Here is a 144,179-nt window from a genome sequence, read left to right as displayed (position 1 = left end):
TATGTTTTGGTTATATCCTACATTCTTTCTTCTTTATATTGGTTTCAAATTTTGGCACAAGGACAGCAATTTCAGGGGTTGGGGGTAAGTTAATTACATCGATCCAGTGCTTGACTCCGAAAGGATGTAAGTCAACCTTGGTAGAATTTGAATTCAAAATGTAAAGATGGATGAACTGTCACTAAACATTTTACCCAGCATGCCAATGATTCTACCAGCTCGTTGCTTTTTTCCTTCTGTATATTGATGAATTTTTTTCTGTTACTTCTCAGTGCAAGAACACACTCCTATGCTTAACATTTTGCACATAGGTGTCATGCAGCAAATTATGTAAGACTTGCATTGATTATATAAACAAAGACTTAAGAATCTCTCTCTAACTGGGAGATGATAATCTTGCAACACTACACTTTATATGGTAAACATAATTAAGACTCCCAAATCTGCTTCAAATGCTAAGCCTCACAATCATAACTGCATCCCAGATACTAAGGCTGTAATTATAGTTATACCAGGTTTCTTTACTTTATCATTGATCTAGCAAACTTATCAACAAAGTACAACTACAGTCTTACAGCTATGTTGTTTCTTCTTGCTTATTATGTAGCAGCTACCACAGTCTCTGCTCTTATGATGCAGCATGTAGTGTATCACTTTTGTGCAGGTTTACAATTGCACTTGACACTTTGCCTAATTTTTTCAGTCACATTTTTCCTTTGGAAATTCAAGCCAAACATTAACATTTGTTTTACCAATTTTGGAAGTCTGCAAAGATTATGAATACCAGTCTTACTTCTTTGATTAGAAAACAAAAAAACAAAAGGGGATTTTTTTCTGCATACTAAATAAAAGTACAGTAAGGACTTACACATATAACATAGGGAATTGAAAGCTTCAGTTAACTGAGACTACACAAGCCATCAATACAAAAGTTCCATCTAGAGGGGGGGGGGGGGGTGTACAAAAACAAAACAAAACAAAAAAGAGTAAGAGAGATAACTCTCATAAGTTCATTTGCTAAATTTAGACAACATATAAAATGAAACTGGATCAAAGATTTCCATTTCAAGATATATCTTAAATTTTTGACTCTGGAAGATAAAAATGCCTAACTAAAGGTATTGAGGTTATGCATAGATGAGGATTGTGTGGAGTTTAGTGTGTATCTGCATAGGGGACTGATTTTTGCCATGAGGCACTTTAGGATCCACCCCCTTCCCCTGCTAAGAAAACAATTTAAAACAATGTAACATATAATGATTTTGAAAAATGGGTAATGTTAGAAATAAGTTTATTTCAAAAACTAGAATGAGCAATCTTGAATACACTCTATTTAGAAAATGTATTGACTAGTTTAATTTATATATTGATCATGTAAGTGAATATGTCAGTTTATAAAAATAATTAAATTTTCTTTCATTTAAATTCTGATATGTTGTTCAACTTTAACTATTTTTTATTTTCAGGCAACACCAAATTTATATGAGTCCTTACAGATGCCATTTTCTGGTGATGAATGGCTGGAAAATAACAATTATCAAATCAACACAGATATAAATGAGCAATGGAGTTGTGATAGATCAAATGATCCTCTTGCTAATTCCAGTCAGTTTATGCTGTTCAATCAAGATCCATGGGAGCAAGAAAAATTTATTGATAAATTTGGCCTTAATAGTTGCTCGAATGAACGATGTTCAACTGCCCTTGATGATTTAGTTTCCAAGATAGTGGATGATGATCACCCTCTGCTTAATGACAATGGTGACTGTGAAGATACTCACTCACAGTCCACATCAGGGGTGTTTTCTTTTGATGGGTATGTAATCCTATTTTTATATTGTCTGTGTTAACCATAATGTATTAGGAAAGTTTTTAATTACATTAAAAAAAAACACTTCATAATTTAAAAAATATTTTTATATTGCACATTAAAATGTATTTTATTTTATGTTACTATCCCATGGTGGAATATTTTATTTTACTAATTTTAGTATTTGCTTGTATATTGAAGCAAGTATTTTTATAATTTGATATTCTTCCTACTGCTTAAATTTGAAGCAGGACTGGGACCAAACAAATTAGTTGCATGAGCTTACATAATTTGATCCCATGACCACATAACCATTTGTTGAGTGCCTTAATTTTACAATTACTGTATTTCAATTCATATGTAAAATTTTTATGTTCAAGATATTATGCAGGCAATTACTCTATTTATTTTATAATTAGACTAGACTCTATTTTTGGTATAAATAGTTCAAGTTTTAATAAACTGTATTCAGAATGTTGTACTCCATCTTATGCTTAATAAATATGTATAATCTTCAGAGAATCTAAGATTGTTTTGTAAAGTTTCAATAACACTGCTGATCAAAAGATAACATTAAAAATTCCATTAATATCCTCAAGTTACACCTGCTTTTCCATGCTGGTATGGGTTGGCTGGCTCTTCGCAAATCAATTCAGTTTTTTGTTCAGCCAGCTACATCTTGCACTTATGTCCTGTTTTTGGCATGCTTTCTATGGCTAGATGCTCATTCTATTGTCAACCACCAAACAGAGTACACTGTATTTATCATGGCACCAGTACATCCTCAGACTAAAAAGTCTGTCTCCTGTTCATTCATCAACAACTTTACAGAGTATACTGGATGCATTTTGTTGTGGCACCTACACCAGAGTTTACCTTATTCTTGATATTACTGAAGTGTCCTCTCTATTTATATTGTTGTTGTTTGCTAGCCACCTGAGAGTGTATTGTGTACATTTTAACATGGCACCATAACTAGAAAGGTTGTATTTTGCCTAGCTGGCTTAAAGAGTCCACTCTACCTTACAATGTCTCTATTCATTTGTTCATCAGTATCAGGGGGTTGTCTTGTTCCCAGTAGGTGGGAGAGAAAGTGGTGAAAGAGAGTGATAGAATGGAAGATTAAAGAAAGACAGTGATAGACAGCTATATGATAATTGTTAGTAAGGAAATTCAAAAGGTACATGTGTGGATGTGTAGGTATGTATATTTTCATGACATTGCTTCTATTGTTATTTCTGATCTACTTCATTGATATTAAGGACTTACCAGACTTAACTAATACCTTACACTACACATAGCTTCGTTTTTTTAACTACTGATATGACAAGTGCTTGTCTGATCTTCCAAGATATTGAAAGGCTCATGATCTCCAGCTGTCTTCATATGATATATATTTAAATGTCAGACCATGCATGTATTTCCATTTATTTGGTTTAAGGGAAGCGGGTTTGAATCTCACCTGCAGCAATGTTTAGAATACAAATGGACATTAAATAATGATGATTTTGTAAAACATATTGTAAGCATGCATTTAGAGTCGGAGCATAACTAGGGTCATAAAAAAATAAATTTCGCATGAGAATTGAATTTTGAATCAATTCATTTAAAGGAAATATTTGTTATCTCAACAAGAAAAGAAGCTTATGATGTCATACACTGGATGTGATCTATTTTCTCTTCATTCTGTCCATATAGATGAGACCAAACAAAGTCTTTATTTTTTATTTATTCCCCAAATTTAAGTATATGTCCATCCAAATGGCTTTTTGTAGTATGAACAATATTGAAAAGTTTGTAGCTGAAACTGTGCATGGTTTGCTTAAAAAACAAAACAAAAAAAAAAAACAACACTTTTTTCTTCTAAAGAACTAATCCATTCACTTGAACAATTTCTATCTCTGTTTTGACTCTAAGGATTATTACTTAATATATACACCATATGGATGAGTTTTTTCCCCATTCATCTCTGCACATGAATTTTGCTAGCATCTCGTAATCATTCCTTTTCTTTTTTTCTTTTTTCCTAATGTATATTGGCCCCATTGTATTTTGGTCTCCATTTATGAACAGGATTTTTAGGAATAGTTGTTCCTATTCAGCTTGTAAGATATAATTTATCCTTCAATCCATCCTGGCAAAGCCAAATGAATTTGATTTTATATCTTGGCTTAAGAAATCAACTACCTAAAGTTACAAGGAACATAAACCAACAAAGAAGCTGCTATATTTTTTTTACCTACTAGAAACAGCAGCCAACTCTCCTTCAAATTACACCTGTTATCTTCAGCTTTCCAGTCCAACTTTTCTGCTTTGTAGTTAACTATAAATTTTATTTTTCTAGTATGTACACTGTTCAAAATTCAATTCTTATGTGAATTTAATGTTTTTCAGCTCTCCTGGTTTGTCACTTGGAAGTGTCTGGTCTTGTAACAACCAAATAAGGTCCAGTACTGAATCAGATTATGGGAATGTTGAACATAATACCTCACCTCATTGGGATGAGAAATTTAATTCTTCATCTCTATTTCAAGAGTCAAAATCATCAGATGCCTACCTCAGTGCCAAGGATACTTTTAGCTTTGAAGATCCTTTATTCACTGATACTTCTGTTTCTATTGCTTCTTCTTTGACCTACCCTTGCTTTTCAACTCCCAGATCTCTTGGAAACTTCAACAATCAGAACAACAATAACTTGGTTCCAGATTCTGAGATTGTCCATAACATCTCAAATTCTAATTTTTCTAAAAACAAGTCTTCACAGTGTGATAACACACAAATAGATATGCCTCCAATGAGTCCACTCATTCATTTCCAGGGAGATTTCAGCAACATTCAATCACCACAGTCGCCTGGAGTAGATTCTTCAGTCAACAAAACCTATCCTATATCTAATGGCCATGTTTTACCTTTGCAAGATTCTGCAGTAAATGTTAATGAGAAAACTTATCCGTTCAACAATAAAAACAATTTGACATTCCATATGCCTTCTACTCAGATCAATTCTGGCCATGAAAGAGAACCTTTCAATTGTGATTCAAAGCCTCAAAATGTTAGTTTCCACAAAAGAAACAATTCTGTATGTCAACCCCCTCCTATTCCTGTGCAACAGCAAATTTCTTCCATCCCCAATCAGATCTCTTATGGTCGAATTCCGCCTAAATTTTGTAGTCATAACATGTCAAATTCTTCTCTGCCTAATGTTATTGATGGTGGCTTTAATAATGTTGAAAATTTACATCAGATTCCAAGGCGAAACTCATACCCTCATAAAAATAATATTGCAATGATTGCTGCTACACTCAACAAGCAACATCTTCTACAAACAAAACTGTTAGATCACTGCAATGGAAATGTAACCAACATTGGGTCAAATATTTCTTTCCCCAAGAATACTGGTGGACATGAAAATATTACACCATGTGCAGCTGATTTTGTGCCTATGGATCACCATCAGTTTAATCAGGAAAGATTTAATAGTCCAACATCTTTATCATCTACTGACTTTTATCGTCAAAGAGGAATCTCTCCAACAGAAGAAAATGATCTTGGGCCAGATAATTTACAACAATACCCTGATGATTTTTATATGCATGATATGGGTATTATCAATAACCATATTGGGCAACCATCATTTCTCAAATACTCCCCTCCACTACCTACAAACCAAATGGTACCAACACCACGCAACTTTGGACATGAGGTTTATCCACTTGAAAATTTCAGCTATTTCCCTCCATTTTTTGGTCCAAATGATCTAATTTACGACATGCCTTCTTATTTATATGGATTTCATCCTCTTTATTCAGGCTACCGACACAATAGGTAAGTTAAGACAATGTTTTTTTTAGTAAGAAACTGGAAAGAAATGTAAATGAGCTTGGTGAAAGCTGATAAATGCATAGCTCAATTCTAAGTTTGAAGACTTTTGTCAAAATGTGAAGTATACAAATTATTATATTGTTGTAAAGATATTTTTTACCTACATAGAAACTTTTAGTAATTAGTTTTATGATCTTAACTTTCTTAAAGAGTATTGCTAAGAACCTAATTGCTTCTCTCTTGTATTAAATTAGTTACATTATCTTTTCAAGGATTTTTATCTTCATTATTAGCCACCTATCATTCTCAGTCCATTTTTTATATAGACTGACATGATGATTTTGAATCTAATTTCTCAAATAGTAAAAAATTTCAATATCAAGCAAAATGAAAAAAAAATTATTGATAGATTAAGATAATGCTCCACTTCTACCCAAATTGGGCTAATTTATTTGAAAGTAGAATGCCCAGTAGATGTAAAATTAAGATGATACAGAAGTAACATATATCTTGAATCTGACAATTTTAATATAGTATTTTTTTTTTTTTTTTACATTGGTACTGGATTATTGAATTGAATTAACTCAGTATATTATTTTACTTAACCCAATGAGTTAAAAATAAGGAGAAAATAAGAAAGAAAGAAGACTGTAGCAAGTTCATCGCCTGAACTATTCTGGAGCCTGGAAATATTTTAGAACAGTTTCTCTATTAACTTTAAGTTACTGGAGAGATTTCTTGTTGCATTTTCAGTTCCTTATAATCATCATCATCATTGCCTTTAGTCCTTTCAAGATCAATAAACTAAATATCTGTCAAGCACTGGGTGTCAGTATAATTGACTGTTCCCTCTAAATTTCTGATCTGGTTTTTGTGTTAAAGAATATTATTATACTAACTCAAGTATGGGGACTGGCAGAAACAATAGAATGAAGAGCTTAATATAGTCAGTTCCATTCCTCTGCATTCATAGTTCAAATCCTCTGGGTTCAATAAAATAAGTAATAAATATGTATTGGAACTAATTCAATCCACTAAACTTCTTTCTTCTCAATAACTTTGTGGCCTTCTGCCAAAGTAAAAATATTATTGTAAGGCAGAAAAAGTTAAATTTATCTTCAAATGTTATTGAATTTACTTTTATAATTTAGATAACTACAACTTATCTTATAATTCCTCCACAACACATACACACTTTTTCTGTTGTTATTTCTGATTTTTTAAATTATTATTGAATATTTGTTATTTCTCTCTTAAAACATTACCTTGTAGAAGAAGTGGTCCTTCTAATGAGTTACATTTACGATTAGAGGAATGCTATGACCAGTTCAAGGCAATAGAAAGAGAGCGTAAAAAGGTCAGGAATTATTTTTCATCATTTTTTACTAATCCTTAGAATCATTGCTGTTTTTTAATGACTTAAATACAAATATTAAATAGATTTTAAGTCAATGGATGATACTTTCTGTTGTTGCTTGCAAACTCATTTGTGTTAATTTTGGTGATTATGTAATGTATTTTTAAGCATTAAATTATTAAAAGTGTAATCACTTAGTTCTGATTAGATGAATGTAAATACTAAGACATTGGTTATTCATGCATTAAGTATATAACAAATTAGAACTAATGAAAAATAATTATTTTTAGTGTATCTAGCTGATTCCTTTCTTATTTGTAGACTGAAGCAGAACTTGCTCGTCAAAATCCAGGGAAGAAAGTGTCTAGCACTAACAACATTGCTATTCCGGCACTGCCATCTAATCCATCACGTGTGGATAAACTGGTTGTAGATTCATTTAAAGAACAGGCACGAGTAAGTTTTACTGAAGATATTTTATTGTTTATGCTTGAAAATGTTTAGTTTTGCCATTTTAAAAAATTACTTGTAGGATTTGATTTGCTTTAGTTCTTAAAGTTATTAGTATTTCATACAATACAATGTTTCTATTAGAAGAGAATATTTCTAAATTAAATATTTAAACCAAAAGGAATGCTTATTGTGAAATTTCCAATCTAATTTATTTCAGGTAAAAACATTAATTGATAAAATGGAAAAACTAAAAAATACATTACTTCACCTTAACATTCATTTAACTTTGGAAAAATGGTATGAAGGAATACGTAAAGTACAAGCTTGTCGTAGTGAGGAAATAATAAATGCTGCTAATAGATACAAGAGTGGAATGCCGAGACATCAAGATGACAATGGTAAGTGTATGTTGAATTACCTAAAAGATTTTAAAATATTTACTAAATTAAAAAATACCTTTTATAAACACTGGAAATTTAACTAAATTTATTCAAAATATTTATATGTTTATATATTTAGAAACAAATTGTTCATATTCACTAAGAATAATGGATAGTAGACTGTAATTCTTTATTATGTAGATTCAATGTGTGGGATTTCAGATATGCTTATAGTGAATCAACTATGAGTCTAAGCAGTGTGTGGAATTTCAGGCATGCATTTCATGTTTCAGTGTGCTTGATAGTAAGAGAAGTTCAAGGCGAAAGATAATGGAGTCCAGTGGTGATTTGCTGGAGATAGTGAATAATATTGTACAATATATAGGTTTTCAATGATAAACACTAATATGTAAAACAATACCCATTGGCTATATAATGTGTATGTGGGAGATGTAGATTTAAAGGATAAAAGATGAAGAAAAGTACTAGTTATAATCATCCGCTCATAGATTTAAAGGATAAAAATGAATGAAGAAAAATCACTGAGGATATCCGTCTGCTCCATGCTAGTAGGGTGGAAAGTGGACAATGAAATAACAATGATGAATGTGCTTTTCAAAATATTATATTCATATATTTATAAGCAATAATGTTTGTGTTTAAATATGGTTCTAATAGTATCTCACAACTGAAAATTCTTTCTTTCAAATTCATTGTTAAATCTTTATTATAGTTAATAGTAAGATATAGGTGCAGGCACAGCTGTGTGATTAAAAAGCTCACGTCACAACCATGTGGTTTTATGTTCAATTTCACAAAGCAGCACCATGTGTGTCTTCTGTTGTTTCTGGCCAACTAATGCCTTGGGTGAAATCAATGGGCAGAAATGGCATAGAAATCCATGTGTTTAGGGGTTGTGCTTTTATGCATGAAAGTTCATTTACATTTTTCTCATGAGATTGAGCAAAATAAGTGTATTTGTATTCCTAGTAGACATTATTCTGCAGCTCTGTGCTTCCAAAGCAGTGGAATTAAATCTCCTTTACTTATAAAACAGGAAAAGGTTGTGACAAGAAAAGCATCTGGCCATAAATATTACCTCAGATAATTCCCTGTCTATCTAATACTGGCATAGAAAAACAGGTATAAAATGAATGAGTGAGAATGTGAACAACTTGAAGGTTTTTTGCTTTAAGTGGAGTACTTTAATCTTTAAAGAAAAGTAACTGATAATAGACTATTTCAGTATCTAATAATATAAGTGTGTAGTATGATTAACTCATACTACACAACAGAATCAATTAGTCAAATAGAAATAAGTTGTGATTTACAAAGAAAATATGGAATAGTTGAAATATTTTTGAAATTATCAAAGAAGACAGTTAAGTATTTATATCAGTCAATCAATCTAAGTTGTTTACATAATTGATTTTTAATTCTGTAGATTTTTTTAAGAGACTTTTTCTCACCTTTGATCAATATTTGTTTTCTGTTGCAATCTGAGGTATATGATGTCTATTTACTTGTATCAAGAGAGGAAATTTTTTAAATTTTTTTATATATATTGGTACCTTAGCAATTTGTTTTGTACTGCGGTATTCTTTTCTCTCTTTCTATTTCATGTAAAACAAATGTATATAAAATTTATAATTCTAATACTAACTTATACAATGGACATTTTTTAACATTAAGTTATCTTTACTCAGTAGTATAAAGGTCTTCAGTGTGGTTAATGGCTTTTATTATAATTTAAAAGTCACACTCTTTTAAGAGAAATCTTAAGATAGACATTAGTTAAAAAACGTTGGCACAGGTCAACAGTCACACCACTTGCTAGGAATAACAGCCAAATTACTCTCAAAATTACACGATATTGTTTTAAAAATAGGACCCATTGAGTAATTTAGTCCTAGATATACTTTTTGTGAAAAAGATGGAACATTCTTGACAGGAATACCTTTTGGTCATAGGTCTGCTCACTCTTTGCTGACCAGGGCCTATATACTTAGTTGACCATCATTACAATTTTATTTCCCATTTAGTTTTTGATCAATATGTTAAAGTGAGCTGAAATTCAATGAGTCACTCTCTTTAGCCAATCATTTAGAATTCTAATCAATTATTTTTGACTTGTGCTCTTATTTATTTAACTCTATTTAATTGAAGATAATTCTTATATAGTGTTTCAGTTTAATTTCAAAACCATATTTTAAGCTTTTTCACATTTACATTGAACACTTGCTTATTGGTGTTGGAGTGTTTCTATTTATAACACTCTAATTCTGACCAATGAAGTAGAAGCTAAGTAAAATAATTTTATTTATAATGCAGTAGCATAATAGATAGATCTACCAGTGATTATAATCATTAAAAAATGGATCATTGATCATAACTTCAATCTAAATACTCTACTCAAAATCAATAATAATTTTCTCACCAATTGAATGTAAGTTCATTATAGAAATTATCTGTTTCAATACACAAGACATGTCTATCTCTGAAGATGCTAAAAAATGTATCTTCTTGACATGAATGCTTGATTTTTAGCCAACATGTCACTCAAATAGTTAATTACTATTACTCATCTCTAAAAAAAAAAGCTCCCACAAAACTTCTTGTTCCTTATTCTTGATCAGACCTAAGTTCTTGTTAACTTCATCATAGTTTTAAAAATTGTGTTCATAATGTTTATATTTTTGGGACTTAACAATAAATAAATGTCTCTCTTTTTCTATTTCTTATTCTTAGATATTCTTGCACTTGCTGCTAGCATTCGTGAGCTAACTCTACTAACTAGAAAAGCTCGAACAACCTGTTGGTGTGCTCTCCAGATTGCTGGGAACAACTCACTAATTTCTAAAAATGGAATTATTGAGCAACCACAATACTTCTCCAATGACTTCAGTTCTGCTGGTGATAGAAAGATGAACAATATAGTTAATAAAACAGCTGTAAATTTACAAATGCTGCAACTGAAAAATGCTTTCAGTAACAGTATTAGAGTTCCATCCAACTCCATGTCGGGTCTTCATAAATCTGTTTCTCTTACCACAAATCCAGTACCAAATGCCTCTTAAAGGGAATAGCTGCTCACTCAAAGGGCTTATTTGCTTCAGGTCTTGGGAATTGACACATTTCTAAATAACAACAAATAAAACATGTTTTTAAAATTTTGAATATTAATCTTTTTTCAAAATTTTGGTTTTAAATATCAATTACATGATTTAAACTTATTTAAATTGTTCTTTAATTTTAGAATCTGCCTAAAATATCAAATATACAACAAACTTCAAACCTAGATTTCAGAGTTGAAATTGATTCAAATGAAAATGTATTCAGAATTTGTTTTTACTAGTCATTTATTTTTACTGTGATATTGTTTTGATAAATTATCAAATCTGTGAACACCATGACAGTGTTTTAAATATTGATTTTATATTGGTTTTATTTAATTTGTTTCTGACAACTTATTCAATACATTCTCATGAAAATCAACTTTGAATTTTTCTTATAAACATTCTGGATTATGCGGGAGTTAATTATAAATAAGCTAGCACAAAAATTCATTTGAGAAATAAGGATCCTAAAACTTACTGAATGGAAGCCTATTATTTCTTCTGTTAATTTAGGTTTTAAGTCTTTACTGTCTGTAATAATCATTATAATAATTATGATTATTATTATTGATATGATTATAATAGGCATCAAATTTTTTCCCTGTCTAAAAATTCTTAAGGCATCTATTTAGAGATGTGTACTTTCCCTTGATGTTTTTTTTTTTTCTCTATTATATTATTTATAAAAATTGTGGCAATTCCTGATTCCCCATCCTTGCTCTTTTTTTCAGCACAGCATATTTTTCTGAAAACTCTAACATTCATATCCTTTATATATTTTTTTTTTAATGGAAAGTAATTGTTTTAATATTAAGAGTATATTTTGTAAGTGGAAAAGAACATGATGAAGCCTGAAAATCTTATTCACTCATCAAAGTATAATTTACACATATTACTGTGTATCCTTATATGTTTATTTTTCTTCTATAACATGTGTTAGAGATTGTATTCAAACAGACATGTGCACTGTTATATTTAAAAAAAAATGCATCAAAGACACTGAAATATCAAATGCACACTTTTTTTACATTTAAATTCATTCACAACTGTTCAGTGTTCTCTATTCTCTGCTGGAGTTTAATTGACATTCCAATTTGTAATAACACTGGCTTAATGGATGACAATTTTTATCTGACTGATATAGATTTACAGTCTTAAAACAAACATTTGAAATCTATGGTAGTATCTAGCTGAGATATTTATCATAAGGCAACTTTTAATACTTTCAAAAATTATTGAATACAGATCTGTTGTTATTTTATTAACTCTTGCTTAAAATTTAAAATACATTGTAAAATATTTCTTTACATTTTTTAAAATGTAATTTTAAGTTTTTATTTATTGAATATGTCATATTCTAGTTGCATTTGCTTTCAAAATTTTTTGAAATGTCTTACCATATTTAGTGTATTATCTATTTAACAACTCTACCTAGATATCAAATATTCCATTTCCTGTTTCACATTCTTCTTTGGTATTATAATTTCATTTCAATTTTATTTAATTTTTTAATGTTAATAGATGTATATATTTAATTGTTTGAAGCTGCCTAACACTTTTAGGAAATTACTTTACATTTAGTTAGGAAAAGCTATTTAAGAATCTCTAAAAATTTAATTTATTTGATTTAATTTTTATTACTATTTCTATCATAATTATCATGACTCTCTTATTAAATGTGTTTATAATAAAGTTTTACCACTTTATCAAAAAACAATAAGTATTTCTAAGACATCATAGCTATAGAGTTGACATTTTGATGATTTTGTGAGCATTACATTTTTTAAAAAATATACTATTTACATTTAAAATTTCTTTAACTGTCAAATATATCTCTGGTTCTTTTGACATTGCTTTCTATTAGATGGGCTCATTCTAAAGGTTGTTTTTTTTTTTTTTCTTTAAAATTTTACATTTTGTCAAAAATTAAAGAAACAGTAAAAGATTGAATGGAATTTTGATCTGATACTCAATGAAACAATAGGACAATAGCTGATTCAAATGTAAAAATATGGCTTGTGAACTAATGTTCAAGCTTATATTTTAAAAATATGTGGAAATGGCTTACCTATTTGTAAATTCTTTGAGTTTTGTTTTGTTCTGACCTTTTCCCTTCTGTGTTGTTAAATTTTGAATTACTTAACTGAAATTAGATTTCAAACATTTAAACAATTTTTTTTTCCTAAATTTTATAAGGTTAAGTGTTTCAAGCAATGTTCTGTATTAGTTAATTATTACATTTAGTTATGTAATAGACAATTAACACCAATATGATCTATGCAAGTGGAAACTTTGCTATAGGATAACTTAGTCTATAATATCTGCATAACTGGATTTGTTTATTTATTACTCTCTGCATTAAGCTGATGTTAGATAGTGGAGTAGAAATCTGTCTTTAGTTGCTGTTTGTATATAAAGGGAATAGGGAATTTTTGGTTGGATTGTTAATGTTATTTCAGTTATAGTTGGGCTACCAGAAAATTCTTTAATGTAGCAGCTTTGTTGCAGAGACAGATTAAGCTGAGAGAAAAATAAATTTCATTTAGCCTTTTATTTTTTCTCTCCATTTCTTTGAATATGATATGTGTTCTTTTGCATTTGAATTGTATTGTGTTCTGGTATTTCACTCTTGAATTTTAGTAGTCTATAGTTTAGGATAACCTCTAGGTGCAAATGCTTTGATTAAATCTTTTTCTTTTTCTTTTCTTTTTCTTTTTTCTTTTTTTTTTTTCCAAAATGAAATTGTTAATATTATGAGAAGGACCAAATTTATGTATCTGCTATTTAAATGCTTTTTAAAAAAAAAAATATTTATTAGAAACTGATGTATTCTATTGATAAATTTTATTTGATCAGTTTCTCTTTATCTATATCTCAGAGCTATTGCTTTGTTTGATTGTTGTAATTAATAGTTTCTGACATTCAGATTCACTAAAATTTGAAACAATTGTGATTGTATCATGTTATTTAAACTTATATTCTCTACTGACATTGGGCTGTTTAAATATTGAATAACCTGCAATTGTATTAAACTTGAGTTCCAGTTAACCCCACATTTTGTTATGATTTTCTAGTCATAATACTGATATATTTTAATTTGTTCCCTCCCTCAATGACTCTTTTGACCTATAAGGTAGGCATGCTGTAAGCATTTGAAGCATGTAATTTAATGCATTGTGTTGCTTATTCATTGAAGTTGAATTGGAAAATATATTTATTTTGAACTTTAAATATTGTAATCAACTATATTTGCATACAATTATATGCAATTTTATGCTTATTTTTGATATAACTAGAAAATCATAATTGTATTAAAAAATTTGGGGTTTAGGCACTGCACATCTTAGTGATGTTTATTTCATCTTTTATTTTCAGTCATATTCTATAGTCAAATTCATTAAAAAGACTCCTATTTTTCTAAGAAAACTACAACTTTCTTCCTGTTTATCACTCTTAAGATTTACTCCAGAAAAACAAAGTTGTGGACAATGCTAAAATAAAATCACTCATTAAAAATACCTTGTAATTTATTCAAAACACTTTCAAAGAATTAGTTTTCTTTATATTTTTCATGTTACTGCCAAGTTGAGCACAAAGCTTATTTTAGTATTTATCACCTCTAGCTTTCATTCCCACCATAGGCCATAAAGTGGATATTTGAATATATTTGTGATTTGTATATTTAAATGTGAGCAAAAGAATCTCTAATGAAGTAAAATAAGACAATTTACAATTTGGCTTCAAAATTAAAACAATTGTAAAGCTTGCTATAAATGTCACAATACCACCAACCCGATGTCATAGCTCTTTGGAAATTCAGTCAGGTCTATGTGATGATAGCAAGCTAATAAAATATTATGTGTGTTTGTTTTTTCGACATAGTCGAGTCATCTGTTTGAAATTGAGAGCTTTTCAACAATACATTTTATATGCCTTTTCATACTGTCATAACCTATTCAGAGGCTTTAGTTGGCTTTTGGTTATTTTCAGTATTCTGATGAAAACTTCCATAGTTATAAAAATATTACAATTTTTAAAAACAAATTTGTATGCATAATTTCTTTTTTTTTTAAATTCTAATTTATTTTGTTCATCTAAAATTTCAGAAATGTTATTCATTATATAATTTGCATATTCTATAGCTTCTCTTGATTTTTTTTTCTTCTTCTTGTCTATTAAAATTGTAGACTTGATTCAGGTACCATGACCAACTTTTTCAGCATTTTATATATAACCCTATTACAATTTAGAATATTTGTAAGAGATTTAATCACTTTCAAAGAAAACAAAAATCCATATTCATTTGGCCTGGGTTGGAACCTGGGCATAATAAATCCATTCATTAAAAGAATAATGTAGAATGAAAACATTTTCTATGGTAAATACACATATAAATGAACCACAGTTCTACATTTTTTTTCATTAAAGTCAAAGCATTTTATAATTCTAGACTCACAAATTTCAACATATACATCGTGTATATAACTCCATAAGAGAAATTTCACCTTATATCCATATTTATATCTTCATCTTAGCTCTTTATATATATATATATATATATATATATATATATATATATATATATAGAGAGAGAGAGAGAGTAGAATGCTGTTTGTCTATTTGGCTGACTAGAGGAATTATAAAAAATTAATTTTTTTCCTAAAATAAAACTACTGGAGCTACATAATTAAACATCCACTGTGAAATAGGTATACCTCTTTTTCAAGCTTAGTAGTAAGTTATTTTTGAAATTGTGTATTAGAAATTACTAGTTTTCTTTAAAATAATTGATCAGACAATATACCTTTTCTCTAAATTAAAAATAATGTTCTCTAGATTTTCTTGAACAGTTTTTCTTTGCAATAAAAGAAGTATAATAATATCTTCTTTTTTTAGACAAGGTTTTTAAAATTAATTTTTGATTTAGTTAGTGCATAAGTAATTGTCTTATTTGGAGAGAGAAAATTCAATTTCTAATCTATTAGTGGGAGATAAAATTCTGTAAAATAAGGCCAATACAACATTGTCTATGTAAAATTATTATATCTAAATTTAGCTTTAGAAACTAATGAGCTGTTTATTATAGAATAATTTTAAAGATTTGATTTTCCTTTCAGAATTTCATTTAATTTTACTATGAATTAATCTCGTTGTGATAAACTTTCTGGACTTTAAAACTTTTTCTATAATAATGTAGTTATCAGGATATCTTTGCATTAACATATTATGTATATCTATTTAATATGCTATAATTTTTTAAATTATTTATTACAGAAAAGAAAAACAAAAACACCATTTCCTAATTATGTATTTATTTAAGCCAGAAGAATGCACTAACATTGTCTTTTGCTTGTAAATTTTTCTATGTAGAAAATTTTGACTTTTAAATTATCTTATGGATTTAATATGATAGTATTTCTCAATAAGATATTTTATCTATTTCTATGAATGCTAGGTTAATGATAAAAATATCTGACATAAATAACTGTGTAGAAATTCTACTCTAATCATTTTATCCAGCTTTTAGAAATACCTACTATTTTTATTAACATTTGTTAAACTTTACCCAATTTTTGAATTGGCCCTTTAGTTTTGCTGTTATCTTTGTTTTTTAGTATTATATTTCATTATTTTAAGGTAAATTTTTGTTGCTTAATTATTTTTGTTCATTGAAAGAAATATCCTGTATGTATGTATGTAGCACTTGTTTTATCTTGGAAAATATTGGATTAGTTAGAAATATTTTACTTTTGTTATAAATCATTATTATTACCAGTTAATATTTTTTTAATATTGTAAAACTTAGTACCATTAAGTATTCTGCTTTTTATATTTATATCACTCTGTTGCAGATTATTTTTTTGTTAATTCTTGTCTAATTATAAATATTTATTGCTTTGTGTCCCTATAAAAAGGTATCCTGACAGCTGGAATATCACTCTTATTACACCTATATAAAAATTGAGCAACTTCCAAAATTAATGACAAATTCTTCCTCTAATGTTTTGGAGGTCTGTTAAGCTCTAAACTATCTAATAAATTGTGGTAACTTCATCTGTAGCCACAGATGTCTTGTCACGAAGGAAATCTCTAGAGGATTTCATCACCATTTTTTAACATCCTTTTAAAATATGAATTTAACAGCCTTCCTGAATTCAGTTGGTTGTGAGTCATACCCTCTTTTATACAGTTCATTTTTACTAATAGATAGCTGTCTTTAAGAAGAAAATGATTTAACTTTTGAAAATTTAAGTTATATGGAAATCAAAATTTCATGAAAAAAAACGCCATTAGTTTAACTTCTTTTTTTCTTTTTTATTTTAAGAAGTTTGCTATTTTTATCATTATTCTAACTAAAAGAAAAAGGCAATGATCAAGTTCAAATAATTTTAAAAAGATAATTTAAATTTGTCTCCCTCTGCTACTTTCATATTTTATAACAGGCAGTCTTGTTTAAACTGAACAACAATTCATCTCTTTCATTACACTTTATAATAAAGAGCCTTAAATCAGTCCATAACAAGCTATCAATAAAATACTGCTATCAGTATGTTTCTGAATAGTGTGTCCTTTCCAAACCATTTTCAAATGTTTCTCTCTCTTGCCTTGACTTATTTATCTATTCATTGTTTAAAAAGGAAAATTGCAGCAAACTGGTAATTACAGTTTAGTCATTTAGTTTTCATTTTTATTATTTTTTTAGTAAATACACATTTTAACACAAACATTACATTGCATTAAGTTTTTTTTTTTTGCATATCTCATCTTTTACTACTAGCATGCAACTTAAACATTTGGTACCCAGTTGAATGCATTGTAAATAAATCTTCAATAGTGCAATTTGGGTAATTTTAAAATGTGTTTGTAAGCAAGTTTATATTTTTCATAAAATGTATTTTTGTAGCTATTAGATTCTTGATAATCCATTTAATAATGTTGGAATATACCTTGCTAATTTATTTTCCAACATTATGTGCTGGCTGAACCAAATAATGTTTATATTTTCTTTCATTCCAACTATTATTCTTTATCTATGACCATCCTTCAGTTTTTTTAGTTTTATGGATTATTTATATCAAGATCCACATGTTATTTGAAATAAGTATTTTTTATTTTTTATTGTTTATTCTCATTATTATTTTTAGCAGCAGCATATGGCAAACTTTTCAAATTTGTATACTTGGTGTATTTATTTTTTTAGTTATTCTTAAAATTATGTAACTACATTTTTAAAAACTTCTGGAATAGTATTATAGCATTTTAAATGCTCTGTATTAGATGATATTACTATGTACAGCTAACTAATCTCAGATTTCGTGTCCAGTTCTGAATTACCTTTCACAAAACTGGTTTTAAAACTATTCACTTGAATATCTTCGGTTCTGAACACTGCTGTTTTCATCTCAACTGGGAGAATGAGAGCATTAATAGTCAATTAGTAGTCCTGTTTCACTTGTTAGATTCTTTGTTTCAAGGTTTTGCATTTTTGTTGGAAACAAGTTTTGTTAATATAAATATCTCCATATTTAATCTTAGATGTTTTCCTTGTTAATTGCATATCATAACATATCAGTTTCTTGGCATTGGTGGTATATCTAGTTGTAAACAGAATGAGTTAATATTTAATTTTAATTTATTAATCTTCTTCTACCCATTGCTAATTAAGTTTGTGGTTTCTAGTTGAATTCTCTATTATTATCATGTTTTAGTCACATATTTTGTCCATTCTTTTGGTTCTTGTAGTCCTTCTTTAATCAAATTTCTGATATTAAATCTCTGGGTTTTTTTTATTTCAAACTTTTTCATCAAACTGCTGTTTTTTTTTTTTTATACCAACATAATACTTATCAATTCTTAAAGTGAGACCAAAATAATTATATTTGTATTTAAACTAAATGTATTGTCAAACGACATAATCTTTTGCATTAACTTGATCAATTTCTTTAAAGGTTTTATTTATTTTGCATCTGCTAGGATAAATACATTGTAGCTTTTTGGCCTTCCTTCAAATGTTTTTACTACTTATATCAACAGCTAGTTTGTCTCTGGTCTGAAAATAAAATGATGGGAAACCTTTATGAATTTTGAATTACATAATTATGTAGATACCAGTTTGACTTTTTTTTTTTTTAAGTTGTGATATTTTCAAAAATAAATGTTGGATTACTGTTTTGTAGATTAGTACTTGGAATTTTTCTGATTCCTTTACAGTCAGTTAAACAAAATATTTCTTTCTTTATATCTATTTTTGCTATGATGCTATGGTAATTGCCAGATTTAATTGTAGCTTGTGTAATTTTTTTTTTCTCACTAATCTATTTTGTTGTTTTAATATTTTCTGTGCTTATTGTTCACAGTATTTTGATATTGCTTAAAATTTTTCTTCTTCAGAAAATTTGTTTCTATACAAAATTAGAAATTTTTTATGTGCAAAGTTAACACATAAACAGTTAGCTACAAATTTCTTTGTATAACCATTTGGTTCCTGTTTATCTAGTTGCCTTAAAACAGTGACTCTCTTGAAGGTGCTGTATGATATGTTGGTATCTACTCTGTTTCATAAACAATGGTCAAATTGTCTTGCATGTAATTGATTGTAGGCAGCAGAAATTTTATCTTAGATCTTTTTATGCAAAAAGAAAATATTATGTTGCAGCAGTATTTGCTCTTGTTGGAATATAAATAGTTTATAGTTGCATGTGAATCAAAAGTATTCAGTACTATGGTGTGGCTGGATGTTGAAAATAGCATTATGATTTATCTTAACAAGTATTTGACACTTTTTCTAGAAATATAAAAATATCACTTTTTCCCCAAAATATATGGCATATTTTATTCACGTTTCTTTACAACTCCACATTCTGTTCTGTTCCACTGAGTACACTGTCTAATAATCTTTAGTAAAATAGTTGATTGTCATTGTTTTAGCAAAGGAATTGTATTGATTGTTTGTGTTGAAAACAAGTACAACTTTTTAGTCATTTTTGCATATCTCATTTCTAAGCAGAAAATGCAATTTCATAAATATACATTTAATGTTAACTAAAAGAAAAAATAATTGCATTTGAAACAAAAGAACTTTAAAAATCTGAAATTACAACCTTTTTAAAGACCGGTGACTTTTATTCAGGACAATATCATCTTGTGCATTTCACATTGTGACAATCAGTTGACAAAGAGCTGTGTTTGTTTGGGAAGTATAAATCTGGTTCCATTCTGTATTGTAGCTGTTCAGATGAATAGCATGACTAAGTACCAACACCAACAACTCTTACTGATGACAACATTTTCTTTGTTTTTTTGTTATCATTTTAGTCATTTTCTGTATAAATGTCATGCAACTAGTGAAGATGTGCAAATTTTTACTCTGTTTATATCACCCATTCTGACAGAAGCAGCTTTTCTAGTCTTCCATATTCATTACCTTAATTATTACTAAGTGAAGGCAAACATTATTTGCTTAACAAATGGAGAGTTGCTACAGTTCTTCCTTTATCTTTCACATATTTCTTTTTTTTTTTCAGTAGCAGTATACTATTCCTATATTTTATTCCATGTTTAAAAATGTGAATAGGAAAATAAAATAGATCCCTTCCCCATCTTTAATCAGTAACCTGATTAATATAGTGAACCCTTTTTTTATGCTTAGAAGTTAGTCCTTAGTATTTTAAAAATTAAAATTGTTACCATCAATTAAACTATAGTTTTGTACTTTGGATAATGTAGTAGCTGACTTAATTGAATCATTAGCTTATATATAGTTCTAAACTGATGTGAAAAGATTAACATATTTCTATATAACTTATTAAATTTGTGGAGCCCGGCCCAAAACTATTAAAACTTTCATGGCTCTCTTCAACATTTTTTGCATTACATTTCTTTTTGCACTGTTTCACTGAATTTTTCATGCTGAATTGATGTTGTAAGATCTTTTATATAATATGAAAATCATTTAAAAAAATTTTTTTAATTTTTATTATTATAGTTTCAGCTTACAGCTGCGGCCATGCTGATGCTGTTTATATTACTTTTGAAATGTATGATTTTAATGTTATGGTTGCACAGAAAAATTAGTTTTCATGTTTCTCAAGTGTTTAAGATTACCAATTAATGTTTTTCCTACTGATTAACTAATTTTTCTTTTTTTTTTTTTTTTAAGGTTTTTGTAATATGGTTGAGATCTATCAAGTTATTACATTGAAGAATTGCCTTCAAGTAGTTTTAGGTATTTTCCTAGATTAACTAACTTGATAAATGTCACAGAAACTTTTCAAACTCATCTGTGACAATAGATCCCTTTTCAGAATAAGCTATTAATAAGAATTAAATTCTCTTACATAGAGACACAAGTCATTTTTGGTTCATAATTGATTTTGAGTTAACTTTCTTACTATTTTAACCTTGATTTTTGTAAGTAGAGTTTAAGATTATAATAGTAAAGAAAGACTATTGAGCTTTAAAACAGTTGGAAAATTTAATACTGAAATCAACATGACCATAATACTAGCTTAAATATCAAATTGAACAATATTAGATAACTATTGGCTGTTAATTGTTTTCTTTTCAAATTATATTTTGTTTTAAACATATTTGAGTCTTTTAATATTCATCTGAAGACAATCAGAACACTAGTTTCTTTTATAAAGAAACTATCAGATGAAATATTCTTGTTTAAAAAAAAAATCAATATAGATTAAAATGCCAATATTCCTTATACAATAATGTCTCTTCAATGTAGTTTGTTTATATTTTGTAAAGTTGCTTAAATTTTGGAAGACATTACTGAAATTAAACTGTGGATTTATAAAACAACTAGCCTACCTCACTCTGTAATACTATGTTCAGAGCTTAGAGCCACAGGAAGCAAAGTATTTCACTGGTTTATCATTATGACTAATCATTTTCTTTTCTGAAACAAGTCGTGGATGCTTTTTATATGTCTGTGTTAAGTTAATTTTTTTTTTCTTTAAACTGGGAAGGACTTGTATAAAAGCATAGAATATTGAGCTTTTTATTTATGCATTTCACGCTTATTGTGGCTTTACCCCACCCTATTATGGATACAGGCTTTGACATTAACTCACTGGCAGGTTTTAAACTTGGTCCTAAAATACTCCTAAATAGGAGCTGATTTTTTTATTTTTATTCCCTCTCCCCACTCCTTTAACTAGTCCAGCCATGTCCTTGAACTGGTGCTTTGAAACAAAAATCCAACAATTTAGTGCTGCTGCTGTTGTTGGCATTATTGCGTGTTATAACTAATACCATTGCATTCTCTGTGATAGCTGTCAAGAGTGATGTATCAAACTGTTGGTTTACTGCTGCACACAGGTGGATTTTCAGACTAATTTATTTCTCAGCCTTCTCATTGAATAATAAACTGATACCAACTCAAAAGATTGTTTTTGTTGTTATTAAATAAATTAGGTTAAAGAAGGTGAGTTGACAGAACAATAGTTAGATTTACTTTCATTTTTCATACAGTTCAAATGCTACTGGTTCCAACTTTACCTCTTGTCCCAAATATCAATTTTAAAAACTTTTACAAAATACTTTTTTTTTTAAATTATAAGTACATGACAAATGCCAACAAAACAAAGTGTCTTATTTGTAAGGGATGCAGTATTCCTAGTGAGGCAACAGCAGGCAAGATACTTGGCTAAGAGTAAACCATTATTTCTAGCAGTCATTGACTTGGAGTATACCAGAAATAGATTTTCTTCAATGCTCAGATGACTCACTAGAAGTAGTCAACAGTTTCTGTTTCCTAGGAAACATAATTAGCAGGGGAGATGGTTTGTTCTGAAAGAGCAGATTGTATGATGCTTGTGTTAGAACTGCAGGATAGTGAGATATGGGCCTTGAATGCAGTTTTGTAAGGACTAGAAAAAGTGAAGCCAGCATACTCTGATAGGTGTGCAGTGTTTGTGTGCATGAATACTAGAATGCAAATGGGCTAAGAGGAAAACTGGATATTAAAGGAATCAGGTATAGTGTGCAAGAGAGAAGGTTGGTGGTACAGGCATGTGATATGCGAAGAGAACGATTGCTGCATACATAAGTTCTGAGCATTCCAAGTTAGTAAAAGTTGAGAAAGAGGGAGACCAATGAAGATTTGGGATAAAGTAATGAAGCCTGACTGGAAGATGCTTATATCTCATGGAAATGACAACAGACCATACTGACTGGCACTGTGTAGGTTTATGGAAGACCTCTGCACACTTTGACAAGGATAGTGATTAAGAATCTAATATAAATGTATCTGGTGTACTGTGCATGCACTTTGGAGACTGTAAACAATATTCAATAAGCTTGAGTAAGTGTCTCCTATAGATGGAAACAAAGAAGCCTGTTATTATATGTGTGTGTGTGTGTTTGTCCCCCCATCACTGCTTGGCAACCAGTGTTGGTGTGTTTACATTCCTGTAACTTAGCAGTTCAGCAAGATACTGACAGAATAAGTAGTAGGCTTTAAAAAATAAGTCCTAGGGTTGATTTTGTTCGACTAAAACCCTTGAAGGCAGTGCTCCAGCATGGCCACAGTCAAACGACCGAAGTAAAAGAATAGATATGTATTTATAAAACAGAGACAGCACATTTTAAGAAAAAATTATAACACTGCATCTCTACTAACCTTGAGCTACACACATCAACTCTAGTACTAATGGTCGACATTAACTTTCCATAACAATCTTATACATTCACGACTGCATCATAAAGTGCATTCCTCTTCTGGCAGAGAAAACCCTTTAGCTCTGAAACAGCTGCTAGCATGTATTATTAATGTTGTATGACACCAGCTGTGTCGTAGCTGTGACCTGTGTCTCTTTGTTAGTATGCTTAGAACTACATTATCCAATGTATATGTCCTTTAAGATGTTAGGGTGTAATTTAAGGAATTTGACTGCTATTTCTAGCTGGTCAAGCAACCACAGAGACCCCTTTATTAGCTCATGTATATACTAAGATGTGGAGGATGATACCACTGAGTATGCACTAATACATTTTGAACCCTTCTAAAAACTAAGGCTGTCTATGAGCAATAGTATTTCACATATCAACATGTCAAAAGATCTGACTCTTCATTTGGGTTGTCTAGTCTTTCGTCCACAACTGACTATATACTACCTAAACCAACAGCCAATTGTCCCACAAGATAGCCTCTACATAGATGTTTGATCTGCAAGAAATAGCAGACATCACCTTCAAACCATCTCATAATGTCTTAAATAAGGGAAGGACTTTGGGTAATGATGTCCTACACACTAAGAAAAGAATTGATCATAGTTTGAATGCTATTGAACTTTAAGCCTGTTCCACCAGGACTGTCCTAGGGCTAAACAAATTAGCCCAATACTTCAGTATTAAGATGCTTTGAAAAATTCATGACTACTGGGCCTCTTTTAGAGCAAGCCACTGGTCTTCTGCACTTGCTAACACTATACTATCATCCAAAGTGGAGGTGCAATGGCCCAGTGGTTAGAGCAGCGGACTCGTGGTCATAGGATCGCGGTTTCGATTCCCAGACCGGGTGTTATCAGTGTTTATTGAGCGAAAACACCTAAAGTTTCACGTGGCTCTGGCAGGGGATGGTGGCGAACCCTGCTGTACTCTTCCACCACAACTTTCTCTCACTCTTACTTCCTGTTTCTGTTGTGCCTGTAATTCAAAGGGTCAGCCTTGTCACACTGCGTCACGCTGAATATCCCCGAGAACTACGTTCAGGGTACATGTGTCTGTGGAGTGCTCAGCCACTTGCACGTTAATTTCACGAGCAGGCTGTTCCGTTGATCGGATCAACTGAAACCCTCGACGTCGTAAGCGACGGAGTGCCAACAACTATCATCTAAACTTACATGACGATTCATCATTTTGTTGTTTTAGGAGAAGGTACATTGTTATCCTAATCCTTCCCCTCCAGAGATCAACAAATCAATGCTATAGTAAATTAGGTGAAATGACACTGTGAAGAGGAAATTCTGTTATCTTCATTGATTTACTTCAAATATAGTGCAAGAGAGTCAATAATGTGAATGGGGAATAATAGGCAACTGACCAACAAGGTAGTAATGAGGAAGGGACAAATCAAATCTGAAATGGTGTAAATACAAGCATGTCTGAGTGATAAAGGACTCCACTATGGAGCTATGTAGTTTTGGGTTCAGTTTCACAATGCAGCACCTTGATTAAGTGTCTACTGTAGCTTCAACCTGACCAAACCAAGTAAGCAAATTTAGTAGACAAACAATGCAAAAGCCCATCATGTGTAATGATTATGACGTGTTCCTGGCTTTGGGTTAAAGAAAATACAGGAGGATCAGTTAATTATGATTTTTGTCAACATATTCCCCTCTCAGACTCGCATGCTTATTGCCGCAATCCTTCAGTTTTTCTAAGCCCTGTAAAATTTCCTTCCCATCAAACAAACCCCGAGTTAGACATGTTTTTCACAGAAGACTGGAAACAATATGATGATGCTCATTTACAACCATCACATGATGTCTAGACAAAGGTGTCTTGCAGGTACTAGTACCATGTAAAAAGCCCTTTTGCTGGTGACACATAAAAAGCACCCAGCATACTCTGTAAAGTGGTTGGTGTTAGGAAGGACATCCAGCTATAGAAACTATGCCAAAACACAATTGAAGCCTGGACAGCTCCTGTCAGACCATCCAACCCATGCCAGTTTGGAAAACAGATATTAAACAACAACAATGATGATGATGATATACAAGATAGTCTTCATCCAGTTCCTGTGTACCAAATCCACTCACGGCTTTTGTCATCCAAAGGCTATAGTAGAAGACACTTGCCAAAGGTGCTACACAATGGGACTGAACCCAAGACCACATGTTTGGGAAGCAAACTTCTTAACCACACAACTGCATATACTCTGTGTGTTTGCCTCTCTCTTCTTATCTCTACGTGACATGACTTAACAATCTATGTTTGTTTATTTCTGTGTAACTTAGTAACTTGGCAAAATAGAGATCAATAGAATACTAGATTTAAGAAGAAAAGAACTGAAGTTGATTCCATTGACTAAACTTTACAAGGCAGTGCTCTAGTATGACCATAATCCAATGACAGAATCCTGTAAACAAGTAAAATCAAGCTTTGAAAAATCAAATGGAGTAGATAATTGATTTCTTAAGCAAGACAGAGCCATATGACGTGTAGGGACACTGCATTTCGTTATCCAGCCATAATAAACTACAAAGTATATTAAATGCTTTACAAGTCAATATTGTGCTAGCAGTGCCATTAAATCACTTGTTACGGTTATCTCTACAGATTTCTACAAAGTAATATTAAACACTGTGTTCTGCTGTTAGCAGTGCTACTAAACCACTCTTCAAAGTATATTAACCTTAACAAGAGCCTTATAATGATAATTCACACAAAGCATGCAATGATAAGCAAAAAAGAAACCTAACCCATTGTAACTTCATACACTGCCGCAAACTATTAGCTTACTAATATAACGTCCTACAATACATTATAAAGATTCAAACAAGTATACAGTAGAATCATTACTATTTGCCATGGGAAGATTTCACATGCAAACCAACAAAACATTTATTAACTGTAGTCCCCTTATGCTTATATTGCTAAATAGCCTAATATGTCATGGTACCTATTTACAGCTGGTTAGACTGAGTTATTTAGAATTAACCCTTTAGCATTTAAACTTGCCATATCTGGTCAAAATATTCTACTTGTTTTATGTTCAAATCAACTAGATCTGGCCTCTCACACCTATGCTTTAATGTTATTCTGAAAATAGGCAATTGCATCATCAAAATCTCAGAGCAACAAGTTAATGCATGATTAATTCAAAGCAATGTGAATAAATAAGTACCGTAAATCTTCGAGCATAGTCCGCCCTTGAGTATGATACGCAGGAGATTTTTAGGGGGCTGTACCTCTGAAAAACCTAAACCTTGTGTATAATACGCACCCCTTCTCTAACTTGAGTCAAGGAGGTCTATATAATGTAGTTGGTTTGTAAACGTATATATGGTAAAGTCCTTTGTTATTATTGTATATATAACACTAGCAGCTAAACCTGGTTTCACCTGGTCTGTTTGGATGATGTGGCTGTGATTGTTTTCGGTTAGGCATAATCTATAACAGCGTTTCTCAACCTGATCATTTCGTATCCCGTTTCGATTGGAGCCTCCAGCTGTATGAAGATTTCACCCACCTCCTGTCAGAAAATGGTTTCAGGAGTTGTGAAGAAAGAATTTGTACGTAGTCTGTTTGTGAGAGCTATTCTATTGGACGTCTGTCTAATCATTAAAAAATTTATTTAATCATGAACATAGAAAGAAATTATACATTAATCGCAATTTTTGTAAGCAGTTTTATCTGTAAAAATTTTATTTGCAGAGAGAAATTGAAAGATATATGAAATGGATGTGCGTGTGTGAGAGAGAAAGAGGGTAAGAAAGAGAGATAGAGTGAGTGAGTGAATTTGTATGTCATTGACTTACGTTGGCTGGAACAGCAAGTATGAAGCTTTTGAGGCGGCAGATGTGAAGAAAAAAAGGAACGGCAATCTTTTGATGTGGGCGTCGAATGAAGAGACATGAAAAGTTTTATGACTGAACCTAGAACCATGTGGTTGGTAAGCAAACACTCTGACTCCAATTGAAGACTTCTCAGAAAACGAAAGGACATCTTTCAAGATCAGACTCTGAGAAGCTACAGTATCCCGCAGGATTTTAATGGGCTTCAAATGGGTATCACCAACCAAAACACAGCCACTCCTTGCACCTGTATTTAACCTCATTTCTAATCTGAGATAATTTGATAGGATTGACTCTGTATGGGAGCTGTTTTACTTGCTGAGCATTCCCAACAACCACATCATGTTCAATAGTGCTGGTCCTTCTTGGAACATCCTGGAACAGCTGGGGATACTCCATAATCAAGGCTTTCAGCTCCAGGAAATCGTTGTCTTTGAGATGCTTTAATACATTATCCAATTTTTGTAGAACATTTGAATTCTTGAGTTTGGCTGGTTTGTCGATGTCTTCAACCATGAAGTCGTCTGTTATTGACTCTTCAGCGATTATGGTGACCGTTTGGACGTTTGAAGCACTATGGTCATAATACACATACACATAACTGAACATATATAAACAAGCATCACCATCATAGAAGTGATGTAGTTTGTTTCTAGTTTTATATGGAAAACAAGCTGAATTTATAAGTCAATAAACTAAAACATTGTTTGATTGTTTGTTTGTTGTTTCTGCAAATTTTTTTTTTAAAGTGCAAAAAATGTTTTATTGAAATAGTGATTTCTTATAAAAGAATATTATACAGAGTAGGAATAAAATAGTCATAATACAGATCATAAACCAATGATATATTCTCCATTAAGTGGTGTAAATAAAACTCAGCTGTTCTACAGACATCTGGCAGAATAATCCAAGAATATGAACAAGATGATTTGAAGAACAAAGCTGAAATTAGACAAAATACATAAATGACAAATAATACATAGTCAATAAAATGATGAGAGGTTAAATTCTGAGACAGAACTATCTATCTTAGCAGAGTAATTACAAAGAACCCCCACCACCATAACCACTACAAACACCAGTATAAAACCCACTCAATAAATAATCATTATCATCAAAAATAAATTTATATTTGTGAAAGAATGGTATGATCTAGATTTAGTTGATGCTGATAAAGAATGATTAATCCTCTTGCACAGAGGTTCACAACCATTTTTCATATATGGACTCCCATTGATTGCTATTTTATTCTGGTGGATCACCGCATAGCCATTCAATGTTTAGAAACTTCTTTCAAAATTCCTATTTTGTTTTTCAAACATTTATTTGTGTAGGTTGAACTATGCAAAATGTTGGAGAAAGAAACCTAGCTGTTTCTTGCAATACATATCAATACATACATCTAAAGCAAAATTTTTTCAGGGGCCCTTAAAATATTATCGTTGATCCCCAATTTACCATTTTGTTGCTTGAACCCCCAAAAATCTTATATGGACCTTCAGGGGCCATATAGACACCATTTGAGAACTACTGCTTTAGCATTTAAACTAGCCATATCTGGCCAAGATAATATACTTGTTTTATTTCAAACTGGCCAGATCCAACCTCTCACACTTACCCTGAAATATTATTCTTGTAAATATTATTCATGTCATTGAAATCTTAAAGCTACAAGGTAATGCAAGACCAAATTAATGTGAATAAATACACATTACATTTGACAGAGAAATATGAATGTTAAAGAGTTAAAGACCAGAGACAGTGTGACAATTTGCCTTAGACTAAAACTTTCCTGGTAGAAAGATGTATTTTGTTTATATGGTTTTAAGCAGTGACTCATTGATGGGCTCATTGGACTCCTCTTTCAGTACATGCAACTATGTAATTATTGTTCTTGAATGCATATATTAATAAAGTAAAGATATGATTTTATATACATGAAACTTAAATTTTATAGTCATCAATCAAAAAAGAAAATGCCAGACAAAAGTAGACAAAGGAAAATTTTTTTAGAAAAATATGAAAAAATAAAACTTACTTTGAACACTCCATTAACAGAGACTGAGGCCAAAGCATTCCTGATTTTGATTAATTTCAATGACTAAAAAATAAAGAAAAACCATTTCACTTTATTTCAAATAAAAATTTTAAATAAACTGAGAAAAAGAACAGGTTTTAAAGATTGATATGTTGGAACTATAAAAGTAGTTACTAATTGAGACAGTCAACACTTAATTTTGGCCTGAAAGAGAACTTTTTACTCTGGAAGAGAATTGAGACACCCTTATAAATGTGGTACAAACAAATTGAAATGCCCAATCTTTAATAAAATGAGGGATAATATTAAAAAAAAAAAGTTTAAACTTGTTAAACACTTGACTTTGTTGTTAGAAATCTGGAAAACTCAATTTTGAAAAATGGATCTAATTATGGATGGTTATATATCATATTAAAGATATCTTCTTTCAAACAATTTATACATCTCTATGCAATAGTCTTAACAAGATTCTAAGATTATATCACTCAATACATTCTTTTTAAGACAGCTTTAAGAGCAGTTTACTAGGACACATACTGCCAGTGATAATTTCAAAGGAGCAGCAACTGTTACACACTAACATCAACATCATTGTTTTAATGTTCACTTTTTCATGCTAGCATAGGTCAGATAGAGCTCATTGAGACAGATTTTGTACAGTCAGACACCCTTTCTGTCACCCACCCACACCTGTTTTTAAGCAAGTATTTCTCCATGGCCAGATATATTTTCATAGAAGATTGAAAATAAATGGCACTGTATGATGATGCTCATTTACAACAGTTGTGTGATATCAAGACAAAGATACATACACATATATATGATAGGCTTCTTTCAGTTTGCATCTAGAAAATACACTTGGAAGATGCTTGGAAATGAACCATACAGCCATACCTAAAACTCATGAGTTGATCAATCAAAGCAGTGAAGATATTCAGAATTTTTTGAAGAACATATGTAAAAGCCTCAGCTAGGAAGTTAAAGAGCTTTGTGAACCTGACTTGCAAGTAGGTTTAATTGCTCTAAGAAAATTGTTAACATTATGTAGCAATCAGTAAATTCAGATGTAATCTGTCTAACAGCCATGCAAATCTACTCAGTTAAATTCCAATGTTAAAATTATGCACATGGGTGAGTGATAAGAAGTTTGCTTTGCAGCTACAGGGTTCAAGTTCAGTCTCACTGAAGTATCTTCTGCTATAGCCTTGAGCTGACCAAAACTTTGAAGGGATTTGGTAGACAGAATCTGAAAGAAGTCTGTGGCACACACACACACACGAGAGGCCAACTGAAAGGTTCATAGGTTGACCAAGATGCTCTAATGAAATGTGACCAAACAAGGTTTATTTTTTTAACATATCTCCCCTTGTGATCCACACATTTCTTCCATCAGTGTTGCAGTGCTTGGATCCCATTGGTGAAGAAGCTTTCATCCTTTTGGTCAAAGTCATCAACAGCAGATATGATGTAATCACCATGATACTGGTTCCCAGCCAGGTGTTTTTTTCATTTTGAGGTACAGATGATAGTCAGATGGGGACAAATCAGGAGAATAGGGAGTGTAATCAACCAATTCAAAGCTACAGTCATGCACAGCAGCCATTGAAAGTAGGGACCTGTGTGCTGGAGCATTGTCCTAATGAAACAAGACCCCTTTCATCAGTTTTCCTGGGCTTTCATAACTGCTTTAGCAAGTTGACATAGTACTCTTCATAGATAGTGTGGCCCTTTTGAAGATAGTTAATAAACACATTGCTGTTTGCATCACCTTCACTGCAGATGAAATGACCTTGACCTTTGGAGCAGGTGAGGAAGGGTATCCCCATTGCATGGAGCATGTTTTTGTTCTGGCTCAAAGTGATGAACCCAACACTCATCCAAGGTTAAGAAACATTAAAAAAAACTAGATGGATCTACCTCAATGTCAGATTTTCCCTGGCATGCTTTCAATCAAGTGTCAGAAGACATGGCAACCACCAAGCAAAAATTTTCGTCATGCCAAGTTCATTGAGCAGAATATTCTCAACTGTCTCATGCAGTATGCTAATAACATTGGCTACTTGATTTATTGTCAACTACTGGTCATCTATCACCATGTGGTATATACGATTGTTTTCCTTGGTGGTGATATCCAGACCTAGGATCATCTATACTCTCCCATCCCCTCCTAAATTGAGCTGCCCACTGTTGATAAAGCTGGAGTATCATCCCCTAATGTAGCAACCATATCAGTATGAATGTCATAGGGGACTAAGCCCTTTTTCTGCAGGTACTTAATAACACCATGAAGCCAAATTTTGTCCATTCTCAAGAGGAGTCATTACTAGTTACTTTTGAAGTCTCTTTTGAACAGTAAAATGCCAGTTTACCTGGAAAAAAACAATGCAGTTAATAAGAAGAGTTGAAATTAATGCATGCAAGATTTCATAGCTCAAGCATCACTCCTTCATAGTCAGCCTGTCAACTTTTCAGCCCACCCTTATATGTATGTGTATCTTTGTGTCTGTTTGTCCCTCAATACCACTTGACAACTGGTGTTGGTGTGTTTACATTCCTGTAACTTAGCAATTTGGCAAAAGAGATCAATAGAATAAGTACTAGGATTTCAAAAAATAAACACTAGGGTCAATTCATTCCATTACAATCCTTTAAGGTAGTATCCCAGCATGGCCACAGTCTAATGACTGAAACAAGTAAAAAATAAAAAGATGAATCAATTCCAAGTATAACTTTAAAATTTCTTATCACAATATTGTAAAACTTCATACTTACAGTGATTTTTATTTTCAAAACCTCATAGTAAAATAATTCAATTTGTGATATGAATTCATTTACTTGATCAATTGTAAATTCACTATCATTTGGGTCTGGGTGAATTCTGCAAGGAATTGAAATTAATGTAATATTTAATAATAATAAAAAATAAAAAAAGGATTGAGTGTTTAAAAAGTAAACATTTTATTTTAATATATTTAGTTGATAATTACAAATAATATGAGTCTTCTTTGGTTGCACTGCTTTTTTGGATTACCATGACTCTGCTGCCATCCAATTCCATTATTATGAATTTGAATCGGGAACTTGAGTCATAGTGAATCTTACATTGGCTGATTACACAACCATGGATTTATTGCAGTTACTCTCTTGATAGCGTTTGGTGATCCTGACCATTGATCTTCTAACTGTCTCATGCTCAGCATCAATGTAAGAAGCACCATTAGCTCAGTACAGCTCTTCCACTACCTCTTCACAATCCACCATGCTGCAGTCCTATGACTTTGCTGTATCCCTGGTATGGTGACTGAAAGGGAGCTATACCTTGCCAAAGTGCAATCTGTAACTATGCATTGCATGGTTGTCACTCCAAGAGGTATTTTCAAAACACCCACATAATCACACAATACTGATGGCATTTTAGTTATGGAAGGAAATAGAGAAATTTAGAGAACTGTTATCTTCGTTGATAACAAAACTATTGCAACTTGTCTACAAAACAAATAATAAGAGGCCAAAACAAGAAGTGCTATGTGTAGTATTGAACTTACTTTAATTGAAGGGAATGAGCTGACTATGACATAATATGTATGCAATATTCACTCACAAGAAAAATTAATGAGTTGAGAAAGTGATTCAACATCAAAGATATCAGCATGCAAGAGATAACTGTTTTAGTCCGAATATATAATGTAGAGAGATGATACTACACCATTTTTTAAATATAAATTAATATAACCTCAGAGAAAATAAAATAGAAGATATTTAGGTGCAAAAAAATAATTTGTCAATGATCTATTTTAAACTGAAGTTATTGCATTTGACTGATGATGCTATGTTTACTTATGGATGACAAAAGTCAGTCTCAAAGCAACAATAGCTGGTTTCAAATTACAAGTTCTGGTATCTCACAAATTGTGAAAAAAGGAAAGCAAGCAGCACTCTCTCTCTCATGAAGTAATCACTTGAAGCTTGTATACATGTATTGTTGTAGCATGAGAAGATTGAGAATTCATTGCTGCAGCCTATGATGTTGAAATGAGGCTGTTTGTGTTCAGCCTGGTTCCTCTTCTTTGACATTGTGACCATAGGTGAGCCTGCCAGGAGCACTAGACTCTCAGAGCCACTGAACAATGCAAGCCCTCCACCAAGATAAAAAGAAATTGTGATTTAATCAAATAATCAGCTATACTCTTCTTTATGAAAATTAATCATTATAATTACTATCATTACCAGTATTGTTGTTCCATCATGAACGTTCCCTGTAGATGCTGATTAATGAATAATTATTTAACATAAATCATACCCACTCAGCAAACAAAAGGCCTGAGAAAGTCATGGGCAGTGCATTTTATTTCAGACTAAGCCATAAAAAAAAAATTTGTAGAACAAGAAAATGGGGTCTGAATTAAGAGATTTGGCTGCTATATATAGCAAGTTAAAGGTCCACAGAGAGGATCACATGTTCACTGTTATATTAACATGTTTATCTCTCTAACACATTTCCCTTTTGGTTCATTTTCATGTTTTTAAAAGGCTGGATTACTTCTATATACTGTATATACTTTTCAATGGGTTGCACTTTTTTAACCAAAAACTTTGATAAAAATCAGGGGTGTGACTTATCACAGGGATCTGAAGTAGAAATTTTCTTGTCAAGTTGGTATTTAATGATTTTTTTTTTTAGTTGATTAGACTTTCATAAAGTCACCTCTGTAAAGATGTTTTAACATTTGTGAGCAAAGTTTTGAAATAAAGGTAAATATTTGATAATATTTAACAAATATTATAGGCGCAGGAGTGGCTGTGTGGTAAGTAGCTTGCTTACCAACCACATGGTTCCGGGTTCAGTCCCACTGCGTGGCACCTTTGGCAAGTGTCTTCTACTATAGCCTCGGGCCGACCAAAGCCTTGTGAGTGGATTTGGTAGACGGAAACTGAAAGAAGCCCGTCGTATATATATATATATATATATATATATATGTGTGTGTGTTTGTCCCCCCACCATCGCTTCACAACTGATGCTGGTGTGTTTACGTCCCCGTAACTTAGCGGTTCGGCAAAAAGAGTCCGATAGAACACGTACTAGGCTTACAAAGAATAAGTCCTGGGGTCGATTAGCTCGACTAAAGGCGGTGCTCCAGCATGGCCACAGTCAAATGACTGAAACAAGTAAAAGAGTATTAGTTATATTTACATTAAAAAAAGCCATGTAACTCCCCAGATTACAGTGTGGCCTATTTGCGAGTTAACTGCAAATACCTATTTTGATAACCCAAAACTAAGGGTGCGACCTACCTGCGAGTATATATAGTAACTTTATTCTACCTGGTATAAAATAACACCAATTCTTTTTTACTTACTTGTCCCAAACATACTGTAAATCTTTTGTATCAATTGCTATTTTAACTTCATTCATTCCCTTAATCTCATCAGGTACTTGAAACACAAGATAGGTAGGTGAAGCCACATCTTGAAAGAAGAAGAAAATAAAATACATAATACATATAATATACGTAATGTCACATTAGAATCTTACAATGTTTGAATTAAGTTTCAGGTTTTACTTCAAAATATTTTCAATCAGTTATCATTTAGTGAATTGTTAGGGCATCAGGCCTTGTGAAATTTCTTCTGACTCTTTACATTCTGGGTTCAAATCTTACCAAAGTCAACTTCAATTTTCATTCCTCCAGGATCAATCAAGCATTGAGATTGATGAAATCAATGACTCCTCTCCTCAAAACTGCTGACTTTATGGCCTAAATAAGAAAATATTTTTCTAGAATATTTTGGTTAGAAGAGCGGTAGAATCAGTTAAGTACTGAACATCTTTCATTGCATTGTTCTTTCCCTCTACATTTTGAGTTCAAATCTCACCAGATTTTGATTATTTTCATTAAAAGATGTACCAGTCATATGCTGGAGATGACTTAATTGACTATACATAATTTACATAGTTGTAAACCTATGCAAAAGTAAGAAATCAATAAGTCACTATGCAAGCATGGCTTAGATGTTTTGCAAATGTTTTTCTGCATGATAATTTTACTACTACCAAATACTCTTTAAGATTATGCTTTAACTACACCTTTGAATACGGAAACAAACATTTAGGGACCAAATGAGATCCTTGCAGAAAATGTGCAAAAGAAAACCACTTAAATGATGGTAGTGGAGAAAAAAAAAACAACTCTTAGATATGACATTGTCCTTAGATAATGAAAATCGAAAATCTATCTCTGCCATCTACATGAAAGTGGACATTTATATTTATTTAATAAATTGTGAAACAATAAAAGACAATCAACCAAGTCAAGAAGATTGATGAATATTAAAAGACCAATAATTCTATTTTATACTCTGTTAGAGGAAGAAGGATAACACCCTGGCCTTTGTAAGGGCCGGCAAGATTGATGAGGGGTATGTTGCAAGAAATAGAGTTTAGGAGTTTCTGCAGTAAGAAGCAGTAGTACATAAAGATAGCCAATTCCAGTTATCCCAAGACGAGAGACTTGGTCAGAGTACTTGCAACAGAATAGATTCCAAGGACCAGATGGTTCTGTTAAACCAGGAAATTGATTATATATATATATATACAGGGTACGGTGAATAAATTGCCTAAATTACACAAAAATGAAAATAACACTGACATCTCATTTTAACAGATATTATATTTACCAAAATTACATAAAAATATCTTGAAATATTAATGAGTAAATTGATTCAATAAAATCGTCATTAGCTTCAACCATGCCCTCCAGATGACTTTGAAAGGGTAGTCTCAAATGGGCCGGTTATGCTGCACTAGCATAGGCCATGGTTATGGTCTCACTTGACTTGCCAGGTCTTCTCAAGCACAACATATCTCCAAAAGTCTTAGTTGCTCATCATTGCTTCCGTGAGGCCCAACATTCGAAGGTCATGCTTCACCATCCCAGGTCTTCCTGGGTCTACCTCTTCCACAGGTTCCCTCTACTGCTAGGGTGTGTCACACAGCTGTCCTCATCCATATGTAACACATGACTATACCAACGCAGTTGTCTCTCTTGCACACCACATCTCATGCTACTTATGTCCATACACATACATATATATATTATCCAATAACAGGTACAATATGTCCAGCAGTTTTTTGTATCCTTTCTGCTTACCCAATTTTACTCACAAGACTTGGATTGACCCAAGGTTATGATAGAATACATTTAATGAAAGTGCAGCATGGTTGGAGTGAAACTGGATGTATGAGGGGGTGCTGAAAAGTTCCTGGCTTTGGGTAAAAGAAAACACAGGAGGATCAGTTAATTATTATTTTATTCAATATATTCCCCTCTCCTTATTGTGGAAGTCCTTCAGCTTTTCTAAGCCTTGTAAAAAAACTTGCAAGGCTGAACCTCCAACTAGGCCTTTCGCGATACCCTTAAAGCCAGGAACTTTTCAGCATCCCCTCTTATATAACAGCAAAATGAATTTAACATTATGGCTATGCTTGCATGTATACATTTTGAGACGCCAGGTCTTGTTATAAAGAACAAAGTATTTACAGGCTATATTCCTTTAACACTGTTTATTTACCCACTTTCAGAGAGTATAAACTAAACACAGAGAAATAAAAGAAAAATTGTGTGATACAATGTTTGAAACTAACCAGAGTTGATCTTGCCAGTCCATAATGATAACATCCAACAAAGATCAATTGATGAGAAATGTAATGGACTGATTTTAGCATGAAATTCTTTCTGAAAGAGAAAACAAAGGAAATGGTTTATTAGGAAAAAAGTTTGCAGGTCCAAGATCATTACATACATAGTTGTATACACACTCACACACATATAGTTCCAGAATAGTTGAAGTCTGTCTTGAGTCAACAGCATTTAAGCAATTCTGGTACATGACTCCATAAATGATATGTCAGTCTATTGTAGGGTTAACCTCTTACTAGCTGTTGTTGGGACTCACTTTCAGATGTGTGAACTGAAGCAATGTGATTCTCAGATCAAGTACTCTATTGTGTCCTTCAGTAAAGTACTATCAGTACAGACCCAACTCCAATAATCAAAGAGCTGGCCATTAATTTAAGTTGTTAGATAACTGTAGTTGATCGTGTATAGTTAGATGATGCCCTTTACCTTCCAATTATACAAAAATCTAGAAATGAACAGCCTTGGTGAAAAGTAAAGAGAATCAAAATATTGATATTTAACTTCAGTATGAAATCAGAGAGAAACAGTCAATTAAATCAAACTCAGTGTATTACTGACGATCAAAATTTTGTGGTCACTTGATCAGCTAGAAATAGCAACCAAATCTTCTTTACTGAAAAAAAAAAGGAAGCACAATGGGATGATGAAGCATGATATGCGACAAGACATGATGGTCATAACTGGAATGTCTTGGATCATATGTAAAAAATTGTTTTGGGCAAAATGTTCTTTCACAGAACAATTCTTTGCTTGTTTCTTTCTCTATGAGGTAGTGCCAGCTATTCTGAAAGTCTGCCAATCAACTATTACATTCATCTCATAAGTGTAATAGTATATTTACTAATCTTTTAGTAAATAAAAAATTGGCTGTCTGTAATAGGAAAGTACCCTACAATGTGTTTGCATAAGAAAAACTGACATTAGAGTTATTTTTCACTAATTTCCAGCATATTATAAATCACAGGTAATTACAAAGAAAGGTCTAAACTGACTAATGAATAGATTTGTTAATTTTTAACAGGTGCAGGCATGACTATGGAGTAAGAAGTTTGCTTCCCAACCACGTGGTTCCAGGTTCAGTCCCACTTCATGGCACCTTGAGCAAGTGTCTTCTACTATAACCTCAGGCTGGCTAAAGCCTTGTGAATGGATTTGGTAGATGGAAACTGAAAGAAGCCCATCACATACACATATATATCTAATATATAAATAGCAATTTCTGTCTGTCTGTTACCATCTAAGTGCCTAAACCAGTGAACCAATATTTACAAAATTTTACATACATGTTACACTAACATCCAGTTCAATAATAGACTTATTGAATTTCAATAAAAATCTATAATGTCCCCCTCCTAGGGGCATTGGGCGAATTATGATAAAATGAGAAGGTTGCAAAACGTATTAGTCAGAGGGAAAAGTAGTAGCAGAGAGAGGGTGACTTATACCAGTGAAGGCGAGAACAGTGGTTGCAATGAGATGAACGTTAATACAGATGTCATATACATGTGACGCTGCATACATACTTTCGTAAATATGTAGATACAACACATACACACAGAGAAAGGTAGGTGTGAGGAATACGTAGTTTTAAGGAGAGAGGGTGGCTTTTCTGCTGTCCATCGCAAAGCAACACTCACACACAAACATACATCATCATCATCGTTTAACGTCCGCTTTCCATGCTAGCATGGGTTGGACGATTTGACTGAGGACTGGCGAACCAGATGGCTACACCAGGCTCCAATCTGATTTGGCAGAGTTTCTACAGCTGGATGCCCTTCCTAACGCCAACCACTTTGAGAGTGTAGTGGGTACTTTTATGTGCCACCGGCACGAAGGCCAGTCAGGCGGTACTGGCAACGGCCACGCTCAAAATGGTGTATTTTACGTGCCACCTGCACAGGAGCCAGTCCACTGGCACTGGCAATGATCTCACTCGAATGTCTTTTCACGTGCCAGTAAGGTGACGCTGGTAATATATATATATATATCTACTACACACCATTTTAAACTTGTGATTACCAGCATGTACATTTGTAAATTTCTCTGTGTGTGTGATGTCCTATAACTATCTGTCTATCTACTTTTGTTGGGTCTTCTTCCCTCTTGCTGTCACATATTGTGAGATTTTAGAATTATGTCAAAATTTTCAAATTTGGGTATATTGAAATAATTTTCCACGTTAAATCCAATTTTGTTATTTATTTGTTCCTAACATCCATTTGTATAATGGACAAATTGGATTTCAATAAAAATCTATAATGGGCCCCCTACGGAGTGGCGCTGTACACATGTTTACAAATCAGCTACGATAAGCTATGACATCCGACAACACCAGCTACAATACATGAACTATTTGTCAATGTATTTGTAAATCTATCTACCTAACTTATTTTACTCAGATGTACAGTCGTTTGTTAAAATATTATAGGGACATTCCATATTCACCTACTAATTGTATTAATAGTTTGTAATACCTAATTTTAGCAATAAATTATTACTATAAATGTTAATAAAATATTTAATGGCTTAATTACACCAGATTCTAAATTTTTTATATTGACATAGGATTGGGGATAGGAATGGGAGCAGAACTAAAACAGGAACTGAACAGGGAATGGGATAAGACATGAAACAATGTAATGGGAAGGGGAACTAGAAATAACCCCTACTTTTCTGAGTAATTCAACTAGTATATGTATGTATGCATGCATGTTAGTGTTTGTCCCCAACTACCATTTGACAAGTAGTGTTGGTGTGTTTACATCCCCATAACTTAGCAGTTTGGCAAACGAGATAGAATAAGTACCAGGTTTTAAGGAAAAAAAAGTTATGGGGTTGATTCAACTAAAATTTTTCAATGCATTGCCGCAGCATGGCCATAGTCTAATGACTGAAACAAGTAAAAAATAAAAGATGTCATAAATGAGTTTAGATTACTTGACAACTGACCGCATAATCATAAGATTAAATTTTACTTCAGACATTGTGTTAACAGTGTTAGTCATTTTGATTTTAAGTGTTTTTTCAGTTTTCTTTTAACAAAGTATATTTAATGAATCATATTCATGCATCTGTAATTACTGAAGACTCTCTGCATTCAATGGCCATGTTTCATTGCTACAGAATAGCAGAACATTTTCTCCATAGGTCTCATCAAATACATTGCCCATCACATTCAGAATTTATCTCTTTGCTGTTGCTGTAAGTCACAGTTCTATAAATTTTTATCCCTCTTGAACAATTACTTTTACATTTTCGCTCTTCAAAAAATTCCTTTCGTAAATAAAAAGTCGGCTGTCAATAATAGGAAAGTACTGTGAAAGAATGTATACCTCAAACCACTCACAAGTCCAAGATCTAAGCATGCTAGATCCTCTAATGATCATAACTGGGTAGCATGAAAATGGCTTCTCATGTGCAGTAAAATGTGGTGATAAATCTACACAGCACATAAGTGCCAGTAGTATCATTTTATTTTGAGTGCCTGCAAAAAACAAATATCAAAGGTATTTAAGAAATGACTTCTAACATTAGCTATAAGGACATGGAAATATTCCTGCTGGAGGATTATAGTTAATTGAAATGAACAAGTGAATGGTTAGTACATGCTTTGTTGAATTTGGAGGGATGAACTCAGAATATAAATTAAAGAAACTAGAAATTGTAGATTACAAGGCTTACCATTTCCATCATTCCATCAATTTTATTATAAAAAAAAAAAAAACTCCAATTATATCTAATCCCTTTCTTCCAATAGAATTCTCTATCCTACAGCTAATTCTTTGCTGTGTTGGATACCTAAATTACTATCAAAAGTTTCGCTGGTTATCTGGGTGCTATATGTTTATGTGAGTAGAGCAGACCAAGCCTACAGTAACAACCCAAAGTCAACAACTTTGTAATTTGCAAACTAAATTTCTTTTCTCACTTTTTTAAAACTTTTTTTCTACCTAATATTTATTGAAATACCCGACCAAGTAGTTTTGTATCCTTTTATTATAATATACTCCGTTATTTAAAGTTAATACACAATTCAATCAAGAAATTCTCATAAAAAAAAATTCAGACTGCAACATGCTTAGCTGAAGACCAATATTTCTTCAAATGAAACAAACTAATGCGCAGGAGTGGCTTTGTGGTAAGTAGCTTGCTTACCAACCACATGGTTCTGGGTTCATTCCCACTGCGTGGCACTTTGGGCAAGTGTCTTCTACTATAGCCTCGGGCCGACCAAAGCCTTGTGAGTGGATTTGGTAGACGGAAACTGAAAGAAGCCCGTCGTATATATGTATATATATGTATGTGTGTGTCTGTGTTTGTCCCCCCAACATCGCTTGACAACCGATGCTGGTGTGTTTACGTCCCCGTAACTTAGCGGTTCGGCAAAAGAGACCGATAGAATAAGTCCTGGGGTCGATTAGCTCGACTAAAGGCGGTGCTCCAGCATGGCCGCAGTTAAATGACTGAAACAAGTAAAAGAGTAACAAACCAACACTGATTGCCAAGCAGTATGTGGGAGAAGCACAGACACAAAGACACATGCACACATTTATATATCTGTATTTGTATATATAAACAATAGGCTTCCGCACAGTTTCCATCTACCAAATTCACTTACAATCTATTGGGAAGGTTTTAAAACAAATTAAGACATCATCTTTCAGATAATTTTCCTCCTTTAAAATCAGTGACTATTTTATTGCAACAGAACACCTCAAATGATTAAAACTAGAAATTATGAATCTTGCAAAGCATATTAATAAAGATTCAGAAATTCTGACACAGAATGGTTTTCAATGGAAACAAAAAATTGTTTTAATGTGAAATGGAAACAAGTTTTAGACACAATTGCCTATGGGGAAAAGCACTGACACCTACAATATACCAAGTATTGCAATGTCGCATAGAGACATAGCCTTTAAGGAATATTTCAAAAAGGGAATCACAGAATGGAATGAAAGCTTTGCAGTGCTTTAATTAGTTATCAGGAACTACTAAATTCAAATTTGTTTCATTTACATTTAGTGTGCTAAAGAAAGACAACTCTCACAGTAAAGTTCACAAATTTTAACGAGTTTGTCTACCATGAAGAGAAGTAAGTCTTTTTTTTTGGAAAGGTTGTTTGACAGAAATGAAGAAGTGTGTGGACAATAATTACTAGAATAGACAACTTTATCTGGAGAGTAATTTAAACATTTGTAATTGCTTTTGTAAAAAAGCTGCATGTAATTGTGAAATAGAGCAGTCTTCTATATCATATCTTCTAACCTCTTATCCACTTTTATGCTACTATTTTGTATATCATCATCATTTAAAATCCGTTTTCCATACTGACATGGGTTGGATGGTTTGACAGGAGCTGGCTAAGGAGACTGCACCAGGCTTCACTGTCTGTTTTGGCATGGTTTTTACAATTGGATGCCCTTCCTAACACCAACCATCTTATAGAGTAGTCAGTGCTTTTTATGTGGCAATTTGATAGAGAGAAACTGAAAGAGGCTTCTCATTCATATATATATAGGTGTGGCTCTGTGATAAGAAGCTTGCTTCCCAAACACATGGTTCCACTTTCAGTCCCACAGCATGGTACCTTGGGCAAGTGTCATCTACTATAGCCTTGGACTCACCAAAGCCTTGTGAGTGGATTTGGTAGATGGAAGCTGAAAGAAGCCCGTCATGTGTGCATGTGTGTGTGTCTTTGCGTCTGTGTTTATCCCCCACCACTGCTTGACAACCAGTGCTGGTGTGTTTACATCCCCATAAAATATAGTTTTGGAAAATGAGACCAATAGAATAAGTACCAGGTTTAAAAACAAAAAATAAGTCCTGGTGTCGATTCATTTGACTAAAAAATTCTCCAAGGTGGTGCCCCAGCATGGTCATATTCTAACGGTTATTTCTGATACTTTTCTCGTATTGGGCGTTTATTTCTGTATGACTTGTTCATTTCTCTTTTTTTCCCCATTTTCTATATAAGTGAAGATATTTCCTCTATCTACAAAACAAGAAGTCACATTGCGGAACTGTTATTTTAACGAGTTGTGTCCATTTATCACTGACGAGATATATCTGGACCACTGGATACTCCCAAATCAGTTGTTGAGTGTTCCACCTGTGAGGGATCAATGCTAGATGTGTCAAAACAATTGTCATGATTAATAAATTCTCGTATATTCCATCTTACATTTACCATATATATACTCTCTGGGTGATTGGCATTAGGAAGGGCATCCAGCTGTAGAAACTCTGCCAAATCAGATTGGAGCCTGGTGTAGCCATCTGGTTTCACCAGTCCTCAGTCAAATCGTCCAACCCATGCTAGCATGGAAAGCGGATGTTAAACGATGATGATGATATACATACATATATATATATATATGTATATATATATATATATATATATATATATATATAGATACATATACTTATGCACACACACATATATATAATATATATACTTACATACATGTAGTCTCCATCTGTTTCATCTCTTGGATTGGTAGTTTTGTATCAGAACATGTGTTGACTCAGCTTTTTCTGTTTCTCATCCTATCTACTCTGCTGTACCCCACTCTCTTCCTTCTATACAATCAATGTATACACACTTGATGTCATGCCAAAAAACACTCCCTTTCTTATAGAAATGACACTACATATCTTTCATGCTCAACCTTCCTCTATCATGCATCATCCACTTACAACTCAGAAGCCACAAGCCAAACCTGCACTGATTCTATGATCAAAAATCTTGAAAGCATCCTCCAATGGAAATATAACATACTTGTCTCTTTCAGTAGAAGACACAAAAACACAAATGCTGCTCACATCTAGAAAATGTCACCACGCCACAGCCTTCTTAATCAAGATCATCATATAACTAGAGCCCTTGCAATTGCTCCAAATGTTGGACTTCACTATCACCAAGGATCTCTCCTGACAAAAACACATCCTTAACGGCATCTCAATGACTGGCCCTTCTCCTCAGGGCCAGAAGATACTTCATCCCCAACAATTATTGATATTTTATAAAGCTTAGGTGAATCCCACAATGAGGTATTGATCTCACATCTGGAATAGTGGTAATGCTGCACACACATGTATCCCAGACTATATCCAGAAAAGAGCCAATCTTCAAGTGATTGGTAGAAAAGTCAGTTAGACACACTCCAGTCTCTGGCCCACTGGTCCTACTGTCTCTTTTCTCTTTCTGACAACTGTTATAATGGCCTGTTACTCAGAGCTAGTTAAACTCTTGCAACTCAGGCACTCCCAACTCACTTATTGCTTTATTTCTCATCATCCTTGTGATGCCCCACCTACCATACAACACTAATTACTACCTGTACTCCCAATCCAAGTCCTTTCCCAGAATGGTGCCACTCTAGAAATCTTTCCCTATCCATGTCTTTCCAGCAGATGTTGACTTGCAAAAGTTCACGAGGATCATTAATGGCATTACTTTTACTGGTCTAAGAGGGCCTGCTAAAGGCATAGGTGCCTTTCTCCTGACTCAACAATAAATAAATAAGTGTATGTATAGATACACATACGCATGCATACATATACACACATATATACATACATAATATATATGTGTGCATGCCGGTGGCACGTAAAAGCACCCACTACACTCTCGGAGTGGTTGGCGTTTGGAAGGGCATCCATCTGTAGAAACTCTGCCAAATCAGATTGGAGCCTGGTGTAGCCATCTGGTTTCACCAGTCCTCAGTCAAATCGTCCAACCCATGCTAGCATGGAAAGCGGACGTTAAATGACGACGGTGATGATGATGATGACAAGGAAGAGAAATATTTATGAACACGCAAACTGTCCAACCTATGCCAGTATGGAAGGCAGATGTTAAATGATGATGATGATGATGATGACACACAACTTTGACACAAAATGAATTGTCTAACTTTTAGAAAGATAATTACCCTTTTTGGTATACATTGTCAATTGTACAGCATCTTTGTCAGCTGAAGTTAAATAGATAAGAACAAGTGATGAGTAAAATGACAATAAACAAATTCTTATGCAATCACAAAATCCAAGATTTTTAAAGGTAAGTAAAACTCATGTTTTTTCCCCCCCGCCTAAAGACATGAGCAATATAAACAAAGTAAAGAAGTTCCAGTTGGGTAATTGCAATAACAAAAGGATTAGGGAGATAAAGTAACAGATTACAGAAGACAAAATAATAATAATAAGGGAAATTAACAAGAATAAGGAGATATCAACTACAATGTGTAACATGTAGGAATTTTATAATGCTTTCTCAGATTAGGATAAAGCTGCAATGTAAAGCAGGAGTATAAATTCATTCATTTTTTTTATCAATACATTTCATATATGGTTTGGACAAACATATTAAGAAAGTATTCAATGGCTGGATATCCTTCCTGTTGCTAACCCTTACTTGTTTTTAGGTAAGGTATTTTTCTACTGGTCTTCACATAATGAAGTGATGAAAGCACAGAGGTACAGGATGTATTGCTTACAGGAAACATAAAGAATGTTACTGTTTTAGGCAAATGATGTTACTGTGAAGACATGCAGTACACAAACTCTCTCTCTCTCTCTCTCTCTCTCTCTCACACACACACAAGGTGACACTAAAAATTGTGTTACTATTTCATGCATATGTATAAATTAAATGGTAGTATGACTTTGGGACCATTAAGACCTGCATAAACTCATCAAATCTGAAACAGTAAGAGATCAAATCTTCTTTGACCAGGTGTGAATTATAAAAGATGAAGACCAAACTAAATACAGAGTTCAAGAAAAGTAATGGTGATCTATGTAGATAAAAATCATTAACTTCACAAATATGAATTAAGTTTGTCTCTCGGGGAAGTTGGGTAAGAAAGATGATTTCCAGCATTTCTTGACTGGCAATCTAGAGGAAGATTTACCACTCATTCACTTAACATCATGAAACTGGAACAAAATGCTACCCCATAAGTGAACCCCTTTATATTTACATTCTGCATTACATTGTAGTATAAGAGAGTGAATATGAAAAACAACCTGCTTAATACATCCATGTATTGTATGCCATGTGATACATGTGATAGCAAGGACTGCATTATCAATTAAATTGATGTTTAGCCTCTGGTGATCTTTTTTGACTTTTGGTCAACTTTGATTGAACTCTGGTCATCCATGATAAAAACTATTTCAACTATCCTGTTTTTTTTATAAATCTAGATCTATGTTTCTCAATGTGTTTTTCATTATAAAGACAGTAATGTATGGTTTGAGGGAGACTTTACTAATTCTAGAATGTTGATGAGAGACGACACAGAGGATCTGTCTATACTTTAAGTCTCAAGTGGAAGTAGACATTCAAGAATTGTGACAGAAAGTAGCTAGGATATTTTTAGAAAGAATAAAAATCAAAGGAAAATAGCAGAATTTTAATTTAGAGGTATCAACCTGTGTAGTAACATGGATAAACATATACAATTATAGTACTCTTGTGTTTTTCTCCGTCACGACATATAAATGAGAAAGGAAGGGGGTGATAGATGAATAAGGATGGCAAATTGATAGTGGGAGCATTTCAACTCTGTGTGAGTATATGTGTATGTATTTAAACGGGAAGTATGTGAATGTGTGTATGTGCAATGGAGAACATTCAATGCTGAAAAGAAAAATCAAACAGTGTTTCAACTCTGTGTGAGTATATGTATGTGTGTGTGCATGTACAAGGAAAGTATGTAAATGTACGTGTGAACCAGCGTTCTTTCAGTAACAAACGATGATCAATCTCAAAAAACAACCACTAGATAATGTTGACAAGTGTATTAATTTGATTTACCATCCATATTTATATATAAAATACTACAATTAGCCATCACTTTTGACAGCACAGGGCCAGCTAGTCTATAACTATTTAAATATAGATGTAGAAGTATGCTATTAAGAAGAATAGTGTAGATATGTTGACAGATTAATAGTGTAAAGATATTGACATTTAAAAGAAAGAATAGAGATGTTGACAAATAACAATCAATGTAGAAATGCTGAGAGATGATCAAATAATGTGTAGATTTCAAGAAATAGCAAAAATGTTAGCAGTGTTGAGACATGAGGAACAAAATTTATTAAAAGCAGAAAGAAGAATGAAAAAGATACAAAATACCTTCAGAAACTTTAAATCCTTCGAGTGTTGTAAAATTACAGGAAGAAACAGACACTGAATGAATCCCCTTTGTTTTCTGCAAGAACAAATGGTTGAGATTTTTATAATGGTATCAAAAATGTCAGAATAGTAGAAGTCCTTCTTAAAGTGAATGGTCTTTATGTCATGTAGTGTACACACTCTTGAATCAACTTTAATGGTTCCTGATGTATTGCATTGCTTCGTTTAAAGTTAGCTCTGATTCAGTAGAACTATAATCAAAGGTGTCTAACTGTATCTATCCTTTTTTCTACAGAGCATCTCACACTGCATCATACTATTGGTCTTGATTTTAAGATGGTAAGGTTTGAAATAAAGGAACTTTGGTTGCTATTTCCAACACTATAAGCAACTGTGTAGTGTTTGATAGAGCTGGATTGCTGGCTTAGGCTTGGATCTCTTTCTCCTAAAGAAAGATTGTACTGCCACTACTTACAATTGTGACCTATTGTGAGATCTAATTGTGCTGAGTATGGACATAATACTATTGTGAGATCTAATTGTGCTGAGTATGGACACAATGTAGTACAAGGATACAAACTACCAACCTTTCAACAGGTTTGCTAGTAATCTGTTGACTCAGACATCTTTGTTCTCTTTGTATTGTATATTGTACACTATTTGGTACATTTGTGGTACCCCAAGCCAATAAATTGGCAAAACATCTCAATATCTCAAGGGATTCACTATTGTATCATATCAAAATTTAATTTTTCTTTTTTTTTTCTAGTTAGTAATTTACAACAGAAATGCTGGGAAAACAGAAGCTAACATCTTTGTAAAATAGTAGAATCCAATTTTACAAGTTAAATCCCTTATATACTATATATTTATTTATTTATTTTCCTTTTTAATTGATCAAAAGTATATTTTCTTTGCCTTTAATGCTTTATCCACTATGTTACCACCATGCTGCAAAGAGCCTTGTGACACTTTGCCCTCACCTCTCATATATGTCTATTTTTTTGCCTCACAAAATTAAGTGGGGCACAATGTTATATCAATAGGGATAGACAGAAGTAATCAACTTAGACTTACTAACATTATTTACATTTGACGGATATTTGTCCTCATCTTGTTTGTTGTTAACACAATGTTTTGAGCATATGGAGTAGTGGTTAAGAGTGTGGGTTCTAACCCCAAGATTCTAAGTTCAATTCCAGGTAGTGACCTGAATAATAATAATAACACCGAAAAATACCTTAGGAATGAGAACCCAGGTTCAAAATTTCCCCAAGACACCTGATGTATAGAACTGCATTAGACTTACTAATAAAACCAATAAACTATTTATTATCCCATATATCCATCTCTCCTCATGGCACATTATCTGATCTTACTTTACAAACTGAATTAACTGTTTCTCAGTACAGAACATCTCTAATGTCTGTTTTTCAAACTTGTTTGTATACCACCTTTGCCAAATTGACTCACTTCATCCATCTTTTCTCTGGCTTATAAGTAACTTTGGTCATTAGACATTTATGGAACTGGAGTGATAATTTTATGACAATTTTCATTTTGTTGGTAATATAAATAAATTGAAACAAAAAATAGTGAAGTTAAAATAGATACTCACTGACTGACAGTAAGATGTGAGAGATGTAGAATACATCTTGAATTTAGCAGGAGTAGTTTCAAAGTTCAAAATTGGACTTAATTTAAATAAATGACATGTATTCTTCAGGGCTAGTTAAAAAAAAAAAAAGTAAAATCAGAGATGGTACTGAAAGATATTAAACTATTTAGTATTTAAATTCAACATGTATGCTGTGGATCAAAGTCATAATTCATCAGAGTCATGCACTAATTTCCTAATTTAGATCTATAAGTTAAGACCGTTCTCTTGAGATTCATAACTTTCTTATAGTGAAATTTAACATGCAGTATAAAATGGTAAAAGAAGGCATCTGTAGCTGCATCAGATTTAAAAAATTACTTTTGGAAACAACATATGTCATTTCATGGCTACATAGAGACACTTTCCTGTATTTACTCTTACCTTAAATCATAGAAACAATATTGAAAAGCAAAAACTTTAAACAATGTAAAAATGATTTTCTGATGTTTGCAACACTCAGCATATAGTCAAGAGTTCTCACAGCTCACATCATATCTTGCCCTCTTTCTTTACTCAAAACTTAATACATATAACATAATATCTCTTGACTGATGTACAGATCTTCTCTGCAGGTAACCTTAAAAACATGCTGCAAGGGAAACATCTCAACTTCATCTTAGTCAATAGTACCAATGAATCTGCCTCTATACATCTCAAGATGAGCGCAACAATGCATTCACACTATCCTTGAAGAACGCGTAGGGAAAGTTCCTAACACTCAACAAATGCTAGGTCTTGCTTTCTCTGGTGAATGCACAAGGTTGATCATGAATATATCACTAGATTTATTCTTCAGAGCTAGAAAAGACTGCAGCCTTGAACAGTATCCTGACTGCATGCATGGTATAATTTTGTACTAGATGTGGTGATGTGGGACAGTGCATTAACAAGCACATTCTGCACTGCATCCATACAAAAAAAACCATGTGAATGAAAAGAAAAAAAACTTTTACTAACACTCTTCATGTTCACTATATATATATCGATTTTTACTATAGCAGTTTGCTCTTCAGAACTTGTTTGTATACCACCTTTGCCAAATTGACTCACTTCATCCATCTTTTCTCTGTCTAACATCACTCTTTCTCATTAAGTACATTGCATAATCTTGCTTCCTCACATCTGCAATATGAAACACACTCAGCCTATTCCCCTTCTCCTATAACACACTACATTAACTCTATTCAGCAGTTCATACACATCAAATTAGGTGACCTAAGAAAGGCTAGGTGCACTATTTCTCCTCAAAGAAATTTCCAGTGAATTAACATTAACTTAGCTTTGCAAATCAAAATTATACATGTTAATCCTAGTGTATAAAACAAAAGTTTCTTTCATGTGCTTGATTTTATATCAGAATAAGTACGGAGAATACCTGGTATCTTTGGTGGAGCAACTGCTTTAGCTGCTGATTGTATTTCACCTGTAAATATAAAAATGGAGTATGAGAAATTGCTTACATAAACAACTTTCCTTCTATATTTACTGATTTTACTTTTACGAAAGCAGTTTAAATGATAAATATACAAAACAAAATTCTTAACAGTAGTTTTCATTATCTACATTGTATCAATGAATAAATTTCTTTAAAAGGAATTTTAAAATATATACTTGGTAGTTTTCGTATTACAGGTGTTCTTGTATGAAATTGTGGTGGCAAGGACATTTTGGTAAAATTCCTGAAAAAAGAAAAAAAAATTCACATATATATATATATATATATACACATACAGGGTGCAGTGAATAAACTGTTGTCTAAATTACGTAAAAATGAAATTAATACTGACATCTCATTTTAACAGATACATTTACCAAAATTACATAAAAATATCTTGAAATACTAAAGAGTAAATTTATTCAGGAAAATCACCATTGGCTTCAACCATGGCTTCCAGACAACTTTAGAATCTCCTGCAACTATTGTGGATGATCTTCTTGTTTAAGTTGGTGAATATTGCCATAATCTTTGCCTTCAGTTCATCTTTGGTATTACAAGAAATTTTGTTGGTCTCTCACTCAACAGTGTGCCACACATAATAATCAAGGGGGTTGCAGTCTAGGGAGTTAGGTAGCCAGATGTTAAAGGTGATGTGCTCGCAGAAATTGTCTAACAGCCATGACTGGGTTCTCCTGCTTGTGTGCCATGGTGCAGAGTCCTGTTGCCAGACATAAGGTCTTCCAGCAGCCACCCTCTTGACCCAGGGCAGCACTACCTCCTCTAGGCACTTGATGTAGGCCTCTGTGTTGAGTCTGAGGGCGTGTGGGAAGGTGAATTGAGGCATAACTTCACCATCACTAGTGATCACTCCAAACACCATGATGTTGACTGGATGCTTGATTTTTATCACTCTTGGTACATGTTTTGGAGATACAGCAAGCCAACAGTTGCTCTGTGTTTGCCCTTTGTTCATTTTGGATTTTCCGGTATGAATGCCAAACAGCACTGCATGTCATTTCCAAATTTCTTGCAGAGTGAATTGCGTCATGGTGGTGTTTTCCTCACAGACCCTACTATGCTGTGTAGTTGACAAAATCAAAAATATAAAATGGCGACAATTTACCCATCGCACCCAGTATATATATATATATATATATATATATATATATATAGAGAGAGAGAGAGAGAGGGTGATTGAAAAGTAACTCCCTATTTTAAAATACTTATAATTCCTTTATTAACTATAATTTTTTTCTCAAATTTGTTGTGTACGTTCTTCAATGTTTGGGAATTGATTCTATGTTGTTTTTTGTTTTTCAGATCGATTATTTTGTCTGAAATTTAGAAGCTCTACAAACATGGTCAACAAATATCCTCTGGATTGATTGGTGAGTTTGTGAACAACTGTCACTACTGGGCAGAAGATCATATTACCTCTGCAAAAATGCAGAGTCAGCCCAAGGTAACGGTATGGTGTGGAATGACTTCAGACAGGAATGTGGGTTCTTTTATCCTTTGCAATGCCACAAATGCTGAAAGGTACCTCACCAGGCTGCAAGATGAAATCTGGCCAGTTATCAGTACTTGGGAGAATATTGAAGATTTGATTTTTATGCAAGATGGTGCTCCTCCACATTTTGCTATTGTTTGTGATTGGCTAATTGCCAACTTTCCTGGGCGATGGATGGGTCATCGAGGTCTGCGTGATTGGCCGGCCAGAATCCCTGGTTTAACACCCTGCGATTCTTTTCTTTGGGGTTGGTTAAAGGAGCAAGTCTACTCTACCAAACCAACAACTTTGGAAGGACTTGAAGGGTGCATACGAGAAGTTATGTTTTCACATATTCATTTTTCTAAAAATTATAATCAATATAGGCGCAGGAGTGGCTGTGTGGTAAGTAGCTTGCTTATGAACCACATGGTTCCAGGTTCATTCCTACTGCATGGCACCTTGGGCAAGTGTCCTCTACTATAGCCTTGGGCCGACCAAAACCTTTTGAGTGGATTTGGTAGACGGAAACTGAAAGAAGCCAGTCGTTATATATATATATAAATGTATGTGTGTGTATATGTTTGTGTGTCTCTGTTTGTCCCCCCCCCCCAACATCGTTTGACAACTGATGGTAGTGTGTTTACGTCCCCGTAACTTAGCGGTTCGGCAAAAAGAGACCGATAGAATAAGTACTAGGCTTACAAAGAATAAGTCCTGGGGTCGATTTGCTCGACTAAAGGCGGTGCTCCAGCATGGCCACAGTCAAATGACTGAAACAAACAAAAGAGTAAATAAATAAATTATAAGTATTTTAAAATAGGCAGTTACTTTTCAATCGCCATGTATATATATAATATAAATTATATATATATATATATATATATATATATATATATATATATATATACAGTGTGTGTATGCATTGCTATATTATTGTAGACATGTAGTTAGCAAACAAGTTTGATACATCTTCAAATCTGACAACTTTCGTCAAGCCCAAATACATCTAGTACTGAAGCATCTACGTGGTCACCCGACTCGCAAAAAATAGTAGCTACATATCATTAACTCTACTCTCTTAAATAAAGGATGGAAACATTAGGTAACGTTATCTTACATACCACTAAATGGTCGCGGCCGGAAAATCTTTGATACGTGGTTTCCTGGATCAATGCTGACCTGGGTCAGCGCACTGTTTACACATCTAAATGGTTCACTATCATGAATTCCAAATGTCAGCACTGATTTGCCTCCCTGTCTCTATAAGGACAGAGAGAAAGTTCAGCAATTACTTTTTCTTTATAGTCTCGCAAAGCGTTTTTTTCTCCCGACTTTTATATTGTTGCATTATAGTTTCTATGATAATTATAAGCCATTTCTTGTTTCTACTGAGTGTTATATTCTATTGTATGCATTTCTAAGATAAACCGAGGACAGCCATAACAACAACGACTGTGTAAAGAAATCCTTGACGCAAATAAAGATACTATGGGCCCAACAATTAAGGTTGTAGGAACAGTATTTCATCCACCAGTTCCTGACTACACAGCAAAATTCAAGTAGATAAGTATTCACTCGACAAAACACGAGTTTGACAAGACTGTCATCTACAAGTTTCAGTTACAAACTCTATACATACAAGTGAAAATAAACGGCCAATTTACGTTAGCTTTAGATATCGAAAGCCATATGAGGGATAGAATATACTAAACATTGAAATATAAAATATTTTTGATGAAAAAGATGACTTCATATGCCTTTGTTCATCAACATAATTGTCACTTTCCTGGCTTAAAATGTAAGATAATTAAAATAACTTCAAAATATAAAATGATGCCGAGTATTAACTAATCAACATTTCGAAAGAATGTATCAAAATTAAATTGAATATGTTAATAACTAAATTATCCATCTTAAAATTATTAGTTAAAGCAATTTACCTTTCCAGAAAGAAAGAAAAGTCTAAGAAATTAGCAGTCTATATATAAGTATAATACAATGATAATTGCCATGAAATATACAACCAAACTGGCGAAGGTAATCAACAAACTTAATGTCGCGCCTAAAAAGCAGATGTGTTTTGATTGGTTAAAAATTGTTGTCGGGTCCATCCAAGTAAATATGAATTTCGAGTAGATAAAGTTGGAGTTACCTCCCCTTGGTCTCTCCTTACTCTCTCTCTCTCTCTCTGTTTTAATTTAAAACTGCTTAGACTGCAACTCAGTCAGACATTCTTGTTGCCCGATATCAACTGCATTTGTCCCAAATGAGTCTACCAACCAGCTTGGAATGTCCATTTCCAGGAGATCTTTGAACTTAATTTTCATATCAATCAGTTTCTTGAAGTATTCAATGTACACTAAAATATCATCCTCTTATTGTTTCTCCTCATTAATGGCAATGGTTTGGAAATGCATCAACTCATGAACAATATTTATCTTGAATAGGTTAAGTTTTCCAAGGAAAGCACTAACAGCCTCTTTGCAAATTAAAGATTTGTAATTTTACCTTGTAATTGTTTGTTTAGCAAATTTTACAACTCAAATACATCTGCAAGGTAGGATATGACACATTTTGGCTGTTGGTATTTCTTCACCAAATTGCTAACTATTCAAAAACATTATGACCAGTGTTACCCAACCTATTTTCACCCAGACCCAACTATAACTTTCCAGAAAAATATATGCCCCACCAATGGGTGAAAAAAAAAACAACTATTTTATTTTAAATATTTTATCAGAAATAATGGCGGAGAGCTGGCAGAATAGTTAGCACGCCGGACAAAATGCTTAAAGGTATTTCGTCTGCCACTGCGTTCTGAGTTCAAATTCCGCCGAGGTCGACTTTGCCTTTCATCCTTTCGGGGTCGATAAATTAAGTACCAGTTACGCACTGGGGTCGATATAATCGACTTAATCCGTTTGTCTGTCCTTGTTTGTCCCCTCTGTGTGTAGCCCCTTGTGGGCAGTAAAGAAATAGGTATTTCGTCTGCTGCTACATTCTGAATTTAAATTCGGCCAAGGCTGACTTTGCCTTTCATCCTTTCAGGGTCAATAAATTAAGTACCAGTTAAGTACTGGGGTCGAGTTAATTTCCCTCAGCTTTATTGTTATTAAAGTAATGAAGAATATTTTTTTTACAGATTTCACCTGACTCAGCAGCCTTACATGGAGTGCAATAAAATTTATAAGACTTATTCATCACAGTTCATAGTGTTTGAATGCTGGAAATTAAAGTTAATTGTTAAATGAAAATTATTGCATATAGGTGCAGGCATGGCTGTGTAGTAAGAAGCTTGCTTTCCAACCACATGGCTCTGGGTTCAGTCCCGCTGTATGGCACCTTGGGCAAGTGTCTTCTACTATAGCCTTGGGCTGACCAAAGCATTCTGAGAGGATTTGGTAGATGTAAACTGAAAGAAAGCTGTTGAATATATATATATATATATATATATATATATGTGTGTGTGTGTGTATGTATGTTTGTATATATGTGTGTGTCTCTGTGTTTGTTTGCCCCCCCCCATCCCCACTTGACAACTGGTGTTGGTGTGTTTATGTTCCTGTAACTCGGTGGTTCACCAAAAGTACCAGGCTTTAAAAAACAAGTCCTGAGGTCAATTCATCTGACTAAAAATTCTTCAAGACAGTGCCCCAGCATGGCCACAGTCTAATGACTGAAACAAGTAAAAGATACTGGCAGATTGATGGAATTGCTAAGGCATCTGAGAAAATGCTCAGTTTATGTTTTTAGGTCTAGTTTCAATGTAGTCAAGTTTACATAAAATTATGTGTACAAGTCAAAATTGTTCTGTGTTTCTATTAAACATTCTAGATGTCTGTATGCTGGCTGACTTAATTCTTTTATTCTTTTACTTGTTTCAGTCATTTGACTGCGGCCATGCTGGAGCACCGCCTTTAGTCGAATCAAATCGACCCCAGGACTTATTCTTTGTAAGCCTAGTACATATTCTATCGGTTTCTTTTTGCCGAACCGCTAAGTTATGGGTACCTAAACACACCAGCATCGATTGTCAAGCGATGTTGGGGGGACAAACACAGATACACAACATATACATACATACATATATATATACATATATACGACAGGCTTCTTTCAGTTTCCGTCTACCAAATCCACTCACAAGGCTTTGGTCGGCCCGAGGCTATAGTAGAAGACACTTGCCCAAGGTGCCATGCAGTGGGACTGAACCCGGAACCATGTGGCTGGTAAGCAAGCTACTTATGTTTAACAAAGTACATAAATAGCCTTTATTAGTATACAGGCCCTTTAACAACTAATCAATCATTGGTAATTTCTTCAACCATTGCAAGCTTAGTGAGGGAGTGGTTTAATCACTGACAACCCAACCATGCAACAGGTTATACTGGATTCCATGTTACCAGCAGCACTCATGAGAGACCTCGCACAAATGAACCTAGCATACATTCTACATCTATCTAGCAATAGCAGAGACTCTCTGAAATTCCAGGTTGATGTCCAGCATGTTGGAAGACCACTGGGAGAGAGGTACCCCTTAGCTTTTGTTAAAACATATCTCTAGGAGACGGTCACTCTTATATAAAACCAGATACACAGGAAATGGCACTAAACATTTTTGAGATCTTTTAGCAGACCGAGGCTACTGTAACAAAGCAAGTCTAGTATATCGAAGTGAGGCTAGATGCCTTGTCAATATATTCATCTGCTGTGCAGGATGACTCACATATTACTATGTAATATGTAGCTCTTATACATAGCCTCCTGCTAGACTTGAAAAAATTGAAAAAAAAAAAAAAATAGATGGCGTATGTAAATATGCAGTGCAAAAAGCAGGTAAGAACATTGACTACAAACAGAAGGATGCAATACAGCAAAAAAATGAGAAACTGAAATGAAAAGGTAAAGCATAATGGTAAACAGAATATGAACACAAAGAAATAAGCAAAATGTTCAAGTCAATTAGGTAAAGTTTGAAGGAATACTGTGAAGAACAAAACTGCGTCATTGGTGATGCATGTTGAAAAGTCTTTGGTAAGTTTACAAATAGTTCATTATAGTTCAGATGTATATAGTTTTAGATAGCTTGGTGGGCCAATGTACACGGCAACCACTACGAGTCATAGTGACATATGTAGATGGAGGAGGGGTCAGTGTGTGTGATGGTGTTGGTGGTGGTTGCAGCGGAGTAATGTTTGTTTTTTGTTGTACTGTGAATGTGAGGTGTATGAGGTGGTATTGTATCACTGTCTGTGTATGTCTGCTTAAGCCTCTCTCTTGAGACAGTTTCCTTTTTACCATTAATGTCTATGGTATATAGTTTGTCTGTGTGTGACAGGATGCGATAGGCTTCCATGCATGAAGACGTGAGAGGAGTTTTCACAGCGTTATTTTGTAGAAACACATTGGTCCAAGAATCAATGTCTTTTGGAACTGATAATTTAATGGTTTGGTGTCGTGTTGACATGGGTGGCAGTTCTTGCATCTATTTGCAAAGTCTGTGTATGTACATAGTGGGGTTTTGTGTGGACAGACCCACTGGGGTCAACATCTGGCCTGGTAACTGAAAAGGTGTGCCATAAACAAGTTCTGCTGGGGAATAACTGAGATCCTCCTTTATCGAGGTTCAACAGCCAAGAAGGACTATTGGAAGATATTCACTCCAACACTGCTGATCTGGGTGGAATCGTTCCACCATACCATTGGATTGTGGATGGTAACTGGTGGTTTGAATCCAACATGTACCTATGGTCTTCGTGAACTTGTGGAAGAGTTGCGATTTAAACTGTTTTCCACAGTTGGTAGTGATGGTGGTAGGGACTTCGTACTATAATATCCATCCTGTGAGAAAAGCTTTGACAGCAGATACTGCAGTGACATCTACTAAAGAAATAGCTTCTGGCCAACATGTGAAACGATCAATGCGGGTGAGCAGGTAGGTATATCCCTGGCTGACTGGCCAAGGTCTGACAAGGTCGATGAGTACATGGTTGAAATGCACATCTGGTGTGTTGAATGTGCCAAGGGGTGCACGGATGTGCCTATGCACCTTTGACTTCTGACAGAAAAGGCAGGAGCGTGACCAAGCAGTGATGTCTCATCTCATATTTGGTCAAAAGAATCTAGCCAAAATGAGTTTTACTGTGGCGGTGACACCAGGGTGTGACAGGTTATGCAGTGTGCTGAAGACTGTTTGCCTGTCGGTCTCCAGAACAAAAGGACAAGGAGAATTCATGAAAGTATTGCACAAAATCTGTGCGTCAGCTGTGGGTACTGGGAAGTAATTGAAGTTGCATGTGGTAAAGGCAGGTGAGGATATATCGATTGTCTTTAAGTGAGGTTGATCTTTAGCCAGGAGATGCAGGTTGATATCTGTGGGTGATGATAGTGAATTCAGTGGTAGGCGTGATAAGGCATCTGCTGCAGTGTTATCTACACAAGAGATATGGCGGATGTTGGCAGTAAATTGGGAAATGAAATCCAAGTGCCTGGTTTTTCATGTAGAGTACTTGTCAGGCTTCAAGTGCAGGGCAAAGGTGAGTGGACGGTGGTCTGTAAAAATCGTGAATTGGCATCCCTCGAGTGTGTGCCAGGAATGTTTGACTGCTAAATACATAGCTAACAGCTCCTGTCCGAAAGTGCTATAGTGAGTTTCAGCTGGTTTAAGCTAGTGAGAGGAAAGGCAAGAGGCTGGAGTTGTTGCTGGTGAAATTGTTGTAACAATGCGCCTATGGCAGTGTTGGATGCCAAGGGATAGCTAGCATCCCTTGGCATCACTACAAGGGATAGCTGAGTATCCATGATGGGGTGGGCAAGAAGTGATGCCTGAGCGAGTTGCTGCTTTGCTGTGTTGAAGGAATCAAATTGGATGGAGTCCAATGCTATTGGCTCATTCCTCTTTTTCCTATTCTGAAGGAGTGTGTTTAACAGATAATGGATTTCAGCTGAATGAGGAAAAAAGTGCCAATAGAAGTTGAATAGTCCCGAGAAATGTCAGAGCTGATGTAATGAGGTGGGTGGAGGTAACTCCTGCAATGCCTTTACCTTGTCAGGCAGTGGCGATATGCCTTTGGGGCTGATAATGTGACCTAAGAAGGTCAAAGAAGATGCACCAAAAACACATTTGGTAGAGTTGATCGGCACTTAGTAAGTCTAGAATCGCTCGAACAGCTGATGTACATGATGAAGATGTTCCTTGGGTGAGGCACTAGCTATCAAAATGTCGTCGATGTACATATAAATGAAGTCTAAGTCTCAGACAACTTCATCTATGAACTTTTGAAATGTACTGGCTGAATTCCGTAAACCAAATGGCATAGTTAGGAATTCAAAGATGCCAAAAGGAGTGGTTACGACAGTCTTTGGAATATCCTCTGAATTCACAGGAATCTGATGGTATGCCTTAATCAAGTCCAGTTTGGTGAATACTCTGCAGTTGTGGTGAGATGATGCAAAACCCTGATTCTGGGGTATTGGGTGCCTGTCTAGAACTGTGATGGAGTTTAACCACCTGTAGTCATCAGTGGGCTGCCAGTCCCTGGAATGCTTTGGAACCATGTGCAAGGGTGACACCCAGGAGCTATTAGAGGGATGGATTATACCCAACTGGAGCATGTGGTTAAATTCCACCTGGGCCGCCTTTAGCTTCTCTGAGGAGAGGCAGTGAGGGTGAGAAAAACTGGAGCATCTTTAGTTTCGATGAAATGGGTGGTGGTGTGAGTTGGAGCAGCAGTAAAAAAATTTAGGTTAGTCAGCTCTGGATATGAGTTCAAGAGTGTATGGTATGGGTTGTCCATGGCAGCAATGAAAAAGATTGGACTAACTGCAGGGGTTAGTGGCCTTTTACCTGGGATAGAAAGTTCTGTGGTCGCGTCCCATAAGCATCGAGTGCGCATGTCCACAAGCTAATGGAAGTGGTGCAAAATGTCTGCACCTAATGTTGGGTAAGAGAGATCTGCGGCTGTAAAAATCTACTTGAAGTTACGTCGCAGATCTAGATCCAACGAATGAGATATCTGGCTGAAAGTTGGAATCGGTGAATGGTTCACTGTCTGTAGAGTCACTAGTGATAACAGTGGTTTATCTGTGAGGAGTTTTAACAGCCAGATACTGCAGGCAGCACCTGTATCTATAAGGCAGTTGGTGTGGGATATCTAGTCTGTTATGAAAAATGCACGATTGGCCACTGGCTGCTGCAGAGAATGTATCATGCTCAATTCTCTGGTTGGTTGTTTTCCTGTTGAGAAAAAGTACAGGGTTGGGTACATTTACGTGCTGAAGCTCCAAACTTTGCATGGTACCAGCATATGGATGAATGAGCAGAGGACGAGTGATGGCAAGGTGAGAAGGAGCGATTGAAAGAACGCTGTCTTGATGAATGTGACCTGGAAGGAGTTGCATTTCTCTCGTTAATTCAGCTATTGCCTTTAGGATAGCAGCTGAGGCAAGGTCCTTATTAGTGGAAACTGATGCTACTAGTGGGTGTGAGTAGGTATCCAGTGGTACTGGGATCGGCTTAGTGGTGTTGCCGGTGTACTCTATGGAGGCTATTTGTTTGATGGGAGTCGTCTCCACCATAGAGGCTTGAACATTAGAGGGCAACCAGGAAAAAAGTAGTTGTTTCAATAAAGCACTATCAGCAGGTGCATTTTGGGCCAATTCCTTTATGCAGAGCAAAAGTTGTGAGGGTTTGTCATTGATGAGGGTTTGAGATTTTCTTTCTTCTGACAAGGACGTGCATTGAAAAATCTCCTGCTTAATGCTCCTATATGTGGCATCATGTGGGAGTTCAGTTATCAGGTCCCTCACAGTGGTTGTCAGGGATGGTGGTATTGTGTCAAGTAATATATGGAGCTGTTGGGCTTCGGAGACAATATTGTTCGTGGTAAACGTTGATTCAATCTGTGAGAACCACACTTTCACATCACCTGTAAAACAAGGTAAAGAACTGTTATTCATGGTGAGATGTGTAACAGAAAGATGTCAATTACTGGGGAAAAGTTTGTAAAATGGTATGTGGTTGTACTGTTAGATGTAACGGATAGCTCAGGCAGCTGTGTTGTGTCCACGTGGGGTATTCAAAATTAGCGTGCATGTGTTTCCTTAGTAACACACATTTTTCTTTGAACGAGGCATCTGATGAACCACTATATATATATATATATATATATATACATACATGTATATATATAAATATTTTCATATCGGAGTCACCTTTTCATAGTGGCTGTCATTGACTGTTGAAGTGCGTATTATTACAAGGAAAAAAAGTTACTATAAATCACCATAAGACATTTTTGTGTATAAATATATTGTTTATTCTGTGTTCACCTTTTGTGGTCGAAGCATGTAGTATGATACAAAAACGTGTGTTTACAGACAAAGAAAGTTCTGATTTTTTTTCTTTTGCACTGAAAGAAGTATTACAGTTTGTATGCAAGTGTGTAATGAGAGCAGTCATTTTGAAAATGCGTGCAATAAAATATCTTCGTTTACGAACCATATATCTTGTGTCGAGGTGAATAAACATGTGAGTTGCGTGTGGAGCTGCAGAGAAGGCATGTATTTTTGCACGAAACTTGGCAGGAACTGAGAGTTCCTACAGTATAGCTCAGAACGAGGTTAGTGTCTCAGAACGAGGCTAGTGTCTCAGAACGAGGCTACTGTATCAAAGTCAGGCTAGTGTATCAAAGCGAGGCTAGACGCCTCAGCGATATATTCGTCTGCTGTGCAGGTTGACTCACATATCACTTTGTAATATGTAGCTCTGGTACAGTAACAACCAAAGTGCTTCTAACATCGCCAGAAAGTTTCAAAAGAAAAAGAATCTAGTTTCATTTTGTTGCCGAGTCATAACAACTAATGGAGTACATATTTTTAAACCTTCATTTTAATGTACCTAACTATTGAGTTCCGTGTTTTTACGTCGATAAAACGAAAGCTGCCTTTATTATTGATTGTTGACGAGTTTTACGGATTATTAACAATTATTTATTTACCTCTCACTTTGTAACCACTACAGTTCGTTTTCTTTTGCCTGTCATATTACATGTTCAAAGTTCGAAAAATCGCCCAAAACGGTTAACGTGACCATTAATTAGAAACAAACTATCGTCATTGGTAGGTAGGTTTAAGAAATATAAATGCAGTAGACATTCATAGGCATGATTTAATATTGATAAACACCTCTCTCTCTCTCTCTCTCTCTATATATATATATATATATATATACATACACACACACACATATACGTTTATTATCTATCTATCTCTATATATATATATACACACACACACACGCACACATACTGACAGGCCAAGCACACAAGTGTGCATACACATAAATACAGAAAGAACGACAAAAACAGCTCATACAACGCGCATACAGAAGACGAACGTTTACCGTTTCAGGAACGTAGAGAGAAAGATAGAGAGAGAGAAAAATACAGAGTGGGAGAGAAAGTGATAGAAAGAGTAAGATAGAGCCAAAAAGAGAAAGAGCAAAAGATAGAGAGAGAGAGTGATGATTGAAAGATGGCGGAGAGTTCTAGTAATACTATCAAAGTGCTGGCTCCTGGCCGCATTAGAATTATGAAATGGAAGGTGCGGAAAGGTAGTAAAGTATCTCAAGGAGCTCTTCTAGGATTTTACAAATTAGTAAACACCAGTGAGAAACCTCCAGATGAAGAAAACATTTGTAATATAAAGGATGACGACACTGTTAGTCTGCAGAAACTGAAATCAAGCCATGTTGGCACAGTTTTAGAAGTCGTTGCTCAAGAGGGACAAGATCTAGAAAAAGGGTGAGTCGTTTGTTTTCTTCTATATGTTTTGATCATTACAGTAATCTATAAATACGCGCGTGTGTGTGTTTTTATGTCTTCTATGCGTGGTAGGGTTGCGACGTTTGCATGCATACATGACCTGTTTACAACTCCCTCTTCGTGTTACCGAAAGCATATTTTTAGATGTTAACGAGTTGCTTCTCGCTCGATGAATCGTTAACATTGTGGAATTATTATAATGATAGCGCCAAACTCGATTTTCTTCAGCATCAAAGCGAGGTCGATTAAATAACCTGAAGTTTTCTTCGTCGACTTTTCCCTTTTTTTATTTCCTTGTACAGAAAGGTCTGGTTCCCGCCGGGGTCGACTTTTCATTTCGGGATACGTTAAAATAAATACCAATCAAGTACCGATGTGGAATTTAATCAACTGCACCCAGTCCTAAATTTGTTACCTTGTGGTAAATTTAGAAACCCCGATTGGCGGTTATTGTTATTAATAGATGCTAGTCTGAGAAGTGCTCATAACCGTCGCTGGCCCTCACAGATTAAGGACATGATTTACCATATTTCACAATGAATTGAATTTTCAACAAGTTTCGATCCCCGCTTAGATTGCCTCAAGGATGTAGAAATGCTTGAACATCTAATTTCTCATTTACCCTACTTTCTAAGAATAAACGAATCTTCGTGCTAATTTGAGATCATCTTTCTTTACATAGATATGAAGTGCACGGAAAGATAAAACGGGAAATCGTGATACTAATGTTTTCCATAAGGGTAAAATGCAACAACTGTTTGAAATATTTATTGTAGGTCGAGTGACATCACTTCAGATAGGTGTAAATTTTATAAAGATTAAGGGCGGGATTACTGGTGATATGGTTCCAATTAAAAAAAACATTCTGTTGGATTACGTACGATTCGAGTAACAATAAACTAATTTCCAGTGATAATATTACTGTATTGAGAGCACCGGTTGTATACTTTTCGCTGAGAAATGGTCTTGTGCTTCCTGTATATAAAAAAAATGTTTATACATGTATTTGTGTGTATTGACAGATATCTATCGAAGAGTTAAACTCACATGTATGTATACATTGTACACACACACACACACAGAGTAATATCCAATAGCATGGGTAGCGAACTCTAGGCCCGTGGCAATATACGTAAAACTGTTACAGTATCTATTTATCACAAAACCCAGTGACTGTTTTCGTTGATATATATATATTAGACAACTCACTGTTACACACAAACACACAATTATACATATCTACAACTGTATTTTTGTAATTAGTGACAACAGTATTTTTGTAATTAGAGACAGGTATCCTGTTAATTACCGTGGTTGATATTCTTTAATTGGTCCTATTCTTATATACATGCAGTAAGATACAAGGCCAGTTTTGCAAGGGAAGGGAAAATTGTTCATTGATTTCATATTATGACTGGTACCGATTTTGTTTGGTTGAAGGCTGAATGGTAAAATTAACTGTCTCTCCTGCAACTTACGCGCGAAAGTTAAAAATCTATCTTTTATGGCTTTAGAGGGATAGTGGATTTTAATTTTTTTCGGGTTTTAGATTAAAATACAGTGCAAAAGTGTGAATATATTACGAGACAGTTCTAAGTACTCCAGTTCTCTTTTCTCTCTCTAATATAGGTTTGTGGTTGAAAATGCACCTGTGTTTTAAAACAAAGTTTAGTTTTTTTTAAATATATTACAATACTATATTGGTTTCGACAATTTTTTTTTGCATCTGAATTATAAACAAAAGAATAAGATGAAAATTCAAAAGATTTTCCTTTAAATTTTTATCTTATTTTTTTTTTATATACACGATTAAAATAGATTTTTTTTAAACCCAGGTACTTTTTCAACCCCAAATCAATTTTCGGCACTGTCATGGTATTAGCTATCAGAATTGAAAGAACTGACAAGGAACGTTACTGCTGGTTTGAGTTGATTCTTTGGCTACTGACAGCTAATACCATGACTGGCCGGAGCTATCTATCTGTCTGTCTGTCTATCTCACTATCTCTATCTATCTATCTATCTATCACTCGTTCACCTCTGTTTGTGTCCGTAGAATTTATCAAATTAGAAAACGCAAATTTAATATAAAAATATATTTTCTGAAATTGCAAATTATTTAAAATATAAAAATATAATTTTCAACAGAGAGAATTTATCAAAATAGAAAACAAATGAAGTTTGAAGTTTAAAAATAATAGGATCGACCACTCACGACTAGCTAGCGCGGACGCGCGACTGCGCGTTCGGGACCACTCTGCTTTAGTAGTACCTTTATACTCTGTGTGTTTTCAAACGCATGGATATAGGTGTCAAATTTGTTCCAATAACTTTCGAGTGATAGATAGATAGATAGAGAGAGAGAGACAGACAGACAGATAGCTCGCTCCGGCCAGTCATGGTATTAGCTGTCAGTAGCCAAAGAATCAACTCAAACCAGCAGTAACGTTCCTTGTCAGATTTTTCTACTTTCACTTCTGACAGCTAATACCATGACAGCGCCCAATTTTCTTATATTCTTGTATCCCTAGTTGTGTGGAAGTAATCCTCTTTTTCCTCCCTCTATATAACTACAACTTCTTGTAATAGCTGCAATAGTCTTTTAGTGTCATTCATATTCAGTAATATTTATTTTTTCCCTTTATATTGAAATCTTGGTGTTTGGTACGCTCCTGTTTCTTAGAAGGAACTTCAGAAACTTCCAATAAATATAGGATAAAATTTAAACCATTTATTTTCAATTCTTTTGAAATGAAAGTGAAAATGAAAGCGAAGGATCGACAGTCAAACAAATAAGTATAGAAACATTTCGACTCTGCCAAACTTACTGTCCTAGAAATAATATTCAAGAATTATTGAACACGTGTTACGTAAGTGTGCCCCCGCCAAATTTTGCTTCCTCATAACTTCCAGAAAAATGGATATTTTTAATGAAATTTTCTACAATTCCGCTTCAGGTCGTGTAGATTCTGATTATATCGGAATTTGTTGTGAAAAAAGTTTTCCGGGAGTGGGAGTGGGGAGAAGAATTTCAGAAAATTCATACGAGTTGGCTTTGTTTCCTTATAGCTTTCAAAAAGATGAGTATTTTTTTAGTGAAATCTTCAAGTACCTTTCAGAGGGAGTAAATTACGATTATAGAGGAATTTGATGTGAAAAGAAAAGTGGTGAGCACACACGTGACAAAATTTTTTTGAAATTTCTAGTTTCAATTTATTTTTTGTTTCAGTCATTTGACTGCGACCATGCTGGAGCACCGCCTTCAGTCGAACAAATCGATCCCAGGACTTGTTCTTTGTGAGCCTAGTACTTTTCTTATCGGTATCTTTTTGCCGAACCGTTAAGTTACGGGGACGTAAACACACCAACATCGGTTGTCAAGCGATGATGGAAGCACAAATACAGACACACAAAAGCACACACACACACACACACACATGCACACACATACATTCATATATACGACGGGCTTCTTTCTGTTTCCGTCTACCAAATCCACTCACAAGGCTTTGGTTGGCCCGAGGCTATAGTAGAAGACACTGGCCCAAGGTGCCACGCAGTGGGACTGAACCTGGAACCATATGGTTGGTAAACAAGCTACTTACCACACAGCCGTGCCTGCATCTATTTCTAGATATATGTGATATATTTGTGTGTGAACCCACCATTTTTTTTTCATATTAAATTCCAATATACTCATAGTCTACACACTCTGAAAGGTGTTTGTAGAAAATTTCATTAAAAAGTACCCATTTAAAAAAAAAGTTATGAGGAAACAAAGTCGAGGTGGAGGCACACTTGAATAGGATTTCCCACAAACTTATGGAGAGGATGTATCCTATTTTTACTATTGCTACCGTTATCTTCATCGTTCTTCAGAACTCTTTTTGACCATGTATTTACGACTCCTGTTTTACTCCCTTCTTCCACTAACATCACTCTTGTTTCTCATCGCCTGATCCGGCACTCAGCACTTTTCCTTATTCCTTCCTTTTACGACCAACAATCTCTGTCCTCTCTTTATTGATCTTTAGAAGCTTAAACTAAGCATTAACTTTATTTAGGAATCTCTTCCATCACAGTAGTTAGTGTTTGAAGGGAGAAGGAGACTTAGAGATAGAGATGATGAGAGTGGGATATGTCAGAACATACCCTCAGGGTACAGTGGGGGTGGGGAACAAAAAGTTTAGGTTTCATAAACTCATTAAAGGGAAAATAAGTTTTATTGAATGAGCTTCAAATATATTAGAATTGCTGGAATTTTCATTGATTCAGTAAAGTCATCATCATCAAACATCCATTGTCCATGAGTTGGACGGTTTGACCAGAGCTGGGGAGCTGCACCAGACTCCAGTCTGATTTTGCATGGTTTCTATGGCTGGATGACCTTCCTAATCACTTTACAGAGTGTGCTGTGTGTTTTTATGAGGCACTGCATGGGTGCTTTTACATAGCGCTGAATGGGCGCTTTTATGTGGCGTCGCATGGGCACTTTTACACACTGTCACACTGGTGCGTTTACGTGACACCACCACGAGTGCTTTTCACCACCAGAGGAACCAGTCTTAACACATCTAGGTTTAGATAATTTATACATAAGTTTTGCTCAGTAGTTTAATGGAATGAGGAATGGTTTAACTCTTGGCATTCACATTACTTTGTCAAATGTAATGCTTATTTAATCATATTCTTTTGAATTAATCATGCACCGTCTCATAACTGTAGTAATGTGAATATTTTCAGATTGACATTGTAGAGCATGTATGAGAGGCCATCTCTGGTCAACTTGAACATAAAACGGGTAGAATATTTGAGCTGATATGACTGGTTTAATTGCTAAAGGGTTAAGGCAAGTCAGCTTTAACTCTTATGCTGTTAGAGAATAACTATATCTTTCTAATTTTTTTGTGTCTTCTGGATTTATTTTTTATATGGTTGTTACTCTCATACAGTAGCTTTCAGCTCTTGTGATCATATAAGTAATTCTATAATTTGTGTTTATGATTTTGTTTCATTTATCTCACTATAGTCCTTGAAAGTGATAAGATCTTCACAATTTACTATTTCTCCTCCCTTGAAAATCTGTCTTTAGACTTACAAATGTTGAAGAGTTAGATTAAATGACCTTGAAGTATTTAGTTTTGTCCCTTTAACTACTAAGTTCTAATCTCTCTAGTGTTAACTTGTCCTTTCATGGTTGAGAAAATAAGTACCAGTAATATACAGAAAATTGATTCAACTACTCCATGAAGATTATTAATTAGTTTACTTGGAAACAAGTGGGGTTAGCAGCTGAAATGGAATCCAGTTGTAGAAAATCTCTGATTTTACATACTCTTGTCTGACCCATGCAATCAAATATAAGGCTTATTTATTCACATTGTTTCGAATTAACCATGCATTATCTCATTGCTTAGAGATTTCAATGATATGATTGTTTATTTTTAGAGTTACATTGTAGGGTTGGTGTGAGAGGCTGGACCTGGCCAGTTTCAACAAAAAAGAAACAGAATATTTGGGCCTGGATATGGCTGGTTTGAATGCTAAAGAGTTAAATGAAGAAGCACTGTGACTCCTTTTATTAATTTCCCAAAATATTTAAATGTTCTTTTAGTTAATTTTTTTCTTCTTTTTGTTAATTACTACAGCAAACATTTGTACCGTGACTGACATTCATTAACCTAAATAGCCAATCATATTCATTAACTAAGATAATCAATCACATTAATATTCATTCACCATTGTTTCATACATACTGAACAATAATTTTGGTTTGCTTTGGAGCACCACTTAATTTTGGGAGCTGCCTCCTCTATGTTAAGATTTATTTATTGTGTTGTGTCTACATAAGGTACATCACTTTACTAACCTCCTTTGTTCTACTTGGCATATAGGCTCTGTCTCTAGTTTTAGACAGAACATTCAATTATAAATACTACTCTTCCAGTCAACTGAGAAACTTGTGGAACACAAGCTACTATAGAAAAATATTTTCTTTTTATTTGAAAAATTAAAATAAATAAAAACAATGTGCATCTTGTTTGTGATTTATAATGCTTTCCACAGGTAAATTAAATGTAGAAATAGACAGTTGACATCAAAGGGAATATAAAATTATTGATTTGATCTTTTGTTACAGCATGGTGGTTATACATATTGAAGCCTGCACCCATCCTACTGTAATGAAAGACATGTGTGCTGATTGTGGTGCTGATCTTAGGAAGTAAGATTCTTTTATTTTGTTATTTTCTGTTTTTATTGATTTATATATTTTTAACCCTTAGAATATGACAGGGCCGATCTATAGGCTGAAAAGTCAAATGATGAAGATTATATTAGTCCAGTCAATTTCCAACAAGAATATATATAGTTTTATATATGTAAAGTAATTACTTTACTTTTTATAATTTTTTTGAAAAATAAGTGTGTGCCCTCTGTAGGGCTTGTGAAAGGGGCTCCATCTTCTTGGTACTGTATCTTCAAATGAGGCTCCATCTCATGTTGATATATAAATAAAAAACAACTTGTTACAAATGTAATTTAAAATCCTTTAATGATTGAATTAATTTTTTTCTTGCTGCTATATTTCAATGCCAATGCTACCTGACTGGCACATAAAAAGCACCATTCGAGTGTGGCTAATGTTAGTGCCACCTGACTGGCACCCGTGCTGGTGGTACGTAAAAAGCACCCGTTACCCTCTTGGAGTGGTTGGTGTTAGGAAGGGCATCCAGCTGTAGAAACCTTGCCGAATCAGATTGGAGTCTGATTTGGCAAGGTTTCAGTCAAACCATCCAGTTCTCAGTCGAACTATCCAACCCATGTTCTCAGTCAAACCATCCAACGCATGCCAGTTCTCAGTCAAACCATCCAACCCATGCCAGCATGGAAAGTGGAAGTTTAAATTTGAAAAAAACCCTTTTTTTTATAAATGTGTTCCCTTGTCTTTAAGAAATTCTTTTCTGTTCTGCACTAGTCATGAAGGTTATTTATATAGCCAGCTAATGTATCATATACATCTATACTCATTTATCAGAGGTGTTTGGTTCCAAAACACTGTATTAAACGATTCAGTAAAAAAGGAATAATGGAATATATGGGGAAAATAGGTTTTGTTCTGAGATCCCAAGTTGTCCTGAGCACTGGATGGTCAGTGGTGCATGTGTCTATGATCAAACAGAATCTTTGATGCTTCACTGAGCTGTGTTATCACAAATCAATTCATGATAAGTATAACAACGTTCATAACTAGTCTACTTTGTTATTCTGGATCAGTGGTGAATGAATTTGATAAATGAGGATGGATATATTACCATAATGGCTTTAATGTGACAGCATTGTCTCCTTTGGAGTCTGAGGCATTGTACCTATGAAAAAAAAATCATTCACCACACTACCTGTGTAATAAGAGATGGCATTTGGTCTTTCTATATTCATTCCTTCCATTATTTCTCAACTTTCATTCTGCCATCATCCTCTAGCAATCACCTCCCTTCCATCATGGCATAAAAGGTCCATTATTGACATCTATCACCTATCGCTGTCATTTATCCCTTACTTGCTATCTTACCGTGTGATCCTTGTGATTTTTCATTGTCATCTACCATTCTCACTTACCCTCACCCTCTATCTCTGTTGCTATCCATCACTCATTGTCTATTTGTGTGTCTCTGTGTTCTTTATTGCTATTCCATCATGCTACTCATGCTGTTTCCTATGTATTCATACTAGCAACAAACATGTAGCAATCAGCCCCCCCCTCTCTCACTCTCATTAACACCTCCTCTACCATCCTATCACTGTTTTCTTCATCACACTCATATTCATACTTTTTCTTTCTTTCACCCTCTCAGTTACATTTGCTTTGAAAGAACAGAGACATTGTAGAACAGAGTTTTGTTGAGGACAAGGCAGTATCTAGTATTGATGTCACTATAAAATGCACCCAGTATACTCTGAAAAATGGCTGGTGTTCAAAAGGGATTCCAACCATCTAGAAGGGCAGTAATTTCAAAAAGAACTGATTTAGACTGTGACAGTTTGTCCAATTCATGCCAGCATGGAAAGTGAAACTAAATTGATGATGATATTATCATGGAAATATTGTACCTGTATTGGAATTTAAGTATCTATTAAATGCATGATTCTCTTTGTAGTGAAATGGGTGCATCCGGTGACCGAAAAGAAACAGTCAGTGCTACTGTAGCTATGGTTCATAGTATTCCAGAACTTATTGTCAGTGAGGAGGTCAGTATTTCAAACTATTTTACCTTTTATATTTTCAATCAATTTTCTTGTTAGAATATAGAATAGGTGGAGTATATTATTGGCTTCAAATTTTGGCACAAGACCAGCAATTTATGGGAAGGGGGTTAAGTCGACTACATCAACTCCAGTTCTCAACTGGTACTTATTTTATTGACCCTGAAAAAATAAAGCGAAGTTGACCTTGGTAGAATTTGAATGTAGTGACAAATGAAATACAGCTAAGCATTTTACCGGGTGTGCTAACAATTCTACCAGCTTGCTGCCTTGGTTGAATGTATTATTAATTCAATAGAATTATTTAAATTTTAGTGTTATTTAATTTTAAAGAGATTGAAGCATAATATTTTCGAATAAAAGTTAAAAAAAGCTTTCAACAGAAATTAAATATTCAGAAGAATTACTGAAGTGATTCCATATAGTATTTTGTGTTAACTTATATTATGCTATTATTGCATGTAGCATATGTGTATGAATATTAATGTGTGGTATATGTATTTCATATGCCAGTTTTGTTTTTTCTTGTTGAATTCATTCCATTTTTAAGTTGCTAATATAATTGGGAAAAAGCATTAATCTAACAGCACTCTCAATTGAAATCTGAGGCTTACATGAAAATTTTGTTTTTTATTCTCTTAAAAAATTAGTCATGAGAAGAAGGGTAGTTGCAGGCCCTTTCAAAAAGTTGTGAGATTTATTTGGCTAATGCTCAGGTCAATGTCTGTAGGAAAGACATTGGTAGAAAAGAACTTGTCTGGTCAGAGTATTTGCAACTTAAAGACATCCAAGGATCAGGGGAAATATGAATTGGTATAACTGGAGTTTAATACTTCTTGACATTGTTTACTCTTTTTACTCTCTTTTACTCTTTTACTTGTTTCAGTCATTTGACTGTGGCCATGCTGGAGCACCGCCTTTTAGTCGAGCTAATCGACCCTATAATTTCTTCATAATTTTTAACAACATTTTCCAGAGATACATTTTGAAAGATATAATTGACAATTATGTTGATAAAATTTAGAAAAGAAAAAAAACATTTTGTTTTTTTCCTCAGGAAGTAAAAAACTCCATTTGTTTTTCACCGTTCAGTATCTTGCTAATGGTCATTGCACAACATATAAAAAACATCTATGACATTATCCTGATCAATATTATTCATTGTTTACATGAAACTGGAAGGCATGGTAAAAAAAATTACTCAGTTTACTTTAGTACAAATAAAAAATGTTATTAGTGAATGCTTTCTGTAGAATTTTATTAAAATATACACATTAAGAAAGTTATTAGTAAATAGTCAGAATGATGGAGCACTAAATTGTAATTAGACTAATCAGTTGTGTATGTATGTCTATATGATTATGTATGAGTGGTTTTTGTAAATCATAATAGTTAAAAAGAAATTAATACAAATTTCAAATATTGATTTCTAACATAAGCATAAGGTCTCAAATTTATGGGAGGAGAATAGTCAATTCTATCAAACCCTAGTACTTTCTCCTGTTGACCCTTGAATGCTGAAAGGCAAACTTAACCCCGGTGTTAACTAATTATTTATTATTTGAGTACAGTTTTTATTTCTCTTGCTTTTCTTATTATTATTTCTTAGTATTCATTTGTTTTGAAAACTTTGAGGTTATTCCATGCTTATGATTATGACTTTGTCTCATTTGATTTAAGCAAGCCTTGGAACTGGGTCGAGCTGATGAAATTCGTTTGAAAAACACCAGAAAACTTGTTCTTCTTGTTGATTTGGATCAAACTTTGATACATACAACTAATGATGACATACCACCAAACTTAAAAGTAAATATGTCTTTTTTTTTCCCTTTTTCACTATTGCTTTTTGTGAACACTAGTGTCTTGTGTCTTTAGTTATAGGTGCCCAGTGGGCCAATCACTGGTTAATTGCATTTATGACAAAGCAAGAAGGGAGTGTCTATATAACTTGGGTTGAACAAAGGTGTTCTTAAAAAATTTATCAGTTCAATTTGATGATGATGATGACGATGATGATTTTGCAATATGCATCAGCAGAAACATGCACATCTGTACACACACAGACACACGAAGACTTGACTGTTTGGTTAGGAAGCTTGGTTGCTTAACACATGTTTTTGGTTTCAGTCTCACTGCATGGTACTATGGGCAAGTATCTTCCACTATAGTCCCAGACTGATCAAAACCTCGTGTGTGGTTTTGGTTGATGGAAACTGATAGAAGTCCATGCCAGCAAAGAAGACAAACATTATATATATATATATACATTTTTTTTATTAATATTTAGCAGAAGTAACAGAATGACTCAAGGTCCGAGAGTTTCAGTCACTCTGTTACTTTTGCTAAATATTAATAAAAATATACATATACTCATATTTTGAATTCTATTTTTCCTGTTTGCATCAACATACCTATATATATATATATATATATATATATATATATATATATATATATTTATATATAACTATGACCAGTAAAGTGGACATTTAATGTGCTAGAAATAGACCACATGTTGTGTCTACTAAGACCTAATGGTTCTCAAACGAAATTCAGCGAAATACCAAAACGTATGCGGGCAAGACAGTGAAAATTACATAAATAAAACATTATTATCCACGGACTGGTTTCGAAATCAACACTCTTACCGAATGTCTGCTTCTCTTCAGCGCGAACTGTAATGGAATCATAATTCTCAGAATCCTATACAAGTTGCTGGTTTCCTGGTAATAGATCGATATTAATTAATATCTGATTTTTTACCCTATGTTTTAATTATATATATATATGTGTGTTTGTGTTTGTGTTTTGATATGTGTGGCAAGAGATACAGTTGTCATGTCTCTAATGAATGATGTTCTCTAACTCCCTCTCTCTCTCTTCATGGAAGTTTTGATGTCTTGCATGAGTTTAGGTTGCATGTTGATAATGCTTGCATACAATGTTCAAAATGTTAAGCAGAAATGAAAGCTTGCATCATCAATATAGAAGTAGTCGGCAGGGTCAGAACAACTGACAGTTAATGGACAAGAAGAAAAAGTGTAGCATATCACAGAACTAATAGAATGGAAGGTGAAGGGAGTGCTGTGAGCATATGCTTCAGTGCTACTGTCTGCTAAGAAACCTCTGATTTGAGAAAATGAGAGACAAATAGAGACTGAAAAATATGTGATGTAGATGCATTTTCTACTTGCTACTTGTATGCTTAGTCCTGCTCAGATGGTACAAATTTGTTGTAGACAAAATTTTCTAGTCCAACCTTAAGAATTATTAGGTCTCTTTTGATAGACCATATATAAGCTGAAAAACAGTGTAATGCTTATGATTAACATGTAATAGGTATTCAGTGAATTCAGCATTCTTCTATTTCAATAGGTCTAAATATACATTTGTGTATGTGTGTGTATTTGCCTAGAAAATGCTGTGTATGTGTGTTGTTACCTGTGTATGTGTGTACATATGTGTTTGTATACATATATATGTGTATGTGTGTTGTGACAATTCTACTATATACATATCACCTATTTGAAGACTAAATGAAAAGTGTGAAGTTGGTCCCATTTGAGGGGAAATGACTGAATCTTTTTAATTGGTTGATGATAAAAACAAAATTTCACTTGTCCAGTAAAATAGGTTGCAACCTAATTACAATGTAGCTGAGTTTGTGCAGTATGTGTTCATGCAAGTTCTGAAACATTCACTTTATAATATGTGGGCCACCAGATGTCCACAAATATTAAAGTTCCTCTTAAAAGGAGATCATCACTACAATACCAAAGACAAACATCTCAACTAAGGCTTTGTCCCATTGTAACACTGTTACTTTTGCTAAATTTCCTATAGATCTGGATCAACCATATTAGTGGTCAATGAATAGGGAGAAAAAGATAATGTGAAGGAGTTTGTTACCGATATCTGTTTCCAACCCTTGAGATGTTAGAAGTGAGAGCAATAGACTGATAGTTAGCAGAGTTGGAGAGGTTGCATGGTTTGGGAATGGAACGCACAGCATGTTTCTAAAGACTGAAATAGATGTCTTCAGAGAGATCAATTAGTTTGGCAAGGAAGAACAAAGCTATTCAGTATTTTCCTTATTTACATACTATTTCCTATATTAATTTTTTTTCTTATTTTCTTTTTCAAGGGTGTTCACCATTTTCAGCTCAGACATGGCATGAACTTACTCTGGTACCATACTCGACTTCGGCCACACACTTTACAGTTCTTAGAAAACATTTCCAAACTGTATGAGCTGCACATATGTACATTTGGTGTACGTATGTATGCACATACTATTACTCGGTTTATAGATCCTGCTGGCAAATTTTTCTCACATCGAATCCTCTCAAGAGATGAATGCTTCAATGCAATGTCCAAGACTGCAAACTTAAAGTTAGTATTTTTATTTCTAAAAATTACTTTATCTATTACTACCATTGGTTACATGTATTACAGATTGATTGTATTACAGAATCTTCCTTCTAGGTTTGGTTCTAAGCCCCTAACAAACTTGTTCTTGATATCTAGTTGTTATTTCACTTTCTTTGTGCTGTTAATACCTTGAAAAATGTATGAGCTTCATAAGTTCATGGTTTGAAATAACATGGCCTATAAAATTGATTGATTCTGTTATGCTGATTGGCCAATGATATATATATATATAATCTTTGGTGGTGACCAAGTATATTGTGAGAGTTTCATCATCATCATTTAATGTTCGTTGTCCATGCTGGCATGGGTTGGATGGTTTGACCAGAGCTGTCAAGCTGGGGAGCTGCACCAGACTCCAGTCTGATTTGGTATGGTTTCTATGGCTGAATGCCCTTCCTAACACTAATCACTTTACAGAGTGTGCTGGGTGCTTTTATGTAGTGCTACACAGGTGCTTTTACGTGACACTGCATGGACACTTTTATGTGGCACCACTATGTGTGCTTTTCATTACCAGAGGAACTGGTCTTAACACTTCTGCTGTGGAGTACGAGTCTTGTTGTGTTTATAGCTTGCTTACCAACCACATGGTTCTAGGTTCAGTCCCACTGCATGGCACCTTGGGCAAGTGTCTTCTACTATAGCCTCGGGCCGACCAAAGCCTTGTGAGTGGATTTGGTAGATGGAAATTGAAAGAAGCTCGTCGTATATATATATATATATATATATATCCTAGAAAGTTAGGGGTTGTATGTATATGTTTGTGTGTCTGTGTTTGCCCCTCCAACATCGCTTGACAACCAATGCTGGTGTGTTTACGCCCCCATCACTTAGCGGTTCGGCAAGAGAGACCGATAGAATAAGTACTTGGCTTACAAAGTGTAAGTCCTGGGGTCGATTTGCTCAACAAATAAAAGAATATATACATATATATATATATATATCATCATCATCATCATCATCATCGTTTAACGTCCGCTTTCCATGCTAGCATGGGTTGGACGATTTGACTGAGGACTGGTGAAACCGGATGGCAACACCAGGCTCCAGTCTGATTTGGCAGAGTTTCTACAGCTGGATGCCCTTCCTAACGCCAACCACTCAGAGTGTAGTGGGTGCTTTTACGTGTCACCCGCACGAAAACGGCCACGCTCGAAATGGTGTCTTTTATGTGCCACCCGCACAAGCCAGTCCAGGGGCACTGGCAACGATCTCGCTCGAAAATCCTACAGGAGCCAGTCAGGCGGTACTGGCAACGGCCACGCTCAAAATGGTGCATCTCATGTGCCAACCGCACAAGAACCAGTCCAGGGGCACTGGCAACGATCTTACTTGGCTTGCCGGGTCTTCTCACGCACAGCCCATTTCCAAAGGTCTCGGTCCGTAGTCATCGCCTCGGTGAGGCCCAATGTACGAAGGTCTTGCCTCACCACCTCAGCCCAGGTCTTCCTGGGCCTACCTCTTCCACGGGTTCCCTCAACTGTTAGGGTGTGGCACTTTTTCACGCAGCTATCCTCCTCCATTCTCACCACATGTCCATACCAGCGCAATCGTCTCTCTTGCACGCCACAACTGATGCTTCTAATGTTCAGCTTTTCTCTCAAGATACTTACACTCTGACGGGTATTCACATTGACATTACACATCCAACGGAGCATACTGGCTTCATTCCTTGCGAGCTTACGTATGTCCTCAGCAGTTACAGCCCATGTTTCACTGCCATGTAGCATGGTTGTTCGTACGCATGCGTCATACAGTCTGCCTTTTACTCTGAGTGAGAGTCCCTTTCTCGCCAGCAGGGGTAAGAGCTCTCTAAACTTTGCCCAGGCTATTCTTATTCTAGCAGCTACACTTTCAGCGCACCCACCCCCACTACTAACTTGGTCGCCCAGATAGCGGAAGCTATCGACTACCTCTAGTTTTTCACCCTGGAATGAGATAGAAGTTGTTTCCTGTTTGTTTGCAATCTTTATTGCACCTGAACATCTGCCACAAACAAAAACTAACTTGCTAGTTAACCTGCCTTTGATGTTGCTGCACCTCTTATGTGTCCATAGCTTGCACCGGGTACATCTTATAGAGTTACTACCTACTCCTTTTCTACATACTGAGCAGGGCCATCTACCTGAAGGGGTTTGTGTTTTATCTACCTTCCTACTTATTAGGATTTTGGTTTTAGCTAGGTTGACTCTAAGGCCCTTCAATTCTAGACCTTGCTTCCACACCTGAAACTTCTCCTCTAGTTCTGATAGTGACTCCGCAATTAGGGCAAGGTCATCAGCATAGAGGAGCTCCCAGGGGCAACCTGTCTTGAACTCCTCTGTGATTGCCTGGAGGACTATGGTAAATAATAGGGGGCTGAGGACGGAACCTTGGTGGACCCCTACCTCTACCCGGAATTCATTGCTGTACTCATTTCCAACCCTCACCTTACTGGCAGCATCTCTGTACATGGCTCGCACAGCTCTCACTAACCATTCTTCTATCCCAAGTTTCCTCATTGACCACCAGATAAGGGATCGGGGGACCCTGTCAAAGGCTTTCTCCATGTCAACGAAAGCCAGGTACAGAGGTTTATCCTTAGCTAGGTATTTCTCTTGCAACTGTCTCACTAGAAATAAGGCATCAGTAGTGCTTTTACCTGGCACGAACCCAAACTGCATCTCATCTAAATTGATTCGCTCCCTAATTAGTTGGGCTATGACCCTCTCTGTAACTTTCATAACCTGATCTAACAGCTTGATGCCTCTGTAATTATTTGTATCTAAAGCGTCCCCTTTACCTTTGTAGCAGTTGACTATGATGCTGCTACACCAGTCATAGGGTATGACTCCTTCGTGTATCACCTGGTTCGTAATACGGGTGACTCGTAATATCCAAGAAAGTTAGGGGTTGTGAATGCAACCCACTAAGGGATAATATCTATCCAATATACTGCCAGAAGAATACCCAATTATTATTACACTAGTGTTTTTTCTTTGTATTACCAAGTGCAATAAATGGGTGTGGGTAAAAAGATATTTTACCATTAATTTATGTAGCAATGAGAAAATAGAGGGGAACTTGAAGACATTGTATTGTGTTAATTTACCTGTTTATTTTTTTGCTAAAAGGACAATAATAACAATATACAAACACATGTGATGTCCTTTTTTAATTACTGATATGATATAATATGTTGCATGTGTTTGTATATTGTTATTATTGTTCCTTTTAGTAAACAAATAAACAGGTAAATTAACACAATACAATATCTACAAGTTGATGAATACCACCTATTCCCCTCCATTTTCTCATTGCTATATATATTTATATAATACGCTACATGTGTTTTTGTATCATTTATCTTTTACTTATTTCCGTCATTAGACTGACCATGCTGGTGCACCATATTGGAGAATTTTTTAGTCAAATGGATCGACACCATTACTTATTTTTTAAGCCTGCTAAGTTACAGGGACATAAACACACCAACACTAGTTGTCAAGAAATGATGGGGGACAAACATAGACACACACATATATATATATACATGACAGGCTACTTTCAGTTTCCATCTACTAAATCCACTCACGAGGCTTTGATTGGCCTAAGACTATTGTAAAAGACATTTGTTCCAAGGTGCCATGTACTGGGATTGAACCTGGAACCATGTGGTTGGGAAGCAAGATTCTTACCACACACTCACACTTTTTCTTTTTTTTTTTTGTAACACTTCAGTGTTTGAAGTTGTTGAATTTGTTCCTGTTTATAAGATTTAGACTTTCTAAATCATTCAACATAAGCTGGAGTTGTTCTGTTTATTTTTTGCATTTGTCTCCTAATACTTCATGAAATAGTCTGAAGTTTTTAAAATTATCAAGCAATGTTTCTAGTCTCATGCTATAACAGCATCTCTACTTAGTTGTCCCATTTCTTTTGTATTTGAATGTTCATTCAGCTTTCTTATCTTACATATAATGATTTCAAATTTTGGCACAAGGCCAGCAATTTTGGGGGGAAGGGATGAGTCGAATACTAGTACTCAATCTAGTACTTATTTTATTCACCCCAGAATGGATGAAAGGCAAAGTCGACCTTGGTGGAATTTGAACTCAGAATGTAAAGACAAACTAAATGTCACTAAGCATTTTGCTTGGCGTGTTAACAGTTCTGCCAGCTTACCACCTTTATCTTATCTTACATATAATAAAATGCAATGAATTGGTCATGCTGGATGAGGGAAACTAAAACAAACAGTGGGAGTGAGTGTCAGGCAGAGATGCTAAATGCAATAAGTTGTTTTGCTCTGAAGTCATTGGTATTTTAATCAAAATGAAACTAAATTTTTATCATAAATTATATTTATTTTATCAATTTCATGCACCCATACAATTCTATATAATTCTGTTTATTTGTTAGAGAGAAGGTGAGATGGAATGAGAGTGACAGAGGAAAGGAAGGAGAGAGAGTGTGAGTGACAGAGAGTGAAGGGGAGTGAGTAAGATAGCAGATAGCCACTTCCACTAACCACACTGTGAGGGAGGTAGCGGATAGCTACTTTTACTAACCACATGACAACATGGTTAGTGGAAATATGAGATGAAGAGAAAGAGTTCATGGTTAAAAAGTTTGTTGATGTAAGAGGTAGAGAGAAAAAGAGAGAGAGAGAGAGAGTAAGTGTTTAGCAGAGGGAAATATTGAAATCATATAATAGGTTGTCCGGAAAGTTCGTGCCGATTTATAGCAGCTTACCTTTCGAGTTATTTTAGAACATGGTCGAGTCCATAAAATAGGATTTGACTTCACCTACATTTAGAGCACAGTTTAAGCTATCTTTTTGTGGAAGAAGGTTTATGTTCCTATAATCTGTGTTAATTCTGTAACCCTTTAAAATGGAAGATAAGAAAGTTCATTTTCGGCACTTGATGGTTTTCTTTTTCCGTAAAGGGAAAAATGCCTCACAAGCAACTAAAGAAATATGCACAGTTTATGGTGATGTTTCTTTATCTGAAAGAACTGTACAGAAGTGGTTTGCAAGGTTCCAAGCTGGAGATTGTAGCCTTATTGATAAAGAGCGATCAGGTAGACCATCCACTACAGATGGTGACCAGATCAAGTCATTAACTAAGAATAACCCACATTGCACAACCCGAGAATTGGCAGAAAGTCTCAACCTAACAAAATCCGCTGTTCATGAACACCTGGTAAAGCTTAGATATACAAATCGCTACAATGTTTGGGTACCACATGAGTTGAGTGAGAAGAACCTTTTGGAAAATTGGTACGAACTTTCCAGACAACCCAATATATTATTGACTGAAAGTGAAATAATTTAGCAAAATAGCTGTGGATTTCTTAAAATTTGCAATGGAATTGAAACTAATTATGTAAATAAAAACATTGTGTATATTAATTATATATAATGTAAAGTAATTATGATGAAATATTGCATGATAAAGAATATGCAATTATATATTGAGTTTGCAGTTTCAACAGACTTAAACACTAATGAATGATATATGTACTAAGTATTGTATAAATTGTTATTGTATATTTTTTTAATCATTTATTACATAGGCAACAATATGATTTATATGTAATAAAAATACAAATCATCCTTTCTTAAATAGCTCTTTAATTTTTTTCTTTGTGGAATTTTCACGTCCTGCTAGTATGTATTTGAAATTAAAAATCAAATTCTTTTGTTTTCAATGTATTATTGCTTACATAATATTTATAAATTATATCTGTCTGTCTGTATGTATATATACATATATATATATATATATATATATATATATATATATATATATATATATATATATATATATATATATATATATATATATATATATATATATATATATATATATACATACACACACACACACATATATTCTTTCGATTTTTTTCTTTCTTTATATTCCATTTTTTTATGCTTACCTTTCTGAAACTAACTCTTCCTTTTTCCAAGTAAAGGATAACACACACATGGACAGGCACTTTGAGCAAGTGTTTCCTACTATAGCCCAGGACTGACCTAATCCTTATGAGTAGATTTGGTAGATGGAAATGGAAAGAAGCCCATCGTTTATATGTGTGTGTGTTTTACTGTCTCGTTGCTTTGACATCAGGCAATAGTTGTAACTGAGTATCACTGTCATGCAAGAGGTGTTCTTTGTTTTCACTCTTCCATATAATCATGTTTGGGCTTGGTGAAATATTACTTTACTTGGAAAGAGATAAGGATTGGCAATGTGTACTGACAATTGTAAATTGTTTCTCACATTGTTTTGTTGCACCATTTTCTATCATTGAAAGAACTGTTTGCATTTTTGACAACATGAGTATGTTCTTATATAATAAGCAAACTTATAATTTCTAACCAATGATGAACTCACTTGTTATTTTGATATTTCAGAGCTTTGTTTCCATGTGGTGACTCAATGGTGTGTATCATTGATGACAGAGAAGATGTGTGGAATTATGCGCCTAACCTAATCCATGTCAAACCATATCGTTTTTTCCAAGGAACTGCTGATATTAATGCCCCACCAGGTTTATCCAAGAAGGAAAATGATAGCAAACCAATCACACATCGTGTACGAAGAGTATCATGTAACATTGATGAGGATGAAAAAGATTTATGTGTTGATGATGAAGAGGATGAGAAAAAAGACAATGGTGGTGCCTCTGAAGACCAAAATGACTCTAAAAGAGATCTTAAAACAGAATCTGATACAATTTCTAATGTTGACAATGGTGTTAAGAATGTCGATGGTAAAACAGATACTAGTGTTGCTAAAACTAAATCTGCCACTGTTGCTGGTAGTGATGTTGATGATGCCAATGCCAAGACTGATGCTTGTAGTGATGTTGATGATACCAGTTCCAAGGCTAGTGCTTGCAGTGATGTTGATGATGCCAGTTCTAAGGCTGGTACTTGCAGTGATGTCGATGATACCAGTTCTAAGGCAGGTACTTGTAGTGATGTCGATGAGGCCAGTGCTAAGACTGCCAAAATACAAACAAAACCCTCAAGTGAGGAAAAAAATTCCAAGACTGAAGAGAATGAAGAAATTGAGTGGGATGATGAAGATGACTATCTGTTTTACTTGGAAGAAATTCTAAATAGAATCCACAAAGCATACTTTGATATTAGTGATCAGCTTAATAAGAATGAAGGGGCTTCTAACATTCCTGATACTAATTTAGACTTAAAAGCTATCATTCCCTATGTACGACGTAAAGTTTTACAGGGCTGCAATATCTGCTTCAGTGGAATAATACCTCTGAATATGCCAATTGAAAAATCTCGGCCTTACAATATTGCTAAATCTTTGGGAGCTAACATACATTTAAATTTTATACCATATTCTTTATCACACAAAAACAATTACACAACACATTTAATAGCAAATAAAATGGGAACAACAAAAGTTCATGCTGCTAAACGCTCCCAAATGGGGCACATTCTCACTCTAGATTGGCTCTGGGTATGTTGTGAGCGATGGGAAAGAGTTGATGAACGTTTATTCCAATTAAGTGAAAAGATCCCTTTAGAACCAAGACTTTCACGAATGAATTTAAATGTTGGTATGAAAAGACAAAATTCAAAGTCTCTTAAAAGAAAATCTAAGTCAGTTGATTGTAATGTAGCAGAGAAGAAACTTAAGCAAGATGATGAGGATGATGATGATGTTGATGATGATGAAGATGAGGATGAGGATGAGGATGACGATGAAGATGACGATGAGGATGATGATGATGATGGTGTTGAGAGTTCAGAAGATGATGATGCTATTGAAATTGATGATGACGATGATGATGATATATTTGATGAAGAAATTGGTGCAATTCAAAAGAAAGTTGCTGAAAAAGGCAAAGAGTCTTCAAAAAATAGTAACACTAGATACAATCCTTTGTACTCCTTTTCAGATGAAGAACGAGCAAGCATGGACAAAGAATTAGAAGAATTAATGGGTGAAGATGATAGTGATTCTGATGAGAAGGAAGCTGAAGCTCAATTACGGAAGCAGGTGTTGCTAGATCGTAAACCTGAATCTTCATCAGATGAAAGTCTGTCAGGTGAGTTCCCTCTTGGATGGAAAAGTAAGAAATGGCGAAGACGGAGATCACACAAAAAGAAAATAGTCATAAAACGAGAAGAATCTGAGGACACAGAAAAATCTGAAGAGAGTACGGAAGGAACATGTGATAAATTCACTGAATCCCAAGTGGTTTCTGAAAGCAGCAGTAGTAGTAACTTAGACTCTGAATATGATTCAATAGGTTCTGTAGATGAAGAAATTGCTAAAGCAGTAGAACAAAAGTTTCTAGAAAGATGATTGGAAAATTTAAAAAAGACTGACATTTTTATTTTCCCCACCTTCCATCATTTTGTCTTCTGTTAGGAAGAATTCATGTACATAATTGAACTGACCTCATTTCATTCACATGTATTACATAAATAGTTCAGCTTGATAAAATTAATAGGATTAAGTAATGTTTCATTTAATCATTGAACATAATTTTCATTCGACATTCAAACATATACATTAGCGCTTATTTTTTTTATCTCAGTTTTTGTTTTAAAAGAATAGTTTATAGAAATTTCTAGAATAATTATGAAGAACCCCGTTAGATTACTAAACAAATTTGTGAGTTGTCATCTCATTGTCTTTGTGATGATAAGATAGGGATAAAACTGGAAATATTCAAAGTAGCTTTTGTTAATTTTAAGACATTCATTTGCTTTATAGGAAGATTTGTAGATTGTCTAAAACAATGGTAGAGGCTGAAAAAATATCTAGAGACCACACATAGCATACTCAGTTGTAGATATTTTAAATATAATTGATAGAAATGAATGAATAGCAGGTGAAAATATTTCTTTGTTGCAATTCTCTAATTTGCAATAATTTAGGTATTATGTTTACTGATGACATGCCTATTAACAAAATAATATGTTGAATACATAAGTGAGAACTTTATAGTTTCTGATTTACATCATCATCTTGCTGAAGTTAATTTTGTCTTTCAATGCTTTGAGGTTGGGTTGATTAAACTAATTATAATCATATTGAAACTATAGTGTTCCCTTCTGACAAAACATTAGCAGAATTAAATTGATATTATTTATGCATCTTAAAATTGCATTAACTCATCACAACATTCATTATTTTATCAGCTCATTTCACCACGTCATATCATATCATATTATATAAAACCAATTGTATTAATATAAGTAATTTGAAATCTACATAGTCTTATCAAGAAGCTTTGCTTATGATAAAACATCCTTTCACTCGAAATCTATTCACACATTTTCAGTTTTTCAATCCTCACACACTTCACTTACCTTGAGATTTTTTTTATTTTTAATTTGACAATTCATCTAACATAACTATGGTCACCTTGGAAGAAATCAGTACTCGACAGTGGTAAAGAAACTCAAGAGAGCTGAACAGCAGATCTTCAGAGAATATTTGTCACAAAACTAATTAAATATTTTATACATCCTCATTTATCTTTATCTTCATTATGTATATGAACTAAATCAAAGTTTTGACAATTGTATTTTGATTTTTTTTTTTTTTTCAAAACACAACTGAAGATATTTTTCACATACTTTAAAATTCCTGCTAAAATATATTATTTATTCAACTAATTCTTGGTAAGAATAATCTTGTTTATACCATTTGTTGTGTCTTTATTTCTTAAATGTCTCTCTTTGTTTTTTGATGGGTGGGATGGGCAAAAATAATGTTGGTCTTCATGTTAATTTTTCAAAGATAACTACTTTAGAAAGATTTTTATGTATCATGTTTTGCGAATACATAAGCAAGGATGTTGTGAAAAATAGGGTAGTTAAAGATTTTCAAAGGGTCAATCATTGATTTATTGAATATCTAATGTTGAGAGTGACAGTGGAGTGTCTGTGACACTTGGGTAGAATAAACAACACAAGATATTTTTGTCTGAAAGTATTAATTTATATAGCTTAGTACCTCTTTGTTCTGAGCTCAGTTCACTCCAGGATTTATAAAGTAAGCAGCAATATTGTACCGAAGTTGATTCATTTAACAACAGCATTTGCACCAAAGTGAAATATTTACTGCTAAAGATGGTACTGCCTTTCATCCTTTTGTGGTTGAAAAAGTAAAGTACCAGTCTAAAGAAGAGGATTGGTAGAATTGTTAAAGATTCTGAATGAAATGCCTTGTTATATTGTTTTTTGTGCCTCCTAACTTTCTGGAGTTTTTGAGTGGTGATTTAATCCATCATTTGCTTAACACCATTTCTTGAGGCTTGGAGGCCCACAGTTGAGTAAATTCTGTTGTAAACATTTGATGTATAGGGAGGGTGGGGGACAGGTCTTTGGTGTTTGTCAAGAGCTTACTTCCACCAATCTCAGACACCCTGAAAAATCAAAATGGTTTTGAATGCTGCCTCTCTCATTGCTGATTAAATGCTAAAAAACAAACAAAAACTGGTTAATGAGAATGTTTTACTCTTTTTATTACTACAGTATGGGCCGAAAGTCATGCACCAAAATGTTGAACATTTCATTTATATCACATTATTATTCATTTTGATCTTCATGTACAAATACGTGTATTCATCATTATTTTATTCAATTTTTCAAAAATTGAAGCCTGTCTTTAACAATTCCAGAGCCTATTGAACTTACTTTGTGTGCGACTTTTGACCCACTCTATTTCTGTGGAAATACATTGCCTTTTATTAAAGTCTATGAAGGCAGCAAGCTGGCACAAACATTAGCATGCTGGATAAAATGCTTAGTGGCATTTCGTTTGTCTTACGTTCTGAGTTCAATTTCCGCTGAGGTCAGCTTTGCCTTTTAGCCTTTCAGGGTCAGTAAAATAAGTAACAGTTGACCACTGGGGTTGATGTGATTGATTTACTCCCTTGACAAAAACTGCTGGCCTTGTGCCAAAATTTGAAATCATTATTAAAGTCTATGAAAATATATGGAAATCAGTAAAATTCTTGTATGACAGTATAATTCCATTAGTTTACAAGATGCACATTTATGTCATAGAATTCTTAGTTCGACATTTGCAGAGCTATATTTCAACTGGACAAAGAAAACTAAACACGAAAGATTTCCATGTCATAATAAGGTATGATTTTCTAATAATTCATTCAAACAATTGTATTTTCAATGTCTACTTTTCTAAAAAAACGTTTCAATTGATATTCTCAGCAGATGTTTGGAATATTAAACTTTTAAATAGAATTATTTCATAAGCCATTGCTGCTAAATTAATTATATCACATTTGATAAGTTTGTCAAGTAGGCAGAGCTGACCTCAATGGAAATTGAACTCTGAACATAAGACAAACGAAATGCCGCTAAGCATTTTATCCAGCGTACTAATGTTTGTGCCAGCTTGCTGCCTTCATAGGCGTAGGAGTGGCTGTGTGGTAAGTAGCTTGCTTACGAACCACATGGTTCTGGGTTCAGTCCCACTGCGTGGCACCTTGGATAAGTGTCTTCTACTACAGCCTTGGGCCGACCAAAGCCTTGTGAGTGGATTTGGTAGATGGAAACTGAAAGAAGCTCGTTATATATATATATGTATGTTTGTGTGTCTGTGTTTGCCCCCCCCCCCCCAACATCACTTGACAACCAATGCTGGTGTGTTTACGTCCCCATAACTTAGCGGTTTGGCAAAAGACACCGATAGAATAAGTACTAGGCTTACAAAGAATAAGTCCTGGGGTCGATTTGCTCGACTAAAAGGTGGTGCTCCAGCATGGCCAGTCAAATGACTGAAACGAGTAAAAGAGTAAGTCATCGTCTATCTATCTATCTATTTATATAATACATTAAAAGTGATCTTAAATCTTGTAATGTTACCCAGCCAAACTGGCACATAATGGGAAAATAGTTTGAATTAAGTATCCCCTGAAATGTGAATACGAATGGAATAAAACAAGTTTCGCATAAATTGGACAAGTGGTTGTTGAGATATTAGGGGTTTTCAGGGTATAAATACCCAAAACAGTGCATAGTGGGAAAATATTCTGAAAGGGAAGAAACTCTTACCTTTTGATTAAACACAGTGACCTGACAATGAAAAAATACAATTTGTTTTTTACAGTAAATGTTTCTGTTTTCGCCTTTGTTAAACACAATATTTTAATCGTTTAGAAATATTTTTAAGTGAATGTGATTTCAAAAATGTAAGTTGTTTGTACACTAAGTATTTATATTTTAGCTTTCTTTAAACAGATGATATTTTAATGTTTTTAAAATTTTTTTGAGCATATTTTAAAGTGAAAATAACTTTAAAAATATGGTAAATATTTGGTAAAAGACCTGTTTATAACTTCAGTGTGAAATAATTTTTTTCCATAGGTTTGTTTTGAGTGCATTCAACATATCTCACCTCCAAAGATTTGGCTGCTATTTCTAGCACGCCCTGCTACCACGTAACAGCTATTTGTGATAAAAGACCCACAATACCTGTTATGTGATAGCAGGGCGTGCAAGAAATAGCAGCCAAATCTTTCCTTTTTCTGGGGAAAGGCACTATTTATGTGTAATTTCAATGTCACATTCGTTGAAAGCATGCAAAATAACCTGGAAAAGAAAAGGAAGAACTCACAAAACAAAACTTTGTTGCTGAGAAACTCAAACTTTCCAGGTGACCCAATGGTTCATAGATAGTCTAGTATATATATCTATATATATGTAGAGAGAGAGAGAGATAGTTGATGACTTGACAAACTTATCAAATGTGGTAGAATTAATTTAGCAACAATCTGTATTTACTTTAGTAAGTACATATTTGTCTTTAAATTAGTACTTTACTATTTAAGTACGTGATTCTCTGGAATCCTGGGAATTTATATATATATATACATATATATCATCATCTGCATATGGATGAGGCCAGCTGCATAAAGAAGTGCTAAGCTCTAATTGTGGAGGGAACCTGTGAAAGGGGTAGACCCAAGAAGACATGAGACAAAGTTGTAAGAAAGGATCTTCGGACACTGGGCCTCACTGAGGAAATGACAAGGGACTGGGAGTTGTGGCGATTTGCTGTACTTGAAAAGATGCATGAAGCTAAGTAAAATTGCTGTCATTCATACATTCAGGCTTATCCTTTACAGGTGCTGGTGCCACATGAAATGCACTTGTGCTGGTGCTGCAAGTGCACCTGTGTCAGTGGCATATAGAAAGCAACCAGTACAGTCTGTAAAGTGGCTGGCATTAGGAAGGGCATCCAGTCATAGAAAACTCACTACAACAGACAACTGGAGTTGGGACTGCTCTCTGGCTAGCCAGCTCCATGTCCAACTATCCAAGCCATGCCAACATGGAAAATGGATGTTAAATGATGATGATGATGATTTTAATGTTTGCTTTTCCATGCTTGCATAGATCAAATGAGTGTTTTTTTTTCTGCAGCGGATGCCTTTCCTGATGGCAACTAATGCCTGTTTCCAATTGAGGTAATAATCTCCCATCTATCAGCCCAAACAAAAATATCTTGTGGAGTTTATTTTGTCAGAGTTACTCTCAGCATCAGATATTCAATAAGCCACTTATTGACCCATTAAAAACATACACTCAGTAACACTATTTTCTAACAAAATGCATGATATATAAAACAAAATTGTCAACATTGAATTTCAAGCACTCTAATAAATAGCTACTCCAGTCTGTCCCTTGTGTATGTGCACTCATTAGATACTCGACACTCAGCATAGTTCGCAGTAATTTGTGGGCTTGAAATCACCTTAAAAATGGAGAACCAAAACGAACCTTGAGACCTCATACTTTTTTATTTTTAAAAAGCAAGGAAGTGGTGGAAATCTGCAGGAAGATATGTGCTGTGTACAGAGAGGTTGCTGTTATGCAATGTGTGTGTGTGTGCCAGAAGTGGTTTGATTTTGATCAGGAAATTTTACGGATTAAGATACACCTCGCTCTCTAGCCTGTTGGCCAACTGAGATTAACAATGACAAAATGAAGGAGTAAGTTGGCATCAACCCTCATTATACATCTAGGATGATTGCGATTATTCTCCATATATCCAAATCGCGTGCTGAAAACCATGTGTCAACAAGATTATCTCAGGTTTGATGTTTAGGTCCCACATCAACTGAATGAGATTAACTTCATCCAACAGATTTCCATCTGCGATTCCTTGCAAAAATATAAAGAAAACACTCCTTTTTAGAAGGGAATAGTAATGGGGAAAAAAAACAAAACATTGTTTATAACAATGTGAATCACAATCATGGAAGTGGTGGCAAGTTCCCACAAACAACCTTCAAAGGAGGACTTCACCTGATGAAGGTTATGACTTCAATCTGGTGGGATAGGAAGGGTGTTGTCTTTTATGAGCTTCTCTCCCACCCTTGGGCAGAATCATCAGTTCACATGTGTACTGTGACCAGCGATCTACCAGAAGTGTCCAACACTTGCTAATTGCAGCAATGCCAGACTACACCCTTCATATTCGCTTGATCTTGTGCTTTCATATTTCCACCTGTTTTGGTCTCTTCAAAATTTATTGAATGGACAGACTTTTAACTCTGAAGAGGATGTAAAAGTTTACAGGGAAGAGTTTTTCACCAGTAAAGACAAGAAATAATGGATCTGCCCACAAAATGGCAGAAGATACTAGAACAAAACAATAATTATATCATTGATTGAACAAACTGCTTTGTTTTTATAACTTGGGTCTTATTTTCACTTAAAAAACCAAAACGGATCTTCTGGCCAATCCAATATACCTCCCTTGGTTCACTCTCTAAATCCTTTCTTATTTTTCAAACAACCAAGATAGCGAAAGCCTCTCATCATGCGAATTAATCACTACACAATACCCCTTGCAAAGCTAATTTAAATAGCGAAAACCGGTTGGATTTTACAACACCCATTTAATATGTATATATTTATATAAAAAAAGATTAAACTATGCGAAACGAAGGCATTTTTCTTCACATTTTTCAACCTATATATATATATATATATATATATATATATATACACACAAGGGTAAGTCAGAAATTATCTGCACATTCGCCAAAACTTTTTCTAAGTTGGCCACACTGCCATTGTAATAAAAAAGGTAATAGTCTTGTGGCTATGTAAGATTTGATCTTGGTTGGTTCAGTTTTCTATCTTGTGTTATAGAGTAAACATGGCTGTTCCTCTGGCAGTGTGATCTGATTTCTTTCTTGTACTAGTAGGGATAACTGCTTCCTGAGCTTTCTCATGTTATTATTACTGTGGTTACTGTACTTTTGAAATATTTCATATGCTGATAATTAGGTCAACTAAGTAAATGAAGCTGTCACTTACTTCAAGGGAGACCTCCAAGAATTTGAAAGAATTTACATCTTGGGTCCCATTACTGCTAACTACTCTTGCACATCTGTCACAAATGAAGACCTCTCTCAGTCTGCCTCTGACTGCACACCTTGTGCATTGTAGTTTACATTGTGTACATTGTATGGAATTCCTATCTTATCTACATATTGAGCTTGCATAGCCATTTCCAGCTGGTAACAATTTTGTATTCTTTACTGTTAACCAAAACAAATGTTTTGGTTCAGTTAACTTCAAGATTCTAGACTTTGCTTCCACATTTGGAATTTCTCTAATTCTTTGACAAATTTAGCTATAGGAATAGGTCATTAGTAAACAGAAGTTCTCTTGAGCAGCTAGTCTTAAAGTCATTTGTTATGGCCAGGAGAACTATAACAAACAGGAGGTAAAGCATTGAGTTTTAGTGGATGCCTATCTGAAAGCTAAATTCATTGCTTAACTTGTTGCTGACAGCATCTCTGAACATGGCTCTTATATATCTTTCATTTATATCTAGTTTTCTTAACAGTCACTAGACTATGAAAGAGACATCCTGTAAAAGGTCTTCTCCAGATCAGTGAATGCTAAATATAGTGGTTTAATCTTCAGTAGTTGATTCACTAGTATGAAATAATTGATAGCATTGTGTTGCATCTCATTTAATTTTCTTCTTAATTAGTTGTGCTTTATCTGTTTCTGATACTTCTATAATTTGGTCCATCAGTTTGATGCTTCTGTAATTAGTTCTTTCCAGAGTATCACCACTGCCTTTGTAGCAGTTAATAATATTGCTAGACAACTGGGGAAAAATCACTCCCAACTGACTGATTATGCAAGTGATTAGCATGCATCCTTGGATACATTCAGCATCTCAGTGACTCCTCTAATTGCCAAGCTGCTTTCCCTACTTTTATATTGTTAAAATCTATTTCAACTATATTGTTACTCAATTCAGTAGTGGATTCTTTTTGTTGGGTCTATTGAAGGTAGTCCATCTTTCGCCCACTTATTCTCATTTAGCAACATTTGTGTAATGGCATTTTCATGTCTTCATCTTGACATCAGTGAGGATGTGTGCCACTATATTTGTGGACAATTTTCAATAATGCCCCGATTCACACTGACACTGCTTTGCAATTTGGAACACCTCACTCCGCTGATCTTCATATTATGGAGCATTAGCGAACCTCTTATTCTGTTTGATCAATGCAACTATGCATGGCAACAGGGTTTCACATATTGGCTATCTAAGTATTCTAAAACCATAACCAAACCAAAGAAAAGATGATAGTGCAAGTTGTTAATAAAATTATTTTAATAATCAGGGACAACAGAAATTAGAATTAAACTTAGTGAACTGAGAGATGGATACCAAAACTACCGTGACGTTATCAGCAGTGAGTCGCAGGATAGCTTCATTGACAAGCCTCTGGCAAGCTGCTTCATAGCGCATTTCTTCTGCACCTTTGGTGCCATTGCCTTCAATTGATTTATCCTAAAACAAATAAATCAACAGTGGAGTAAGTTTTTATATTTTGTTGACACATAACTATAAATGTATGAGCAAGAAGTTGATAAACTTTATTACCATACATATATTACCGATATATATATATGTATGCATATGTATATATAAATACATATACACAAACACTCATTTACTGTTGCTCTCCATAATATACTACCATCTATCACTTCCTCCGCCTTGTTGACTCCTATTTTTCTTTACCTCACTCCTCAAACTGAGCCTCACCATTGACTATGCCTCCACTCAGGTTCAATCATCTGTCCCCATCTCTAGCCATCTGTCATTCTCAAACCTACTCATCCTTGATTCTTTGTCCTTATTCTCTCTCATATCAACGTTCTTGTATTTTGAATGTATATGTAGACACCTCATCTCAACTAGTTATCTTTTTCTCTTTCTAGCTGGGATAGCCATGTATCGCTTCTACAGCAAGACACCTATTCCTATCCCTCTCTATTACTTTAGCCCCTCAACAGCCGTTACAAAGCCACTTCCCTCAATACTGCACCCTCACTCAGTTGAGGATTTTTTTTTCTTGCAAGTTACTTGGTAACCTCACTAGTGCTAATCACACACAAAAAAGCATTAAATACACTCTGTAATTAGCAAGGGCATCCAGCCATAGAAACCACACCAAAGCAGACATTGGAGCTTGATGTAGTCCTCCAGCTTCTCAGATCCTGTGGAACTGTCCAACCCATGCCAGCATGGAAGATCGACATTAAATGATGATGATGAGTTAATATTTCTATAAACCATAGTTATCCACTAGACATGCAGTGAGCTCAAATTTCTGTAATATTAGAGGAATAAGAAAGAAATCCTTTCAGCAATGCCATTTATATTTATATTACAATTAACTTTTTTCCAGAAGACCTGGCCCTTCTCTGCAGTTGGGTATGCACAATAAGATCTTCTTACCAAACTGCTGGAAGCCCAGTAGTTTTAACCATGGGACTTAATTTCATAACAAGACTAAATATATGTTTGTCAGGGATATGGATGTAACTATATTCAAGTATATAAATGTCTTTCCTGAAGTGATCTGTGAGATAGGGAAAATAGCACCAAAGTTTTAGATTTGGGTTACGGATCTCAGTTTTTAGTGATTCATTTCACAAGATATTGAGGCAAAAGACATATAAACTAGTTTCATAGAAATGGAATAGCCTGAAATTTACCTCTAAAACATTGCAAACAAACTGGATACATTCTTCAGCAGTTAAAGATTTCCAAAGTCCATCACAAGCAATGATAAAAAATCTGTAAGACAAAAAATTTAAAGTCATTATGGATATTCTGGGTAATTAATTTTTTTAAAGTGGATTCGTATAAGCAATAAAACAAGATATGTGACATAGAAATGTAATTTCTTTAAGTGTGTCTGAAGTGATGAAATAAACTGGAATGAAATAGCTAAGTCAGAAAAAAGAATGATTAAATAAAGGTAAGTTAGTAAACCCATTTAATATCTCTCTGTTTAACCCTTTCGTTACTATATTTCTGACCAAAATACACCCCTCATGAGTTTCAATCAAATTCTAAAATAATCATGAATTTAGACTAGTCTCATTAAACACCTGTAACTTTTTTATTTATCAACATATTAATGTGATATTTGGAACATAATTAAAGAAAGGGTTCTTAATCAATTCTATTGCATAATTTTTGTCTCTAAGTTCTCCACGTACTGGGGGAGGGGTACTGCTAGTGTCTCTCACATGTAAATATTGGTTCAGCTTCACAAATCGTACTCGTTCATAATACTGGAAATATATTCATCGCCAAAAGGTTCCTGATCGCTCCAGTAATTTGTTATTCTGGGTAACTGTTTAATACCCATAATAATATTTATGGCAAAAAATGCCCGTATTTCATCTACAGTTGCAGGAAACCACAAACTATCTTTTTTTTCCGGTTTGTTTACATTCTGCGTAACGGTTTGTTTCCGCAGTAATCATTTCAAACAAGCATGAAAAAGAAGTCTAAAGGTTTCGCTTCCTGAGAAAGACTATGGGTAGACCCTGTTTCCTCAGAAAAATTGTTAATAAAAATATTTAAAAAATCTTTTTCTGGTGTAAAATCATCCTCCCTGTCGCCGTCGCTGCTTTCAGAATCGCTGATTTCAGTTTCGGATACAGAAATATCCGATTTATTATCGTTCACCACGTGCTTTTGTAGCTCATTCATTCTTTTCTTCGATATCTCCATATCTTCTGTTGAAAAACCTTCAAATTCGGAATCACTGCTTGATAGCATGAAACTCCTCTCCATCTTCAAAGTTGAAAAAAATTAACGCTGCAAAAAATGTGGAAAAAAAATCTTCCGAAATTCACTGAGTTCAAATATCACGCCAAACAATGTCGGAGACAATAGCTCAACTGTTTGCAAAGTGAAATCAGGTGTTTTAACGAATGTACTAACGAAATTTGGGTTCAAATATACATTTAAATAACAATAGGCCGGGTTACTCTCATGAACCAAAATATTTTTCGGCCGGCTACGTCCGGGTTAGTAACGAAAGGGTTAAAGAATATTTAGATGAACTTGGAACAAAGTTTAAATTTCTATTTTGATGTCTCTCTTTAAAATGAAATTAAGAGTAAATGCGGTGGTGGTCTGCATTGGTAAAAATGATGCAACAAAGTTCATGAGTTTGGATAAGTTAGTATATCATAGGGAGAAGACAAATCTTAAGTTTTTGGATAGACTAAGAAGAAAAAATTTTTTTTCTCAGACAAAGAATGTCTCCAAGCCTTCATCAGCTATCTTGGGGAAATTTCGAACCTGGGTTCTCATTCCTAAGGTATTTTTCGATATTATCATTATTTTTATTATTATTATTCAGGTCACTGAATAAACTCAATTTCAGGCAGTGAAAGGCGGTGAGCTGGCAGAAACGTTAGCACACCGGGCGAAATGCTTACAAGTATTTCGTCTGTCTTTACGTTCTGAGTTCAATTTCCGCCGAGGTCGACTTTGCCTTTCATCTTTTCGGGGTCGATAAATTAAGTACCAGTTGTATACTGGGGTCAATCTAATTGGCTGCCCCCTCCCCCAAAAATTTCAGGCCTTGTGCCTAGAGTAGAAAAGAATAACATCGTAAAATACCTTAGGAATGAGAACCCAGGTTTGAAATTTCCCCAAGACACCTGATGAAGGCTGGAGAGTATATCAGCCAAAACGTTGTGTTAATAACAAACAATTTGAGGACAAATATCCGTCAAATGTAAATAATTCCTCATCTCCCAAATATAGAACTGTATTAGTTATAAAATACTTACTAATATATAATTCTAATTTTCTGTCCTATTTAATATTTTTCAATGCAATTTAGAAATGAAATTAGAAAAGAAAATGGAGTATTTTTACCGATCATTGTCAGTTAGCTGGCATTTCCTAACATCAGGTACACAGATGACACCATGATTCTTATATTGTCCGTCTCCTAGGGAACGAGAGATCTCTAGAGTACCCATCACACGACCATCTCTTTAAAGTATAAAAAGAAACATCAACAAAATAAAAAAGTAATAAAAAGAGAGTAAGAATAATACATTGTAATATATAATAGATGATGAAATATGTTTTAAAATTAATTTTGAACTTAACCAGACATTAAGTTTTGGATGATTTTTACCAATAAATATTTCAGATTAAATCTGATATATTACTTAACATGGCCTCCAGCCTTTTGAATTCGCATTCTTTCTTCATAAACAGTCGGGTGGTGTTCAGTAGTTAGTGGTACTGCTACATACTGTTGAGTATTTTCTTTGTATCGACATAATATTGCCTGAAATTAAGATATAAATACATGTTCATGATACTTTTAAAGGTCCACAAGAATATGAAGTAAAAGAAAATTAATTCAACATTGTATTGCATAATGTAAAAGCAAAATGAATTTACTTAACATTTTGTTGTAATCAAATTAACAATGATTAATTTTCCTCAATTATAATAAAACTTAAACACTATTAATAATGAATATCAATATACCAAAATATATTAGAGCTGTCATTATAACTAATAGAATCATTGGAAAGGATTAACAGTAAAAGAGATAAGTTATGGTGAAGTCTAAACACAACAAATACAGGCTATAGATGGTTTTACCATCTCACACACACATAGATGTATTAGGCTGTCAAGAAAGTTCTTGTAGTTTTTAACCTCTAAATTCAGATGCACATATCTCAGTTTGAACAAAACTTTATTAATCGAAATAAACACCATCAGAATCAACACACTTTTGCCAACGCAAAACAAGTTTATTTATGCCAGTAGCGTAAAAATCCTGCATTCTGGTGGCGATGAAGTCATTGAAGGTGTGTTTGGCATCGTCTTGGTTTTTGAAGCATTTCTCATGCAGGAAGTTGTCAAGGTGCTTGAAAAAGTGGTAGTCGGTATGCCTGGTGAGTATGGTGGATGAGGCAGTTGTGTGACGTGCGGCCACGCGTTGTCGTGGAGAAGAATTGGTTCTTTTCTATTGACCAATGCTGGCTGTTGTTAGAGTTTCTTACGCATTTCATCCATTTGCTGACAGTACTTCTCCGCCGTCATGGTTTCAACTGGATCCAAAAAGCTGTGATGGATGAGACCAGCTGCAGACCACCAAACAGTCACCATGACCTTCTTTTGGTGCAAATTTAGCTTCAGGAAGTGCTATGGAGCTTCATCGGCGTCCAACCATTGAGCTGAGCATTGCCGGTTGTCTTAAAGAATCCACTTTTCATCGCAAGTCACAATCTAGTCGAGAAGCAGGTCATTCTTGTTGCATAAAAGAAGGGAAGATGACACTTCAAAACAGCATTTTTTTGGTTGACATTCAATTCGTGAGGCACCCATTTCTCAAGTATTTTTGTTTTTCCAGTCTCTCTCAAGTGGTTGGAAATTGTATACGTTACGTCTAATTAAGAACCAAGCTCTCAAACAGTTGTGTGTGGATTGGCTTCCACTAAGGCTCTTAGTTGATTGTTGTCAACATCTAATGGCCAACCACTATGCTTATCATCTTCAAGACTCTCATCACCACTATGAAAATTCTTAAACCACCATTGTGCTGTACGTTCATTAGTGGTTCCTGGGCCAAACACATCGTATATATTGCAAACTGTTTCAACAGCTTTTTGACCTAGCTTGAACTGGAATAAGAAAATTGTGCGAATTTTCTTTTTGTCCATGTTGTATTTAACGTTCCGGAAAAAATGGCTTAATTAGTCAAAAAGAAAAAGAGTAACACAATTAAAGAGAGGGAAAAACGGGCTTTAAAATGATATATGATGTCAAAGTAATTTAACGAAAATTAATTTGAAAATACATCATTTAAAACCAAAATTAAAAATTCCGCAAGGACTTTCTTGACAACTTAATAATATGATAATGCTAATTATGGGCCATTCTGTACATATGAAAATGAACAACTAATGAGAAGACTGAGCTAATATGTTAATATATTATTTCTCAACCATGTTAGCAGCAAATATAGCAAGTTGGAATCTGGATAATATATGAAAAGCTTTAGTAATTCATGATACTTTTAGAAGCAAAAAATGATTTTAAGCATATAGAAATATTACTATGATGGAGTACATTTTATAAAGCTATAATTAGGATTTATTTTACTATAGGGTCTGATAAGCTATCGCTCACAATAGATTTAGTCTTCTCCATCATAATATGTTAATGAATTAAGTTAGCAATATTTGGATTTACAAAAAATATATGTTGTTATTTATTATCAAACAAAATTGAACTCATTTCACATTTTAACTGTGATAGCATTAAATATAAGAACATTTTATTTACAAACAGTCAGTCCATCACAGACATTGAATTTTATAGAAGAAGTCTTAAATCTTACAAAACTCTGATTATATCTTCTCATGCAAAAACTTTCAGTTAATCTCACAATCTAGATTTAAAATCAATGAACAAACTATTTTCTGAGGTTGAAAATAATCTGTCATGTAAATGAAAGAATGATGAGAGTTTGAAAATAATTTACCTTGCTGTCTCCTAAGTTGGATATGTACAAGGTATCATTTATTGCTAATACAACTGTTGCAGTGGAGCCATCTTTCCATGCTGGTTTACTAGAGAATACAAAATAAACAAGAAAAAAAAAAAAAAAAGCTTGATTTTAGAAGGAAAACCACAAAATATACAGGGTAACCATAAATTACCGTTATCATTTGAAAAATTCAGAAGGAAAAAGAAAAATAAGGATAACTCAGCAGAGTTTATTGGAAAACATAGGGTAAAGACCCCCTTCAGTCATGAATGACCATGGGATTGTACCTAGAAAGTTCCTTTCCTAGGCACAAGCCTGGGCAAAACTGTTTATGGAAAACCAGCAGTTGCCCATGCATACCAGCCTCCCCTCTCCATGCCACTGATGTTATCCAAGGGAAAGGCAAAGCCAATATAGCTTGGCACCAGTGACATCACAACTCATTTCTACAGCTGAGTGAACTGGAGCAACGTGAAATAAACTGTCTTGCTCAAGAAGACACAGCACAAAACCTGGTTTGGGAATCAAACTCACTACCTCACTCTAACCACTGAGCCATGCACCTTCACATTGGGAAACAAGCAAACATAAGTTTTATTAGAAATACTAGAACTATTCTATGTGGGCTCTATTGGTTGCAAGCAACCAATGTCACACTAAATTGTGGAAGTTATAAAGATAATTTACGGACACCCTGTATATTCCTGAGTTTACACATATAAGAAATTGAACAGAAACTTCTGCAGTATTATATTTGTTGTAAAAAGTGGCATAAACTAAAAGGAAATCCCCACCCATTAAAATGCACTATATAACTTGGTGCATTTATAAGAATTACAATCTAAAAAATACAGTAAAAGTAAAAAAAAAAACAATGAACACCAAATAACATATTGAAACAGTCCACTCAGAAAAGTGTTTGGCATTAGGGAGGGCATCTAGCCATAAAAACCATGCCAAAATAGACCTTGTCACATGGAAAACACCCAGCCCATTCTGTAAAGTGGTTGATGTTTGGAAAGGAATCCAGCTGTAAAAACAATACCAAGACAGACAGTGGAGATTCATGCAGTCCTCTGGTTTGCCAGCTCCTGTCAAACCATCCAACTTATGCCAGCATGGAAAACAGATGTTAAATGATGATCAAAAAATAGTAATAAGAAACTCTTAGGCTAGTCATCATGCAAATCAACTCTGAGGAAGAAACTTCCAGAGAATTACTTTCTAAGACAATTCACCAAAAGAATTTACAAAACTGTTATATTTCAAACATCTAAACACAAAGGAGAACTAAAGAATATCATTAAGTAATGGAAATAAATTACTTTTTAGCAGCAACTGTCAGATAATCTCTGTCCGTCTGTTTGTAGGCTTCAATAAAAGATCTTTTAATTTCCTTTTCCACTTGTTTAATATCACCTGAAAATATATCGCATCAGCAATAAATACATGATGTAACAATAAAGGGTATGTATTTTTCTAACGCACATCAAGTATAATAAATATAAATGTTTATTTTATATATTTAGATGGACTTAATTTTTGGAGAAAATACTAACCAAATATTAAATAATAGTCACACGCTTAAGAAATATGAGAAAATTGTGGGTGGCTAATATATATATAAATATATACACATACATTTTATTGCATGTTTATTGCAGTTGTACAAGATAAATACCAATGTAGAGGCTTCATTTTCAGGATATAGTTAAAGAATAAATAAATCTCCAGGTGATATCATCAGTTCTATTAGACTAAAGCTATTAATAAAAGGTGAATGTAGTATTAATGTTGGCAAACTAGAATGATATGTTAAACAGAGAGAATTTAATAAATTGGAAATAATATTCCGAATAATTACATTACCAAAATGTTGAACTCAACAACCCGAAGTATCAGAAGACCTTGCTATTTGACAAGTTTCTTCCCAATCATGGATAATGAACAATAAAATAATTATAGAACTAACATTTTTTTTTTAAAGTTTCATTTTTTATATTTTTTTAAAAAGTTATTTTTAAATAAAAGCTGGACATGAAAATGGGAAAAGATTGAAAGATTGTTTTGTTCCAAAGTAGCAGTGGTTTGCAGCAGCCTGATGGGCAGTATATTACCCTTGGGAAAAACTGTTCTCAGATTCTTGTATAAGTGTTTGGAGGCAAAGCATGCGGCTCGGGATCCACCATGGCCATCAAACACACCATACACTGCCAGTCTGCAACTAAAAGAAAAAGATAATAAAAAAAAAAATGAATTGTAAATATACAAAGGCAAGAGATAAAATTATTTATAAAAGTAAATGTATTTTACTTATGAGGAATATTTTATCTAAATTCTAGATTTTCCTTATCCAGGTGGTCACAGAATTAAATTCTTAAAAGTTAAGCTTGTTTCTCAATCACATGGTTTCTGGTTCAGTCCCACTGTGTGGCACCTTGGGCCAGTGTCTTCTACTATAGCCTTGTTACAACGTGGTTGAACACGTGTGTAAGAATAGTATTACCCAAATAAATATTTGGATATGGTTATCTTGAAATAACCTTTCACACAATTAATATGTTCACAGAGAACGCACTCCGAACTACTCCAAACGTAGCTACAATATTAAACTAACACAGTAATCCAATACGGACAATCAATGCTGTCAACTACCGACAGTTCCACACAGTTTCTTTATTTTATTGAAATGCATTAGTCCACTTTCAGTCCTGTGGTGGGGGGTCAGGATTCTTCCACAACAAGCCTTGTGAGTGGATTTGGCAGATGGAAACTGAAAAAAGCTCATTGTATATGTATATATCTATATGTGTGTGTGTCTTTGTGTCTGTGTTTGTCTCCCCACAACTGGTGTTGGTATGTTTACATCCCTGTAAAGACTGATTGAATAAGTACCAGGCTTAAAAAAATAAGTTGTGGGGGTCAATTTGTTTGACTAAAACCCTTCAAGGCGCTATCCCAGCATGGCCACAGTCAAATGCCCGAAACAAGTAACAGATAAAAAATAAAGTAACATTGATTTCTTAAATAGGCAAAAGGCCTGAAATTAAGCAGAAGTTGATTATATTGATATCAGTATTTAACTGGTACTTATTTTATCAATCCCAGTAAGGTGAAAGACAAAGCTGATCTTTGTGAATTTGAACTTTGAAGTAAAGAGTCAGAACTAAATACAGCAAAATATTTTGTCCACAATTCTACCAATCCAACAACCATTAAATCATTATTTATATGTTTTTATGATACTTTTCAAAAACTAGAAATTTAGTATTTTAGATCCAGTTGCTATTTCTCAAGATCATTGGCTAGGTGCAGGCAGCTTGACTGTATGGTCTAAGTTCATTCCCACTGAAACATTCTGGACAAGTGTTTTCTTTTATAGCCTTGGGCTGACCAAAGTCTTGTGAGTGGATTTGGTTGACAGAAACTGAAAGAGGCCTGTTGTGTGTGTGTGTATGTATATATATATATATATATATATATGTGTGTGTGTGTGTATGTGAGAGTATATATATATACCAGTGCTTTTTATGTGGCACCAGCACCAGTGCTTTTTGCATGGCATCATCACCAGTGCTTTTTATGTGGGTGGGTGGGCCTTCTGAGTACAGCAATGTGCCATATATCTCAGTTCTTTGTCACCTCTTTTGTAAGACATAGCATTTTGAGAATGGCCTTCTATATTTCATCATATCTTACTGGGTCTCCCTCTTCCACAACATCCATCCACTTTAAGTGATAAGCACTTCTTTATGCAACTGCCATCAGCCATACACATTACATAATGAAACCAACACAATCTCCATACAATTGTGCTCTATCACATATGTACACCGATACTGCATATCCAGTGGAGCATACCAGCTTCATTCCACTCTAGTTTTCGCATGGCCTCTGCATTCACACATCTCACTACCAAATAGCATTGCTATTCATATACATGCATCATACAATCTTCCTTTCACTCGGAGAGAGAGACTTTTGGTTACCAACAGAAATAAAAGCTCTCTGAACTTCTCCATCCTATTCTTATTCTAGCAATTACATTTTTGGTACATCTCATCCTCTGCTAATTAGGCCACCTAGGTTGCAGAAATTATCTGTTACTTTCAGAGAGCCTCTGGGACATTTGAGGAAATCAGTTTCTCATGAATCTATAGTCTTTATGGCTCTTGTACATCTTCCACATACAAACACGACTTCCTCTGTTAACCTTCCTACTATTCCACTGCACCTCTTGTGTGTCCATAGCTTGCACTGGGTACACCAAATGAAATTTCTACTTACACCTTTCTTACATATTGAGCAGGGCCATTTACCTGAAGGAGGTAGAGTCTTGTCTTATTTCTTGCTTACTAGAAACTTGGTGTTGTCTGAGTTAACTTTAAGATCCTCTGATTCCAGGTGTTTTTTCCACATTTGGAATTTTTTTTCTTAGATGTTATAGAATATTTGGATTATTTGCATTGATATTTATGTAAATGCTATTTGACTAAAAGACAGATTACAGTAGTTAGATATGTTTATATATCAAATATAAAGATGTAATGTTCAGAAAATATTTTGGTTGTATCATCCGCTATTCAATTATTTTACATGTATATTTCAATAATTTTTAGAAGAGAGAATTAAACTTACACAGATGGATGTAGATCATCAAACTCAGTAGCAAAATCATCAAGTACAATATGTGCATCTTGCATTTCATCTCTTTCTCCTTTCATTTCTCTTACATAACCTTTTAAATAATAATTAACTGAAATGACAAAGATGAAAAGTGATAAATAGATAGATAGCTAGATAAATAAAAAGATGGATGGATAGATGGAATGGATGACCAACTGTAACTGATATATTATTTACTTTTCCTAGTACTTATTCCTGTAAAGAATGTAGTTAAGCAGTTTGTTTAACCAAAATTGATCAGGGGCTACAAAGCAGAGAAGGAATTGAGAGATACCTAATAAGAATTCTAATTGTTTAGTCAGAGGAGAAATGGTAGTGCTCACATGCCTTTTCAATGCCACCAAGACTGGTGGAAAAAATATATGCTCAGACATATAGTCTAAATATCTGCAACAGAGTGCACTCTGATAAAGGCATAGAAGAACCACAGAAAGTGGTATTAAAGTGGGTGATAGTTTAACATCATCACCTAACAGAGTGTTCCTCTTTTTCTACCTAAATACAGGAAGACTTCCTGTATTTGACAATTTCTGTTTACCAAATTTCACTCATCAAGACTTGGTCAACACAAGGCTATGATAGAAGACACTCAATCTAAGCTGATGTTCAATGCAAGAAAAATTTAAAGCCAGAAAAACCCTTACATGTTAGACTTAGAAGGAATCTGGTATGTTAGCAATGCAGCTAGAGAATAAGAGTGATACAATTTTAATAGGAGAATGAAATAACATTTCCTAACTCTCAGGTAATCTAGTAGTAAACACTATAATTCATATATAGTTTACTATCTTTCACTTCAAAAGATAGCAAGTTTTCATAAAAGCTGAAATTTTAAAGAACATGTATTTGTTAGGTTATATTGACTATATATGATTTTAAGGAAATTACTGAAAACAATAAATTTTTAGCAAGTCTAAACTGAAAAGTATTAAAACTGGAAAATATCAACAGAAGACAAAGAAGAATTATGAGGTTTTCAATAGGGAATAGCCAGGAGGAAGGAGGGTATTTAAGTTCATTCGTGTTTCTTCAATAAAGAATGCACGAAAGGATAAATCTTACTTTAAGTAGCATGCCAGTCTATTGTAAGAATATGTTCAGATAATTTTATAACTGTTACTAAAAACTAGGATTATTGAAACCAGCAGAATGACATGTGCTGTTTATTGAAATACTTGTAGTGGATTTGAATTCTCAATTTCTATGAGTTGATAGTCTGTTACTTTCATAGTACTCAGTTAGTCCATTTATGAGAATACTAATGTACAGAACATATTAACTGGGTAAGGAATTGCATGGATGATTAAAGAGAATGAAAGATAATAGTTAGGCTGTTCAAATTGAACATAAAATTAAAATGCATAATCTCTGAGAATGCAGTGTTATTAAGTAGCTTAGAGTATATATAATATACATTGAAATATAGTAATATTGGGCAATATCATTAATTACAAAGTGACAGAATCAGTAGAATGCTTTTCAAAATGCCTTATGGTATTTAGTTAAGATCCTTTATGTTGAGAGTTCAAATCCAACCAAGGTCAACTTTGCCTTTTAATCTTATAGGGTCATTTAAATAAAATATCAGTAAAATATTGGAATCAAACTTAATCAGTTAACAGTACACCTCCTGCTAAATTTGTAGCATTGCACCTATCTAATAAATTATTATCATTATTATTACAATGACATACTTGATTGTCTTTGTTTAGCTGCAGTTGCAGACACTTCATCTGCAGATGATTGTGTGGCTTTCCTTTTTGTCGCTGCACCATTTGTTGTTTTAGTTTGTTTCTCTTCATTGTTGCATTCTTTATTTTCCACTGAGTTGGACTGGTGACCTGGCAGTGAGTCAAATTAATAACAAATTGAACAAACACAACAACAAAGATAATAGGTAATGAACGAGAACAAAGTTTTTTAAATAGGATAATAATTGCAATTGGCTTGTTCAGTAGACCAACCAGATCAATTTGTGCGGATAGCTCTCTTCCAACGGTGTTACGCGAGACTTGTCTCTTTCAAATGCACAAAGACACAATCACTACACATGTCATGAAAATAATATAGCATCCCATCAACTCCAAACATGAACAACATGCAACAAGAACATGCTAGGACTTACTATCACTGAAAATCTTTACTGACAAACATACACACACTCAACATAACTAAGACAAGACTTCCTGTTTAGGACCAGGAAATACTTCAGCTCTTAGCAACTACAAACACTGTATGGAGCTCAGTGAGAACAGCAATAGAATACTGCATCCATATCTAGGGTGGTCCTGCTTCTTTACATCCAGACATTCTAGACTGCATCCAAAAAAGATGGCCAGACTGATTATTATCAAGTAGCCAGACAACACCAGCCTCTGACCTATAGACGTCCTCTGCCTTTTCTAACACTATAGTGACTGCTGCACTTAATGCTACCTCTGCCCAGGCATTTTTGGTTCACACATCTCTTTTCTGGTCACTCTACACTGAGTTTGCTCCATCCTCCCTTCTGAACATTAATTGTCTGGAATTCTTTCTCAGTTCATGATCTCTAAGTGGGGTGGGAGTATGAAGGATTATCGTAGCCCAACCAGCAAATTCATTCTCCATGCTGGCGATTGGCAGTTCACAGTAGACATATGATAACTAAGAGGGTATGTTACTTGCCAAATGTGTTTCTTGGGGGTTACAAAAGGAAGTCTTGCCACCCAGAACTAGATCTACATCAAAATCACTCAGATATTATTTATAAAATTGAAAAAAAAACAACAAAAAAACCCCCAGCTTTCTTTCTTTGCTACAATTACAAGAATATAAAATATTTAAATACGGTAACAAAGACAATGCATTTAATTCTCAATCTGTAGTCTTTATGGCTCTTGCACATCTTCCACATACCAACACAACTTTCTCTGTTAAACCTTCCTACTATTTCACCACACCTCTTGTTATGGCCTGACGGGCCATAACCAACAGCTACAATAATTCTCGCTCTCTCTCTAAATATATTATTGACTGCTATTTCCAGTAAATATTGGTGCCTTGTTGTACCACTATCTTTTATATATATATATCAGGTTGGTGCAAAGGTAACGGCCAATTTGCCAGAAAATAGTTTTAGACATTATTTTTTAAAATAGTGCCTCTTTCAATGTTTTCAGAATGTTACAATGAGTAATTTATAGATTTTTCTTTCAGATTCTAATTGTAATTGCCACAATCTTCTGCTATATTCGCACCTAAGTCTGTCCCATCTAAAGATCACATTAAACATGAGTTTCATAAAGGTGTCAATGCAAGCACAGCAGCAAAGTCTCCTCAGAGAGTTTATGGGGATGATGTAGTGAGTGAAAGAAGTTGCAGGAGATGGTTTTCTCATTTCAGAAGTGGGGATTTGAGTTTGAAAGACAAGCCAAAAAAAGGTCATTAAAAACAACTTGATTCCGAAAAGTTGAAAGCTGTTGTCACAGAAAATCCAACCGCTACTTGCAGAGAACTTGCAGAACAGTTTAACATAACCCATACAACTGTTCTATGCCAACTGAAAAGGATTGGAAAGGTTTCAGTGGTTGGAAAATGGGTCCTGCATGAGCTGTCTCCAGAGAATCTGCAACAGCGTGTTGTTTGTTGTCAGTCATTGCTTTCACAACACCTTAAGGAACCATTTTTAGGAAGGCTTGTTACAGGTGATGAGAAGTGGATACTTTACTCTAACGTTAAGCGCCGCTGATTGTCGATCAGGCGAGAAGGAAGACCTGTTCAACAACCAAGAAGACTAGTTTGATAAGTACCAACGCACGAAACTCTCGGGCCTTCAGTTACTCTGTTACTTCTGCTAAATATATAGATATATATATTATATATATATTTATAGAGGCCATAGGCCAACAAGTCTTAGGATCTGATGATACACCATAATGATACTCTTTATGGTGAGAAACCAGGAATATATATATATTTATATAGTAAAATTCTGTAACAGCAAACGACATATAAAGTCCCCCCCAATATATGAGAACTCCTCGACCACCTTCTTTTAGCTCTAACTCCCATGCAAAACTGAAGTGTCAGTCCTCTTATCCCAAACATATTTGTATATATTTGGATCAGGACAGAAAACCCAGCCATTGGGCATTTCTCTTCACCAAAAGGAAGTCTTTCTGCCAATGGTCCCTAACTTTTTTTGTCTTACTACCAAAGAGTCCTTTTATTTGAATGAATTTTCCCATGGATCGCAGGCTTTTAAAAGTTTTGTCCACTTAATAGGCCAATTTTACCAACCAAACTTGTTTTCCCAGTTTCATCTCCCTATTGAAAGATATATATAACTGAATATTTATACATTTCACACTGCAGCCTTTTAAAATTTTGAAACAGAGATTACATACTAACTTTGTGGACCATTGCTCTAAGCCTGCGTTTTTCAAACTTTTTTGTCGCAACCCATTTTATTTATATCGCGACCCACTGAACCACTGAAGGAATCGAACTCGGAATTTTGGGGTTAGTAGCCTGCGCTCTTAACCCCAAGATTCCGAGTTCGATTCCAAGCAGTGACCTGAATAATAATAATAATAATAACAACAACAACATCATCGAAAAATGCCTTAGGAATAAGAACCCTGGTTCGAAATTTCCCCAAGACACCTGATGAAAGCTGGATGGTATATCAGCCGACGTTGTGTGTCAACAACAAACAAGATGGGACAAATATCCGTCAAATGTAAATAATGTAAATAATCGACCCCAGTGCTCAGCCGGTACTTATTTTATTGACCTCTAAAGGCTATAGGGTAAAGTCGACCACGGCGAAATTTGAACTCAGAACGTAAAGACGGACGAAATGCCGCCAAGAATTTTAATCGGCGTGTTAACGATTCCGTCAGCTCGCCGCTTAGTCGACCTTGAAGGAATTTGAACTCAGAACGTATAATACGGACGGGTGAAATGCCACTAAGCATTTTTGTCCGGAGTTCTAACTGTTCTGCCAGCTCACCGTCTTGATAACAATAATAATTCTTTTTAATAAGGTGGTAAGCTGGCTATATTGTTAGCACGTCGGGCAAATTATTTACAAGCAAGGTAATATTGGCCAGAAATGTTTTTCAAATTCGTCTGCCGAATTCGACTTTGCCTTTCATCCTTTCGAAGTCGATAAAATAAGTACCAGCTGACCACTGGAGTCGATATAATCGACTTACTCCCACCCCTGAAATTGCTGTCCTTGTGCTTAAATTCGAAAACAACACTAATTCTTTTTAATTTTGGCACAAAGCCAGCAATGTTGAAGGGCGGAAGAAAGTTGACCGCATTGATTCCCCCAGTGCTCAGCATCGCCGTCTCTCCATTTATAATAAGCTTCAGTCAATGGAATTAGAGCTATCCTTTGAAATATTCCATCTATTTTGTTTAAAAGCTATTATTTTTCATTTTTTGCTGTTATTTCTCTTTGACTAATTTTATTACTGATATACGATATGTTGAGGATTAGAACGTGCTTGTGAATAAATAAGTAAAAACAACTATATTTCTATCTTTTGTGCTTATCATTTATGCAGCACAAAAGCTCCCACTTAGAGTAAACATCTACTGTATATTATACAATGTTGGTAACATAAAATAAAAGTCCAAAAAAAAAGAGGAAAACAAACAAAATGCACTACTTCTATTTATATAAATATATATAATCATGTTGTTGTTGATCTTAGTTTATGTAGATTGAATAATTGCGCTGTGGTTCTGCCTTCATTAGATACGATTTTTATGTTTTCATGGTCATGGCTATGTCATTAAAATATTTGAACCTGTCTTTTAATTAGGAATCTTGGATAATATGAATGATTTACATTTGGTTATTTTATGCCTTTTGGGCATAACTACAGGGTTTTACCCCCCAGACTTTGGGAGGTCATAACTTTCAGAAAAATGAATATTTTTTAATGAAATTTTCTATGCATATAGTATTTGCTATGTAGAATCCGAATATACAAAAATTTCCTTTGAAAGTATTTTGGAATGGGGGTGGGGGACAATTTTCGGAAATTCCAACAGAGTCCACTTAAATTCTTCTTAACTTCCAAGAAAATTAATATTTTTTCGTGAAATTTTCTACAAATATACCTTGATGTATGTACATTTCGAGCATGTAGGAAGGAAACTACTTTTGTATATTCGGATTCTACATAGCAAATACTATATGCATAGAAAATTTCATTAAAAAATATTCATTTTTCTGAAAGTTATGACCTCCCAAAGTCTGGGGGGTAAAACATTGGGTACTACTAAAGCAGCGCGGACCCGAACGCGCAGTCGCGCGTCCGCGCTAGCTAGTCGTGAGTGGTCGATCCTAACCCTAACCCTAAACACGTATTCATTTGCACACGCGGGTTAGGGATAGGGTTAGGGTTAGGACCGACCACTCAAGACTAGCTAGCGCGGACGCGCGACTGCGCGTTCGGGTCCGCGCTGCTTTAGTAGTACCAAACCCTGTAGTTATGCCATGTTTTGTTTAGCTTTTCATTGGATCCGCTTACTTCGTCAACATCGTGTTTGTTCTTCACTAGAGTTTGGTAAACAATTATATAGCTATAGGAAAAAAAAAAAAAAAAACTTTCTGCGTATTATGACATCTTGTGAAAGTATAATGTAGTCTGTATCTGAGTTGAATCAAATTATTTTCTTTTTCGTAAAGGAAATCTTTACTATTATGACAAAATTGCTTCGTCCCAGGTCGCTACGGACAGTACAGATATATTATGAATTGCGTTCCAGGTGTGACAATCTCAACTTTTCTCGGTGTAGTGTTTTACTTGACACACTGTCGTTTTTTTAAAAGATAAATAAATGTGATTTGAAGGAGATTGTGCTGCAATTTCTAACAGGTCAAATAACCACGTAGAAGCTTCCTCGTTGATTCATTTATAAACTAAGATCTAAATCAAATTTCATTAGGTAAATTACATATATATCAATAAACCTAAAGTATTTATACTTCATAACATAAGAAAGAACGAACATAATAAATATTTTAACAGTTCAATAAAAATTCATATCACCTGGCTCCGGTAAATCTCCGAAAAGATCCATTTGAAGACTGAGAGATGAGGAGAATCAAGGAAAGATAATTCATGTTGTGCCAAGGGAAATAATTCAGTCTGTTTAGCAATCGGCGGTCCTGATGGCGATGTATTGTTGATGTTAGACATACGACATAAAATTTACTGAAATTTCATATCTACTCTTGCTGTATAAGGTCTGTTTCTTTTGTTATAATTTAATAATGATTTTTAAAATAAGCATGTCGAATAAAACAGCATTATTTTGTTGGAAAAACCCGGTATAAAATCCTCATGATTATAAATTGTTTACTCTTCAGTTACAACGTGTCAATTTATTAAAAAAAAAATATAATATAGTTATAAACTTTGTTTAGACAAGAGATAGAAATTATTTCAACAAATATGCAAAGTAAGGTATATCAGACGATTTTAACTTAATGAATGCTGTTATTTTTATTTCTAAAATATCCCATATGTTGGTTGATTATTTCAGATTGTGATTATTTTGAACAATGAAAGCATAAGCAGAAGAAACCAATTATATTTATATTGGTAAATGACACGATATTTGTAGGATATTAATTTTAATTATTATCAACTATTACAACTATAGTATTTTGCGTTGTTAAAGTTAACGTTCTAAATATTCTTTTTTTTGTTGTTGAATTTACCGAATGTATGATTGTCGTTTATTTTCTATTATAATTCCATTCCATCTTAGATCTCTTCTGCATCTTCTACTTAACACCCAGTTTAACTCTCTAGGTGCCAGGTTTTTAATTTTATCTTAAAGTTACCATTGTTTAAATGATGCAAATGAATTGTTTAGAAATCAAACTTTGACACATATGTGACAGAATTTCCGATCCACTATGATCTATTTTCGATTCTATCTTCTATTTCTGTATCTTACAACATTAACGTGCTAATACTTGGGGGTTGTGTTAAGAAATAAAAACATAACCCCCCCCCCTGCTGTCTACCCGATGATAATATACGAAACGGTAGCCCAGTCACTTGAACACTGGTAAGCTACAGTTTTTAATACAGTGACTAAGTGGCGGGGCACAATGAGTAATATTTACTGCATTTTTTACTTTGAGGAAAAAAAAAAAGTTTTTACAAATGTTCACTACCTTACAAAAACCATATCAAGTAAGAAAATGACCATATCTTTGTGATTTGACGGGCAACACTTGTTTTCTTAACGAAACACTTTCAAACTTGGGACACTGGTAGAATGTGTCATACAAAACAACTTTTTCTCTTAGCCTTCTTAACAAAAAATTGTACATCGCAAGTTATTTCATGTTAAAGTTGTCGTATTTCTGTAATTTCAACCAATCACTGACGTCTATTCAGCTGAATACAGTCAGTGCTGACCGGTCATAAAAATGTCATTCCCTGTGACATATTTCATCCGGTTTAATCGTAATTTATATGCATATATTGTTTATATAATAAATTACGCTGTGCGTATCTGTGTGTGTAACAATTTTAGAGTTCGGATTCTAGAGTTAGGGTTACGGTTAGGGTTATGATTATTTTTGCCATAACTTCACTCATAACCCCAACCCTAACTCTAAAACCCGAACCCTAACCCTAAACTAGAGTTTGATTTAAAGAAGATTTGGCTGCTATTTCTAGGAAATGAAGCACTTGGTGGAGGTGCATTAATAATTCTGCCAGCTCCAATAATAAGTGCAGGCAATATTCAAGTATTTTGATGGCTTTTTCCCCTTTGTTTACAAACAGTCTAGTTAATCGGAAATGTCAGAACTAACGGGGATTAATACCATATACACCGTTACAGCGCTAACTGTTTTCAACTGAATAGACGTCAGTGATTAGTTGAAATTATCGAAATAAGACAATTTTTAATGTGAAATAACTTCGAATACAAAATTTTTTTATCTGTTTTATACCACAAAATATACAAGTATACGAAGTTTGAATGTTTCGGTACCAAAAACACTACATAAAAAAATGTTGCCCGTCAAACCATAAAGATCCAAATGACCTTCTCTAAATGCATTAAAAACATTTCAGGACACTATTTCAAAAAATTATCTCCGTTCTCCTTGATTATACAGAAGACATTTAGGTGGAGCAAAATAAGACGAAATAAGGTCAATTTCTCTCCTCAATTCTCCAGAATTACACTTGAGAAAGGGCTCATAGAGATTACTATCCATCCTTATGCATCATAAAGATCAGAAATGCAACAAAAATGAGGGTCATGGAAAAATGACACATGATAATTAACAAACGATACTTGAATAAATCTAAAAACTCAACATAAAATATTCTCTATAGCTTTTTTATGATCTTCTGGAGTGGCTCTTTTCCAAATATGTAGATACATCACACAACTGAAAAAAGGAATTATTTAAATTAGTCATTACTCATTTTACCCCACTCCAGACATATTTTTTTCAAAATTGAAAATTATCAAATTAGTCATTAGTGTAGGAAACAGAGAAAAGAATATCGATTGTTAAACATCAAAATTATCCAGGTATTTTATTACTGAATTACAATTGGGTCAAAGTTGAAAAATTTCTTGGGGAAAAAGTACCTGCCACCTGACAACTTCAGCAACAACTATGCTGACCAAGATTATTCATTTTGCCCCACCCTTATTGAAGATATCATTAACTTATCTCTGGCATTTCTAATTTATTTTATTCTAAAAACTGTTATAGATTGTGATGTAGCTGTTAGTATATATATCAGTTGACCATATGAAGGAACTTGATCAGTTAATGTGCCTCAGTCATTATTTAAATTGACAACAGTAAATTTGAAACTTCAAACAGCTGTTTTAACTGAGTATTGTAATTCTCCAACATTACCAGACACAATGTCAGACACAGTCTTATGGCCATACGACTGTGTCTGACATTGAACTGGTATCACCACAGGAAAGCATGCAGCATACAAACAACACCATGTCAGCATAACAGTGTGCAGATGTTGAACAGATACATTTATATATTCTTTTCTACTCTAGGTACAAGGCCCGAAATTTTGGGGGAGGGGCCCAGTCTATTAGATCGACCCCAGTACATGACCCCAAAAGGATGAAAGGCAAAGTCAACCTCAGAGATACATTTATATATTAATAAGAGAATACTATTATCTAAACATTATTCTGACCACAAAATGTAATTTGCCTTAGTCATTATCTTTATGGCTTCTGAATTCCCTTTGTGATCCTACAACTCTTATATGGGGATTTTATTCTTAATAAAATGCTGTGAGTGTAAATAGGATTTAATATTGGTAGTGTGGGAGATGTTAGTGATTGAATAGTTGCAACAATGGTAATTGGAGAAATTGGTATTCTTAACCTGTTAGAAACATTACTACAGGGGATCACATGATCATCTGGCAGCTCTGTAGGAGGTGCTGGTGATATTATTGACCCCATTGATAACATTATTGTGATTTGTAGATATGCTTGGAGTAGGATATTTAGGAGCTATTTGTTCAACTGATGTCAATTGAGCTGTTTCGTATTCAAGTATAATCCAGACCCTGTTTCTGGCAGTTAGATGTAATGCCCATCTAAAGAAAATTTCATTATATTGTTTTTGAATTAACTATTTGTTCAACCTCATGGAAAGAGTTTATTACTATTCACAGTCGCATATCAAGTAATTTTTCAGCTGAAGATAACTTGCTTGCACCAGATGTACTGTAATTATAGATAAGAACCTTTAGCAAATACTCCTCAAACTTTCTAATAACTTTTTAATGCAGGCTTGGTTGTTTTCACAGCTGTTTCTACTATATCATTAGATTTTGAACTGGAAGAAGGACATTCAATTTTCTTGCAACTTAGTTTAACCAGTTCTTCAACTGAATGATTTCTAGTCCATTGTTTGATGCCACCATTATTGCGTTATTAGAATATCAAATCTAGAGAAGAAAAATAAAAGTTTCCTTTTCCTGGGCTCCAACTGAAGCAAAAAGGTTTCAGTTGAAATAGTGCCTGAGTCATCAATAATCAACATGTTATTATGACAGTAATAACATATTAACCCTTTAGCATTTAAACCAGCCATATCCAGCCCAATCTTCTACCTGTTTTATGTTTAAACTGGCCAGATTCAGCCTCTCACCCCTACCTGGAAATGTCATTCTAAAAATAAGCAATCACATCATTGAAATCTCAAAGCAACAAGATAGTGCAGAATTAACTTTAATACATGTGAATAAATAAGTATTACATTTGACAATAATCAGAATGCTGAAAAGTTAAATGTTCACCGTAACTGGCAAACACATGGAGTTAATGTTATGAACCTTCAGAATGTAATACATTTATTATTAAAACATGTAAATCTTATTATTATTGAATGTGAGGATAAAAAAGAACTACTTCTGTTCTTTAAATACTTTAATGAGAAACTAAATACACTCATTATTGAAAATACTACTTTGTGCACAGGTGTGGCTGTGTGGTAAGAAGCTTGCTTCCCAACCACATGGTTCCAGGTTCAGTCCCACTGTGTAGCATCTTGGGCAAGTGTCGTCAATCAAAGCCTTCTGAGTGGATTTGGTAGATGGAAACTGAAAGAAGCCCAATGTATATATATATATATATATATAGACACACATGCATATAAAATTAGTGTAAATTTAAACACATAAGTGGTGCCCTGACAGGACACCTAACATGCTAGAAGGACCAGTCAAAATCCAAACCACAGTTAGGGGTAATTTCGAAGGGAATGAAAAATAAAAACATTTACCATATTTTGTTACCAGACCATGGTTTCGAAGTTTAATTAGGAAATAAAATAAAATAAATTATTTTATTTACTAATGAAAGTTTGAAACCATGGTCCAGTAACAAAATATGGTAAATGTTTTTATTTTTCATTCCCTTCGAAATTACCCATAACCGTGGTTTGGATTTTGACTGGTCCTTCTAGCATGTTAGGTGTCCTGTCAGGGCACCTCTAATGTGTTTAAATGTACACTAATTTTATATGAATAATATATAGTCTATTGACTATTTTCTGCATGCTAGGCCACTGGTAGAAAAATTTCTATAATTTTCCTACCCTGTATATTTTTCCTATATATATGCATACACTTGTGTGTTTGTGTTTGTGTCTCCATCACTGCTTGATAACTGGTGTGGGTGTGTTTACGTCTCTGTAACTTAGTGGTTTGGCAAAAGAGACTGATAGAATAAGTACTAGGCTTAAAAAATAAGTCCTGGAGTTGATTTGTTTGACTAAAATCCTTCAAGGCGGTTCCCCAGCTTGGTCACAGTCAAATGACTGAAACAAGTAAAAGAATAAAAGAATAATTATTTAATGTAAAAATTAATTCTTATGATAATTTCTAATTTAGGCACAAAGCCAGCAAATCTGAGGAGAAAGGCTAGTCGAATTGACCCCAATACCTGACTGGTATTTTATTTTATTAACCATGGAAGGATGAATGGTAAACTTGACCTTGGCAGTATTTGAAATCAGAACATTAGGAGCTGTAACAATTATCACAATCTAATTATTCTATCAATCCTTTGCCCTTGTAATTATCATAATGAACTTAACCAATATACATTTATGTTGGAAGAATGAAAATATTTAAACAGAAGTATGATAAATATGCTTACTTTCTGCACTACGTCTTATATTCTTCCATGCTAAGGGTTGGTGCCAGTAGTTTCATGTGACTTGTGTTTGTCAGTTGTGCAATTTTTTTGTTTGTTTTTGTATTAATGATTGATGTCTCAGTAAATGCTGCAAAATTTTGCTCATAGTTGTGATATGAAGTGTTTAGAAAAGGGTGTTGACACAAAATACTGGATGGAGATCTTTTAAAGATTTTTTTTTTTTACTTCCTGAAAATTTAAAGGATTGTCAATAACATCATCATCATCTTATGTCTACCTTTCATGCTGACATAGGTTGAAGAGTAGTTTTTTATTCAGACTTATTGCCTCCCTAGATGGTTTGGAGGACTGTGTCTTGTATGTTTACTTTTTGGCTTGATTTCTATACCCAGATGCTCTTCCTACAACAAACCACTTTACAGATTTCATGGGATGTATTCTATCATGGCACCAACACTAGAGAAGTTCATATCTTTGACAAGACTAGCAGGTCCTTTTGACCCTGTGTTGTCTCTGCTCATTTGTATAAACTATTGACAGCTGAGCTATCATCATTATTTAACCTCCATCTTTCATGCTGACATGAGTTGAATGGTTTGACAGGAGCTGGCAAGCTAGAGGACTTCACTAAGCTCCATTGTCTGTTTTGACATGGTTTTTATGACTGGATGCCCTTCCTAATGCCAACCACTTTACAGAGTGGAGTGGGTGCTTTTTATGTGGCTCAAGCACTGGTGAGATTTGCTTTTGCATGCTTTTTTACAGTTGGATGCCCTTCTTAACTCTAATCACTTTACAGAGCAGACTGGGTGCTTTTTATATGGCACTATAGACAAATTATTGATTACTTGATGACTGGACATTATTTCTTGATATTGACAGTATTTCTTGTTTAGAATTCTTAAAATTTTAATTCACTCTTTTGATATCAGCTTCCTGAGATAACCTCTGGTTCTATGATCAGAAGTCATTATTTTAAAGTCTCCATATCTATATCAAAACATGCCATCATAATTTGATGTAAAAACCTTTTGCTAACCCTTTAATACTAATTCAACTGAAACTAGCCTTGATTCTATGATACAAACTCCCTGTTTTAGTGATCTAAACTCAAACCTTCCATTGAAATTTCATGTTAATATATATTTGAAACACCAGCTTAATAATGTCAGAGTTATTTTAATAAATTCTTCATTATTTTCAAAGCTATTTGAAACAAAGACAGTTATTTCAACATAAATATGTCAAAAAAAAAAAAGGAATTATTTTCTTAACATCAGTTTAATAATGAATATGATGGTTATTTTGCTAAATACCTCAAAATTCCTGAATAGTTTCAAAATTTATTGAAATACTTAAACAGTGTGAGAAATTAAAAATTTGGTTATGAAAGAGCTAAATTAAGTTTTCAATTTCTAAGAGTTGGATTGTTATATCATAACTAGTCCCTTCTGTTTTGTGAATTTGCTGCTTTTGAAATTTTCAATTGAATATTTTTTTTATTCATTTCTATTTATTTGTCTTTATTTTATCTTTAATTTATTTGTTTTTCTATTTAATTATAGTCTTTTTGAAGAGTTGACACCATGACTCACGAAGTTAATTATGAAGACCTTCCAATTGACATACATTATAACAAACTTACAGGTATGAGAAAAATTACCTTTTAACTGACGATTGTGCTATTGTTATGAAGTTTTCATTTTAGAAAGATGTTTATGAAACTCTTGTCATCCTCCTTGTAACTTTTTAAGTCATACTTCATCAACAAGAAGATTATATACAAAAGCAAAACCATGCAGTTATCAGTATTTTGCACAAATATGAGTAAAATATTTGTACAGAGGTTGACTTTCTGAATCTCTTGTTTAATTTTCTAAGGAGTTTGAAGTAGAGGCATAATATATAAAAGATTGTACAAAAATGTAGTTAGTATTTTGTTCTGAGTTCAAATCCTGCCACGATCTACATAGGTGGTAGAATTACTCTGTCTTGGTTAAATATCAGCACCTTGCCCTTTTGAGGCCTTTAGTGGAATTTCCAATCATTCGGGCTGTCTCCAGTCCAAAGATACTTCCTCCTTTTCTTCCCACCAGTCTCAGGGTCATGGATACTGCCTTCTTTTCCTATTAAAAGATAATTAAAAAATCCTGTGTATGAACAACTCTTAGCTAAACCTTTCAATTTCTTATAATCTTTCATGGCCACAACACATAATCTTTTCAAAACTGCATCTAAAAGATTAAGTTTCCTCCTCTTACACAGAAAACATTTAATGCCTGCAAAACATGTCCAGAAAGTGACCATTTGATTCATTAACATAGATTCACTCATTGATGTACACAACCAATAGCATTCAAGTTAATGAAAGAGCTTCTAAATAGTTACTCAACCCCACAAATTCCCTTCAAGTCTCACACTGCTCTCTTAGAAAAGAACATGTTAGAGAATAGGGGTTCAGGATTCCTTGCACATATGAAAAAAGATGGAATGGTCACAGTTGGAATGGTTTTTATTATAAACCTGCTCTATCAGGGCTGTCTTGGGGTTAACCCTTTAGCATATAAAATGGCTATATCCAGCCCAAATATTTTACCAGTTTTAAACTGGCCATATCCAGCCTCCCAAACATACCCTAGAATGTCATTCTAAAAATAAACAATCACATCATCGATATCTCAAAACTGCAAGATAATGCAAAACAATGTGAATAAATAAGCATTACATTTGACAGAGTAATCTGAATGCTAAATGATTAAACAACAACAACACCAATACCAATCAAAGCATACTGTTTCCCCTTTCTGACTCATCTACTGCTCCAGCAATGGCCTCTCTGAGTTAGCAACTCATATAGCACCACCACATTTGCCAAGATCTACCTAATGCTAATGTCCTTAGTTCTCCTCTCTTCATCTCTGCTCAGTGTTTTCTCTCCACTAAACCCTGCATTAACCACCTTTACCAGTCCTTACCCACAACTGCCAGTCTCTTGAAGTCTCCCTCTGACCTTGTTCTTTTCTCACAGATATCAACTCAAAGAAGTTCAAACTGAACATCATCCACACAAATTTGGAAGTATTTGAAAAGGTCATGGGTTCCTTCTATCCAACCCCATAAGTGTTGATACATCTAGGTATTTTAAGGGGCTGGGCATGAATTTAGGGATTAAATAGGGTTGAAATGTTTTAGAATTCACTTTTAAGCTATTTCTATTTACCTAATAACATGATTCAGAAAATATGTCAAAACTCTTATTTCAGTTGCCCCCCCCCCTCTCTCTCTACACACACACATTGGTGACAGGAAGGGAATCTAGCCATAAAATATCTGCTTTGACAAATTCCATTTGATCCATGCAAGCATGGAAAAAATGAATGTTAAATGATGCATGATGTGTGTATATGTGTGTGTCTCCATATGTTTTTCCATTTACATCACTTGGGCAACAGTGATGTTTGTTTATGTCCTTGGCAGTCTGACATGCAAAAACCTAGTGGTGTAAAGTACCTTACCTGAAAACAACTAAGTGTTGGCATCAGCTGGAAGAATACTAAATTAACCCTTCAGTATTCACATTATTCTGTCAAAAGTGATGCTTATTTATTCACATTATTTTGAATTAATCATGCATTATCTTATAGCTTTGAGATTATGATGAGATAACTATTAATTTTTAAAATGATATTGTAGGGTTGGTGTGAGAGGCTAGATCTGACCAGTTTAAATGCTAAAGGGTTAAGAAGTCTTTTCTGGCCCATGCTAGTGTGAAAAGTGAAACGCTGTAACATTCTTATGTAAGGCATCATCACATGCATTCTTCAATATATATATTACTCTACATCCAGTTCATTGAATTCTTTTGTTATTTGTAGACTGGTTGATAAACCGAAGACATTGTCAGCAGAACTGGCCAGCATCAGCTTTGGTAATTCGAGACAAGATTAACCAAGCACTTAAGACTTTGCCAGATGTTAAGGAAGTTGTTGACATTATGAAAAATTCAAGTAAGTAAATTTCATATTGTTATGGAATTTTTATTTATTTGAGTGCTAAAAGTTCATAAATGTTTAGGGTGAAAATGTGCAGGGTGTTTGGGTTAAATTTAACTGTTTGCATAAATGGAAAAGAAAAACACAATTTCCGATCCAAAAATAAAAGTATTTTAAAAAATCAAAAAATATCATCAAGATTATGGCTGGGAGATAACAGTTTACTCAAAGTAGCCACATTCAGCTTCCACCACAGCTGCAAGATGGCTCTGGAACCTGGCGCATGGAAGATGTATCCCTAGGAAGATCTTCAAACAACTCCTTAATCTTGGCCACCAGTTCAACCTTGGTGTTGCAGGCAGAGCAGATGGTGTCTTTCTCACTGCACTCCACACATAGTAATCCATGGGTTTACAATTGGGGAAATTAGGTGGTCAGAAATTGAGGCTGGTGAAGTTGTAGAAATTCTCTGATAACTACTTCTGACTCTTTCTGGAGGTATGGCAAGGAGCTGAATCCTACTGCTATACATATAGCTCCCCAGCAGCAAACCTTTCCAGCCAGTGTTTGACCACAGTCTTGAGCAGCTTTGCAAAACCATCTGAATTGAGACTAAAGCCCTATTCAAAGATGTGGGGCAGCATAATGTTGGCCTCACTGAAGACACACCTAAAGACCATCGGGGTTTGGGGGAACTTGGTTTTCATGATGTTCATGTCATGTCTTACAGCATTTACAGTATTCACAGAGCATTGAGCAGCAGTCATGATGCTAGTATTTTGATACCTTGCACAAATCAATATGATACAGCTAACTTTTTTTCCAATATTCAAATGGCTTCCACTTCTCCATGTCAGCCGACTTTTTCTCAACTACAACTTTAATCTTTATGCTTCCCAACACCATTAACTGTTCACCAATACATCAAGCTGTTCCTGAAAAAAGGTGACATAAAAAAATCGTCAAATACTGGAAGTGCAGGATGTACATAAATTGGAGAAGAATAGGTTGACATGTTTATATCAGTAGTGTGATGTTCTACATTAATGATGCATGTTGTTTAGCTCTCATGTCAGCCCTGATAGAGCAGACCTATGGTTAAAGGTATTTCAGTCCTTTCTGTTTTTGGACAGTGTATCTTTCACTCTCACACTGTGAGAGTGAAAGACATTCTGTCATTCAAGAGAAGAATAAACTTAGTAGTGTTTATTTGGTGTAAAATAAAATGTTAAAACAGCTTGAACAGTAGAAGCATTGATTGCTGTGTGTGAGTGATACAATTACCTTGGCATGATGATGTATACTGGGTGAACAGTGTGATGAAAAAGTGGTAGATGCTAGCTAGAGTAGTGATAGATCAAAGGCAGATTTCTATTTCTTTTATGGTTAGTCAGATGAAGAAGGATCACACCTATGTTTTTGCAAGGTATTCAGGATTGGTTAGGAAAAAGGAAGAAAGATATTGCAACTCATAGGTTGTTTTTGTAGTTTGAAATATCATATCAAGATGTTGATCCTATGCTATAGTAGAAGATACTTGCCTAAAGTACCACACAGAAGGGCATCAAATTGGGAACCAAGGAATTGCGATGCTAACTTCCAAACCACACAAATCATGACCACATCCCTAGAGCTTCATAGCTTATAACACCTCTAGCATTCCCTGCTTTATTGCATTACTAACATTACTTAATGGCGATTATCAGGTCATTAAGAGTGAAATGTCCAATTTTGAACTGAAAGTTTATTTTACTTTATCTCAACAAAAAGCAATCCAGTTAGTCAAAGTATGCACCTAAATTATCAACACAATTTTGCCATTTTATCAGTAGCTTATTTATGCCAGCAGCAAAGAATTCTGGAGAGCAAGAAGTGATGAAATCACAAAAGGCTTTAGATTTGAAGTTTTTTCCTTGCAAGAAGTTGTCTAATGCCTGGAAAACATGATAGTCAGTTGGACCAAGGTTTGGTGAATATGGTGGATGACAGAGTACTTCCAAGTTCAGTTTCTGTAACTTGAGTAGCCTTCTTTGTGCAACATGTGGTTGAGCATTGCCTTGCAAAAGAATTGGCCTGTCTCTATTGACCAATCTCAGTTTTTAATTGCAAGTTCATTCATCATTTCATCCAATTGGTTGATGTATACATCTGCTGTAATTGACTTACCAGGTCTCATGAAGCTGTAGTGGATGACACTAGCGCTGGACAAGCAAACAGACACCATTAGCTTTTTTGGTGAATATTTTGTCTTGGATTGTGATTTGGCACTTCGTCTCTATCCAACCACCATGCAGAATGCTTGCTATTGTTGAAAAGAATCCATTTTTCATCAAACATAACAATATGATGCAAAACTGGTTTGCTTTTATTCCGTGACAGCAAAGAACAGCAAGTTTCAAGACAATGTGTCATTTGATGCTCGTTCAGTTCATGTGGTACCCACTTGTTCAGCTTTTTTACCTTGCTGATTTGTTTGGATGGTCCAATACAGTTGGAATCAAAACATCAAACTTTGCTGCTAACTCACTTCGTAGTTTGAGATGTATCCACTTCCACTACAGTTTCCAGCTCATCATTATCCACCTTAGTCTCAGGTCTACCATGGGGATGATTTTCAAGAGTGAAGTCACCAGACTGGAACTTCTCAAACCATCGATGTACAGTGTGCTCATTCACCACATCTTCATGAAACACCTCATTGATGTTTCATGCTGTCTGGGATGCATTGGTTCTATGATGGAACTCAGATTCATAAACAACACGGGTTCACAAAAATTGATTTTACAAGAGAAAACTCACAATATAAACAGATACCATTAATTGCATTTTGAAGAGTGATGATGTAACTCTTCAATGTTGTAAAACAGAATCATCAGGATAAAACATAAGAGTTAACGACTGTCAAACTTGGTGCATAAGAAAATTGGACATTTCATTCTTAATGACCTGATAATTACGATAATTTTCATTGAAGTAATATTTCAGGAAATGAATTCCTTTCATAAATGTTTAATCAGGATCAATTATATATATTAAATGTTTTTTTTCTCTTTCTTTCTTGGTGACATTTGTAACATTACAAGAAATCACTTACTTCCATGTGAAGGAAATAATGTCATTATTGTCAGAAGACACAGAGTCAGGAAAGAAGAACATCCTAGGACAATATTCAAATGAATTAACTAAGGTGATTTTTTAAAAATTTCATTTTGTTAAAGTTGTTTTAAAGATGACAGAAAGCAGAATTGCTAGTGCAGTGAACTTAGTACCAAACTGTGTTTAGTTATGTTCTGTGTTGAAATTCCAACATTGTTGACTTACACATTTAATTTTCTTCAGGATCATCATCATCATTGTTGTTGTTTTAGCATCCATTTTTCCATACTTATTTGGATCAGACAGAATTTGTAGAGGTCGATTTTCTACAGCTGGACGTTTTTCGTGTTACCAACCCCCACCTGTTCCCAAGGTAGTATTTCCCTGTCACCAGACATGTTTTCATGGAAGTTTGGTAATGACAGATACCACTTGCCTTGATGTTAAGGCAAAGGGATAGTAAAACACACACACACACACACACACACACACACACACACATGCATGCATGTGCATGCGCACGCGATGGGCTTATTGGTTGGCCCTGGGATTTAAAGGAAGACACTTTCTCTTGGTGTCACACAGTGGGACAGAACACAAAACCAATGTGGCTGGGAAGCAAACTTTTTACCACAAAAGTCAATTATTATTAAGCTGCTCTCTTCCTACAAATTTGTGATCTTGTATCAATATTAGAAACACTTGAAAGGCAGCCAGTTGGCAGAATTGTTAGCGTGCTGGGCAAATTGCTTATTGGTATTTCGTCTGTCTATACGTTCTGAGATTGACTTGCCTTTCATCCTTTTAGGGGCAATAAAATAAGTACCAGTTGATCATTGTGGTTGTTGAAATTGACTTAGCCCCTCCCCAAAATAGCTGGCCTTGTACCAAGAATTTGAAACTAATATTAGAAACACCTTTTGTTATTGTGTTGTCATTTTATTATGTTGTTGCAGTTATTGTTGTTTAGGTCAGCCTTATGACTAAAGGTATTTAAGTCATGACAATCTCATTTTCTTGCTACCATTTTCTGGAGCATTTTTTTGTGATTTTTTAAAATGAAACCTGTGATTTATCCCACCACTAAACTAAATCCAATATATCATTAATACTTATTTCTATTGATTTCTAAAGGCATTAAAGTCAAACTTGATTCTGGTGGGATTTGAACCTTAAAAAAAAAAAAGACATTTAAACTTTGATCACTGTTAATATTATTGTTCTTGTTATTTAACCTTAAGTTAATTCACATGCGTCCAGCAGTGATCAGCCTGTCTTTGTAAAGGCATATAGGAGTACATTATTTCATATGTCTTTCCCTTTTCTTAAGGTGGAAGGATATGAATTGAGGGAAATTTGGCTGCAATTTCTTGCAGGTTGAGCAAGTATGTTGCCTGATCTTCTCTTCTTTTTTTTTTGTTTTTGTTATTACTGTTACATTGCAATAGTTTGTTTTGCCTTTCATCCCTCCAGTTATGTTAAAATAGCTATCAGCTTTCTATAGTGACTCCTTCAATTACCTATACTTTTCTCTATGCGTAACCTGTCCCAATCTGAGAAGTTACTGTTACTTTTTCTTTTTCTTTTAGGCATGGTCAGAAATTTTAAATTTATATGAAAAGAATAACTTATATTTAGGTAAGTTAAACAGTAACAACTTGCTATTTTTTAATATTTTTGTGTTTCATAAAATATTTAATAATGTCTCAAGTTCAAGAATTCTTGCACAATACTATCTTTATAAAAATTGTACTGACTTCATAGAAAGTTTGCTCACTCATTGTTAGAATGTAGCTCCGTGATGCAATCAGTTAGCATGTGGAGCTGCTAGCTGAAAGGTTGGTGGTTCAAGTTCACCCAGGGATGTAGTGTTTTTTCATTATGTCCAACCCATGCTATCCTGGAAAATGACATTAAAGGGTGATGATGATTATCTTATTTGCATAATTTATGCTTTATCTTTCTTAAATCTTTTGATTAAAAACAAACCTTTTTGGTATTTTGCTATTTCTTAAATGAAAAATAGAAAAAAAAAAAACTTCCAGTTCCTTAAAATTAATAATTGTTAATTTTATAAGCAATTTATTTGCTTATGTTGATAATTGATACTATATTCTTTTTTTTTTTTTTTTAATATTTAACCAGCTGAATCAGGCCAAATCATGTCCAGAAATGTAAATTATGAAATTCCATGTTTGAAACGTCAAATTGCCAGATGTCAGCAGATTGAAAAGGTTATCCATTTATCTATTACCTCTCTAGTTATCAGTAATATTATGGTGAGATGGCAGAATCATTAGCATGTTGGCCAAAATGCTTAGTTGCATTTCTTCTGGATCTTTACATTCTGTGTTCAAATCCCACTGAGAGCAATTTTTTTGCTTTTCATCCTTTTGGGGTTGATAAAATAAAGTACCAGTCATACACTGGGGTTGATGGCATCAACTAACACTCTCTCCTTAAAATTGCTGGCCTTGTGCAAAAATTATAGGCGCAGGAGTGACTGTGTGATAAGTAGCTTGCTTACCAACCACATGGCTCCGGGTTCAGTCCCACTGTGTGGCACCTTGGGCAAGTGTCTTCTACTATAGCCTCGGGCCGACCAAAGCCATGTGAGTGGATTTGGTAGACGGAAACTGAAAGAAGCCCATCGTATATATGTATATATATATATATATATATATATATATATATATATATATATGTATGTGTGTTTGTGTGTCTGTGTTTGTACCCCCCACTATCGCTTGACAGCCGATGCTGGTGTGTTTACGTCCCCGTAACTTAGCGGTTTGGCAAAAAGAGACCGATAGAATAAGTACTAGGTTTACAAAGAATAAGTCCTGGGGTCGATTTGCTCGACTAAAAGGCGGTGCTCCAGCATGGCCGCAGTCAAATGACTGAAACAAGTAAAAGAGTAATTGTTATAGTTATTATTTTTAAAGTTTTTAATTTATTTTTTGACCCATTAGCATGTAAACTGGCCATATCTGGCCCAAATTTTCTACCGGTTTTATGTTCATACTGGTCCGATTTGGCCTATCACACCTACTCTACAATGTCATTCTAGAAATAAACAATCACATCTATGAGATTATGTATGATTAATTCCAAACAATATGAAGAAATAAACATTCTTTAAAGTGGATGAAACTTGTGGAAGAGGGAGATCCAGGAAGACATGGGACAAAGTATTGAAGACCTATCTCAAGCTACTGAACCATACAAAGGTGATGCCAGAGGGCTGAGTTATCTGGCACCTTGCTGTATTCAAGTAAACCCATCTGCCACAGCAGAATTGATACTGGAGCTGGTGCCACATTAAAAGCACTGGTGTTGGTGCCATATAAAAAGCACCCAATACACTATGGAGTGGTTGGCATTAGGAAGGGCATCCAGCTGTAGCAACCATGTGAGAACAAACAATAGAGCCTGGTGCAGTTCCTGGCCTTACGAGCTCCAGGCAAACCATCCAACCCATGCCAGCATGGAAAACATATTAAATGATGATGATGATGAGATGGAGGAGAGTAATCTGAATGCTAAATCGTTAAATTATTTCATAAAATAAAGAAAATCCTTATTGCTTGAGAGGATAAAATTTCAGGCTACCAAGCCATGATTTGTGGCTTTGTATTCACAACATGCATCTTCTCCAATTCACTTAACTGTTTTTCTTTACCCTCAAACTCTATAATATGCCTGCAGCATGTCTAAGTCCATGACTCATGAGTTTGTAGGCCTGTTATCTTAACTTTTCACGTCTTATGTAAATGACTGGACTTTGCTTGCTCTTTCTTCCAAGTTCAAATCCTGCTTGTATTGACTTGGCCTTTTATTCCATTAGTGAGCTGAGAGACTTGTAACAACATATTGGGTCGGAATTCAGTTGGCCATAGTCTGTCTCTCACAAAAGAATCCCAATTATTCCAATATGTATATGTGTGTGTGTGTGCGTGTAGCTTAGTGATTAGGATGTTGCACTTACAATTGTAAGATTGTGGTTTCAATTCCCAGAGCAGCAGTGTATTACATCATTTGATAGACTGGTCGACACAATGGTGCACTGTATGTATGTATATATACAGTAATATACATACATATGTATGTACATACATACATATGTACATACACTCATACATGTGTGTATGTGTATGTGTATGGATGAATGTAATGTTTAATTTTTATACCAGTTTTTATTCATAGTGCAATATTAAATATTTGTAAAATAAAATAAACTTCTTTGAAATGAGAAGGATTGGAGTCTGATAGTTTGACCTGGGCTCATCTTCAAAGGCTATGATATAACATAATATTTGTTTTATATGTTGATATAATTGAAATAACTGATGGGAAAATTATCTGTACTGTTTACAATTTCTTTCATTTAATAGGATTGTTTTAAAAAGGAATCAGACAACACTGTCAAAGCTGCAGATTATAAACACAGATACCAGAGTAGTTGCAAAAAGTATGGTATCAAAGTAAGATTTCTATTTCATTTTTCATTTTTTTTTTGTGTTAAACATAATTGTTTTATGTTTATATTGAATCTTCCCATTATTTCTCAAATCTTCAAAACAACAAGAGGTTTTGGAGTTTGGAAATGTTTGTGTGACAGAAAAAAAAATGACATTGAATGACTAAATATTTTCAGTCATTTATGAAGATGTTGGTCTGTGGAGGATGGTTTAGGCATCTAGTTAGAATGTTGGCCTACCTACTTGGCCAGTAAGGTAGCCTCATTCAAAAGCTACAACAATGCAAAGAAGCATATTGTGACCAATGAAGTATAATACCATCTAGCAATGTGGTCAGTACAGTGATACAGTGATATAAATACATCTTTATTTTAAGAGTGATGAAGGCACATGGTTTACTGGTTAGGGCATTTAGCTCATGATCATAAAGGTGTGAGCTTGATTCCTGGCAGTGCATTGTGTCCTTGAGCGGGACACTTTATTTCATGTTGCTCTAGTTCAGGGGTTTTCAAACTTTTTGACTTGCAGACCCCTTTATATTTCAGGCTTTACCCTTATAAATGCTTATGAAATTTATACATAAATATTTGCTTAAAATAACATATATTTTTCCATTTATTTATTTAACAGTATTTAACAAATAGGTTTATTGTCAATTATACACACAGGATTTTTTTAATACCTACTTAGTGAGAAGGATGTGCTTACTTGGTTTTGCACGGACCCCCAGTCTTGTCCTTGCGGACTCCCTGTGGTCCGCAGACCACAGTTTGAAAACCCCTGCTCTAGTTCACTCAGCTGGCAAAAATGAATAGTACCTATATTTCAAAGACCAGCCTTGTCACATTCTGTGTCATACTGGATCATCATCATCATCCATCATTTTGAATCTGGGTTTTGTCCCCGTTAATGGGGGTGGCCAGATCTACCTCAATGCCATAGCAATCACCCTCACACCATCTCACCTGGTTTTTGGCATCCTCCCTTCTCAACCCTTCCAATTTCCTCTGCTTTCGCTGCCCATTCACCCCAAACTCTAGCACCCTCTACAGAACATGCTCCTCATCCCTCCTCAACACATGCTCATACCACTGCACTCCATTCACCCTTGCCAGCCATTCTACTGATTCCTCCAACCCCAGCATCCCCATCAAGTCCTCAGTCCTCTTATCAAACAGTATCACACCACACATTTCTCTCACCATTGCTCTCTCGGTCCTTCTCAAAACTACCATCTCTCTCTCTCCCTCAAACACCATACAGCATTGCAGCTCTCACACAAATCCTATAGACCTTTCCTTTCAACTTCAATGAGAACCTTTTCCCATGTAATAATGCTCCACATTCCCTGAACTTCACCCAGCCAAGTCTTGCTCTTGCTGTCACAGATACTTCACATCCACCACTTGCACCTACCCTTTCTCCCAAATAGCAAAACCCTCTCACCGTCTCCACCTTGTCACATAGTGTTTCCACTAACTTCACCAGCCCTCCAGTTCCTTTCTCATGTCTCCCACAAACAAACTCTCTTGCCAGTCTTGTTGGTCTGTGGAGGATGGTTTAGGCATCCAGGTAGAATGTTGGCCTACCTGCTTGGCCAGTAAGGTAGCATCATTCTCCCTGAGAATTACATTGATGATGATGTACACATGTCTGTAGAGTGCTCAGCCACTTGCATGTTAATTTCACCAGCAGGGTGTTCTGTTGATTGGATCAACTGGAACACTCATCGTTTTAACTGGTGGGGTGCCTGTGTATTTTAAGAGTAACAAACATCTATATCTAAGGCTTCTATTGGTTAGTGGATCTATGTATCACATCTCATTGCTGAGCTGTCTACCTGTGTTACCATAGGACTACTCTATTAAAGTTGACTTGGGACTACTTAGCAACACCACCACTACTGCTTTCATCTTTATTAAAACCACTTCCATTAGTAGCACTGACAGCATCACCATCTCTGCAAGTCTTTACCAAATCCATTACTAACCACAGCTGCTGCCGCCACCACCACCACCACCACCACCATCACCACCACCACCATCATCCCTACCACCTTCAATGCCAATGACTTTGTCATTCCTGTCAGTTCAGCTACTGCCAGTTTTAGCCCTACCACTAACTCCATCACTATCACTATTATCGTCTTTACTGGGACCAATATTACCACCATCACCACCACCACCACCACCACCATCCACTTCACCAAGATCATTACTGTCATCATCTCTATCAATATCACTACCATCAGTTTAATTGTTACTTTAGCTCACCAACTGTATTAATTGTTATACTTAATTTATTACTTGCAGGGTGATAAAATCAAGGTGGAGTTGTTTGAATTGGCGAAGGAATTACCGCAGTTATTATGTGAGTTAACAAATGCTGTCAAATCACTCGACCCAGTTGCTGACTACTATAGGAATTTTATTGATTTCATTGTTGAAAGGTCAGTAATTTAGTAATTTAAACTAACATACAGGGAAAATGTTTTTAATGACCCTCTCATTTCCCTTAATTTGTATTTAACTTCTTACAGACAAGACTCTGCTACACTACAATGCCAATCATCAAGGAAGCCACTACATGGCTATGTAATCTACCAGAAGTACAACCAAATCTCCCTCAAGCCACACCTTAATTCTTAAAAAACAGAGACAACATTGGATGAATATAGTCATAGATTTATTATTTCTGCTAAGCTGCAGACAGGATGATCACTACTGAAATAGCTTTGATTTTAGGCCTGCTCAATTGGAGCTAACCAGGGCTAAGCAATGACCAATACTGTATATTGGAATGCACAGTATAATCCATAGCCAGCCCTGTGTATCAAATATCTGGTTTGTGGGTCATATATAATTAATTAAATTGATTGACTACCAAGGTGTCATAGGTTTGCTTGAGTAAGACTAACAGCATTTCACCCTGAATGTTCTGAATTCAGATTCTGCCAAGGTTGACTTTGCCTTTCATCCTTTTCAGGGTCAATAAAATAAATACCAGTTGAACACTGGGGTCAATCCAATTGACTTACTCCCTCCCTGAAATTGCTGGTCTTGTGCCAAAATTCGAAATCAAAATACTCCAGGCCTAATTATGGTTTATAAGAAAAACACATTTTTTAAATGGTTATTTCAATATTACACACACGAAAAAGATACCAGTGAAAGGTGTAAAAGTACTTGAAGCAAACAGTGAAATGTTTTATAAGAGGCTTTATTTTTGTATGTTGTTGTTGAGTCTCATATTATTTTTTTGTTATGAAAGTCTTAAACAAGGTGAGAAGCCACTTTGTGTAAGGGATTATGAAGATGGAAACTTAGTAAGATTTACGATCAAATGCATTCCAGCTGTGATCACATCTCTTTTTTTTTATGAGGCAAGTGAAATCGAAATCTAACTAAATTTGTAGACTGGCACCCATGCTAACGTCTTCATTGAACACTAAACTTGGCTTGCGAAGACCTGTTGGGGCAAGCGAAAACGAAATCGTGATGGCACCAGTACCAGTAAATCACTAAGAGCACTGTCTGAGCGTGATCATTGCCAGAGCACCAGCTGTCTGGCTTCCGTGCCGGTGGCACATAAATAGCACCATTTGAGCATGACCGTTACCAACATCGCCTTCCTGGCACTTGTGCCAGTGGCACGTGAAAAGACATTCGAGCAAGATCGTTGCCAGTGCCCCTGGACTGGCTCCTGTGCAGGTGGCACGTAAAATACACCATTTCGAGCGTGGCCGTTGCCAGTACCCCCTGACTGGCCTTCGTGCCAGTGGTACGTAAAAGCACCCACTACACTCTCTGAGTGGTTGGCGTTAGGAAGGGCATCCAACTGTAGAAACTCTGCCAGATCAGATTGGAGCCTGGTGTAGCCATCTGGTTTCACCAGTCCTCAGTCAAATCGTCCAACCCATGCTAGCATGGAAAGCGGACATTAAACGATGATGATGATGATGATGATGATGAGTATATCTCAGACTACAATATCCAATGTGTCCTTCCTTTTGAGGTGATAAGATGTGATTTGAGAATAATTTGGTTGCTATTTATAGTAACTTAAGTGACAAGGTAGTGGCTTCCAAATTCTTTTTGGCACCATAATGTATAGCTGTTTCTTTTCTCTTTGTAGAAATGACTTTTCTGGAGATTCTCTATCTATGGTGAAGTTTATCATCAACAAAGGCAACTGCAGTGTGTATGAATGGAGAACAGGTCAACCACCCATTACTATAATAGATGAGCATCAGCTAACCAATGAGGAACAAAACGACAAACGTGCCCAAGATGATAGTGTAAATAATTTAAAGTCTGTCACATGTAAATTGGAATATGTATAGACATTATCGTCAGTGATATATATGTATATATATATTCTTTTATTCTTTTATTTGTTTCAGTCATTAGACTGCAGCCATGGTGGGGCATCGCCTTGAAGGATTTTAGTCAAAGGAATCAGCCCTAGTACTTTTTAATTTTTTTTAAAGCCTGGTACTTATTCTAGCAGTCTATTTTGCCAAACCGTTAAGTTACAAGGATATTAACACTCTGACACCGGTTGTCAAGTGTTCGTGGGGGACAGACACATACACAAACAACACACACACACACACACACACCTATATACTGCCTGGCCTTTGTGCCGGTAGCATGTAAAATCACCCACTACACTCGGAGTGGTTGGTGTTAGGAAGGGCATCCAGCTGTAGAAACTCTGCCAAATCAGATTGGAGCCTGGTGTAGCCATCTGGTTCACCAGTCCTCAGTCAAATCGTCCAACCCATGCTAGCATGGAAAGCGGACGTTAAACGATGATGATGATATATAATGGGCTTCTTTCAGTAGGATTAAACTTGGAACCATGTGGTTGGAAGGCAAGCTTCTTACCACACAGCTACTGATCAAACAGATTCCAAAAAGGCTGGTGTTGTTGTTTTGCATTGAAAAGACATATTAATTAGTAAAAATCAATAAAAATAGTTGCCATGGAGAATGGAAGATCCAATGTTTTGAGCAAGGTCCTTCCTCAGAAAAAGTTGAAAGGAGAGAAATTAATGAGAGTCAGCAAAGTATTTTTTTTTTAAATCTAAGTTACAAAACTCTTTTGTCTCTCTTTTTATTTTCCTCCCTTATTTTCTCCTTTCAACTTTTCCCTTGAAGAAGGACTCTGTCTGAAACATTGGATTTTCCATTCCTTATGGCAATTTCACTTTACTCTTTTTATTGATTTTACTGATATATATATTTTTTATCTTTCATCTTTTGTTTGTTTCAGTCATTAGATAGTGGCCATGCTGGGGCACTGTCTTGAAGAATTTTTAGTTGAATGAATCAACCCCCTATACTTATCTTTTGAAGCCTTGTACTTATTCTATCAGTCCCTGTAACCAAACTGCTAAGTTACAGGGGCATAAACACATCAACACTGGTTATCAAGTGGTATTGGAGGACACACACACACACACAGAATTATTTTAGTTTGTTGTGTTTTTTTGTTCATTGTCCTGTATGTTCATTAGCTATTTTCAGTGACTTTCTACTTCTGGCACCACCAAAAGTGAACAATATCCACTTTAAAGGCGCAAAATTGTAAGGATGTTTTGAATGTTGATTGATGAGGAATTAGCTACGAATTTTCTGTTAGTTATTTCTGTGAAATTTTTTAAATACACACATACACATACGTGTATATATATATATATATATATATATGTGTGTGTGTGTGTGTGTGATAGGCTTCTTTCAGTTTCTGTCTGTCAAATCCACTCCCAAGGCTTTGGTCAGCCTGAGGTTATAGTAGAAGACTGTCCATGGTGCCATGCAGTGGGACTGAATCTGGAGTCATGGGGTAGGGAGCCAAAATTCTTACCATCCACTTTTCTGTGCTTGCAAAGGTCAGGTGGAGTTTATTGAGACAGATCTTCCTATGCCCAGAGACCCTTCCTGTCACCAACCATGACCTCTTCCAAGTAAGGTAATATTTTCCCATAGTTAAGGCATACTTTTGCAGAATATGACAGTAATACTCATTTACAACTATCATGCAATGTCAAGGCAAGGGTAACACATACTCTCTCTCTCTTTTTCTCCTTTTATTTCCTGTCCGCCAAACCTACTCGTAAAGTTTTGGTTGGTCCTGGGTTACAGTAGGTTGAGAAGCAAAACTTTTCAGCCATGCAGCCATATATATTCACATATATATTTGGTTGAAGGAAACTGTATTTTCTTTTTACCCAAACCCAGGAACTTTTCAGTACCCCTTCATATTATAGCTATTTACAGTTAGGGACACTAAACTAGTGAGAATTCAATGTATACATTGCAGGCCTTCTTGAATGTAGATAACTGGAAGAATATTTATTTATACATTTGTCTGGGTTTTCACATTCTTTGATTTATTTCTCATATTTTAGATTGATTGGGGAAATATTGAAGAAAGCAATGAAGTTAATTTTGAAGATATTGATTTTGATATGTCCCAGATAACTGTAGAATCTTCTGAAAATAATGAGGTAGGATTACGTCTTCTTTTATTTTCATTTTCTGATCTTTTCTGAGTCTGCTATCTGTTGAGATTTTTTTTCTTATACCAAATAAAAATTATCTCAACTAGTTTGAAGAAAGTTCTTAGACTGTCAGCTATTTCACATAATTTCAAATTTTTTTAATGTTTTATATTGTTTTTACTGCTTATTATAAACTGCTTGATTCTTAAGTAGGGGATACCTTGTTTTATGGGCAACATTTTTTTTTAACTTCAGAACCTTAATATTTCTAAAAATACATTTAACCCTTTAGTATTCAGATTCTGTCAAAAATAATGCTTATTTATTCACATTGTTTTGAATTAATCATGCAGTATCTTGTAGGTTCGAGATTTTGATGATTGACATTGCAAGGTAGGTGTGAGATACCAGATCTGGTTGGTTTGAATACAAAACAGGTAGAATATTTGGGCCAGATATGACTGGTTTAAAAGCTAAATGAGTAATTGTGAAAAATGACTAATTCATAACTTTTTTTCTATTTTTCAATTAACTTTAACAGAAAAATGGTGAAATAGATTGGGGAGATGACACAGAAACCACTGATAAGACATCTAAAAAACATGCTAAAATTACAGGTTTGTATTCCCTTTGTTTGCATTTATCATCCCTAATCTTTGTCTCTAGTCCTGAATGCTAATCTTCGTCTCTAGTCCTGAATGCTAATCTTCGTCTCTAGTCCTGAATGTTACTGTGTAACACAATTTTTGTCCTTGGGCAACAACTGATATTTCCTATTTGCTTACCTCTAGAAAGTATGAATAATGGCTAATATTTCCTTCAAACTTTGCTTTTGTTGCATTTATTCAAACTCAAAAGAATCCCCCTTAACACACAGCTATGATGCTCTCCTAATACTCCTGCTCATGGTCAGAGATGCACATATTATCAGCCATGAAGAAACATGCTCAGCTGGTTAAAACCAAGCAACTGTGGTATTGAGCAGAATATTTGCTATAATGATATTTCTGCTTCAGCAATTCAGCACTGAATTTGAAACGTAATGGAAAATAGGTCAGTTTCAATACATTGATGTCCAGGTCACAAAAGCAAAGCTTGAAGGGAATAGTAGTCATTTCCTTTGATTTCTAGATAGAAGCAAATAGGAAATAACACTTACTGACCAAAGACAAAAAAAGGAAAATAAAAATTTTGTTACACAGTCTAATTTATTAAAGGCAGATTTACAATATTCATTTTTGAAAGATGTTCATCTTGGAAGTACATTTCACAGAGGAATGGTTTCCCTTTGATCCTTTTAACACCCAACTCCTAAAATCACCCCTAGTTCTATGATTCAAACTTCCTGTTTTCAAGTGATCTAAATTGAAACCTTCCATAGTAAAGATTCCATGGTAATGTGTGTTTCAAACATCAAGTCATCAAGGACAAAGTTATTTTATTAAATTTTTCATTGTTATTAAAATTTAACTGACAGAAAGGCAGTAACAAAAGACTCAAAGCCATGAAAGTAATTGAGTAGCTTAAAAAAATGGTCCTTTCAAGTTAGATATAAAAGTGTGTTTCTCTGTGGTTTATTGAACTGTTGCAAAATTTGAAACCTTTTAAGTTAATTGTTCTGCTTAAGCGAAACACATCACTCTCTCTCTCTCTCTCTCTCTCTCTCTCTCTCTCTCTCTCTCTCTCTCTCTCTCTCTCTCTCTCTCTCTCTCTTTCTCTCTCTCTCTCTCTCTCTCTCTCTCTTTCTCTCTCTCTCTCACACACACATGCCTGCATAAGGTTGCTCACCCTGCTAGAAATAGCAACCAAATCCTATCTTAAATAAAGAAGGACATATTGGACAATGAAATACTTAATGTACAATAAGATGGATGGTCATAGCTGAAATGTTTTTGACCATAAGTCTGCTTGATCTTGGCTTACATGGGTCTAAATAATAACATCATCACGTACAGATGAACATACCTGTGCGTGTGTGCGCACGCGAGCACACACACACACACACACACACACACGCACGCACACACACACACACACACACACACACACACTTGTAAAATAATGATAAATTAAAGTAGGAAGATTAGATTAGTTATTTCCTCAGTTCTCACCATATCCTTGTGTGTGGAGTAGTGGAGGTGAGGGTGAAAGAATATTGGTTTGGCATTATAGGTAAGAACACAGACTTTCAAGCTTAACTGTTTCATTAATTTAGAAAATGGAGTAGCCCGAGGTAATGATGCCCTCACAGTTCTTGAGGCCCAGGATACAAGAAATTTGTTGATGGAAGACTTGATGGAGGTAAAAGTATTGTTTGTACTGTCTGTATATTTAACCCTTTTACATTCATATTACTCTGACAAATTTAACACTTATCAATTCATTGTTTTGAATTAATCATGCAATATTTTAATTAATTAATATCCATAATTGCCCACGGGCATATGGCGTAGTGGTTAAGAGCGCGGGCTACTAACCCCAAGATTCTGAGTTCAATTCACGGCAGCGACCTGATTAATAATAGTAACAATAATAATAATATAATAATAGTAACATCGTTAGGAATGAGAACCCAGGTTTGAAAATTTCCCCAAGACGCCTGACGAAGGCTGGAGGGTATATCAGCCGAAACGTTGTGTTAACAACAAACAAGATGAGGACAAATATCCATCAAAAGTAAATCATGTAAATAATATCTTATAGCTTTGAGATTTTAATGATGTGTTTGTTTATTTTTAGAATAACATTGCAGGGTAGGTGTGAGAGGCCAGTTGTGGCTGATTTGGCCATAAAACAAAGAGAACATTTTAGTCAGATATGGCTGGTTTAAATGCTAAAGGTTTAAACAGTTCTTAGTCTAATGAATACAATTAATTTTTTTAATTTAAACAGTTCTTGTAGGAATATATAGAGCCACTCATTTCTGCTGATTGCATATGTTTATTGATAAAATTTCAGTAGTGGCATTGTTTTTAGAATTTAACTGACAGAAAGGCAGTGTATTTCAGCAGAAAAACATGGGTCTAAATAATAACATCGTGGCACCTTGGGCAAGTGTCTTCTATTATAGCCTCGTGAGTAGATTTGGTAGATGGAAACTGAAAGAAGCCTGTCGTATATATATATATATATATATATATATATATATATATGTGTGTGTGTGTGTGTCTGTGTTTGTCCCCCCAACATCGCTTGACAACCAATGGTGGTGTGTTTTCGTCCCTGTAACTTAGCAGTTCGGCAAATGAGACCGATAGAATAAGTACTAGGCTTCCAAAGAATAAGTCCTGGGGTCGATTTGCTCGACTAAAGGCGGTGCTCCAGCATGGCCACAGTCAAATGACTGAAACAAGTAAAAGAGTAAGTAAGAGTAAAAAGAGTATGTGCTAATTAAACTAATTTTAAAAATTTCTAGTTGATCAGAGTTTTACTTCCAAGAGACAAAGAACTGGTTGAAATTAGATAAACAGTCTTTCAGATTATCTGAAAAATGTATTCATTGTATTTATTCAATGGATACCAACAGTACAAAAGAGACTGAAACAATAAAGATTTTTTTTCTTTTTGAAATGGCTTAGGATATTTTTTAAATGAAAAGTAGACATACTATAGGTGCAGGCATGGCTGTGTGGATAAGAAACTTGCTTTGCAGCTAAATGGTTTTAGGTTCAATCCGATTTTGTAGCACCTTGTGCAAGTGTCTTCTACTATAGCTCCAGGCTATAGTGACTTGTGAGTGAATTTGTTAGATGGAAACTGTAGAAGCCTGTCATATATATGTGTGTCTATGTGTCTCTGTATTTGTGTATGGCCTCCCTATCACTATTTGACAACTGGTGTTGGTTTGCTTATATCCTTGTAACTTAGCAGATTTGCCAAAAGAGACCAACAGACTTAAAAAGAATAAGTACTGGGGTCGAGTTGTTCAATTAAACCCTTCAATGTGGTGCCCCAGCATGGTCGCAGCCCAATGACTGAAACAAGTAAAAGATAAAATGTGATCAATTGAATGATCCCTATTATATTATTAACACGTTTTATCTATTTTCGATGTATGAAAGGCAGTGTGAAGCTTGGTGAAATCAAAACTCATAAATTAAAGGCACTGAGCTTGGTACCATAGAAATCTATGTCTCTTGCGTCAGTGTCATTAAGCCAACACTGATGATTTGAGGAATGAGAAGTAGCAGTGAGTCAACTAGTATGATGCTAGGCCTCAGATGTGATTATATCAATTCTGTTATTGAGCTATCCAACTCTTATCATCATCATCATTTAACGTCCGCTTTCCATGCTAGCATGGGTTGGACGATTTGACTGAGGACTGGTGAAACCAGATGGCTACACCAGGCTCCAATCTGATTTGGCAGAGTTTCTACAGCTGGATGCCCTTCCTAACGCCAACCACTCAGAGAGTGTAGTGGGTGCTTTTACGTGTCACCGGCACGAAGGCCAGTCAGGGGGTACTGGCAACAGCCACGCTCAAAATGGTGTATTTTATGTGCCACCTGCACCAGAGCCAGTCCAGGGGCACTGGCAACGATCTTGCTCGAAAGTCCTTACACGTGCCACGGGCACAAGTGCCAGAAAGGCGACGCTGTGCATAGGTGCCATCACAATTTCGCTTTCGCTTGCCCCAACAGGTCTTTGCAAGCAGAATTTCGTATCCAATGAAGGAGACGACGTTGGCATGGGTGCCAGTCATTGAATTTAGTTCGATTTCGATAAAAAAGCATCATTATCATCCTCCTTTAATGTCCACTTTTCATGCTGGCTTAAGTTGGATGGTTTGACCACAACTAGCAAGCAGGAGAGTTGCACCAGTTCCTGAATGGGAAGGAAAAATGTACATTGAAATAATGCGACTGATTTGAAATCACTAATCTTGAAATAATTATTACCTTGTCAGTCTATGTAATATACCATATATGAATGTATTTATTTCCACAGCTGCAATTTTTTCTCAACCAACGCTTAAATGAACTCCAAGAGCCTGTGAATACCCTGAGTATGAGTCAGTTTGAAAATGCATCACAGGATATCCTTCTGTCACCTCAAGAAATGTCTTCAATGATAAATCTAGTAAAAACAGCCTGGAACCTCTTTGCTTTAGAACACACAAAGCATTTATTGCAAATTAAACGATCTCCAAAGTAAGAACATGCCTTCGTTTTGTTGTTTCATTCTGTACATTCTATGCTAACATTCATCATCATCATCATACGTCCATTTTCCATGTTGACATGGGTTGGACATTTTATATATATATATATATATATATTACGGAGATGTACTTGCATAGCAAGTGACCTGATGCAGCACAGAATTTTGTCAGTGAACAGGTCGCAGTCTCAAAGCAACGAAAATATTTTGACAAATTAAATTTAAATGTTGAAGTGAATCTAATGGTCTTTGTGTGTTATTTCAAATGGCTTATAAACACCATCCACGCTGCAATTGTGTGTGTGTGTGTATATATATATGTATATATATATATACACATATTTAATCAAACTTTAATCTTGAAATTTGTATTTTTATCTCTGTTAGTTTCCTATAATTAGATGCTAAAACCATATATTAAGTTAGCTATCAACAAACATTTCACCTAAAAGGTATTTCTTTAGAATAAAATATTCATCATATTGCCTGAAAACTCTATCTGCTCTCAAGTGAAAAAGTAAATAGAGACAATTCGACATTTGATAGAGTTATCTACCTTATGTAAAATCGCCTGTTGTGATGTTATATAATAGGCTCTGCTTGAGATGCTGAGAAAAATTTGTGGATGGTGTAAATATCAGGACAATATTCTGTAGCTCTGTATGTCACAGAAACTTCAGCAAGGTAAAAATTATCTCAGAAATTCATTCAACAAAAATACAGTTATAATATCATATGTGTTTGTTGAATAAGAGTGTGGAGATAATGTGAAAATTGAAGGACATTGATAATCTTTGATTGGAAAAAAAAAAACAAGTCAGGAATGGTAGAATATGTATGGAGAAAATGTTTCTAGGTTTTAGAGAGTATCCTAAAAAATTTTGGTTACACGTCCCAGATATCATCTTCATCTGGTTATATCGGTGGAAGTTGTACAACCGTGAAATAGGAAGTATGTCTATTTTTAATCTTATTCACCTGTCATATAAATTAATTTCAAGTTTTGGCACAAGGCCGGCATTTTTGGGCATGGGAGCAAGTCAATTGCATCAACCCTGGTACTCAAAAAGGTATTTATTTTATCGATCCTGAAAGGATGAAAGGCAAAGTTGACATCTGTGGAATTTGAACTCAGAAATGAAGACAGATGAAATGCCGCTAAGCATTTCACCCAACTTGCTAATGATTCTTCCAGCTCACTGCCTTACATTCATATAAATTGGGATATAGATTGGATTATTACACCAATATTCCACCTCTTAGGCTCTTGTCACTTTTATTTGCTTAGTGTTTTTACTTCCTGCTCTACTTGATCTTTGAGGAGGCGCAATGGCCCAGTGGTTAGGGCAGCAGACTCGCGGTCATAGGATCGCGGTTTCGATTCCCAGACCGGGCGTTGTGAGTGTTTATTGAGTGAAAACACCTAAAGCTCCATGAGGCTCTGGCAGGGGATGGTGGCGAACCCTGCTGTACTCTTTCACCACAACTTTCTCTCACTCTTACTTCCTGTTTCTTTAGTGCCTGTAATTCAAAGGGTCAGCCTTGTCACACTGTGTCACGCTGAATATCCCCGAGAACTACGTTAAGGGTACACGTGTCTGTGGAGTGCTCAGCCACTGGCACGTTAATTTCACGAGCAGGCTGTTCCGTTGATCGGATCAACTGAAACCCTCGACGTCGTAAGCGACGGAGTGCCAACAACAAAACTTGATCTTTGATAGTGCCAGCTTATCCCTGTGTCAATCATTCTTCCAACAGTACTCATTAAATTTAGTCTAAGTTTATAAAAGTAACTGAGAAATAAATAATGTTTCATTATTTTTCAGGTATGTTGAAAGATTGGAAGAGAGTTTACGACAAAACCTGATTCTAGCAGATAAGATGGTCTTTCAAGAAAAGGAAATGGCAAGGAGAAGACAAGAAGCCCAAAGAGAAGAAGGAGAGCTACAACCAAAACTTGATGCCTTACGGAGTGAAACAAAAGAGCTTAAAAAACAGGTAAGGATCAAAAATATTAGTATACAGTTTATATATGCAGCTTGTATCATCTACATACATTACACAGGCATGGCTATTGGTAACAAAGTTTACTTCATAACCACATGTTTTAAGGTCTATCCCACTGTATGGCACCTTGAGTAAGTGTCTTCTACTATAGCCTCTTTGGACTGACCAATATTTTGGGAGTAAAAATTGGTAAATGGAAACTGTACTGAAACCTGTTATATGTGTGATGTGTGTGTATGTGTGTGTGTGTGTGTGTGTGTGTATTGCTATAGGAAGGGTTGATCTTGCAGAAAGCTATAGTGTCTGACTTCTTGGTTTGACCTGGACAAATATGTTCAGCTTATTGCCATGTCACCTGCCAAGAAGGTTGGATCTTTTTTTCCATGCTCACAAATTTCTTATGCCTGAGAATAGCTTGAATCCCTATAAGGCCACTATTCAACCTTACATTGAATATTGGTGTCATTTTTGGGCTGATGTCTCCTCTAGTAACCTTAATAACTTGCTTGATCAAATTCAGAATTGTGTTGTTAACATGGTGAGTCCTCTTCTTTTTGCTAGGTTGGAGTCTTTGGCCCATCATCGAAATGTAGTGATGATGTTTCTCACCTGGTACCCTCTGTCAGGACCTTTAAACTTGTTACCTGCCTCTTTTTCCAGTCATATCATTTCTATATCAGGTTTCCTATTAAGCATAATTTCTTTAATTCTAATAGCTTCTTTCCTCCAACTGCTGTTCTCTGGAACTCACTACCAATGTTTTGTTTTCTTCAGCCCTATGATATTCATTTCTTTAAGCTTTCTATCGATCAACATTTTTTGAATATGTAGGCCTCTTCTTTTTTTTTTCTATATCTTTTGTTTGTTTTGTAGTCCCTTATGCTATTGTGACTGCAAGCCTTGTTTGGGACAAATTCATTAAAAAAAACAAAGAAAAAACACTCACATGCATGTATGTGTGTGTGCGTGTTCATTTTTGTCTGTCTTCATATGATACCATTTGGGTGGTGATGATGTTTGGCTGTTTCAGTATGTGAAGACAAGTCAAATAAAAGTGCCTAACTTGAAATATGGGTAAGATTAGCAACAGTAAGGATGTCCAGCCATAGGATACTGCTTCAATAATTCTTGTCCAACACATACCAGCTTGGAAAAACAAATGAACAAAGTTATTAAAACTCCAAAATTTACACCATATGTGAAAGTCAAAGATAAATTCAAGTTAATAAAATGAATAGCAGTTTCTGAACATATTCTTTTTGTTATGAAGATGAAAATAATTTTAGAGATGAGAGAAAATAATAAATGTGCTTTCTTTTCTTTTCAGATTGAAGGTGAAGTGTCCAAGAAATACAAAAACAGAGTTGTCAACATTATAGGAGAAATTAATGTTATTTGAGAATAACCAAAGCTGTTGTTATGATCATTGTTTTTCTGAGAAAGGATATTCTCTTAAATGACCAATTAAATATTATATTAACAACTTAGAATGATTCAAAGAGTTATTAATGATTTATGAATGAGATTAGTTATTATTTAATCCCGATTAAGTTGTGGAGGTGCAATGGCCCAGTGATTAGGGTTGCGGACTCGCGGTCATAGGATCGCGGTTTCGATTCCCAGACCGGGCATTGTGAGTGTTTATTGAGTGAAAACACCTAAAGCTCCACCAGGCTCTGGCAGGGGATGGTGGCGAACCTTGCTGTACTCTTTCACCACAACTTTCTCTCACTCTTTCTTCCTGTTTCTGTTGTGCCTGTAATTCAAAGGGTCAGCCTTGTCACATTGTGTCACGCTGAATATCCCCGAGAACTACGTTAAGGGTACATGTGTCTGTGGAGTGCTCAGCCACTTGCATGTTAATTTCACGAGCAGACTGTTCCGTTGATTGGATCAACTGGAACCCTCGACGTCGTAAGCGACGGAGTGCCAACAACAATCCCGATTAAGTAGTCTTTTAACCGAAAGTGTTCTATCAGTGACCATTCTGTCTGTTTTGCATCTCTACTTTGTCTAATATATCTTTCCATTTTTAAAATAGGTAAGAGGGGATTTGAGGGAGATTTAGTTGCTATTTCTTGCTGCCGAATGACTGCATAGTGAAAGTCTTTGTTGGCTCATATGTAGATGAGGTGGTTTCCCTTCAGCACAATTTTTAGTTAACTTATTGGATATGGGAGGTATTGCTGGATTTTAAGTGCAAGCATAGCTTTGTTGATAAGAAGTTTGCTTTCCAACCATGTTGTTTCAGGTTGAGTCCCACTGCATTTCACCTTGGAAATTCAGGGTTGATAAAGTAAGGTACTCGTCTAGAGTAATGGATCAGCAGAATTGTAAGGGTGTTGGACAGGATGCCTTTTAGCATCTGAACTTTATTTTTTTATTATACTTTTCTCTTGGACAACATCAGTGACAAGGAGAGTTCAAGTGAGAATATGTATATGTGTGTATGTGTGTGCGTATATTTATATATATGTGTGTGTGTGTAACATGCACATACACACACACACACACACACATCATCATCATCATCATCGTCGTCATTTAACGTTCCTTTTCCATGCTGGCATGGGTTGGACGGTTCAACTGGGGTCTGGGAAGCCAGGAGGCTGCACCAAACACCAATCTGATCTGGCAGTGTTTCAGATCAGATTGGAGCCTGGTGCAGCCTCCTAGCTTCCCAGACCCCAGTTGAACCTTCCAACGCATGCCAGCACGGAAAACGGACGTTAAACGATGATGATGATGATGTGTGTGTGTGTGTGTGTGTGTGTATGAATACACACACATATATATCTATCTGTCTATCTACCTATATCTATATATATCTATACACACGCACATACATGAAAATATCTGTAAGAAAAGTTGCTGATCAATATGAATTGGTTTTGGAAAACTTATTTCTGTGATACAACAAAAGATGATTTTTATTAAACTAGCAAAACCTTTAAAGGATAGTCACTAAAATACTGAGAGTTGGTCTTAGTCTGTGAGGAAATTAATCTCTAATCTTGCGCATAAAATTTTCTTGTGTTTTACTCAGTTTAGCTGCCTCACAATCAATGTAAAATATGAGCCAAAGAAAGAATGTGTGACCTGCTTAATATAGCAGATAAATCTCTCTTTCAGGTATATATCTTATACTGTATGAGAGGAAAAGCAGATTGAGTAGTGTAGTCTTTTTCTTTTGCTTTTGGTC

General features: G+C 34.7%; 5 protein-coding genes across 10 annotated transcripts in view; 3 read left to right on the top strand and 2 right to left on the bottom strand.

Moving 5' to 3' along the window:
* LOC106880651 (uncharacterized) overlaps positions 1 to 15,230 on the top strand; it is a 46,575-nt gene extending 31,345 nt beyond the window's left edge. For 2 of the 3 annotated variants that reach the window (XM_052966421.2, XM_052966422.2), the window contains exons 3-8: positions 1,467 to 1,816; positions 4,205 to 5,635; positions 6,905 to 6,989; positions 7,311 to 7,445; positions 7,660 to 7,840; positions 10,571 to 15,230. In XM_052966421.2, the coding sequence (XP_052822381.1) occupies positions 1,467 to 1,816; positions 4,205 to 5,635; positions 6,905 to 6,989; positions 7,311 to 7,445; positions 7,660 to 7,840; positions 10,571 to 10,899 (2,511 nt within the window). In that variant the 3' untranslated portion in view covers positions 10,900 to 15,230. Of the gene's footprint in view, positions 1 to 1,238; positions 1,375 to 1,466; positions 1,817 to 4,204; positions 5,636 to 6,904; positions 6,990 to 7,310; positions 7,446 to 7,659; positions 7,841 to 10,570 lie in introns of those variants that run through there. The other variant, XM_089349055.1, reaches the window with a different exon arrangement.
* A 12,946-nt stretch (positions 15,231 to 28,176) lies between these two features.
* LOC106880646 (centromere protein L) lies at positions 28,177 to 54,030 on the bottom strand. Of its 2 annotated transcripts, XM_014930688.3 has the most exons (13): positions 53,889 to 54,028; positions 53,070 to 53,208; positions 50,630 to 50,697; positions 50,394 to 50,441; positions 48,977 to 49,086; positions 47,359 to 47,434; positions 45,146 to 45,187; positions 40,541 to 40,692; positions 37,151 to 37,241; positions 34,866 to 34,974; positions 32,281 to 32,386; positions 29,509 to 29,571; positions 28,177 to 28,412 (listed from the first exon to the last, which is right to left on the bottom strand). In XM_014930688.3, exons 3-13 carry the CDS (start codon positions 50,682 to 50,684, stop codon positions 28,326 to 28,328), a joined length of 939 nt encoding a protein of 312 aa, XP_014786174.1. In that variant the 5' UTR covers positions 50,685 to 50,697; positions 53,070 to 53,208; positions 53,889 to 54,028; the 3' UTR covers positions 28,177 to 28,325. The 2 variants fall into 2 exon arrangements, with proteins under 2 accessions (XP_014786174.1, XP_014786175.1); XM_014930689.3 differs by lacking the exon at positions 53,070 to 53,208 and having other exon boundaries at positions 53,889 to 54,030.
* An 8,439-nt stretch (positions 54,031 to 62,469) lies between these two features.
* Positions 62,470 to 85,146, top strand: LOC106880648 (RNA polymerase II subunit A C-terminal domain phosphatase). Its single transcript, XM_014930690.3, has 6 exons — positions 62,470 to 62,750; positions 68,911 to 68,994; positions 70,928 to 71,018; positions 72,714 to 72,839; positions 75,178 to 75,425; positions 81,868 to 85,146. The coding sequence occupies exons 1-6, from the start codon at positions 62,482 to 62,484 to the stop codon at positions 83,792 to 83,794; spliced, it is 2,745 nt and encodes a 914-aa protein (XP_014786176.1). The 5' UTR covers positions 62,470 to 62,481; the 3' UTR covers positions 83,795 to 85,146.
* A 567-nt stretch (positions 85,147 to 85,713) lies between these two features.
* On the bottom strand, positions 85,714 to 110,221 carry LOC106880650 (integrin-linked kinase-associated serine/threonine phosphatase 2C). 3 transcript variants are annotated; one of them, XM_052966423.2, is made up of 11 exons: positions 110,090 to 110,221; positions 104,729 to 104,875; positions 102,987 to 103,104; positions 100,466 to 100,572; positions 99,674 to 99,767; positions 98,343 to 98,430; positions 96,007 to 96,128; positions 95,705 to 95,824; positions 93,514 to 93,595; positions 87,523 to 87,543; positions 85,714 to 85,920 (listed from the first exon to the last, which is right to left on the bottom strand). In XM_052966423.2, exons 1-11 carry the CDS (start codon positions 110,118 to 110,120, stop codon positions 85,837 to 85,839), a joined length of 1,014 nt encoding a protein of 337 aa, XP_052822383.1. In that variant the 5' UTR covers positions 110,121 to 110,221; the 3' UTR covers positions 85,714 to 85,836. The 3 variants fall into 3 exon arrangements, with proteins under 3 accessions (XP_052822383.1, XP_052822384.1, XP_014786179.1); XM_052966424.2 differs by having other exon boundaries at positions 85,845 to 85,868; XM_014930693.3 differs by lacking the exons at positions 85,714 to 85,920; positions 87,523 to 87,543 and adding an exon at positions 92,102 to 92,299.
* Positions 110,186 to 142,467, top strand: LOC106880649 (CDK5 regulatory subunit-associated protein 3). The gene is made up of 15 exons (XM_014930691.3): positions 110,186 to 110,286; positions 117,296 to 117,377; positions 119,606 to 119,737; positions 122,806 to 122,909; positions 124,408 to 124,456; positions 124,964 to 125,052; positions 127,213 to 127,302; positions 129,612 to 129,748; positions 131,434 to 131,596; positions 133,715 to 133,813; positions 134,349 to 134,424; positions 136,023 to 136,108; positions 138,758 to 138,960; positions 140,797 to 140,968; positions 142,305 to 142,467. Exons 2-15 carry the CDS (start codon positions 117,317 to 117,319, stop codon positions 142,374 to 142,376), a joined length of 1,533 nt encoding a protein of 510 aa, XP_014786177.2. The 5' UTR covers positions 110,186 to 110,286; positions 117,296 to 117,316; the 3' UTR covers positions 142,377 to 142,467.
* The last annotated feature ends 1,712 nt before the right edge of the window (positions 142,468 to 144,179 follow it).

Source organism: Octopus bimaculoides, chromosome 3 (genome assembly GCF_046866305.1).
Source record: "Octopus bimaculoides isolate indiv1 chromosome 3, ASM4686630v1, whole genome shotgun sequence".
Lineage (NCBI taxonomy): Eukaryota > Metazoa > Mollusca > Cephalopoda > Octopoda > Octopodidae > Octopus > Octopus bimaculoides.
Note: the sequence above shows the minus strand (reverse complement) of the source record. Positions and strands in the feature narration are given on the sequence as shown.

Coding starts and splice junctions, on each gene's coding strand:
- LOC106880646 (XM_014930689.3), bottom strand. CDS start 50,684: ATGTCCTTGCCACCACAATTTCATACAAGAACACCTGTAATACGAAAA. Junction 49,087..50,393: donor TGCTCCACCAAAGATACCAG/GTATTCTCCGTA, acceptor TTTTTTAACTAG/CCCTGAAGAATACATGTCAT. Junction 47,435..48,976: donor TCACATCTTACTGTCAGTCA/GTGAGTATCTAT, acceptor TTGTTCTTGCAG/AAAACAAAGGGGATTCATTC.
- LOC106880648 (XM_014930690.3), top strand. CDS start 62,482: ATGGCGGAGAGTTCTAGTAATACTATCAAAGTGCTGGCTCCTGGCCGC. Junction 71,019..72,713: donor AACTTATTGTCAGTGAGGAG/GTCAGTATTTCA, acceptor ATTTGATTTAAG/CAAGCCTTGGAACTGGGTCG. Junction 72,840..75,177: donor ACATACCACCAAACTTAAAA/GTAAATATGTCT, acceptor TTCTTTTTCAAG/GGTGTTCACCATTTTCAGCT.
- LOC106880650 (XM_014930693.3), bottom strand. CDS start 110,120: ATGGATCTTTTCGGAGATTTACCGGAGCCAG. Junction 104,876..110,089: donor CGGAGATTTACCGGAGCCAG/GTGATATGAATT, acceptor ACTCACTGCCAG/GTCACCAGTCCAACTCAGTG. Junction 103,105..104,728: donor AGCTAAACAAAGACAATCAA/GTATGTCATTGT, acceptor TTGTCATTTCAG/TTAATTATTATTTAAAAGGT.
- LOC106880649 (XM_014930691.3), top strand. CDS start 117,317: ATGACTCACGAAGTTAATTATGAAGACCTTCCAATTGACATACATTAT. Junction 131,597..133,714: donor AACGTGCCCAAGATGATAGT/GTAAATAATTTA, acceptor CTCATATTTTAG/ATTGATTGGGGAAATATTGA. Junction 134,425..136,022: donor AAAACATGCTAAAATTACAG/GTTTGTATTCCC, acceptor TCATTAATTTAG/AAAATGGAGTAGCCCGAGGT.